The sequence below is a fragment of the Panthera onca genome, assembly GCF_046562875.1.
Source record: "Panthera onca isolate mPanOnc1 chromosome E1 unlocalized genomic scaffold, mPanOnc1 haplotype 2 h2.Chr16_ul_3, whole genome shotgun sequence".
Lineage (NCBI taxonomy): Eukaryota > Metazoa > Chordata > Mammalia > Carnivora > Felidae > Panthera > Panthera onca.
In genome coordinates this window covers 437,762-581,940 of record NW_027675817.1, presented here as the reverse complement: position 1 = coordinate 581,940, position 144,179 = coordinate 437,762, and the positions used below count along the sequence as shown (strand labels likewise).

The following is a 144,179-nucleotide window of genomic DNA, read 5'->3' as shown; positions in this document are numbered from 1 at the left end:
CCAAAGAAAATAAAGTATACCTTTAGAGACTATGAAATAAAACTATGTACTTTTGACCCTAAGATACTTTTAATACTGAAAATAAGAGTTAAAGAAGAGTTTTGGTAAGTTCATAAAACATTAGGCAATTAACTCTTTTTTTTTTCAATATATGATTTTTTGTCAAATTGGTTTCCATACAACACCCAGTGCTCATCCCAAAAGGTGCCCTCCTCAATACCCATCACCCACCCTCCTCTCCCTCCCACCCCGCATCAACCCTCAGTTTGTTCTCAGTTTTTAAGAGTCTCTTATGCTTTGGCTCTCTCCCACTCTAACCTCTTTTTTTTTTTTTTTTTTTCCTTCCCCTCCCCCATGGGTTTCTGTTACGTTTCTCAGGATCCACATAAGAATGAAAACATATGGTATCTGTCTTTCTCTGTATGGCTTATTTCACTTAGCATCACACTCTCCAGTTCCATCCACGTTGCTACAAAGGGCCATATTTCGTTCTTTCTCATTGTCACGTAGTATTCCATTGTGTATATAAACCACAATTTCTTTCTCCATTCATCAGTTGATGGACATTTAGGCTCTTTCCATAATTTGGCTATTGTTGAGAGTGCTGCTACAAACATTGGGGTACAAGTGCCCCTATGCATCAGTACTCCCGTATCCCTTGGGTAAATTCCTAGCAGTGCTAATGCTGGGTCATAGGGTAGGTCTATTTTTAATTTTCTGAGGAACCTCCACACTGCTTTCCAGAGTGGCTGCACCAATTTGCATTCCCACCAACAGTGCAAGAGGGTTCCCGTTTCTCCACATCCTCTCCAGCATCTATAGTCTCCTGATTTGTTCATTTTGGCCACTCTGACTGGCATGAAGTTATATCTGAGTGTGGTTTTGATTTGTATTCCCTGATAAGGAGCGACGTTGAGCATCTTTTCATGTGCTTGTTGGCCATCTGGATGTCTTCTTTAGAGAAGTGTCTATTCATGTTTTCTGCCCATTTCTTCACTGGGTTACTTGTTTTTCGGATGTGGAGTTTGGTGAGCTCTTTATAGATTTTGGATACTAGCCCTTTGTCCAATATGTCATTTGCAAATATCTTTTCCCATTCCGTTGGTTGCCTTTTAGTTTTGTTGGTTGTTTCCTGTGCTGTGCAGAAGCTTTTTATCTTCATAAGGTCCCAGTAGTTCATTTTTGCTTTTAATTCCCTTGCCGTTGGGGATGTGTCGAGTAAGAGATTGCTACGGCTGAGGTCAGAGAGGTCTTTTTCTGCTTTCTCCTCTAGGGTTTTGATGGTTTCCTGTCTCACATTCAGGTCCTTTATCCATTTTGAGTTTATTTTTGTGAATGGTGTGAGAAAGTGGTCTTGTTTCATTCTTCTACATGTTTCCGTCCAGTTCTCCCAGCACCATTTGTTAAAGAGACTGTCTTTTTTCCATTGGATGTTCTTTCCTGCTTTGTCAAAGATCAGTTGGCCATACATTTGTGGGTCTAGCTTCTGGGGTTTCTATTCTATTCCATTGGTCTATGTGTCTGTCTTTGCGCCAATACCATGCTGTCTTGATGATTACAGCTTTGTAGTAGAGGTTAAAGTCTGGGATTGTGATGCCTCCTGCTTTGGTCTTCTTCAAAATTACTTTGGCTATTCAGGGCCTTTTGTGGTTCCATATGAATGTTAGAACTGCTTGTTCTAGTTTCGAGAAGAATGCTGGTGCAATTTTGATTGGGATTGCATTGGATGTGTAGATAGCTTTGGGTAGTATTGACATTTTGACAATATTTATTCTTCCAATCCATGAGCAGGGAATGTCTTTCCATTTCTTTATATCTTCTTCAATTACCTTCATAAGCTTTCTATAGTTTTCAGCATACAGATCTTTTACATCTTTGGTTAGATTTATTCCTAGGTATGATGCATAGGGGCACTTGTACCCCAATGTTGATAGCAGCACTCTCAACAATAGCCAAATTATGGAAAGAGCCTAAATGTCCATCAACTGATGAATGGAGAAAGAAATTGTGGTTTATATACACAATGGAATACTACGTGACAATGAGGAAAAATGAAATATGGCCTTTTGTAGCAACGTGGATGGAACTGGAGAGTGTGATGCTAAGTGAAAGAAGCCATACAGAGAAAGACAGATACCATATGGTTTCACTCTTATGTGGATCCTGAGAAACGTAACAGAAACCCATGGGGGAGGGGAAGGAAAAAAAAAAGAGTGGGAGAGAGCCAAAGCATAAGAGACTGTTAAAAACTGAGAACAAACTGAGGGTTGATGGGGGGTGGGAGGGAGGGCAGGGTGGGTGATGGGTATTGAGGAGGGCACCTTTTGGGATGAGCACTGGGTGTTGTATGGAAACCAATTTGACAGTAAATTTCATATATTAAAAAAATAAATTAAAAAAAAAAAAGATTTATTCCTAGGTATTTTATGCTTCTTGGTGCAATTCAATTAACTCATTTTTAAAGTGAGTTAGATATTTTCAAAATTATACTCAAAAGTTAGATAATTCACACAGGGCATCCATCATGTGACGCTGCAAAATGTTTCTTGGTACCACAATCGAAAAGACAAAGATTCAAGTTGGAAGGATCACTGATCCCAATAAGTTAAATATATGAAGTTCCAAAGGGTGTCTGGGTGGCACAGTCAGTTGAGCGTCTGACTTTGGTTCAGGTCATGATCTCACGGTTCGTGAGTTCAAGCCCCATGTCGGGCTCTGTGCTGCCAGCTCAGAGCCTGGAGCCTGCTTCGGATTCTGGGTCTCCCTCTCTCTCTCTGCCCCTCCCCTGCTCACACTCTGCCTCTCTCTCTTTCCAAAATAAATAAACAAAAAAATTTTTTAAAAATAAATTAAAAGAATAAATTTCCATCAGAATGAGAATTCACATGTTCTCTATGCAACTATAAAAGGGAATGAGAAAGGCCTTTATATTCTGATAGGAACAAATATCCAAAATATATTACTGTATTAAAAAATCAAGGATACAGAACAATGTACATATCATGCTCTCACGTAAAAAGTGAGGGAGGGATATATATATATCATATATATATATATATTCATACATATATATACATACATATATTCATATTTTCTTGAATGATCTAAGTACTTCCTGCCTCAAAAATAAATAAAACATTAACAAAAAATTAAAAAAAAAAAGAAACTAGTTACTTATTAGTTAGTTACTGGGGAAAAGGAATAGGAACTGAATAGACCAGGCAAGAAGATTTTCATTGTGTATCTTTTTTTTTTTTTTTTTAACGCTTATTTATTTTTGAGACAGAGAGAGACAGAGCATGAACGGGGGAGGGTCACAGAGAGAGGGAGACACAGAATCTGAAACAGGCTCCAGGCTCTGAGCTGTCAGCACAGAGCCCAACGCGGGGCTCGAACTCACGGACCGCGAGATCGTGACCTGAGCCAAAGTCGGACGCTTAACCGACCGGGCCACCCAGGCGCCCCGCATTGTGTATCTTTAAATACTTTTTTACTTATTTTTACTTAAAAAAATTTTTTTAATGTTTTATTTTTATTTTTGAGACGGAGAGAGACAGAGCATGAGCAGGGGAGGGGCAGAGAGAGAGGGAGACACAGAATCCAAAGCAGGCTCCAGGCTCTGAGCTGTCAGCACAGAGCCTGATGCTGGGCTTGAACCCATGAATTGTGAGATCATGACCTGAGCCAAAGTCGGACGCTTAACCGACTGAGCCACCCAGGCACCCCAATACTTTTTTATTTATGATCTGTGTGAATGTATTACCTAATCAAAACCCTTAAATTTATTAAAATATTTTTAGGGTCATGTATTTTTGGCAACCTTGTTAGAAGATATATTATTTGCTTCAATTACAAACTTGCAATGTTTCAAACTAGACTTACATGAACACAGGAAGCTCACCTTCATCTGAATACCCAAAATACTGAGCGTATACCATTCATTTAATCTTGTAGCATATTAGTTATATGTTGATGTAAGTAGTCCATCACTTTTCAACAACTAGCTAAAAGTTTCCTATATTCTAACTGTGTTCAAAACTTCCTAATTATTCTCACCTCTAAAATCTCGAAAACGCTTAATGCTCTTCAGTGCTAAAAGGGCAGTCTTTAGAGAAGTATCTCCCTTTTCTGTGAAGACAAAAACAGAAGAAAAATTAGTAGATTCAAGAAACATAAAGTACTTCCACAGTGAGCTAAATCGGTTCTCTTGCTGCCCCTTAAAGCATCTTATGGTTTTCTAGCTACGTAAACTTTTGTCCTGAATGCAATCTACAGTCTGCCTATTTAAATCCTATTCATATGTCAAAACCAGCTCCTAAGTCTAGATTTCTAAAAAGCCTTCTGTTGAACCTAGATGATACCCTCTAACCACTACTCTTTCCTTTTTCTTTCCTTCCCAAACTATTTTCTGGAAAGAAATGTTCTTATTCATCATAATCATATTGTCATTCACACATCAAACTGGTCTTATCTAGCTTCCACCCTCTCAAAACTGCTTTTACCAAGTTCACCCATTAACTATTTACTGCCAAATCAATGAATACTTTTTTTTGGTCTTATTTAATACTTTCCTCTTTCATTCCCAAATTAATGAATACTTCTTAATTTGTTGGTCTTATCTAATACTTTCCTCCTTCAAACTCTTTTTTCTCTTTGTTTTGTTGCTATAGCTTTCTTTTGGTTTCTCTCCTACCGTTCGTTCTAGTTACTTCCTGTTACGTCCTTTATAAACTATTCTTTCTCCACCGTTACTTAAATGTTAGCATTTCAATGTCCTTGGCCCTCTTCTTGTTGCACTCTATAAACCATTCCTGAATTCTCTTGTAACTACAAACTGTATGTTGCTGACTCTCAAGTTTCTATTTCTAGGCTAGACCATTGTCTACTGCACATCTTCAACTCCGTGTCCACTCCATGCCCTCAAACACAATATTTCCTTTTTGTGTGATATATTGAATGTGGTTCAATGAATCCAATGTGCGATATATTGAATGTGATTCAATGAATTCAGTGAATTCAAATGAACTGATGATTTTATTTCCATGCAAATAACAACTCTTTGGGACAGATCAGATACATTTTTTTACTTCCATATTGCCAAATTTTAATTTGATCAGTTCTATATTTATCCCCCTGTGGCAGCTGGAGCACTGACAGTAGACGGAAACTTTCCTCATTCCAGTCTATCAAGGAAAATCTGCAGTTAAAAACTTTGATCAGCAGGCATTCAGAGAATGGTAGGTGGCAAATAAAGATCCTAGTGGATTATTCTAATTACATTTTGTTTTACCTTCATAACTTAAGAAGCTGTAAGAAAAGAGAGAGGACAACTTTCTGTGTGTGTGTTTTTTTAATATAATTTATTGTCAAGTTAGCTAACATTCAATGTATACAGTGTACTCTTGGCTTCAGGAGTAGAATCCATGATTCATTGCTTACATACAACAATATACAGTGCTCATCCCAATAAGTGCCCTCCTCAATGCCCATCACCCACTTTCCCCTGATCCCCACCCCCCCATAAATCCTTAGTTTGTTCTGTGTATTTAAGAGTCTCTTATGGTTTGCCTCCCTCTCTGTTTGAAACTATTTTTTCCCTTTCCCTTCCCCTATGATCTCTTGTTAAGTTTCTCAAATTCCACATGAGTGTACACATAGATCTCTCTTTCCTTGACTGACTTATTTCACTTAGCATAATACCCTCCAGTTCCATCCATGTTGTTGCAAATGGCCAGATTTCATTCGTTTTCATTGCCGAGTAGTATTCCACTGTATATATAAACTACATCTTCTTTATCCATTCATCAGTTGATGGACATTTGGGCTATTTCCATAATTTGGTTATTGTTGATAGTGCTGCTATAAACATTGTGGTACATTTGCCCCTATGAATCAGCACTCCTGTATCCTTTGGATAAATTCCTAGTAGTGCTATTGCTGGGTCGTAGGGTATTCTGCTTTTAATTTTTTGAGGAACCTCCACACTGTTTTCCAGAGAGGCTGCACCAGTTTTCATTCCCACCAACAAGTGCAAGAGAGTTCCCATTTCTCCACATCCTCACCCACATCTGTTGTTTCCTGAGTTGTTAATTTTAGCCACTCTGACCTGTGTGAGGTGGTATCTCAGTGTGGTTTTGATTTATATTTCCCTGATAATGAGTGATGTTGAGCATCTTTTCATGTGTCTGTTGGCCATCTGGATGTCTTCTTTGGAAAAGTGTCTGTTTGTGTCTTCTGCCTGTTTCTTCACAGGATTATTTGTTTTTCATGTGTTGAGTTTGGTAACATCTTTATAGATTTTGGATACTAGCCCTTTATCCAGTATGTCATTTGCAAATATCTTCTCCCATTCCATCAGTTGCCTTTCAGTTTTGTTGACTGTTTCCTTTGCTGTACAGAAGCTTTTTATTTTGATGAGGTCCCAATAGTTCATTTTTGCTTTTATTTCCCTCGCTTTTGGAACTCTCATCACTGTTATTTAACAGAGTGTTGGAAGTCCTAGCTTAAGCAATCAGACAACAAAATGAAATAAAAGGCACCCACATTGGCTAAGAAGAAGTCAAACTTTCACTTTTTGCAGATGACATGATACTCTACGTGGAAAACCCGAAAAACTCCACCAAAAAGCTGCTAGAACTGATACATGAATTCAGTAAAGTCACAGGATATAAAATCAATGTACAGAAATTGGTTGCATTTCTATACACCAATAATGAAACAATAGAAAGAGAAAACAAGAAATCAACCCCATTTACAATTGCACCAAGAACCATAAAATACCTAGTAATAAACCTAACCAAAGATGTAAAAGATCTATATGCTGAAAACTATAGAAAACTTGCGAAAGAACTTGAAGAAGACACAAAGAAGCGGAAAAACATTCCACGCTCATGGACTGGAAAAACAAATATTGTTAAAATGTCGATACTACCCAAAGCAATCTACACATTCAAGGCAATCCCAATCAAAATTGCACCAGCATTCTTCTCAGCGCTAGAGCAAACAATGTTTTAATTTGTAGGGAACCACACAAGACCCTGAATAGCCAAAGTAATGTTGAACAGGAAAACCAAAGCAGGAGGCATCACAATCCCAGACTTCAGGCTCTACTACAAAGCTGTAAACATCAAGACAGTATGGTACTGGCACAAAAACAGACACATAGACCAATGGAATAGAATACAGAACCTAGAATTCGGCCCCCAAGTGTATGGCCAACGAATCTTTGACGAAGCAGGAAAGAGTATCCAATGGAAAAAAGACAGTCTCTTTAGCAAATGGTGCTGGGAGAACTGGACAGTAACATGCGGAAGAATGAAACTGGACCACTCTCTCACACCATACACGAAAATAAACCCAAAGCGGGTGAAAGACCTAAATGTGAGCCAGGAAACCATCAAAACCATAGAGGAGAAAACAGGCAACAAACTGTTTAACCTCAGCCGCAGCAACTTCTTACTCGACATGGCTCTGAACTTTCTGTGGTTTTGACAGTTGTATTAACATCCTTCTTTAATGAACACTGTACGAAGTTTTCACAGACTCTAAGTATGAGTCTAGTTTGAAGTGTCTAGTGTCAATTGGCACAATGGATGCAGAGAAAAAAGAACTAGGATAATTGGATGCGCTAGATATATAAAAGTATTGACTAATGTTATTACAAATTATTTTTATGATATTCTCTTACTTATTTTCACCACTTTCTTTCCTGGTGTATTACTTTATATTGAAGACAGAAGAGGTAAACACAAAATTTAAATAAAAGAATGAAAAATTAAGATGAGGCAAAATTAGGTCTAAAGCAAGCAATAACTGGATTAATTTGCATCTTCTTTTTAAAACAAAATCATTTTATTATAAATCAACCCTCCCATCTCAGTTTAAACTGTTATTTTGGGTTTTATAACATATATCTGAAAGGAATTAGTTTTCACATATTAATTGGTTAAAAGAATGAGCATTTCTGAGAAGTCAGTTTTAATGTAAACCAATGACTATTTGTCTAACAATTTCTTACTTTTTAAACAATTGAAAACAAGAAACTTGAAGATTCATCTAGGGGGCAAACTTTAAAAATGACCACCTACCCAGTGGTAGTGTAGTTCCTATTAATTTTTTTATGTTTTTATTTTATTTCTGAGAGAGAGAGAGAGAGAGAGAGAGAGAGAGAGGGAGGAAGGGGCAGAGAGATAGGGAGACACAGAATTCAAAGCAGGCTCCAGGCTCTGAGCTGTCAGCACAGAGCCCGACACGGGGCTCGAACTCACAAATGGTGAGATCATGGTCTGAGCTGAAGTCTGATGCTGAGCCTCCCAGGCACCCCTCCTGTTAAATTTTTTTTTTTTTTCAACGTTTATTTATTTTTGGGACAGAGAGAGACAAAGCATGAACGGGGGAAGGGGCAGAGAGAGAGGGAGACACAGAATCGGAAACAGGCTCCAGGCTCCGAGCCATCAGCCCAGAGCCCAACGCGGGGCTCGAACTCACGGACCGCGAGATCGTGACCTGGCTGAAGTCGGACGCTTAACCAACTGCGCCACCCAGGCGCCCCCCTCCTGTTAAATTTTTTAAAGCAATATGTACATATTGTATATTCAGAAATATGCAAGTACTTATATTTTTCCCGTTAGCTGGAAGAACCTGCAAAATAAATGAGATACTGTGATGTAGGTCAAAGTAAGAAGTGGAAACCCAAACAAAAACATATGTTTCTCATTTGATCTTTCTACCTACCTCACATTGTATTATGGCTGTAAATATTTAACCTGTTCTCCCCACAGAATACTTTTAATTTGCTTACAGTTTAAGTATTCATTTTTCATCAGTAACCAAATGCTCAAAATGTATCCTCTCCTCATAATTCTCATGGAAATTTCTCCAAAATAATATCACTTTTCTCAAACAGTTATAAAGCAAAATTGTCTCAATGATGCTAAACATGGCATGTTATTGAAATGTAAAAGGCTTCCACATCTAACTGAATGAATTAAGAAAAGCTTCAAGGAGGTTACATTTTTACTGACTTGGCGGCATATTTGAAGGTTGACAGAAAGACTCATACGGAAAATGTATATAAGTGAGTATGATGCGTTCTGGAAACTATAAGTAGTTTTTTAATTTTGGATTTAGTTTAAATTATTCTATTTGTGTCTAGTAAGTGTCTTGAAACCTTACAAAAATGTGTCAGAAAGTTTGTGGGCAAAGGTTAATCTTAACAGGTCCAGTAACGGGAACTAGATTTAAAAAGGCCTTGTGCATTTTGTGAAGGAATTTAGATTTATCTATTCTCATTTCAATCTCTTCCCTCCATCATGCCCTTCATCAAACACAATATATCCTAAGCTGAATTCATCTTTGCACTAAAGCCTCCTCCTATATTCCCCAGCTTATTAAAATGCATCACTTGGGTGCCTGGATGACTCGGTTAAGTGACCGACTCTTGATCTTGGCTCAGGTCATGATCTAGTGGTTCGTAAGTTTGAGCCCCACATCAGCTCTGCGCTGAGAGGATGGAGCCTGCTTGGGATTCTCTCTTTCCTTCTCTTTCTGCCCCTAGCCAGCTCACACTCTTTCTCTCAAAAATAAATCAATACACTTAAAAAAAAAAAAAAAAAAAAAGACATCACCATGAAATGTCTCCCAAACCAGAAGTCTGTTAATCATTCTCAATTCCTCTCTCTTTTCCTTCCCTAACTTAACCAAACAATGAAGAATTTCTGCCTCCTAGAACTCATATCTGTTCCCTTCTTCCCATCCCTGGAGCCAATGCCTTACATCAACACTCATTACTTTTAACCCGAATTCTTGCATGCCTTCTAAAATGTGTCCTTGCTTCCAATCTTGCCCCCCTCTGCTCTTTCTTAACACTGCTATCATAATGCCCATTACAAAGTGCAAAATTAGTCATGTCACTTTTCAAATTTGACTTCTTCAATGACTCCCTAGAGTCTTCAAGATAAAATTCAAACTCTGTTGCTCAGAGAACAACAAAGATAAAAACAAAGCCCTTCTGGATCTGCTCTTGACTATATGGCCACTTCATTTCTTTCTTTTCCCACTCCTTCCACCACTATGCACCATCAAGTTGATAGTCAAACATCAACCTGAACTGTAAAGCTTGTTAAACACACACACACACACACACGCACGCACGCACGCACGCACGCACACATACACCTTGGCCATGATTCAGATATTCTGGGTTTTTAACAAATTCCTAGGTAGTTCTGATGTAAATCAGTCTGAGATCCAATGCTGTAAGTCCTACTGGACTACTTAGAGTTCCTTGGCTTCTCCATGAGCTTTGTTCTTCTGTACTTTGTACATACTGAACATTCCTTCCTAACTCCTTTCAGCCCCTTTCCCTGCACCTGCAATTCTTGGCTAGTTCCTACTCATATTTCAAAACTCAACTCCAACAGCATCTCCTCCAAACAGCCTCTCTGACTACCTTATCCAACCCTGTGTGGGTTAGGTACCTATTGTATACGTTCCCATAACACTCTGTTTACCTCTGTCGTGGTATTTAACAATTGGAATTCGCGTTGTTTGTCATCTTGACAGACTGTAAGCTCTTTTATCTTTATATACTTAGTGTCTAGCAAGCAACAGTGCTTAATAAACTTTCATTGAATGAATGAAATAGCTCACCTCTGAACTCTCATACAACTCACTATCATCACTTGTGGAGGAAAAAACTCAGTCCTCCTCCTGTGTTTCTTCTTTACTCTCACTCTACGGCCACACTTACAGCACTCTGACACTAGATATGTGGGGGGTTTTCTCCCACCAAGCAATTCTCTGCAACACCAACTGAGTGTCATACAATTTAACGCAATTCTGACACTATCTACCTGGAGATGGCATCAGGTCTCACAGGTTAAGGGTTCAGTCCCATGAGACTGCTCCCCCTCCACTGCAGATGCCAATCACAAGTAGTAGGTCCCCAGGTTACCTACAACTTCTGTCCAACTTGGCTACAAATTGGAGGTTCCCATGACTTTCTCTCCCTTGGACTCAATTATTTCCTAAAATAGTTCACAGAACTCAGGGAAATACTTAACATTCATCAGTTTATTAAAGGATATGATAAAATATACAAATGAACAGCCAGATGAAGAGATACATAGGGTCTGGGAGGTCTGGGAGCATCCCAAGCACGGCAGCTCTGTCCCTGTGGAGTTGGGTCAGTTATCTTTCTGGTATGTAGATGTGTTCACCAACGTGGAAACTCCCCAAACCCCATACTATTAGGATTTTATGGAGACCTCCTCACATAGGCATAATCAATGATTCACTCCATTTCCAGACCCTCTCCGTTTTCTGAAGAATGCGGGTGGGGGATAGAGCTGAAAATTCCAAAGTTCCAATCATGGCTTATCCTTATGGTGACAAGTCCCCACCTAGAAACCAGAAGCCTTCCCAGAATCACCTATTAGAACAACAGATGCCCCTAGAGTTCTCATCACTTAGGGATTTGCCAGTGTTTTAGGAGCTCCGTGCCAGGAATGGGGTTGAAGGGCAAATATATATTTCTTATTATAAATCACAACACATCACATCACTATGTCCCTGGCTATTACTCAAGTACTGCCATATACCATTGTAAATTCACTAAACCTTTATCTCTTATATTGTTATATACCCTTTTGTTGTTTACAGCTTGCCTCACCAACTAGACTGAAAGCTTCCTATGAATATTTTATATTTACTCGATTATCTGACACATTACATGACCCCTTACATATCAAAGACACTCAGGATCAGGTCTGTCCCATAGTCATACAGGCCAGGCACTGCCTAACGCTGAAGGGTGCTGTTTACAAGCACCCATAAGTTGTGCTGTACAGCGGCTCCAGTCAATATGATTAATGAAACAATGCTTAAACCCATTTAATAATGGGATAAAGAAAATACTTTTAGGAACTGAATTTAAATGAATAAAAGAACCACATAATAATTGGCAAAATTTGAAAATTATACCTTGTTTTCTCTGAAACCTCTTAGGATTCAATCAGTCTCCTCCCACAAATGTCTCCTGCAGAGGGGAGAAAGTCCTCCCTCAGTCTCTTCCTGGCTCAGAGCAGTTTCCCTTCAGCACAGCTTTCACAGAGAATGACCTTGCCTTCCCTGAAGATGCTAAAAACATACACACAGATACACTCTGATGGAATCAACACAGGATACTTCATGGGTCATAAAAAATCTTATTAATCTTATTCAAAGATTTTTCTGTCAAGATAAATCTATGATCTCAGTAGACACGCTCTCTTAGAGTACTTTTTCCATTAGGATAATAAAGAAAAAAATTATTGGGGAGTGATGAATGGAGGATAGGGAAGGGGAATGGAAAATTTGCTATCACTTTATTTGGAAAGTCAACGTAGTTATATATACCATCAACATCAAGCGTTTTCACTAACATCTGGTGTTCTTCAGGCTTTACAGAAACACTGAGGTCATCAAAAGCATCTTTCAAGTCACCAATCTGAATTCTGTTGCAGTTCATCAAGTTGACAGTTTGGAGGGCAGTACATAAACCTGAAAACACAGGGGGATTCTATAGGTCATATATTTCAATTAATATTATCATTATGATTCCAAAATTAATAAGCCAAACATCCCTTTATTCCAAGCATATTTCCCTGAGATGTTCAGTTATTTTTGTCTCAAACTAAAAAAACTAAGATGACTCAGTTTTGTTTTTGTTTTTTAACTTAACTGCCTTACCAATGAGTTACACAAATCATCATACACTCAAGGTATCAGCTTCTCAAAAGTTAAAATAGGCCATTGCATCTTTTAGGGAAATGTTTCATTGTATATGCATGAGACAGAATTTGGGGCTTACTTCTGTCTATATGAAATAGCCCAAATTTCAGAGTATAAAAATATTAGTCCTGAATTTTCTTCTGCTTATTTTGCTACTGCTTTCATTTTTTGCATATTCTTCATAACTTTCACTCTATTATTAGAAGTCCGCCAAGGAGTGTGGGAGTATTAAGGTGCCCCATTCCCAGCTCTTATCTAAAACCTCTAGGGATTTTCCCTTCTAAATGGGGTCCTTAGGATTAGAGCCAAGCCTCTGTCTGCCTTTTCAATGACTCCCACAAATCATGGTACACTCAAGGTCACTGTTTGGATTATAATCTCTAGTTTATCTAAGAGAATATTTAAAAGGAGGCAAAGTACTGGTACTCAAAAGAATTGCAGGAAAGAGTTGTACTATTTAGTAAGACATTATTAGATAAGACATTTTCCAACAAATCCTAATTCATGAGTGCCTTATTTCTCCAATAAATCCCAGCAGGGTTTTTTTGTAGACATTACAAACTGATTCTAAAATCCACATGGCAGTGTAAAAGTCCTAGAATAGTCAAAACAACTTTTTTTTTTACATTTTTTTAATGTTTATTTTTGAGAGAGAGAGAGCGCGAGAGAGCGAGCGAGCAAGCAGGGGAGGGGCAGGGAGAGAGGGAGACACAGAATCCGAAGCAGGCTCCAGGCTCTGAGCTGTCAGCACAGAGCCTGACATGGGGCTCAAACCCACGAACCATGAGATCATGACCTGAGCTGAAGTCGGACGTTCAACTGACTGAACCACCCAGGTGCCCCAGTCAAAACAACTTTTTAAAAGTAGAACAAAGTTAGAGGGCCAATACTACCTGAATGGTTTCAATGTTTATTGCAAAGCAACAGCAGTCAGACAATGTGGTTTGTGTAAAAACTGACAAAGAGGGGCGCCTGGGTGGCGCAGTCGGTTAAGCGTCCGACTTCAGCCAGGTCACGATCTCACGGTCCGTGAGTTCCAGCCCCGCGTCAGGCTCTGGGCTGATGGCTCGGAGCCTGGAGCCTGTTTCCGATTCTGTGTCTCCCTCTCTCTCTGCCCCTCCCCCATTCATGCTCTGTCTCTCTCTGTCCCAAAAATAAATAAAAAACGTTGAAAAAAAAAAAAAAAAAACTGACAAAGATTAATAGAACAGAAGAGAGAATCCAGGAAATAAATATATATGTATATTTATATTATTTGTTACAAAACTACAAAGGAATTTCCGTATAGAAAGTATAGAGAAAATACAATCTTTTCAACAGTGGTGCTGGAACAAATGAAGGTCCATATGCAAAAACAAAACAAAACAAAAAGGAACTCTGATCCATACTTTATTCCACATATAAAGATTAACTCAAAATAGATCACAGAGCTAAAATACAAAACCAGAGGTGCCAGGGTGGCTCAGTAAGTTAAGCATCCGACTTCAGCTCAGGTCATGATCTCCCCGTGAGTTTGAGCCCGCCTCAGGCTCTGTGCTGATAGCTCAGAGCCTGGAGTCTTGCTTTGGATTCTGTCGCCCTCTCTCTCTGCCCCTCCCCCACTTGTGCTTTTTCTCTCTCTCTCTCTCTCTCTCTCTCAAAAATAAATAAAAATATTAAAAAAATATTTTTTAATGCAAAACCAAAACCCATAATACTTTTAGAAGAAAATATAATAAAACATTTGTAACCTTGGGTGAGGCAAAGATTTCATACATGTGACACCAAAAGCACAATATATAAAAGAAAAAAAAAACTAATTAACTGGACTTCATCAAAATTAAAACTAATGCTCTTGACACTTAAGAAAATGAAGACACTCAGAGAAAAATGTGCTCAGTAGAAGACTCGGAGAAAATATTTGCTAAGTATATATCTCATAAAGGACATGTATCCAGAATACAAACAGAAATACAAAAAAACCCATCCAACTTTATTTTTTTTTATTTTTTTTTAACGTTTATTTATTTTTGAGACAGAGAGAGACAGAGCATGAACAGGGAAGGGTCAGAGAGAGAGAGGGAGACACAGAATCCGAAACAGGCTCCAGGTTCTGAGCTGTCAGCACAGAGCCTGACGCAGGGCTTGAACTCACGAACCGTGAGATCATGACCTGAGCCGAGTCGGACGCTTAACCGACTGAGCCACCCAAGCGCCCCAAAACCCATCCAACTTTTTAATTTTTTTTTAACGTTTATTTATTTTTGAGACAGAGAGAGACAGAGCATGAACGGGGGAGGGGCAGAGAGAGAGGGAGACACAGAACTGGAAGCAGGCTCCAGGCTCCGAGCCATCAGCCCAGAGCCCAACGCAGGGCTCGAACTCACGGACCGTGAGATCATGACCTGAGCTGAAGTCAGACGCTTAATTGACTGAGCCACCCAGGCGCCCCCCCATCCAACATTAAAAAAGATCTGTACAGACACTTTATAAAGATACACAGATGACAAATAAGCACATGAGAAGATGCTCAACATCATTAATCAGTGAGGAAACACAAATTAAAACCACAATGAGATACTACTACACACTTATTAGAATGATTAAAATTAAAAAGACTGACTCCACCAAGCACTCCCAAGGATATGGAGGAATTGGACCTCTTCATACACTGCTGGTGGAAATGTAAAATGGTGTGGCCACTCTGGAAACCAGTTGGCAGTTTCTTAAAAAGTGAAACATACACCTACCATGTGAACCAGCCAATCTTTGGTAACTACTCAAGAGAAAGGAAAGCATATATTCATATGATGAATATTGTTGTACACAACTGTTCATAACAGCTTTATTTATAAGAGCCCCAAACTGGAAATAGCCTAACGAGCCGCACCAGGTAAGTAGATAAACTTCAGTGTATCAGCAAAATGGAGTGCTATGCCAGTAATAAATGACAATGAACTGCTGATACATCCTACGTGGATGAATCTCAAAATAATTATGCTGAATGAAAGCATCTAGCAAAAAAGAATATACCCATTTTATAAAAGTCTGGTAAATGCCAATGGATCTATACTGGCAAAAAGCAGATCAGTCGTTGCCTACGGATGAGGAAGAGGATGGGAAAAAGGCAGGAGAGATTACAAAGGAGCATGAGGCAGTTTTGCAGGTCAGGGATGTGTTCATTACCTTGATTGTGATGACAGATTTATAGGTGTGTGCATATGTCAAACTGTGTACTTTTAATTATAAAAATATACAGCTTTTGAATATCATTTATAGCTCACAATACTGTTTAATAATAACAAAAGGCAATGGGAAATATGACCCACCTTCAAATTCAGGAGCTGGCTTATTTGTGTTCAAAGCCTCCAAACTTTGTTTGAGACTTACTTCACTATTTTCTAAAAAGTAAAGTATAAGGATTATAAAATGGCAAGGTGTCAATATTAATAATCATCATTAAAATAACCATGACAGGGAATGGTGTGTGTGTGGGGGGGGGGGGGGGTGGGGGGGGGAGGGGACAAATTTTGTTAATGTCTGAAAATTAGCCAGATAAAAACTAATCAATTTAAAATAATTTTACCACGAATCTATTCCCTTAAAACAAGAAAAAATTCTAACGGTATTATTTGTCTTAATTAAATATTGATGTATACATTTTACAAATGTGATGCCAGACAGAGGGTGACTCTTAAAAATATTTCCAAGAGTAAAAAAATATTAATTTTAATTTGTTCTCAGTATGCCTACATTCTCATTATGTTTCTAAGACCTAGTTTATCTAAAACATACATATATAAAACATATCCCAAGCACACAGTAAAACTAGGACTTCAACAGAGATTGTTCTTTTAAAAAGGACTCACCATCAATAGATGCTTGACCCAGAATTTCCTGGAACGTCTTGTTGCTTAATAGAATTCTAGCCTTCCGGAGTTGGGACCTCAGCTCATTTATAGGCATCTTATCATTTCTGATCTTATCAAGAGTTGTAATCTCTTTAAATAAATCTGTAAACATGTCAAGAATAGAGAAGTGATGAGGAAGTTGAGGCAAAGCCCTTTTTTAGACTTAACACCCTAACCTGCACAGAGTAGATGCATTACAAAAGGAATTCTGAGTTAGAGGGCTTTCAAAACATGTCAGTGGGCTCTGTTTTCAGAAGTCACTTAAACAATAAGCAAAATTTAACATACCCCTAGCCAGCTAAAAGTTGAGTTTCTGCAACATTTTGTAGAAGTTTGCTTTTATTTATTAACTATTTCTCCTCAAAGGTTTTTCTACTACATGCTCCAGTCTTTCATAGACTGTAAAGCATTTCAAGAACAGCTTGATAATAAATAGCTTAGAATGAAGTCAAATATCAAAAATAGAACCCAGCTAGTTGGCAAAAGGAAAACTGAAAAATATAAATCTGTTATACTCTGAAAAACAGTCACACCCTCTCCTAGGCATTAGAAAGCCTCTCTTTCTTGCTAGCCTACCTACTAGTATTACATGCAGTAAATCCTTTTTTTTTTTTTTTTTTGTACTTTTTTTTAACGTTTCACTATAGGTGAGAAAAAGAAGCATATGGAAATTATCGGAGGTGAGAGAAAATTGTATTAGATTCACCAGGGGAGAAAATGTGTACCTTATACTGGAGCATATACTGAGACAAACTATTTTGCTTTAAGAAAGCATATTCTAGGAATGTAATTCTAAATAATTCATTACAGTCAAAGCACAGATTAAATATGATAAGGAATAAGAAAGCAGATTATAACATCTTGATACAGCAAAGAAAACTTAAGGAATTAAAAATACAGGGGAAAACAAACTATATTTTAGAAAAAGAATACCATTGAATGATCTTAGAAATTTACTTTTAATTTTCATTCTTTTACTATACTTACTATTGAATGGTGTTGATGGTTTAGGTGAATTAATGAAAACATCAATTACATCTTTTAAGATCTTTTTACTTTCTGCAAAGTTAAGAAATAAAATGGAATTTAAATAGATTTTAAGCTCATTAAAGCAGGGATCTGGTATTGTTTCAATTTCATTCAGCTTTCAAACTTCTGTGACCATAATGCATGGTAAGAAATACACTTAGATTATGAGCATGTGCGTGTGCACACACACACACACACACACGTACACACACACAAAAAGGGAATGCAAGGAAACACAATCTGGGAATTGCAAGGTACAGTTAGGATTCAGACCTCCCCATCCCCTGCCCCGAGGCAGGTCATAAGACACTCATGTGAGAGATGCCCTTGCTATACCCAGAGGGAGGGTGCATCCTTATCTCTGAAGACTGAGGGTTGGAGGGACACCAAGAGGAATCTGAACGAACAGACCTTACTAAGTTTCCCCTGGTTTACCACGCTCAGCTCATCTCATTTTGTCCTATCACAGTTTTCTACCACTTTCCACACTTCATCAAAGCTAACACCAAAACATTCAGCTTTAACAACTCCTTATGAATATTCCCCTTTCATGTAAAATTTATATTAACTTTGAATGCTTTTCTCTTGTTGATCTGTCTCTTGTTACAGAGCTCCAGCTGGGAACCTAGAAGGGCAGAAGGAAAAGATTGTTTTCCCACTCCTACAGAAGCCTGCTTCAGGGGTCATAGGCTGGTAGCCCACAGACTGAATATAGCTGAGAGTCAGTCATGTCCATTGTCCTAGGGAGTGGTGGGGTTTTCTTTCCATTTGAATTTAACTATCTTCATCTAGGACACATGCTCTCAAGTTACCTTACAGTCCACACCCCTTCCTTTTGTCTTACAGCCAACTCATTTTATTAATTTTGCATTACGTGCCTGGCTACCGCAGGCATTTGAGTTAGCGGACTCTGCAGAGCCTGATTCAAAAGTTACCCTTCTCTATTGAAGTCTATTGTAATTTATCTAAATGGCAAATATTGGAGCTATGGCACTATACCTTTTGAAGTGGCAGGATAATTTGACCCATCTTTCCTATTCGAAGCAGTTAGCTTGGCCTTAAATATTTCCTCACTCCTGAGATTTTTGTAGACTGAGAGTTTTGGTAGGGACTATGTTTGCAAAAACCTAGAATCATTGAAGAAAATATGCCAAATGCCTAAATAGAGAGGAAGAGTTTGTCTGGAGACAGAGACAGAAGGAAAGAGAGGGACAGGGAGGGGTTGAGAGACTAGAGGTTTGATGGGAAAGAGTGAGAATTACCCTGTGGGAGCTTCCCTTCACACAGATGCAGGATTACCACAGGCTCCAACAACAAAGCATCAGTAGAAACACAATGCAAGGAAGTTTTAAAAGCTCTTCCTCTGTCTCCCACATTATGGTGTGACTTTGGAATGGGAGAGGGTGCCAGTAATCAACCACCCTGCCCCCAGGGTCTGATTTAATTTAATTGAAAGAAAAAAATGATTTCAATTTCTGGTATTTAGTAGCCAGATATCTGGATCAGCCCTCCTACTAAAAACAACTAAAAATTCTAAATAAAATTATTGCTATAAAAAAAAAAATCTTGGGGCGCCTGGGTGGCTCAGTCGGTTAAGCGTCCGACTCCAGCTCAGGTCATGATCTCACAGTCCGTGAGTTCGAGCCCCGCGTCGGGCTCTGTGCCGACAGCTTGGAGTCTGGAGCCTGTTTCAGATTCTGTGTCTCCCTCTCTCTTTCTGACCCTCCCCGACTCATGCTCTGTCTCTCTCTGTCTCAAAAATAAATGTTAAAAAAAAAAAATTTTTTAAAAATCTTGAATTCATCAATGTGTTGCCAAGAAAGTAAGAAATTCCCAGACCAAACAACTGATGAAAGGCTGTAATCCAGAAACACGGCGACTGTTTTTACCCAAAGAGTGTTTGCCAAAGACAAAACAAAACAAAATTGGATGAATTTTAGTTTGTAGTTTCAAAGGCTCAGACAAAGCCTAAGTTCCTCCCAAAGTGGAGGGGAACGTGGGGTGGTTATCCTCAATTTACAAAAATGTTTCTCTAGATTTCAAGACCCAGAAAAAAATATCAAGAATAAGAAAACGTTCCTCCTTTATAGATAATTTGACTTTTCTCTCTAGCTACCTTTAAGATTTTTCTTTCTCTTTGGTATGTCACAGTTTCATCATGATAACCCTATGTATGGATTTCCTTTCATCCTATGTGGGATTCACTGGAATTCTTGTATTGGTAGGTTTAGGTCTTTCTCATTCTGGAAAATTCTCAGCTATAGTTCTCCAAATATTTTCTCTGCAACCACTCTGTCTCTTCTCTCCTGTGTGGCTATATATCACATCTTTTCATTCTTTCTTTTTCTAGCTTTACTGAGATATAACTGACATGTAACATTATATTAGTTGTAACTAATATATAACGTAATCAGATACACATATATATTTCAAACTGATTGCCACAATAAGTAGACCTCTTCATTCTGCCTTCCTTTTAGCTTCTTCTTCTTCTTTTTTTTAATGTTTATTTATTTGGGGGAGAGAGAGAGAGTAGGAGATGTGCAGAGAGGGAGACAGAGGATCTGAAGAGGGCTCCATGTTTACAGCAGTGAGCCCAATGCAGGGCTCTAACTCACAAACCACAAGATCATGACCTGAGCAGAAATCTGATACTCAATCAACTGAGCCACCCCAGCGCCACTAACCTCTTTCCTATATTCCAACTCTGTCTTTCTATGCTGCATTCTGTATAATTTCTTCAAACTCCTTTGCACTTCATATTTCTCTCTTCACCTATGTTTAATCTGCTAATATTGTTGTCTGCTAATTAATTTTAATTATTATTTTTTTAATTTCTTTAAGTCCTGTTTCTTTCTTTTCAAATTTTAGTTTCCCTTACATGTTTTCAAATTTATCTTTTTTTAGAAGAGTACAGAAAGAGTGAAATTAAAAGAATAGAAAATACATATATATCCAAAAATATACTGTATTGCATATTCGCAGGTTGCTCAGAGAGTAAATCTTAAAATTTCTCAACATAAGAAAAAAACCCCTTTTTAACTATGCATGGTGACGTGTTAACTAGATCTATCGTTGTGATCATTTCATTCTATATGTGAAATATATATACAAAATGTCACAAAATCAATGGTAGAGAAGAAAATGATACAGATGAAAACATAAATTGAGGAAACAATAAACACGATAGAGAGGATCAGAAAGCCAGGAATTAGTTAAGAGTTATTAAAATTGACAAACCGCTAGCATAAATGACCTAAAAAGAAAAAAGATGGGGCGCCTGGGTGGCTCAGTAGTCAAGCGTCTGACTTCGGCTCAGGTCATAATCTCGTGGTCCATGAGTTTGAGCCCCGTGTCAGGCTCTGTGCTGACACCTTAGAGCCTGGAGCCTGCTTCAGACTCTGTGTTCCCTCTCTCTGACCCTCCTCCACTCTCTCTCCCTCAAAAATAAATAAAAACATTTTTAAAAATCTTTAAAAAAGAAGTATCTGATTTTATTTATTTTTTAAAATGTTTGAAACATCTTTTTAAACATTTTTAATGGTTATTTATTTATGTTTGGAGGAAGAGAGAGAGGGAGAGAACAGGGGAAGGGCAGAGAGCAGAGAGAGAGAGAATCCCAGGCAGGCTCCGTCCGTCAGTGCAGAGCACTGTGAGATCGTGATCTCAAACCGTGAGATCATGACCTGAGCCAAAATCATGAGTTGGACGCTTAACTGACTGAGCTACCCAGGCACCCCAAGAAGTATCTGATTTTAAAACCTGGATAAAAACAGTACTTGTTTCTACTAGTCTTCTCCAAATAAAGAAGAGTATCCACACACTTTCCAAAAGGGTTACAACAATTCTCAGTAACCAGTTTATAAACATAGCAGTCCCATAACAATCTTCCTAAACCTATGGTATTAGTATTCTTAAAAAAAAAAAAAAAAAAAAAATGAGCCAGCATGAACACGTATAGTCTAAACAGGAAAACTGAGAGGTAACTCAAGAACTCACCATCTGTTTCAGAGTTCAGTAACACCTCAGGTTTTTCTTCATTTAAAGGCTTCTCCAGGCCCTCCAACGCAGATAAAAGGTCTGTAACTTCAACTTTCCTATCAAAGACACTATTAACAACGTTACATGCATCTTCTATTCCTAAACAGAGACATGACAAAATACAAAGATATCTAGTTGGTCAGTCTATCCAGAGAAGCACATAACAACTTGATTTGGGTGAGATGTATTCATTTTCTAGAATACCCAGTCTTGAGAGATTTTGCCTCTCTGAAATATTCTCCAAACTGAAAGCTCTACAACATTTATAGGTTTACAATGCTTATATCAGAAAACAAGACACACTGAAATAGTTTACCTTACTAGTTCAACACAGGAAGGTAAACAAAACAACAAAATACCAAAATTATCTCTAAGAAAATAGTGCCATGATGGGGAAACAAAAGGGGGCACTTGGGTGGCTCAGTCAGTTAAGTGTCTGACTTTGGCTCAGGTCTTGATCTCACGGTTTGTGAGCTCGAGCCCCACATCAGGCTCTGTGCTGTCAGCGCAGAGCCAGCTTCAGATCTTCTGGCACTCTCTCTCTCTGCCCCTTCCCTACTCATGCTCGCTCACTCTCTCTCTCTCAAAAATAAATAAACAAACATTTAAAAAAAGGCAGCCCTTTCTGTCTTTATCTAAACATTTGGAAAGAATGACAGTGTTGTTGATGACATGCCAATAATTTGTTGCTTTACTAACTCAAGTGTTATTCATTTATATCTTTTAATCTCCCTTGTATCCAAGTTACAACTGTCTTCTTTATTATGTCCTCCCTATTTTTTCCCCTTCATCATACTTCCTAAAGAGTTCTTTATTAGTCTTTTGAAAGAACCAACTTTTGGTTATATGGATAAGTGCGTGTGTGTGTGTGTGTGTGTGTGTGTGTGTGTGTGTGTTCTATTTCACTAACTTCAACTTTCCACTTTGTTAGCTCCTGACTAGCACTTTTCAGGGGGATTGTACTGCTCTTTTGTTGTTTATGCTGCTGGTTAGCTCTGTAAACTGAACGTTTAAGATAAATTGTTCTGGAGGCGCCTGGGTGTCTCAGTCGGTTAAGCGTCCCACTCTTCATTTTGGCCCAGGTCATGATCATGTCAGCTGCGCTGACAGCAAGGAGCCTGCTTGGGATTCTGTCCTTCTCTCTCTCTGCTCTTCCCCCCCGTCATATGCACTCTCTCTCCGAAAATAAATAAACTTAAAAAAAGATAAATTATTTTTGATATTTCTTGTTTTCTAATAAAAGCATTTAATGCTATAAAATATCCTGTAAGATTGTTTTGGTCACACTCTACACGATTTGATACATAGTGCTTTCACTGTCATCATTTCTAAAATCTTTCAGGTTTCTTTTATTCTTCCACCAAGGAATTACTTACAAGGCAATTTGTTTTTCATCTTAAAAGCAACACTTTTCCTTTCTGTCACAAATAATTTTAATGTCACAACATCATGGTCAGACTATGTGGTCTGAATGACTTCTGATTTTCAGAATTCACTGAAATTTTTATTTGTGGCTTAAATACATCATCTATTTTTGTGGATATTCCATAAGTATTTGAAAAGAATGTGTATGTTTTTAGCATACAGAGTACTCTAATCTGTTTCTGAAGTCAACTTTGTTAATATTGTCACTTCAATCTCAATCTCTTTCTCAATTTCTTTCAATCCGTCTATTTCAATCTTATCTATTTAGAATTCAGTGTTTACCTGGAAATAGATATAAATATGGTTGTGTTTTATGGGCATTAGTAGAAATCCAACTTATATAAAGCATTCTTTGTTATACACGTATTCCATTTTTTCCTTTCTTCATGGAACCGTATTATTACTGAGGTCTCTCTCTGGTGCAAATGTAAATCTAGTTTACTGTTATGACGTGTATGTATGGACCATATTTTATTCAACCATTTCCCAAATCATGGACTCATAGATTGTTTTCATTTCTTCCCTCCCATAATGTTGCAGGGAGCATCCCTGTACATGTCTCTACAAGAAACTTCTCTGGGCTATTTATCTGACAATAGAATTATTGGATCATAAGAAATATGCATACTGAATTTGACAAGTACTGCTAGATTGCAATCTGGAATGCTGTACCATTTTACCTACTCACTAGCAATTTGTGAGTATTGCCAACTCTCTTCATACACATATTTAGCTATGTGGGTTTCTCCTCCTGTATACTAAGTCTTATATCCTTACTTATTTTTCCAATTGATTTCTTTCTTTCTACTGTTGATTTGCAGAATTCCCTTATATTTGAGATATTAATTTTTTGTTAGTTATCTTGTAATTATCTTCTTCCAGTCTGTTACATGTTTTAGAGTCCTTCATTTACCAGAAATCCTTAATTTTGATGTGATCAAATCCTTTTTTACCCCATGGTTGTGCTTTTGGGGAGTAACATCTTTAAGAAGGCATCCATAACCACAAGGCACAATAGTTTTTCTTGCATTTTCTTCCAACAGCTTTATAGTTTAATCTTTGAGATCCATTTTAACATTCATTTGATTCTTTGAAGGTTATTTTTGTATATGGTATGACATAGGGATTCTACTTCATTTTCTCTGCATTGTAAGGCAATTTTCTCAAATCAGAAGCTAAATAATACATCTTTTCCCCCACTAACTGATGATGTCATTTCTATCACATTCCGAGTTCCCATTAATAGAAGTCTCTACTGGGTTCCATATTGTGATGCACTGGTCTATTTTCACAGGTCTATATTAAAACAGCATTATGCTATGTACTAACATGTGACAAAGCAAGATCTTTATCTTTTTTTTTCCCAAAAGGGTCTTAGCTATTCATAGATCTATAATCTTCTATAATGAATATAGCATTAATTTGTCAAGGTTCCCACCAAACTTATCCTGAGATAGTGAGTGGAACTGCATTCCAAGTACAGATTATTTAGAGAGAATCCACTTATTTCAATACTTCTTTTAAAACCCCAGTTTTAGGACTACAGTTCTCAATCTCAATGTCTGTGGTCCAAGGCTGTTTTTAGTGTCCCCATGATAGAACTGTGCTGAAATTTCAAAACAAACCGAAAAAAGTTAAGCATTTAGCCAGTGTTTTTCACAAGGAGATAGAGAGCAAATGTAAAAAAATATATATATGAAGAAATAAACAAGAAAGATAAGAATACAGAGGGGAAAAGTCATTAGATGTGATTTAAAAAAGCAAACCTGTTACTTTGATTATAAGATGGATAACCCCATCAGCATTAGTGAGGACAAAAGAAAGAATATAGCAATAAAACACATGACAAGGAAGAAAGAGAGACAACAGAAATTTTTTTAAATAATTCAAGAATATTACAGTATGGAAAATATGCATCTATGTGTGAAAACCTAGAGTTTACAACATGAACTGAGTTTAAATGAGAAAATGCATAAAAGGGGGGTTTGGTAGAGTATATATAAAGTCTATATACACACATACCTATACATACACCAACCCCCAAAAATGAAGTTTCTGTTCATATGCATTTTGAATTTCATACTTACTGTGGCACTCGATAAATTCATCACTGTTGTTCAATTCTCTGATGAAATCCTTAAAACTCACCACTTCATCTTTTTTTAAAAAAGAAAAAAAGAAAGAATTTAGGTATTATTGTAAAAAGGACCATTTGATGTTATAACACCAGAGCTATAAACACAAAAATAATGGAGAGGACTGGTAATCCTATTGTGACACATGTGATATGCAGAATAGACCTAAAATAAAGCTGTCAGAGATGCACTTTGAACATCAATTCCTCTGATAAAAACCCGTAAATTGATAGACAAGAAACAACTTTTAATTTCTCTTTTAAAAGATATATGGCAGTATATTTCCTTTGGCATTTAGAGTGAAACTTCTGAAATATGCAAAATTTGTTATTTTAAATTGAAATAATTACTCACCGTTAGGATTAGTGTTATCCAAAGTCTCCTTTATTTTATCATCTGTTAGATAGATTCCAATGGCATTTAAATTTTGCTGAAGTACAGGAATGTCTTTAAGTTCATTTTTGTAAATGTTGATGTTGTAAAATTGATTTTTATTTCCTGGGAAGAGATAATCACCTTCAGTTAGAAAGGAATTTTCATGTTTCTCCTTTATATTTTAATTTTTTTTAATGTTTATTTATTTTTGACAGAGAGAGAGAGAAAGACAGAGCATGAGCTGGAGAGGGGCAGAGACAGAGGGAGACACAGAATCTGAAGCAGGCTCCAGGCTCTGAGCTGTCAGCACAGAGCCTGACACGGGGCTCGAACTCACAGACCGCGAGATCATGACCTGAGTTGAAGTCAGACGCTCAACCGACTGAGCCACCCAGACACCCGTCTCCTTTATATTTAAAAAAAAGTGGGGAAAAAAATCTCCCAAGATATAAAATTATACTTAAGAGAAAAGGCAGTATTTGTATTTATTTATGTACCTACAATAATTTAAAATAGGTGACAATAGGTACACAGAAATGTATAAATATAAGTAAGGAAACTGGGGGAAAGAAACAGAAGAGCAGCAAAAATAAGACAAAAGAGAGCAACAGACAAAGTACATTTCATAAGGTCATATACATTAAATTTTGCAACAATATCAAATGTGCATGCATCTAACAAGAGCCTTCCAAATATAGCAAAAACTTGCAGAATTAAAGGGAGGAATGCATGAACCCATAATCAGAACTGCAGATTTGAAAATCTTGCACTTAGTAATTAATAGAACAACTAGAATAAACATCAGGAAGAATTAAGGGCGCCTGGGTGGCTCAGTCAGTTAAGTGTCTGACTTTGGCTTAGGTCACGATCTCACAGTTCATGAGTTAGAGCCCTGTGTTGGGCTCTGTGCTGACAGCTCAGAGCCTGGAGCCTGCTTTGGATTCTGTGTTTCCCTCTCTCTCTGCCCTTCCCCTGCTCGTTCTCTCTCTCTCTCTCTCTCTCTCTCTCTCTCTCTCTCAAAAATAAATATTAAAACAAAAAAAATTTTAATGTTTAAAAAAAATCAGAAATTAGAATATCCAACAAAACTAGCAAACAATCTAACCAAATGATATTTATAGAACACTACCCAACAACTACAGAATATACATTCTTTCAAGTGCACATGGAATATTCACCTAGGTAGACCACATGCTAGTCTTTGAACCAAATCTTAATGAATTTAAAAGAATTTAAATTGTACGAAATAAATTCTCTGACCAAGGTGTATTACATTAGAAATCAGTAACAAGATCCCTAGCACATGTCCAAATATTTGGAAATTAAATAATATAGTTCTTTAATTTTTTTAATGTTGATTTATTTTTGAGAGACAGAGAGAGGCAGAGCGTGGGTGGGAGAGGGGCAGACAGAGAGGGAGACACAGAATCCGAAGCAGCTCCAGGCTCTGAGCTGTCAGCACAGAGCCCGACACGAGGCTCCGACCCAGGAACCATGAGATCATGACCTGAGCCGAAGTTGGACACTTAACCAACTGAGCCACCCAGGTGCCCCTAAATAGTACATTTCTAAATAACTCATGTTTCAAATGAGATATCACAAGGTAAATTAGAAAATATTTTAGGGCGCCTGGGTGGCGCAGTCGGTTAAGCGTCCGACTTCAGCCAGGTCACGATCTCGCGGTCCGTGAGTTCGAGCCCCGCGTCAGGCTCTGGGCTGATGGCTCGGAGCCTGGAGCCTGTTTCCGATTCTGTGTCTCCCTCTCTCTCTGCCCCTCCCCCGTTCATGCTCTGTCTCTCTCTGTCCCAAAAATAAATAAAAAACGTTGAAAAAAAAAATTTAAAAAAAAAAGAAAATATTTTAAATAAGTGATTATCAAATCACAACATATAAAATTTTGTGAGATGCTGTGAAAGTGCTCAGAGGGAAATTTGTAGTTTTAAATGCTGGAAAGGTATAAAATCAGTAGTACAAAAAGTAGTGGTATGAAATTCTTTTTTCTTAATGTTTATTTTTGAAAGAGAGAGAGCGCGCCTGCGAGCATGAGTAGGGGAGGGGCAGAGAGAGATGGAGACACAGAATCCAAGGCAGACTCCAGGCTGGCACGGGGCTTGAACTCACGAGCCGTGAGATCATGACCTGAGCCAAAGTCGGACGCCTAACCGACTAAGTCATGCAGGCACCCCTGAAACTCCTTTTTAAAAAATTCTTTTTTAGAGTTGTATAATACTCTACTGTACATAGAAACTAAAGTTTATTCAACTAACCTCCAATGTTTACACATTAAGTATTTTCATTCTTTTGCCATCTCAAATAATTCTGTAATGAATAATCTTATGTATCTATATTTTCACATTGTTGGAAGGTATCTTCAGGGAAAATTCCTAGAAGCAGGATTGCTGGGTCCAAAGGTAAAGGCATATGTAGTTTTGTTAGACATTGCCAAATTCCCTCCATTAGACTGGTAGCATGTTAAACGCCCACCAGCTTTGGGTAAACGTCTTTTTCTCTACAACCTAACAGTTGTGAAGGTTTTCAATTTTTGCCAATCTAATGGGTGAGAAATTGTATGTCCATTTCAATTTGCATATTTCTTATTATGAGTAAAATCAAACATCTCTTAATATGTTCATAAGCCATTTAAGATCTTTTTTATGATTTATATATCCATGACTTTTGCCCATTTTTCTATTTTTCTTCTGTGATATACATTATAGTTTCTACCATATTGTTATTTGTTCTTTGACTTTACCTATGATATTGTATTAATAGATAAAATTGTTTTTTTTTTAAATTTTTTCCAAGATGGATGTCAGAGAGCTTACTGCCTATGTTTTTTCCTAGATTTTTTTTAAACGTTAAAAAAATTTTTTTAACATTTTTCATTTGTTTTTGTGAGACAGAGAGAGAGAGAGAGAGAGAGAGCGAGCATGAGCCGGGGAGGGGAGGAGAGAGAGGGAGACACAGAATCCGAAGCAGGCTCCAGGCTCCGAGCTGTCAGCACAGAGCCCGACGCCCACAGACCGCGAGATCATGACCTGAGCCAAGCCAGACACTTACCTGAGTCACCCAGGCGCTCCTCTTCCAGGAGTTTTATGGTTTCAGGTCTTACAAGAGCAAGTATTTAATCATAGTCTAAGATAGGAATCCAGTTTCATTCTTTTGCATGTGGTTGTCTAGTTTTCCCAACACCACTTATTGAAGAATCTGTCCTTTCCCCACTATATATTCTTGCCTCGTTTGTCATAAATGAATTGACCGTATATGCAAGGGTTTATTTCTGAGCTCTCTGTTCTGTTCCACTGATGTCTGTTTTTATGCCAATACCATAGAGTTTTGATTACTATACTTTTGTAATAAAGTTTGGAATCAGAAAGTATGATGGCTCCAGCTTTGTTCTTTCTCAAGATTGCTTTGGCTATCAGGGTTTTCTATGGCTCCATACAAATTTTAGGATTGTTTGTTCTAGGTGTGAAAAATGCCATTGGAATTTTGATAGGGATTGCATTGAGCCCGTATATCGCTTTGGGTAGTATGGACATTTTAACATTATTAATTCTTTGACTCCACAAGCATGGAATATCTTTCCATTCATTTGCATCATCTTCAATTTCTTTCTTCAATGTCTTATAGTTTTCAGTGTACAGGTCTTTCACCTCCTTGGTTAAATTTATTCTTAGGTATTTTATTCTTTTCAATGCAATTGTAATGGGATAGTTTTCTTAATTTCTTTCTGATAGTTTATTAGCAAATAGAAATGCAACTGGTTTTTCTATTTGATTTCATATGGTGCAACTTTACTGAATTTGTTTATTAGTTCTAACAGTTTTTTTTTAATAGGGCCTTTAGGGTTTTCTACATATAATATTGTGTTATCTGCAAATAGTAACAGTTTTATTTCTTTCTTTCCAATTTGGATGACTTTGTTTCCTTTTCTTGCCTAATTGTTCTCGGTAGGACTTCCAATACTATGAACACAAGTTGAGTAAAAGTAGTGAGAAAAATTACGGCATAGGGAATATAGTCAATAACACTGTAATAACATTTTATTGTGACAGATGATAACTACACTTATCATGGTGAGACGTGAGCAATACATAGAATTATTGAATCACTATGTTGTATGCCTGAAACTAATATAACATTTTATGTAAACTATATTTTAGTAAACAAAACAAAACAAAAAAACTGGCAAGAATAGGCATCCTTGTCTTGTTCCTGATCTTAGAAGAAAAGCTTTCAGTTTTTCCCCATTGAGCATATATGTGGCCTTTCGTATATGGCCTTCATTAAGCTGAGGTATGTTTCTTCTGTACACACTTTGTTGAGAGGTTTTTTTTAATCATAAATGGATGTTATCTATCATAAATTGATGTTTGGCAGTTTCTATCAATTTAAATATATATCCCAGCAATCCCATTTCTAGGTATTCAACTAGGAGAAATGAAAATATATGTCCACACAAATACCTGTACATAAATATTTATAGCAGCTTCACTCATAATCACCAAAACCCAGGAAACTTCAATAGTTTATCAATTGGTAAATATACAAACATTACATTCATGTAATGGAATAATACTCATCAATAAAAATAAACACACTGCATGCAAAAAGTTGATGAATGTAAAGTATAATATGCTATGTGAAAGAAGCCAGACTCAAATGAGCTTCATATGTTATGATTCCATTTACATGACAACCTAGAAAAGGCAAAACTTTAGAGTCAAAGAATAGATCAGGGGTCACCAGGAATGAGGGTTAGCGAAATGGATGGACTACAAAAGGACACAAAGAAACTTCTGTGGTGATACAGTCTATGTGCTGTTTAGTAATGGTTACATGACATTATTTTTAAGAATTCAAAAAACAATATACCTAAAAAAAGGTGAATTTTACTACACGCAAGTTATACTGCAATAAATATAAATTTGCTCCTCAAAAATATAGTCAAGAGAGTAGTTGAGAATACATAAAAACAGAAAAGATAGGTATAAAATCCACTTTGCTAGGTTGGTCAAAAGTTTTAAAGTTGTCTTCTTTTTATTTTTCAAATTTTTATTCAAATTCTAGTTAGTCAACATATAGTGTACTATTGGTTTCAGTAGAATTTAGTGATTCATCACTTACATATGACACCCAGTGTTCAACGTAACAAATGCCCTCAATACCCATCATCCTTTTAGCCCATCCCCCGCCCACCTCCTTCCACCAACCCTCAGTTTGTTCACTATAGTTAAGACTCTTCATATGGTTTGCTTCTCTCTTTCCCCCACCTTCCCCTATGTTCATTCGTTTTGTTTCTTAAATTCCACATGTGTGAAATCATAGGTATTTGTCTTTCTCTGCCTGACTTATCTCACTTAGCATAATCCAGTCTGGTTCCATCCACATTGTTGCAAATGGCAAGATTTCATTCTTTTGATGGCTGAGTAATATTCCATTACATATAAATATACATACACCATAACTTCTTTATTCATTCATCAATCCATGGACATTTGGGTTTTTCCCATAATTTGGCAATTGTTGACAATGCTGCTATAAACATCAGGGTGCATGTGGCCCTTCAAATTAGTATTTGTATACCTTTTGTGTAAATACCTAGTAGTGAAATTGCTGGGTCATAGGGTAGTTCTATTTTTAACTTTTTGAGGAAACTCCATATTGTCTTCCACAGTGGCTGCACCAATTTGCATTCTAAAAATTATTTTCTCATTGTTTATAATATTCTAATAAATTCAGGTCAGATATACCTAGTGAATAATCTCAGAGAACAGTATATAATCTAATATTTTTCTAGCACTATCAAAGTAAAACCACCCATAACTTTGAGTTTGGGGTAAATTTAGCAGTCTTTGCCATATAATTCAAACACAAGTTATATAAACTAATACTGTATTGTTTTATCTTTAAAAAAATTTAATGTTTGTTTATTTTTGAGAAAGAGAGAGACAGGGAAACCGAGAGCGAGTGGGGGAGGAGCAGTGAGGGAGGGAGACACAGAATCCGAAGCAGGCTCCAGGCTCTGAGCTGTCAGCACAGACCCTGATGGGGGGCTCCAACTCACAGACCACAAGATCATGACCTGAGCCAAAGTCTGACGCTTAAACAACTGAGCCACCAAGGTGCCCCTATATTGTTTTATCTTTATATTGTTTCTTACTTACCTGTGCTTTATCTAATCCTGTGTGTTTTTTAAAAGATGTTTTAAAAAACATCTTTTTTTTAAAAACATCTTTGTTTGTTTGTTTGTTTACTATTTTAGGGAGAGAGAGAGCACAAGCTGGGGAGAAGGATGAAGGGAGAGAGGAAATCTTAAGCAGGCTTCATACTCAGCGCGAATGGATGCAGGTTGAGCCCATGACCCTGGAATCATGACCTGAGCCGAAGTCAAGAGTCAGTTGCTCAACCAACTGAGTGACACAGACGCCCCAATCCTGTGTTGTTTTAACATGAAAACCACTGCCTGTCCTTCCACACAGAGCCAGTAGATACATATTAAGTGGAACTCACCTGAGGCTTTAGGCATGTTCAATGTATCACAGAACTTAATAAAAAAATTCTTCAAAGGTAATCTTGCCATTTTCTGTAATGCAAAGTAAAATGTAGATGAAGGAATTACTGCTTCTGAATTAATCTGTCAGCAGTTAATAGTCAAGTTATAACAAAGGTGAAAAGCCCGGGGGTCAGCCTGTACTGTTCCTTCTTCCTTAACTTCTGCATACATATGATTATCAATTTCTATTCAATTATTTCCAAATACTGCTTGAATATATCACTATATTAGTTAATGCCTATGCTATTACAATAGCATTGCTAAAAATCTATCGCATCAGTCTCATTTCTCTCCATTTATTTTAAACAATGCAGCAAGAGAGGTCTTTCTCTTTAAAAAAAAAATCTGGTTACTCCTCTGAATAAAACCCTTCAGTAGCTCCTACTTGTCCAAAAACTACAAAAGCAAAACAAAACAAACACACGGTGGGCAGGCAAAGAGGCTATAGGCCAATATTCCTTACAAATGTGTTAACATCTAAGTGAAATTCTAGAAAATAGGGTTTAGCAGTATAAGCAGAAACTAAAGTTCTAGATACCTTTAGGACATGCATTTTCACTGAGGGTGATAGGCTTTCAGGAAGGAAAACAGGTTCTTGGAGGGGAAAAAATCTTAGCCATTACAATGGTTTGTGGCCACAGTACATAAGCAAATATTTATTTTTGGCATTAAACATTCATAGCGTGTGGGATGGTGAAAAAGACAAAAATGTCTAAAAAGTCTCCTTAGGGGAGTGATATTTTTTTTTAAAGGTTAAGAAACACCACTTTTAGGATAATGGTAACCACCTAAATTTACTCTGGAGAAATCTAAGAAAAAGGCTTAGAAATCCATAGGACCAAAGATGGCATCTTGATGTGGAACTCAGTGCACAGAATTTGGTGGTGAAGGAAAAGAAAGAAGCAGTTAAAGATGAAGTCCCTACTAAACAGTATCAAAATGTCAGAAGGCTCACTACCCCCACCTCCCACCCTCTGCCCCAAAGGTGCCATTAAAGTAAACGGACTTCATTTACTTCAGTAGAAACTGAAGACAGAGCTCCACACTGAATGTGCCACCCAACACCCTCAACTCTTTCAACAAATCAGGATAGAAATGGACAAAGGAAGATCTGAGATGGGAGCCAACAACTCAGAAAATAGACTGTGTAGAAAGACCAAGTCAGCTCCAAAATAAAGACTCAAGTAAAGTAAAGGTACACAAGGTAGAATGGATATGACAAACTATAGTAAGGGACATAAAGGATAGACATGAAAAGAACCAAAAGGAAAAAAAAAAAAAAAAAAGGAGGGGGAGAGAGAAAAGGAAGAAAAAAAAAAAAACCCAATGCAAAAAAAAAAAAAAAAAAAAGTAGAAAAGTTTACAGCAGAAGTGACAGAGCCCAGAAATAAACCCCACATATGCTCAACTAATATTTGACGAGGCAGCCAAGAACATTCAATGGAGAAAGGATGGTCTCTTCAACAAATGGTGTTGGGAAACTGAATAACCACTTGGGATACTCCCCAAAATTACCTCAAAATGAATTAAAGATTTAATTGTAAGATCTGATACTGTAAAGAAAACATAAGGAAACAGCTTTCAGACATTGGTCTTGGCAATGATTTTTTGGACATGACACCAAAAGCACAAACAACAAAAGCAGAAATCAACAAGTAGAACTAGATGCCATTTAAGATTTTTCTTTTTTTTAATGTTTATTTATTTGAGAGAGAGAAAGACACAGAGCATGAGCAGGGAGGGGCAGAGAGAGAGGGAGACACAGAAACTGAAGCAAGCTCCAAGCTGTCAGCACAGAGCCCGACATGGTGCTTGAACTCAAGAATCATGAGATCAAGACCTGATGTCGAAAGCTTAACTGGCTGTAGTCGGACGCTTAACCGACTGAGCCACCCAGGCACCCCAGAACTACATTCAACTTAAAAACTTTTGTACAGCAAAAGAAACAATCGGCAAAATGAAAAGGCAACCTACAGAATGAGAGAAAATATTTGCAAACCATATATCTGATAAAGGATTATTATCCAAAATATATAACAAAGAATTCACACAGCTCAATAACAAACAAGCAAATGAACTATTTTAAAAATGGGCAGAGCAATAGAATAGGCATTTTCCCAAAGAAGACATCCAAATGACCAACAGGTGCATGAAAAGGTGTTCAACATCACTAACCATCAGGGAAATGCAAATCATAACCACAATGAGATATTGCTCAAACCCGTTAGAATGGCTATCATCAAGAAGACCGGAGATAAGGATTTGTGATGATGTGGAGAATGGGAACCCTCATACACTGTTGGTGGCAATGTAGATTGGTGCAGCCACTATGGACAATAGTATAGAAATTCCCCTCAAAATTAAAAATAGAACTACGATATGAACCATCAATTCCCCTTACAAGTGTATATTCAAAGGAAACGAAAACAGGATCTTGAAGACATACTCCTGTGTCTATTTCAGCATTATTCACAATAGCTAAAATATGGAAACAATCTAAGTGCTCATCAACAGATGAATAAACAGAGGTAGTGTGAAAATAGACAACAGAATATTTTTCAGCCATGAGAAAGAGAGAAATCCTGTCATTTGCAACAAGATGGTAGGATCTTGAAGTCCTTATGCTTAGAGGAGATAAGCCAAAGACAAATGTTGTATATATCGCTAATATGTGGAATCTAAAAAAGCCGATCTCACAGAAAGAGAGCAGAATGGTGGTTACCAAGGACTTAGGGGGTGGGGTGATTGGGGAGATACTGTTAAAAAGTACAAATTTGCAGTTAAAATGAATAAATTCTGGAAATCTAATGCTGTGCTGATCTAATACTGTATTACATAATTGAAAGTTGCTAAGAGACTAGATCTTAAATGTTCTCACCACAAAAAAAGAAATTGTGATAATTACGTGATGTGATAGAGGTGTTAGATAACATTACAGTGATAATTATATTGCAATATATAAATGTATCAAATCAACACATTGGACACTCTAAACTTACATAATGTTATTATATGCCCATTCTATCTCAATTTTACAAAAAGGAAAAGAAAAACTCTGTGGAGGTGGAGTGGGGGGAAAAAAAAGCTCTAAGTCACTAATATTGAGGATGAAAATGAAGGTATCATTACAGATGAAGCAGAAATCAAAAAAGATAAAAAGCAGATGTCAAGGACAACTTTATCCAATACATTTGAAAAGTCAGATGAAGTGGACAAATTCCTATAAAGACACAGCCTGCCAAAATTGACAGGAAAATAGAATATTTTCTTGGTAATACCATACAATTTCAGAAATTAAATCAATAGTCCAGAATTTTTCCATAAATAAAACTCTAGGCCCATAAGGCTTCACCTGTGAGTTCTGCTTAACATTTGAGGAAGAAAAAAAATCTCTTACAGAGAATAGGAAAGTAAAGAATATTCCCCAACTCTTTTGAAAACGTAACAAAAATGATATTCAACAATACCAGTCATTAAAATAACGCAGTTATTTTGTACATTTATAAACATCTGCTTCCTTGAGCCAATGCCGCAGGCAACACCCCCTGAGGTATTCCTGGATATCAGCATAGTTTACCTTCCAAAGGGTTAACACGTGGCGAAGGGCCTCACGGACTCTGTTGTACTCTGTGCATGGCATTCTGACTGAATACTGCCCGTGCCAGTCAGTTCACAAAGTGACCTCATCTCCCAAGTACCACCACCCACAGGGATAAAGTAGGCCCAGACTCACCCATCTGTTCAGTTTCACAGAGCTCAGGCTTGGCACACTATGGTGGCACTGGTGCTCACCAGTCATCTCACTGCAGCGCCCCCCCCCCCCCCCCCCCAGGGTGCCCTCCATTGCTGTATATCCCATCCATACATCTCCCATCCCCACTGGTAGATGATGGCCTTTACAACTAGATGCATTCAGACTACTAACCATGTTCAGGTCCATGTCTTAATACTTCATCAAGTAAAACATTAGCTGCATGAAAGTCATTGTTCATCAATAATGCCTTGAGGCTAGAGACATCAATTAGATCATTCTGGAGAATTTGAATAGTAATGAAGAGTAGCTGTGTCACTGAGAAAAAAAAAAAAAGAGCAAAAACGTGCTTCAACAGCAGAAATAAGAGTACATTGTTCACTTTCACTTAATGGGCTTGAGTTGCATAAAAGAACTTTACATGAAATTACTAGTAGTTTTAAAAACCATTGTGTAGGGGCGCCTGGGTGGCGCAGTCGGTTAAACGTCCGACTTCAGCCAGGTCACGATCTCGCGGTCCGTGAGTTCGAGCCCCGCGTCAGGCTCTGGGCTGATGGCTCGGAGCCTGGAGCCTGTTTCTGATTCTGTGTCTCCCTCTCTCTCTGCCCCTCCCCCGTTCATGCTCTGTCTCTCTCTGTCCCAAAAATAAATAAAAAATGTTGAAAAAAAAAAAAAAACAAAAAAAAAAAACAAAAAAAACCATTGTGTATTGTAACAGCTAGCAGTTACTGAACACTAAGTGCTGGAGACTCTTCTGAGTACTTCTACTTTACCTACTTAAGTCTATTATTACCTATAATAATTCCAAGATAGGCATTATTATCCCCATTTTTCAGATGAAGGAATTGAGGTTAGTGAGATTTAAAAAAAAAATTTAATGTTTATTTATTTTTGAGAGAGACAGACAGACAGACAGACCACGAGCGGGGAAGGGTCAGAGAGAGACAAAGATGCAGAATCTGAAGCAGGCTCCGGGTTCGGAGCTGTCAGCACAGACTCCAACGTGGGGCTCAAACTCACTAACCGCGAAATCATGACCTGAGCTGAAGTTGGGCGCTTAACCAACTGAGCCACCCAGGCGCCCCGAGGTTTGTGAGGTTAAGTGATTTACTAAAGAATACACTGGTATTAAGTGGCAGGGCCAGGATTCAAATCCAGGCACGATATTTCCAAAGCCCATGCTCTTAACTACTGTGCCTTTCAAGTAGACGTATGTAACTGGTCAACCATGATGCCTACAGCTACATAATACTTCATATGTGGACCCTGAAATAATTGTGAAGCATTACAAAGAAGTTTACATCAAAACTTTATTGCCTTATTTCACTTAAAGTTATGTTACAGAGACAAAATAAGAAGAAGAAGAAGGTGCTGTTTCTGTAAGTCGTGCTCTTTATATTTATCTTATAGCCCCACAAATCTTGACAGCCTTGGTCACTTTCCAATGCCTTCAAACAGTTGTGGTTGTTGATGCTGTTTAATTTAATCCACATTTTACTAGCTGTTCTCAGCAGGAGGGTTGGTTTCACATAAGCTACTCCATCATAGTCAGAAGTAGAACCAGGTAACTCAAGCTTTATAGGTAAATTTGATGCCCTGCTCTGGTTGAAAATTACTGTTTAGGTTATTACTTTACTACAAAGCTATAGTGATTAAGACCATGTGGCATAAGAATAAATAAAAATCAATGGAATGGAACTGGGAGTCTAGAAATAAATCCATACATTTCTGATCAATTGATTTTTTACAAGGATGGCAAAACCATTTATTTAAGGGGGAAAAGAATGATCTTGTCAACAAATGATGCTGGGGTAACTGGCTATCTGCATGCCAAAGAATTAAAGTGGACTCCCATCTCACACCACATACAAACATTAACTCAAAATGAATCAAAGATTGAAATTAAAAGGCTAAAACTATAAAATTCTTAGAAGAAAACATTAGTATAAATCTTAATGATCTTGGATTATGTTTAGACATGATATCAAAAGAAGTGACAAAAGAAAATATAAACTGGATTTCACCCAATTTAAAAACGTTTGTGCTTCAAAGGACACCACCAAGAAAGCGAAAAGACCCATAAAATTAGAGAAAAGATTTGCAAATCATCTATCTGATAAAGCTATAGTATCCAGGACATAAGAACCCTAACAACGTGACAAATAACCCAATTTTAAAATAAGCAAAGGGTACATATCTCTAAATGGCCAGTAAACACATGTAAAGATGTTCAAAGTTATTAGCCATCAGAAAAATGCAAAACAAAACCACGGTGAGATACTTGTGAGACTAGGCTAGAATAAAAAAGACAGACAATGTAACAAGTACTGACAAGGATTTAAAAACTTTTTTTTTATTTTTTAATGTTTTTATTTATTTTTGAGACAGAGACAGAGCATGAACGGGGGAGGGGCAGAGAGAGAGAGGGAGACACAGAATCGGAAGCAGGCTCCAGGCTCTGAGCCATCAGCCCAGAGCCTGACGCGGGGCTTGAACTCACGGACCGCGAGATCATGACCTGAGCCGAAGTCGGACGCTTAACAACTGAGCCACCCAGGCACCCCAGTACTGACAAGGATTTAAAGAAATGTACAATGCTGTTGGGAATGTAAAATGGGGCAGCTGCTTTGGAAAATGTTCCAGCAGCTCCTCAAGTTGAATGTAAAGTTACCACGTGACCCAGCAGTTCCATTCCTAGGTAGGTACCTGAGAGAAATGTAAATGTACGTCCACACAAAAACCTGTACTCAAAAAAATGTACACATGTTCATAACAGCATTATTCTTAGTGGCCAAAAAAGGGAAACAACCCAAATGTCTATGAACTGATAAATGGCCAAAGAAAATGTGGTATAACCACAGAATATTATTCTACCACGAAAAGGAATAAAGTACTCATTTATGTTATAATGCAGGTGAACCTTAAAAACAGTATGCTGGGGCGCCTGGGTGGCTCAGTCGGTTGAGCGGCCGACTTCAGCTCAGGTCATGATCTCATGGTTTCGTGGGTTCGAGCCCCATATCGTGCTGACAGCTCAGAGCCTGGAGCCTGCTTCAGATTCTGTGTCTCCCTCTCTCTCTGTCCCTTCCTCGCTCTCTCTCTCTCAAAAATAAACATTAAAAATTAAAAAAAAAAAACAAACAACAGTATGCCAAATGAAAGAAGCCAGACACAAAAAGCCACAAATTATATGATTCTAGTTATATGATGTTCAAAAATCAACACAGATAGAAAGCAGACTAGTGGTTGTCAGTGGCTGGGGAGAGTGGGGAAATAAGCACTACAGGGTACAGGGGTTTTTTTGACGTGATGAAAATGTCCCAGAAGTAGAGTGTGATGGTTGCACAACTTTGTGAATATACCAAAAACCACTGAATTGAACACCTTAAAAGGATGAGATTTGGGGCTCCTGGGTGGCTCAGTCGGTTAAGCAGCCGACTTCGGCTCAGGTCATGATCTCGCGGTCCGTGAGTTCGAGCCCTGCATCAGGCTCTGTGCTGACCGCTCAGAGCCTGGAGCCTGTTTCAGATTCTGTGTCTCCCTCTCTCTCTGACCCTCCCCCGTTCATGCTGTCTCTCCCTGTCTCAAAAATAAACATTAAAAAAATTTTTTTTTTAAAAAAAGGATGAGATTTTATGGTACGTGATTTATATCTCAGTAAAAATGTACATTTGATAAATAATGCCATTGATTATAAAGGTGTTCTAATTTTAGAGATATTCAAACGTGAAGAAAAAAAGACATTTGTTTCCCCAACGCATTTAGAAATACATTGTTGGCAGGGGTGTCTGCATTTGCGGAGAGTTCTTTGGTAGGTGTTCTCTGTAGACATGGGCGTTTAGGGAAAGATGCTGGTGTTGAAATGGTTTCCCTAATTTCAAGGAGCACGAGAGGAACTTTGGGGACAAAGACCAAGCAATTGTCTTTATGCAGCAGGGGCAAAATGATGTGGTTAGGCCACAGAAATGACATGGTAGTAAGAATGATACAGGGATTAATGGCCCAAGCATTTAAAGAAACTAGATAGATGAAGCTAAGATTTCTATAAATGAAATCAATGGCCAGTCCATTTGGGTAAACCTGAAAACTCCAAAGGCCTGTCTTGAGACAGCACAGAGGGTAGTGGTCCTTCACCCAATTTCCACACCTGATTTAATTCATAGATCCAGAACCCCTTGAGTGAAGAAAAATTTATCTCCTCTTGAGGAAGGACTTTATATTAACAGCAAAGGTATTTACTGTGTATCTTCTTCGACCCTGTTTTATTTCTTTTCCCTCCTTTATAACTTTGTCCCATTTTCACTTGTTTTTTTTTTTTTTTTTTTTATATCGCATAAGCTGCTTGAAATCCTTTTTGACACTATAGAGACTACAAATTAAACACTTGAAATCCATTTAGTGATTTTTTTTAAATGTGATTTCATTATCTTTATTTTACAGTCACTTCTTTAAACTGGAAGTATTCACTTACCTACGGACTCTTTGAAAGGTGGACTTCCTTTAATTCTTTCAAAGAAATCTTTTAAATTCACCTCATTATTATCTGGAAATATCAAAATCAAGCATATTGTCATTAAAACCCTGATACTCAGTCAGTACACAAAATAAAGGCTCTGATTAACAATACCTAAAATCTCATTCTACCTTATTTTCTCTCTCAAATGGCTGAAACTATTTCAATGTAATTTTTCATACTTTCAGGAACCACACCTATTGATCAGTTAATGATATTAATAGTTCACTTTTTTTGACTTCTTACTCAAAAGTAAGAACTTAAAATAACTTTTGAGTTCCTTATGTATACTAAGTATCCTTTTATGATGCTTCACATTTATTAACTAAAATATGCACAAGAATTCATTCTATAACATGCTTGATGTGCCTATCCTTAAAAGATGAAAGCAAAGAGAAATTAAATAACTTGTCTAGGTCACAAGAGCCAGAAAGTGCTCGAGGCTGTATTTGAACTAAGGCAGTCTAAGGCCAGAGGTGACAATGTTAACTATTGGGACACACACACACACACACACACACACACACACACACACACAGGAAATAAAATGCAGTAATGTAACCACAGCAGAAAATATAGGGCTATACCTACAATGAAAAGACTTTAACTTATAACAAAATGGCAAGCTGGGTAGCACAGGAATGATTACAAATTCCTAAAGATGCTGTATGAAATACTTTATTCTATAAATGCATTATCAAGTTGTATGAAAAGGAAATAATAAAACGTTAAGTGGGCACAGAGATCCAGAGGGGAAAACCAAGTGAATACTAAGCCTACAGCTATTTGGGGATACATATTAGATCCAAAAGCAGCAAGGTGCTTGATTTAAATGTTCATGCATATTCATAAAAGAAATCTTGGGTCCTGCTACACGGAGAGTTTGAATTTAGATACCAAATGAAACTGGGATGCTTAAAGAATTTCAATCCAGTGAAAGGGAGATTAAAATATTATATTCACTGGCCCATGTAAACACCAGGGTGACCTAAATCTTCCCAATTTTGAGAGGCAGTGGGTAAAAAAGATCACCTGTGAAAAATCTCCTGCAACTCATGTGGGCTTAGGGTCTAAATTTATACCACTCTCATGATATGAAAAACTCCAGGTCAAAACATAAAAATTGATTGAGGTCAATAATAATCTATGGCAAAAGCAATAACCAATCAATGCTGGGGAGGTACTCTTAAACCTAAGACATGCTCATGGGATTCCCATAGAAAAAACAAGCTGGTTAAGATAAACCCCAAATAAAAAGCCACCTAAAACTGGTAAAACTCACCAGCTTCTAGAAGTATTCCCACACGATTTGACACTTAAGAGTGGATGTAAATAGGAAAGGAGATCAAGTTCACAATACATGAAGTCAAAGATGGAAAACAAAGATAAATATGTGACCACTTGGAAACAATGATCAAGACTAAATAATTATTCTTCTGAGATGTAATGAAACCTTGGGTATTTCCTTTGGTTAAAAAAGCAGAATGGGACAAGCAAAATAAAAGGTGAAATTGGGTCTCCTCTGAAGAAAGACTGCAGATCAAAATGAAGCTGCTGATGTCATGTCTTTGTTTTATTACATAATGGTATTTTCCCACCCATGCTTACAAGAAATGAATGCTAATTATCTAAATAAGCATATGTAGAGTATGAACAGATAGATACGGTCAGTAAATAAATTAGCAGACTATTTTGGCTCTAATTTATATCAACCTAGGCCTCACTGCGACTGCCTTTAGCATTTTACCTCCATATAAAACACTCTAAAACTGGTTCCTATAAACAGGAAAAAATGAGCAGAATCTCAAGCCAAAAAAAATGCTCACCACCGATGTCACAATATTTAAGGGCTTCACTGACGTCCTCCTCAGCTAAATTAACATTCAAACTTTTCAGGGCATGCTCCAAGTTACGTATGCCAATCTTGCCATTATCAACACTTGTCAAGATATAAGCAGCTTCTTTAACTGCTACAAAGATAAATAAATATATATAAGATACTATTATTTTAAAAAATGCAAAATAGTTTGTCCAGAGTCCACTATAGGTGAACTCTCAATTTAAGTATATATATTTAACTAAAATCTCTGCAGAAAAAAAGCAAAGTATTTTCTACTTGTAACTGACAACCTATTTATTTCAAGCAGCATTTAAAAAAATTAAGGGCGCCTAGGTGGCTCAGTCGGTTAGGCATCCAACTTCAGCTCAGGTCATGATCTCATGGTTCCTGGGTTTAAGCCCCGCATTGGGCTCTGGGCTGAAAACTCAGAGCCTAGAGCCTGCTTCAGATTCTGTGTCTCTCTTTCTGCCCCTCTTCCACTTGTCCTCTCTCCCTCTCTCTCTCTCTCTCTCTCTCTCTCTCTGTCTCTTAAAACTAAACATTTTAAGAAAAGAAAAAATTAAACCAAAAAATTATATGCAGAATATGATGGGTTACCTGAATCCACTCATCCATTAAATACTGAGTAAGCTGTGACCCTTTCTTAAATAATAGTAACATCCTGTACATGTAGATCTAAAGACTTCTATCAACTGATGAAATAAACGAAAAAAAAATGCTAAAATTTGAGATTAAAGCTCTTGATCTCCAGGGCCACTACCAGTCTATATTGTGCTTTTGTGTGAATTGAAAAAAGGCACCCCTCTCTATGTATCAATTACAAAGAGGCATACCTTCCTCTAGGTAGCTGCAATCTAGCATTGGTGGTCCTAGCCTGGAGAGCACAGTGGAATGTAGAATGCATTTCAGTCTCTACTTGTACCCTCTCAACCAGGCATCTTTGTGCAAGCACAACCCATACAACCAAATGTAGTCCTGTTGATACCACACCAATTTAAAATATAAAACATGATCATTACTGGGAGTTTCAATTTTTTGTCAATACCATTTCTCACCCCATTTCTCTCTCAACCCCAAAACGAAGTTGTCATGTATGTTTCCACAGTCCGAAAATCGTTGCATTATACTAACAGATCTAAACCTTCAGTTGGAAAGAATACCATAATACCATTTTAGACCTATATTCATTTTTACTAACATTTATTTTATAGCTACTAAGACCAACAATGAAAATTTCAGCCCTCTTAAAGAGTTTCCTTTAAATTCCTTGAAGACAGGGACTGAATTTGTCATGTCTGTAAATAAAATTATAATACATTATATAGTTGGTACTATGAGAAAAATGTGTGCCAGATATGAGCACTGAGCACTCAGATATAAAGCACTGAGACAGTTCACCTAACCTATAACTCTGAAAAGTCTTATGGGTTGAGGAGTGATGTTTGAGCTGAGTTTGGGGGGAAAATGTGAATTTGTTTGACAGAAAATATACAGAAAGGAAACAGCACATGCAAATATACGGAACCAAAAGCACATGGAAGATATGGAACCAATTTAAATTATAATAAGTAATATGGTTACAGAATAAATACAAATGCAGAAGTGATGAGAGATGAGGCTAATGAGATAAGAAGACAGATTTATTGTCATTCTTTAATTCCATAAATATTCACAATTATATAAGTCAATAATATAAAAGATTTGAAACAATGCCTAGCACAGTAAATATCATCTAATATTAGCTATTAAATTAGCTATTAATAAGGGGCTTCTGAAAGCCAAAATTGTGCTAGGATCTGGAGAAACAATGCTAGGACTTGTAGCAAAATGGAAACATGGTTCTTGGCCCAATGATGCTTCCAGGCACGTAAGAAAAAGAATCATTAACCAAATAATCAAAAATGTGACTAGAAAACAACCAGATTTTAACATGGGCAGAAGACCTAAATAGACATTTTTCTGAAGAAGACATACAGATGGCCAACAGACACACGAAAAGATATTCATCACCAATCTCAGGGAAATGCAAATCAAAATAACAATGAGATATCACCTTACACGTGTCAGAATGACTAAAATCAAAAACATAAGAAGTAACAAGTGCTGGCGAGGACGTGGAGAAAAAGCAGCCCTTGTGCAATGTTGGTGGAATGTAAATTGGTACAGCTGATGTGGAAACAGTATGGAGGTTCCTCAAAAAGTAAAAACAGAAATACTATTTGACCCAATAATTCCACTACTGGGTATTTACCCAAAGAGAACAAAAACACTAACTCAAAAAGGTATATGCACCCCTATATGTTTATTGCAGCATTATTTACAACAGCCATGATATGGAAGTATCTCAACTATCTATCAATAGGTGAATGAATAAAGATGTGGTATATTATGGAATTTGACAAAACCATGGAAAAGAATGAGATTTTTTTTGCCATTTGCAACAACATGGATGGACCTAGAGGGTATTATACTAAGTGAAATATGTCAGACTGAGAAAGACAAACACCATATGATTGCACTCATATGTGGAATCTAAAAAACAAATAAAAAAAAGAAAAGCAAAATCAGACCTATAAATACAGGAACAAACTGATGGTGGCCGGAGAGAAAGGGGGATAATGGGTAAAAGGGGTAAAGGAGAGTAGGAGATACAGGTTTCCAGGAATGTAATGACTATGTCATGGGAATAAAAGGCACAGGAAAGGGAATATAGTCAGTGATATTGTAATATTGTTGTATGGTGACAAATAGCTATGTTTGTGGTGAGCATAGCAAAATGTATAGAGAATCACTACACCTGAAACGAATATAACATTGTGTGTCCACCGTACTCAAATAAAAAAAGTTTAATGAGAAATTATATTATTTTGGTCTTAATGAATTAAGATAATTCAAAGTTCTCTAATATTTTTGCTACTTTTTTTCCTAAGTAAGCTCTACACCCAACATGGGGCTTGAACTCATGACCCTGAGGTCAAGAGTTGCATGTTCTACCAACTGAACCAGTCAGATGCTCCTACTTTTGTCACTATATAAGCTAAAATATATTGAGCATTTCTAGTGTCATTTAAAAAAATATTAATGGGTATTTATAGTATGAAGTAAATGCTATGAAAAAGACATAGTTTAATGAAAGCTTATAATAAAAGAAGCTGACCTCGACTAGCAGATAATGACAGGCTCCCTAGAGGAAATTGACATTCATTCAATTTTTTTTTTAATGTCTATTTTTGAGACAGAGAAGGAGACACAGAATCTGAAGCAGGCTCCGTGCTCTGAGCTGTCAGCACAAAGCTCAGCACAGGGCTCAAACTCACAGACTACGACATCATGACCTGAGCCAAAGTGAGACACTTAACCAACTGAGTCACCCAGGCACCCCATCACTCATTTGAAAGATGAGTAAACATTAACTAGGCAAAGAGTGTCAGGGAAAACTATTCCAGGGAACAAAATACGCAAAAGCTTTGTAGTTGGAGTTCTAAGGAAATGAAAGAAAGCCATTGTACTTGAAAATGCAGAAAGCAAGGGTAATGGTACAAAATTATACCAGAGAGCTAGGACATGCAGGATTTTGATCTTTAACAACAATGAAAAATGTTTAAAGAGTTGAAAATAGGGGGACATCACACAATCAGATTACTTTTTTGAAAAAAAAAAAATTACTCTGGCTGGAGTGGGAAGAATGGACTAGGAATCCATTGGCACCTGGCAATGATCCTAAAAAATAACTCCTTCATAGGGAATGCTTTCTTGTATACATATATAAAGTCCTTACCATCTGCTGTTGGTAGTTTCAGATTTGAAGACAAAGCCTCTTTCCTAAAGTCTGCAAATTTAAATAGAGAGATTATGCCATAAGGAACAGCATCCTGATTTTACCCAGTTTGGAAGAAAACCAATGGATAAATTACATACTTCATTTCTCAATAACATTTAGCATTGACCATCCCCTTCTTCTCAAAATCCTCCACTAGCTTCCAGAATAACGTTCTCTACTCATCTTCCTCTTACTTCTTAGACTCCATGGATTCGTCAAGCTCCACCAAGCTTCTTAACTGTGGCTGAGATTCTAATGTTACAAATGCTTCCTTTATCCCTAAGAGAACAGCTTAATCCCCAGGCTCATATATTCAATAACGTGTTTAATTATTAGTCTGAATTGTCCTTTTTTAGTCCTGCCTGCCTACCTATCTATCTAATTCTGGAGCTTTTCCTAAGGACAAGGTGCAGTTATACGCTTCATCCTATACATTTTCTACACAAATGCAAATTGATACAGAGATCTATTTGAGGGACAAGTGATAGAAACAAAATATGTCCATTTGCATAGATGGACCACATCGCAGTTAGAGAGCAGTTTAGAATAACTCACAACTAGTACAGGTATTACCTTGAAGCAAAAGGAGGTTAGAATCAAGATACATTATATTTACATTAATTTTTAAAATGTGATCCAAGCAGGATTAAAAAAATATAACTAACCTATTAAAAAGTACTTTCAAAATAGTAGGTTTGGCAATTTTACAAGATAACTCTAAAACAGAATTTCTCAACCTGAGCAAAATTACATTTGGGGCCAGCTAATTATGTGGGGGAGTGCTGTCCTATACATTATAGGGTGGTTAGTAGCATCCCTCACCTCTACTCACCAGATCCCAGCATTCCTCCCCCATCAGTTTTGACAATCTAAACTGTCTTTGCAGATTGCCAGTTTTCCCTGAGACACAGATCTGATCTCATTTTTTAGCTGAAGTTAAATTTAAAGGCAGGGGATGGCTTTCCAAGTATTGATAAAACCCATCTGGGTATATCCCAGATAAGAATATGGATGGATCAGGTAAATTCTTTGTAAATAGAGCAAATAGCCAGATCAACACTTACACAGAATGTTATATAGACCAATGGTTTAATTGTTCAACAATAACTTGTATTTTTCAAAGAGCCTGTCACCTAAAAGAAAAAGAAAGCTAGACAACTATTAGGACCTCTCTAAAATTCATAAAAGGAAAGGGATTAACTTTGAAATGAAATTACTCTAGAAAGAAACATTTTAAAGCCATATGACAACGTATATAAATACTTTCAGACCAAGTTTACAATGCAGTCCAAGAGATCATCCAGGAATTTGATACTGTAATAACTAAATCTCCGTGAATATAGAATATAAGATATATCTCTAAATCTGATCTGTAGTAAATTGCATTTCAATACATTTACAGTAGTATTTAGGAACTAAGTATTAAGATTTAATTAATTAGTATTTGGTAAAATATTTTAAAACCTTGGATAAAATTTTAGAAGAAATTTTTATTACAAGTTGCTGGTTATCTGCTCAATCAACTCACCGTCGAGCAAGGAATCATCCAACACTTCTTGAAAACTATTATCAGTGAAATAAATTCTATTGGTGTTTCCAAGTACATCTGCATAGTTGTCCTTGCCAGACTGATCACTTTCTTCCATACATTCCAATGTACCGATGATGTCATTCAATACTACAAACACAGAGAATATACATGCAACATGTAATTCAGTCCATGGATCTAAATTTTTGGAACATAACAGTAAAACTGATGGATTCTTCCAGTTTTGCACTGTCCAAAATGGCAGCCACTACCCACATGTGGCCATTTAAAAAGGTAGAGCAATCCGTTCTCCACTATAGTTTTCTATAGCCCCTTATCTTTATTCTTAAAATTATTTTGTTAAAACTCTGGGTTCTGCGTGGGCTATTCCTTTATGAACAAAAAAGTATGCCAAAGTTTCTCTAGGGATTCTATTAACGAGCTCACCATTTCATAAAAAATACCCTCCATTCGTCACACCTGCTCCCAAACTCCAATCCTTCCCTTTCTACTTTCTTTCCCTACACCCCTTGCTCCTGTCAGCTCACTTTACCCAATTTAGAGAATCAGCAAAGCCTATTATGTTTAGCATGATAATATCAAACATCTGAACTAGGAAATCCATGACTGACCACCCCCCCCTTAATTAAAACAAACAAAAACCTCTTCACATTTCTAAAGTACATGTCTAAAAAAATAATCTTTCAGAATTCATTAAGAGAAATATATAATAAATTACTTTAAAATTAGCTAATTTATGTGAAAGTATAATTTAATATATTATGTTGTTCCATGAGTTAGTCATTAGTCATTGGTAAGAAGTTTCAAAAATAGGCCATGTGAGGAATGGTTGAAAGGAAATCTGAGTCCAGAGAAAAGATGATTCAACATAAAAGAAAGAAAATATAAGAGCTCTCCTCCCATCCCTGGAGGGCTACTGACGGGGAAGAGTCCAAATGTTAAGTTTGGGAATGGAATTATAAGGCAGGATTTCCATCAAATATGTGGAACAATTGACTAGTTCTACAGCTGTCCAAAAATTATGGAATGCGCTGCTTCAAAGAGTCATAAGGATTTCCAAGACAAACAGTAGGATGAGTGTCCCTTACGATTAGCCTGTCCCTGAAGCCCACTAATGTGTTTTTTAAATTTTTTTTTAATGTTTATTTCTGAGACAGAGAGAGACAGAGCATGAGTGGGAGAGGGGCAGAGAGAGAGGGAGACCCAGAATCTGAAGCAGACTCCAGGCTCTGAGCTGTCAGCACAGAGCCCGACACGGGGCTCGAACTCACAAACCGCGAGATCATGACCTGAGCCAAAGTCGGACGCTCAACCAACTGAGCCACCCAGGCACCCCTAATGCGGTTTTTAAATAAACATGTAAAAATCGAAAAAACTCCGTATCTAATTAACACAGAAACTATCAAATCCTCTACTATAGACCTCATTCTCTGACCACAGTAAACTAAAAATAAACAACAAAGAGAGGACAATAATGAAATTCAAATTCAAATTTAAAATTTTTAAATTCATTTAAAATTTTTCAAATAATTGCTTTCAAATTTAAGGTTTTTCTCTTAGGCAACTCTTACATCAAGGAGAAAATCAAAATACAACTGAATATGCTTAGAAAAAAACAAGAATAAAGACTTTGATAAACCAAAGTCTTACTGAAATGAAAATTGATAGTCTTAAACATTTATTTCTCAGTAAGAAGAAAAAAGTAAGTTCATAATTTAAACAACTTAGAAAAACTACAAAATGGACAAAAGGGAACAATAGAAAGGACATCCTAAAGATAAAAGCAGAATTTTTTTTTTACTACAAATAGAAACACTAAAGATAAATCTAAGATGTAGAGCTTTAAAAAGAGAGATAATTAAAAGATCTGCTAGGAAATCTAGAAGAAGATATATATATATATATGTGTGTATATATGTGTGTATATATACACACATATATACACACACACACACACACACACAAATATATATATACAAATTTAAGAATGAGAAAATAACCAGACACAAAAAAATCAAAAGAATTATCACTGCATAGGATTGTACTAATATTCCCAAAAAACACTTGAATAAAATAAATTTCCTAGGAGAATAAAAATTACCAAAACTGACAAAATAAAACAGAGGATGGCAATAAGCAGTCCACCAAAATCAAAGTCAAAGATGAATAATAAACTAGAAAAAAAATGGCAATAGACAAGACAGAACATTAATGTCCCTTATATATAAAGAGCTATTTAAAAAAAAAAAAGAGCTATTTATAAATTCATATGAAAAAGACAATCTAATTAAAATAAAAGAAAAGCATATTCGACAATCATATGAAAAATGTTTTACCTCACTAGTCATTAAAGACATGCATATTAAAACAATAATAGAATTCTTTTACCAGCAGAATTTTCAATAAATAATATCCATTACTGATAAAAGTGTGAATTTTTACAAACTTTTTGGAGGATAATTAAGCAGTAGCTGTTAACATCTCACATCTGCATATATTTCAGTCTAGCAGTGTGACTTCTGAGGGTTTTATCCCCCAGGAGAACTTTATGCACATATATACATACAACAATGCTCATCAAAATGTTTCAGTGGTGAAAAATTGGCAAATTTTCAGATTTTTAATTGGCAAATATCATCAAAAGTGTTGTGGATAAAATGACAGTACATCCCCCAAATGGAATATTATTGCAGTCTTTAAAAAGAATGAGGTTGCGGGGCGCCTGGGTGGCGCAGTCGGTTAAGCGTCCGACTTCAGCCAGGTCACGATCTCGCGGTCCGTGAGTTCGAGCCCCGCGTCAGGCTCTGGGCTGATGGCTCGGAGCCTGGAGCCTGTTTCCGATTCTGTGTCTCCCTCTCTCTCTGCCCCTCCCCGGTTCATGCTCTGTCTCTCTCTGTCCCAAAAATAAATAAAAAAAAAGTTGAAAAAAAAAAAAAAAAAAAAAGAATGAGGTTGTTTATGATACAATGGAACATGGAACAATATCTAAGATACACTGTTAATTTCTTTAAACCTGCAAGTCGTGGAATATTATGGACATGGTAATTTTATTTTAAATTTTTTTTTTAACGTTTTATTTATTTTTGAGACAGAGAGAGACAGCGCATGAACGGGGGAGGGGCAGAGAGAGAGGGAGACACAGAATCGGAAGCAGGCTCCAGGCTCTGAGCCATCAGCCCAGAGCCTGACGCGGGGCTCGAACTCACCGACCGCGAGATCGTGACCCGGGCTGAAGTCGGACGCTTGACCGACTGAGCCACCCAGGCGCCCCCATGGTAATTTTATTTTAATTAGTTAATTATTAATTAATTGATTGATTTATTTAGAGAACAAGCAGGGGCAGAGAGAGAAGAAAACAGAGGATCTGAAGTGGGCTCTGTGCTGACAGCAGAGAGCCCAATGTGGGGCTTGAACTCACAAACCATGAGATCATAACCTGAGCCAAAATCAGACATTTAACCAACTGAGCCACCCAAGTGCGTCTAATTTTTAAATAATATCAGAATACACAAATATTCATAGATTCAAATAAAAAAGGCTAAAGGGATATTTACCACACTTTAACAGGGATATTTCCAGAAGGTGACATTACATGAGCCTTGCACTTTATATCTCTTACATTTCTGGTCACTAAATTTTTTTATAACAGTTTCAAAATTACCATTATTATATAATAAAATGTCCTTACTTTAGCTATTGGAAAACATCATAACCTTGTCATTTTCCCAATCTTTTCCATTCAAATACAAATTCTTAAATGAAAAACAAATGTAATCAAGTTTGCCATAACTGGAAGAGTTCAAATGTAGATGAAACAAACATTTGGCACAGATACTACAAAGAAGATCTGAGCACCAAATATAATGTTTGGCTACGTGACCTCTGAATGAGTCCTGTGTTGTTTGCCATTCAACAGTTTTACCATAAAGTTCTTACCAACAAAAGTGGAAAATTTCTGAGTGTCCTTCAAAGCCCTCATACAGTCTTTAACATTCACCACGTTGTCATCTGTAAGAGAGAGAGGGGAGGGGAACAGACAAGAATCCCTGGAAAACGTAATATTAAAAAGCTCATATGAAAATCAAAACCAGCATACAATTTCTTTACTTTACATACAAGATACTTGGGATTCATTTTCACCCACTGTGCCTTGCAATTAACCTTACAAGATTGTAGATACGCTAGTTCTGATTCTACCTGTAAGGCAACTAACCTACTAAGAAAGTTGTAAGTCCAATAACTTTACTTGGTACAAACCAGCAAAGCTAGGTTTTCTATTCACAGAGCTGGAATTTCCAAACTATGTGTTAGTCACTAAATCAAGATCTATCTAAAGAGAGTGGATACCAATGAGCCCACTCCCCCACAAAATTTCTACCTGCTTGCTAAGAGTATTCTCATTAACTGTAAAAAAGGACTTTAAAAGAAAGTCTCCTCTTTAAGGACATTTACAGCAATACAAGCAAATACCTATAGATATTAGCTCAAAGGAGCCCTATTCGCTTGAACAAAAACCTTGCACACTTTCTTCAGTTACTCCTACCCAAAACAAAAAAATGGATAATAATATTTAAATGCTTACCAGAAACAAGATCTGACTGAAGAATTTTCTCTACCTCTTCTTCAGGTGACTTAATCCCAATATTGCCTAGAAAGCTCTCCAAGTTCTTCCCAGATATCATGTCACCTTCAAGCCCATCAAGAGCTAAGACAATGTCTTGTAACTCTAGAAACAGAAAAAAGTGATTCGGTAATTGAACTAACCTCTGACTTAAAAAACAACAGTAGCCATCACTCAAGACTTTTGTCAGTGGTAGTCCATGATTTATGATCACCTCTTGAATAAGAAATCTCAGTGAAGAATCCAGCCCTCAGGAAATTCTAAGTCCAGCAAAACAATATGCTTGGTCTGCCATGTTTCTTTGGTGCTAATATAAAATTGGCACAACCAAAATGGTTGCTATGGCTGAATTTTTCACTGCAATGACACAAAGTAGTTATTTTAAACTAGAGCTCTAATGGTAGCAAACAAAATTAACTCATCCTGGTGGAAGTGAAATAGATTTCAGAATCATGAGAAATGTAAAATTGTAAACACAAGTATCACAAAGACTCACTCACCTTTTCTTTTCAATTCTACCAAGATCCAGTTGTACTCTGGCATCTGGAATTTTGCTTTATTTCCAGCCCTTTCAAAGGAGGCGGTGTTAAGTACATTCAAATCCTGGCTCCAGGATTTGTGACCTGAAACTATCTGACCTTGAGCAAATTATTACTATTTAACCCCTCTATCAAATTCAGTAGTCTTATATCTAAAATAATTTAATAATACTATCTACCTCACACAGTTAATATGGAGATTAAATATATGATGTATGAAAAACACTTAAAACAACATTAGGTATATAGCAAACACTAAGTGTCATATTAATAGCAATAAAGTTACTATTATTATTATTATTATTATTATTATTATTAAGCCTTCAGGAATAGCTGCAAACAGTAATCACAGCTTCTTAGTACCTTCGATCCCGCTTCACTTTCTGTCCCCCTAACATCTCAGCGAGGCAACTGCAAATGACAGTCACCTAAAAACCTGTATCAGCTCTGCTTGTTTTACCTAAAGCTTGGTTCCCTTTAAAATATGGTTTCTTTGCACAGACACCTTAAGAGGAGTCTGCTCATCCTCCCATGCTCCACATAGGACCAGGAAGCAGAGAAACACTCCTAAGATTCTGCTGTCTGGCTATTTTAGTTCCACCTTCAATCAAACCTATCCCTCCCCTGAGATTCAGGCCTGTCATTGACCTACACTACCCTCCGGACACCATCATCTACTGACTTTCTGATCACTCTTTCACCTTCTTGGAGGATCTTTGGTCACCCTGCTCATAATCCTCCCTTAGCCCCATTTCCCATTATCATCTGATGACAATAAGAATGACCTTGACCTCTCAACTCCAAAAACTTTCACTTCCTTTCCAAAGTCATCCAGATCAATGGCTATCCTTAATCCTCATCAATACCTAGAACTGCCTGCCCAACCTCTAAAATCTTCAACTACAAGATCAGACACTGACCATAATCCCTTAAAACTGTGTGTATACTGAAGGAAAGCATAGAACTTGATCCACAATATGCCTGTTTTCTCAGCCCCTCCAAGTTTGTCAACAAATAGTCCAGGCACAGTGAACTAACCTTATCAGTCAGTAATGAAGGGAACAGTCTGAGCATATGACAGTCAACCTTGCAAGGAGACTTTTCTAAAAAGAGCAGTTTCAGGCCTGCTATGTTAACACTTTTCTTCCAGGGTGGCCCTTCCTCACTCTTCCCTGTAATTATTGGCCTTTTCTTGCACTGGCTGACAGATTCCAGTGTCAACCCCCAATCATTATGACCAGCTCCCAGATTCAGGTACCTAAACTACACCTTTCTCCTTTTTCACTGTTCTCCTTTCTCAATGGTTTAGTTTCCATTTTTTTTTTCCTTCCTCCACATAAAAAGTTATCTGTCCTGAATACCAGTCTTTCTGAACTCTGTTTTCTGATTTCAAAATTAACTACCATTTACCAAGTATATAGTATGTGCCTAATAATTAGATTATGTGCTTTATATGTGTTTTTGCAGTTGATCCTGACAACTCTAGGAGAAACGTGATTTTATTAGCTTCCTTGTTTTAAAGATGAGGAAACCAGAATGACCTACAGAGACTACCCAGCTGGTAAGTCAAAAACCCACAAACCACCATGTATCAAACTCCATAGCCCATGTTCTTTTCTACCTGTGTGCATTGTTTCCTATAGCACGGCTAATCTATTTCACTATACTATATTGATGCTAATTATGTTACGTGACCCAGGTAACATATTTATATGTCAACAGGGAATTATTAAGTACTTTTCTTAACCTAAAAGAGAAACAATGATGTTAAAAATTTTATACCAGGGCAGAGTGGTTATGAAAAATCTGAAAAGTATCTATCTACTTCTTTACACCCAGAAATGACTCCGCTTCCGTTTTCCTAAACATATACCTATGTTGTTATTCTTCTCCTGACAGCGCTCATTGACCAAACAGTCATTTGAATGTTATTCAAATAAATTACCAGTGATAATTAAGTTTTAAACTTATTTTCCCAATAGAAAAGTACACAAACTCCATGAGTATGATCTCCATTGGTTTTAGGTCTATGATTTAACTTTTAAGCAAAAATGGAAGTCAAGTGGTAGGAAATAGCCATGGTACCAAAATGCACATGGTCACTCTTGTATGTTAACAAAATCCAAAGAAAGGAACATGAGGAATGTCTACTAAAGGAAGAGGTAGAAGATTTCTGAGAAATTCTATAATATATAAGCCTTTACACAGGGTAGAGTCCTAAGTCTGAGGCTAAAAATGGTATAGAAAATTTTCATATCTGAAAAATTGTAAAGCTAGTATCTGACTTTACATAAAGTCCAGAACAAAACACACACACACACACACACACACACACACACACACACACAAATAACAACAACAAAAAAAGGGATTTAAAATAGGTTACACAGGCCCCATTCCAGAAAAAGGCATTTTTCTTTCATCATGGATGCTGCCAACTTTTAATCAAAATCAAGTTTTGCCTGCCTTAAAACAGATCAATGCCAACATGGTAAGCAGAAATTAACAGAACTAGAAATTCTAAAAAACAAAACACAAAGACATCCATTCAATAAAAGTAAATTTAACAGTCACAAATAATTTACTAGTTACCTTTTAACCTGGAGGCATCACGAATATCCTTTACCACTTGTCCAAATTCTTCTATTTGTACTTCATCATCTTCTGCAAGAAAAACATTTTTTTTCAGTTTATTTATTTATTTTGAGGGGGGGGGGGAGGGGAAGAGAGAGAGGGAGAGAGAGAATCCCAAGCAGGCTCCATCCTGTCAGCACAGAGCCAGACAAGGGGCTCGAGTCCACGACTGTGAGATCATGACCTGAGCTGAAATCAAGAGTTGGACAGTTAACTGATTGAGCCATTCAGGCACACCCCCACCCTCCCAGCCTTTTTCCTTTTTTAACATACACCATGGTCAAAAAGAGGATCCTAGGTCGGGAATGCTTACGTTCTTTCTCACGTTTCTAAAGCTCTGTTGAAATACTTAAGCAGTTCACTTGGTCATTTCCCCCACTTTATTCAGAGAAACTCAACTTTTATGATTTATATATTGAGGGACTCTGTAAGATTTCATTTAGAAGAAAAGGATTCTACTGCTTTACCAGCACCAAATATAAATACAAAACCAAAAATAACAAGGTTCAAAACTTTGCAAACCACTGCATTAAAATAGGAATTAAATCACATTGTACTGAAGGTCCAATAAAAGGTCTCAGTAAAAGAGAGGGAAAAAAATCGCTATTATCAGGTAGTATCATATTTTCATCAACCCTCTTCATCTCAAATATGTTAATAAACAAAACAACCAACACACTTAAAGTTCAAAATTACCAGTCTCACTTAAACAGGAGCTTAATGAAGAAAAAGGGGTAAGTAATCCTCACAGGGAAAGACAGTTCTTTGACAAAGACCGTAGACAGCATGCTCTTGTTACGAGGCTAGTTTTGCATAAACATTTCACATAAAAGAGTGTAACAGTACATTTGTAACTTCAAGGTATGAAAAATACGAAGGAGTGGAAATGTTCACCTGTGGTTGTGTACTACCTGTCTCCTACATGCAGAACATCAGCAGTAAATAATAGTCTTATTTGAAAAACTGTAGAGGTGCCTGGGTGGCTCAGTTGGTTAAGCGTCCGACTTCGGCTCAGGTCATGATCTCATGGTTCATGAGTTTGAGGCCCACAACGGGCTCTGTGCTGACAGCCCAGACCCTGGAACCTGCTTCTGATTCTGTGTCTCCCTCTCTCTCTGCCCCTCCCCCCACTCCTGCTCTGTCTCTCTGTCTCTCTCTCTCTCAGAAATAAATGCTAAAAAAAAATTTTTTAAGAAAAATTATAGTCCATGGTCTTTGTTTTACTTTGTAAACTCATTTTTGTTTTGTTTGAATCTTTTTTTACTTGCTAACTTAGTAGTGGTGGTGGCCACCACAAAGTCTATTTTACAGTATGGATATCTGAAGTCATGTTAATAAAAAAACGGGAATAGATCTCTTAACATTTCCTAACAGTCCCCTCTGTGTTCACGGGATATGCCATTTTCCAGTTACATGTTACACAACTTGAAGGTAATCAATGCATATTTGATCAATTTAGAGTAACAATAAATTAGATATTAACATTTTTTCTGTTGGACAACCAAACAATCTGAGGTTTCTTTATATTTTCTAAGTGTATATATTGGCATATCAACCAAGTACAAGATACAAGGAAAAAAAAAAGATTGACGAAAGGCAGACCGACAGTCTTATGTATCTTTTAATTGTAATATTTGGAATACTTACCATCCACTGTTGTTAATTTCAGCACAGCTAGGAATTCATTTTTTTTCAAGTTACTATTCAAGTTAGACAGAGTGGTCCACAGGTGAGAAATCTTCATCTTCCCTTTGCTGAGATTATGGAGGTTTTCAATAGCATCAGGCAATACTGAAAGGTAGATCACACACAAGTTTTACAACACCCTTGTCCAAGAAGTTAGTACAGTTAAACTATTACCTGGAACAGTCAGGAATTAAGGTTTTTATGGCTAAGAAGAATAACAAATACGTTATAAATGATTGCCAATTTTCAAATATTAAAACACAATAAAATATTGAACACCAAAATTAGTGTTTCTTTGAGGATTCTGAAATATTTCAAGAACTTATAGTGACCCACTGCTGAATAACCAATATAAAGAGTCATTTTCATTGACTTATAGATTTACAGAAGTCTGAATTCATAAACAACTCCAACTGATTAAACCATGAATTAAACCATAAAACCAAAATAGCTTTTGCTCTACATCTCCCCCGAACATCGTTCCCTGGATCTTACTTTCTCTTCAATCTACTACTGCAGACCATGGAAAGAAATTTTGTGGGGTTTTTTGTTTTGTTTTGGTTTTGGTTTTAATTCCAATGGAAAACCTTTGGAAGGTTTAAGGGGCAGGGAGTGAAATTATCTCATTACCAATGTGTAAAAGGATCACTCTACTACTGTATAGAGAACAGACTCTCTGGAAGATCAAGCAGTTAGGAAGCTAGTTCAGAGAAAAAGATGACAGTGGCTTCAGCAAGGGTAACAGTGATGAGAACAAGAAGTGGACAAACATAGGACGTGTTTGGAGAATAAAACTGGAAGTATTTTTAAAATTTTTTTTTAATTTAAGATTTTATTTTTAAGCAATCTCTACACCTGATTGTGGGGCTCAAACTTACAACCCAGAGATTAAAAGTCGCTCGCTTTATCAACTGCACCAGCCAGGTGCCCCAAGACTGAGAGTATTTACTGATGAATTGAATGAGAAGCTGGGGCCATGAAGAACTCCTAGGTTTAGAACTTAGCAGCTGAGTGGACAGTGGTGTCGAAAACTGAGGTAAGAGAGCCTAGGTAAAGAATAAGATCGTTGGACAGCAAGAATTCTTTTTTATACATATTAAGTATGAGATACATGGGGAGTCAAAAGAACAGCAATATTATTTAAAGCAATAAGATGATTCGGGAAGAGGCTTAGAGAATGGGACTCAGAATGGATCCTGGGATCATGCTAATATAAAATCCAGTCAGAAAAGAAGGAGCCAGAAAACAAGACCAAAAAAGAGCTAGGTCTACAATGGAATATTATTCCGTTATGAGAAAGAAGGAAATCCTGACATTAGGGACAAAAGAGTGACAAGCACTATGCTTGGTAAGATAAATCAGAGAAAGACAAATACTTATAAGGTCTCACATCTGAAAAAGCAGAACTCAGAAACAGAGTAGAATGGTGGTTACCAGGAAATTAGGAAGAGGCTGGTCAAGGGTACTAATTTACAATTAGAAGATGAATAAATTCTGGGCATCTAAGGCACAGCATTGTGATTATAGTTAGCAATACTATATACTTGAATGTTGCTAAGAGAATAAATCTTGGTGTTCTCACCACAAAAAAAGAAATGATCATTATGTGATGTGATGATGCTGTTAGTTAACACTATGGTGGTAATCGTATTGCAATATATAAGTGTATCAAATCAACACTTTGTACACCTTAAATTCACACAATGTTATATGCCAATTATATCTCAATTTTAAAGAAAAAAAAGGAAGAGCCAATAAGGTGGGGAAAAAATGAGATGACGGTGTCACAGAAAACATAAGGAGAAGAATTTTGAAGAATAAACATATTAAATTAAAAATAATGGTTGAATCATTATGCTGCACACCTGAAACTAATGTAATACTGTATGTTAATTACACTTGAGTTAAAAAAAAACTATAGAGGTAAATAAGATGAAAATAGAAAATTGGCAAATGGAGTTAACAAAGTGAGATTTAACTTTTGTAAAAAGCTAAGGTGGAATGTCAAGGTCAAAAACCTGAATGAGTGGGTTTTTTTAAGTTTATTTTATTTCTATTTTGAGAGAGACAGAGAGAATGAGAGCAGGGAAGGGACAGAGAGACAGTGGGAGACAGAGAGACAGCAGGCTCCATGCTGTCAGTCAGCACAGAGCCCAACATAGGGCTTGAACCCACGAAACTGTGAGACCATGACCCGAGCCAAAATCGAGAGTTGGATGCTCAACCAACGGAGCCACCAAGGCACCCCATGAATGAGTGTTTTTATTTTTTATTTTTGAATGTTTATTTTTGAGAGAGAGAGAGAGAGAGAGAGAGAGAGAGAGAGAGAGAGCATGAGCTGGAGAGGGGCAGAGAAAGAGGGAGACACAGAATCTGAAGCAGGTTCCAGGCTCTGAGCTGTCAGCACAGAGCCTGACACAGGGCTCAAACAGCTCAAACAGCACAGAGCCTGACACAGGGCTCATGAACAGCATGATCATGACCTGAGGCAAAGTCCAACGCTTAGCCGACTGAGCCACCCAGGTGCCCCCTATAAAGAGAGAACTGGCAATATAGAATGACAATAGCCAGATTCCCCTTCAATTTCCAATGCAAAACACACTCTATACTGAGTTAAAATATCAATAAAAATAATATTTGGTGATGAATTGAATCAGGGAAGTGGAAGTGGTGGAGCTAGGGCCATAAGGAAAAAAAAGACCAAGAATGACTCCTAACTTTTCAGCCTAAACAACTGAGTGATAAGCTCAATAGAAAGGAAAATCACCAGATGCCAGAAGTGAGGAAGAATTATTGTGTGTGTGCCTGAGCTGACGCCATGGCAGTCAGATGGTATAATGCATAAGTAGAGAACATAAGCTCTGAGTTGCTTTTTTTAAAAATTAATGCACTTATTTTGAGTGAGAGAGAGGGCATGCGGAAGGAGCAGAGAGAGGGAATCCCAAGCAGGCTTCTCACCGTTGCATGGATCCTGATGCAGGGCTTGAGCTCACAAACTGTGAAATCATGACCTGAGGTGAAATCAACAGTCAGATGCTTAACTGACTGAGCCACCCAGGCGCCCCATGAGTTGCCTTTTTTTTTGAGAGAGAGACAGAGTGTGTGCATATGGGAGAGGGGCAGAGAGAGAGAGAGAATGCTTTTTTTTTTAAAATATAACTTATTGTCAAGTTAGCTAACATACAGTGTGCTCTTGGCTTTAAGAGTAGATTCCCATGATTCATCGCTTACATACAACACCCAGTACTCATCCCAACAAGTACCCTCCTCAATGCCCATCACCCATTTTCCCCTCCCCCACAGTCTCCCCATCAATCCTCAGTCGTTCTCTGTATTCAGGAGTCTCTTATGGTTTGCCTTCCTCCCTCTTTGTTTGAAACTATTTTTTTCCTCTTCCCTTCCCTCATGGTCTTTGGTTAAGTTTCTCAAATTCTACATATGAGTGAAAACATGATATCTCTCTTGCTCTGACTTATTTCACTTAACATAATACCCTCCAGTTCCATCCATGTTGTTGCAAATGGCAAGATTTCATTCTTTCTCATTGCCGGTAGTATTCTGGTGTGTGTGTGTGTGTGTGTGTGTGTGTGTGTGTGTGTGTGTGTATCACATCTTTTTTATCCATTCATCAGTGGATGGACATTGGCTCTTTCCATAATGTGGCTATTGTTGATAGTGCTATTATAAACATTGGGGTACACGTGCCCCTATGAATCAGCACTCCTGCATCCTTTGGATAAATTCCTAGTAGTGCTATTGCTGGGTTGTAGGGTAATTCTATTTTTAATTTCTTGAGGAACCTCTACACTGTTTTCCAGGGAGGCTGCACCAGTTTGCACTCCCACCAAAAGTGCAAGAGGGCTCCCATTTCTCCACATCCTCACCAACATCTGTTGTTTCCTGAGTTGTTAATTTTAGCCACTCTGACCTGTGTGAGGTGGTATCTCAGTGTGGTTTTGATTTGTATTTCCCTAATGATGAGCGATGTTGAGCATCTTTTCATGTGTCTGCTGGCCATCTGGATGTCTTCTTTGGAAAAGTGTCTGCTCATGTCATCTGTCCATTTCTTCACTGGTTTGTTTGTCGGGTGTTGAGCTTGGTAAGTTCTTTATAGATTTTGGATACTAACCTTTATCTGATATGTCATTTGTAAATATCGTCTTCCATTCGATCAGTTGCCTTTTAGTTTTGTTGATTGTTTCCTTGGCTGTGCAGAAACTTTTTATCTTGATGAGGTCCCAATAGTTCATTTTTGCTTTTATCTCCCTTGCCTTCAGAGACGTATCAAGTAAGAAGTTGCTGTGGCTGAGGTCAAAGAGGTTGTTGACTGTTTTCCCCTCTAGGGTTTTGATGGTTTCCTGTCTCACATTTAGGCCCTTCATCCACTTTGAGTTTATTTTTGTGTATGGTGTGAGAGAGTGGTCCAGTTTCATTCTTCTGCTTGTTACTGTACAGGTCTTCCAGCACTATTTGCCAAAGAGACTTTCTTTTTTTCCTTGGATACTCTTCCCTGCTTCATCAAAGATTAATTGGCCATACCTTTGTGAGTCCAATTCTGGGTTCTGTATTCTACTCCACTGGTCTATGTGCCTATTTTTGTGCCAATACCATACTGTCTTGATGATTACAGCTTTGTAGTAGAGGCTGAAGTCTGGGATTGTGATGCTTCCTACTTTGGTTTTCCTGTTCAACATTACTTTGGCTATTCAGGGTCTCATGTGGTTCCCTACAAATTTGAAAGATTGTTTGTTCTAGCTCTGAGAAGAATGCTGGTGCAATTTTGAGTGGGATTACACTGAATGTGTAGATTGCTTTGGGTACTATCCACATTTTAACAATATTTTTTCTTCCAATCCATGAGCCTGGAATGCCTTTCCATTTCTTTGTGTCTTCTTCAATTTCTTTCATAAGTTTTCTACAGTTTTCAGCATACAGATCTTTTACCTCTTTGGTTAAACTTATTCCTAGGTATTTTATGGTTCTCGATACAATTGTAAATGGGATCGATTCTTTGATTTCTCTTACTATTGCTTCATTCTTGGTGTATAGAAATGCAACCAATTTCCGTACATTGGTTTTATATCCTGCGACTTTGCTGAATTCATGTATCAGTTCTAGTTTTTTGGTGGAGTCTTTTGAGTTTTCCATGTAGAGTATCATGTCATCTGCAAAAAATGAAAGTTTGACTTCTTTGCCAATTTGGATGCCTTTTATTTCCTTTTGTTGTCTGATTGCTGAGGCTAGGACTTCCAACACTATATTAAACAACAGTGGTGAGAGTAGACATCCCTGTTGTATTCCTGATCTCAGTGGGTAAACTCTCAGTTTTTCCCCATTGAGGATGATATTAGCTTGGGCTTTTCATATGTAGATTTGATGATGTTAAGATATGTTCCTTCTATCCCAACTTTCTGGAGGGTTTTTACTAATGATGCTGTATTTTGTCAGATGCTTTTTCTGCATCTATTGACAGGATCATATTGTTCTTATCCTTTCTTCTATCGATGTGATATACCACATTGATTGATTTGCGAATATTGAACCAGTCCTGCAGCCCAGGAATGAATCCCACTTGATCATGGTTAATAATTCTTTTAATATACTGTTGAATTCAATTTGCTAGTATCTTGTTGAGAATTTTTGCATCCATGTTCATCGGGGATATTGGCCTGTAATTCTTTTTAGTGGGGTCTCTGTCTGGTTTGGGAATCGAGGTAATGCTGGCTACATAGAATTAGTCCAGAAGCCTTCCTTCCATTTCTATTGTTTGGAACAGCTTGAGAAGAATAGGTACTAACTCTGCTTTAAATGTCTGGTAGAAGTCCCTTGGGTAGCCATCTGGCCCATTTGTTGGGACTCATTTGTTGGGAGATTTTTGATAACTGATTCAATTTCTTCACTGGTTGTGGGTCTGTTCAAATTTTCTATTTCTTCCAGTTTGAGTTTTGGTAGTGTGTGGGTGTCTAGGAATTTGTCCAATTTCTTACAGATTGTCCAGTTTGTTGGCATATAATTTTTCACAGTATTCTCTAATAATTGTTTGTATTTCTGTGGTGTTGGTTGTGATCTCTCCTCTTTCATCTGTGATTTTATCTATTTGGGTTCTCTCTCTTTTCTTTTTGAGAAGTCTGGCTAGGGTTTTATCAATTTTGTTTATTGTTTCCAAAAACCACCTCTTAGATTAATTGATCTGTTCTACTGTGTTTTTTGTTTTTTGGGTTTTTTTGGATTCCATATTGTTTAGTTCTGCTCTAATCTTTATTATTTCTCTTCTTCTGCTGGCTTTGGGGTTTCTTTGCTGCTCTGCTTCTAGTTCCTTTAGGTGTGAGGGTAGATTCTGTTTTGGGGACTTTTCTTGTTTCTTGAGATAGGCCTGGATTGCAGTGTATTTTCCTCTTAGGACTGCCTTTGCTGCATCCCAAAGGGTTGGGAATGTTTTATTTTCATTCTCATTTGCTTCCATATATTTTTAAATTTCTTCTTTAACTGCCTAATTGACCCACTGATTCTTTAGTAGGATGTTCTTTAACCTCCATGCATTAGGAGGCTTTCCAAATTTTGTCTTGTGGTTGATTTCAAGTTTCATAGCATTGTGATCTGAAAATATTCATGGTATGATCTCAATCCTTTTATATTTATTTAGGGCTGCTTTGTGACCCAGTATGTGATCTATTTTGGAGAATATTCCATGTGCACTCGAGAAGAATGTGTATTCTGCTGCTTTTGGATAAAAAGTTCTGAATATATTTGTCAACTCCATCTGGTCCAGGGTATCATTCAAGACCGTTGTTTCTTTATTAATTTTCTGCCTAGGTCATCTCTCCATTACTGTAAGTGGAGTATTAAAGTCATCCACAGGGAAGATGGCGGCGTAGGAGGATGCCGGGCTCACCGCATCCTGCTGATCACATAGATTCCATCTACACCTGCCTAAATAACCCAGAAAACTGCCAGAAGACTAGCAGAACGGAGTCTCCGGAGCCAAGCATAGACGAGAGGACCATGGAAGAGGGTAGGAAGGGCGGAGAGGCAGTGCGTGCTACAGACTGGCGGGAGGGAGTCAGGGCAGAAGGGCAGCCCGCCGGGCAAGCAGAGCCCCCGAGTCTGGCTTGCAAAAGCGGAGGGGCTGGACGGAGTGTGTTCAGACAGCAAGCAGGACTTAACATCTGGAAGGTTATAAGTTAACAGCTCTGCTCAGAGAGCGGGAAGGCTGGAGGACAACGGGAGGGAGAGTTGTTGAGCCCCGGACGACAAAGCTCAAATTGGTGGGGAACAAAGGCGCTCGCCAGCGCCATCTCCCTCGCCCATCCCCCAGCCAAAATCCCAAAGGGAACCGGTTCCTGCCAGGGAACTTGCTTGCACCGCGCAAACATCCAACGTTGTGCTTCTGTGGATCCATCCCACTGGCGGCGGGTCTGACTCCCTCCCGGTGCCGCAGGGCCCCTCCAGAAGCTGATCACGGAAGGATAAGCTAGCTGAGCCTGCCCCTCCCGCCCCTGTGCACCTTGCCGATCCACCACAGCTAATACGCCAGATCCCCAGCACCATAAGCCTGGCAGTGTGCAAGTAGCCCAGATGGGCCACGGCACGCCACCCCACAGTGAATCCCGCCCCTAGGAGAGGGGAAGAGAAGGTACACACCAGTCTGACTGTGGCCCCAGTGGTGGGCTGGGGGCAGACATCAGGTCTGACTGCGGCCCCACCCACCAACGCAAGTTATTCAAGACAGCACAGGAGAAGTGCCCCGCAGTTCCGCACCACTCCAGGGACTATCCAAAATGACCAAACGGAAGAATTCCCCTCAAAAGAATCTCCAGGAAATAACGACAGCTAACGAACTGATCAAAAACAATTTAAACAATATAACAGAAAGTGAATTTAGAATAATAGTCATAAAATTAATCGCTGGGCTTGAAAAAAGTGTAAAGGACAGCACAGAATCTATTGCTACAGAGATCAAGGGACTAAGGAACAGCCAGGAGGAGCTAAAAAATGCTATAAATGAGCTGCAAAATAAAACAACCACGGCTCGGATTGAAGAGGCAGAGGAGAGAATAGGTGAACTAGAAGATAAAATTATGGAAAAAGAGGAAGCTGAGAAAAAGATAAAAAAAATCCAGGAGTATGAGGGGAACATTACAGAACTAAGTGATGCACTAAAGAGAAATATTCTACACATAATTGGTATTCCAGAGGAGGAAGAGAGAGGGAAAGGTGCTGAAGATGTACTTGAAGAAATCATAGCTGAGAACTTCCCTGATCTGGGGAAGGAAAAAGGCATTGAAATCTAAGAGGCACAGAGAACTCCCTTCAGACGTAACTTGAATCGATCTTCTGCATGACATATCATAGTGAAACTGGAAAAGTACAAGGATAAAGAGAAAATTCTGAAAGCAGCGAGGGATAAATGTGCTCTTACATATAAAGGGAGACCTATAAGACTTGTGACTGATCTCTCTTCTGAAACTTGGCAGGCCAGAAAGGAATGGCAGGAGATCTTCAATGTGATGAACAGAAAAAAATATGCAGCCAAGAATCCTTTATCCAGCAAGTCTGTCATTTAGAACAGAAGGAGAGATAAAGGTCTTCCCAAACAAACAAAAACTGAAGGAATTCGTCACCACTAAACCAGCCCTACAAGAGATCCTAAGGGGGATCCTGTGAGACAAAGTACCAGAGACATCGCTACAAACATGAAACCTACAGACATCACAATGACTCTAAACCCATATCTTTCTATAATAACACTGAATGTAAATGGATTAAATGTGCCAACCAAAAGACATAGGGTATCAGAATGGATAAAAAAGCAAGACCCATCTATTTGCTGTCTACAAGAGACTCATTTTAGACCTGAGGACACCTTCAGATTGAGAGTGAGGGGATGGAGAACTATTTATCATGCCACTGGAAGTCAAAAGAAAGCTGGAATAGCCATACTTATATCAGACAAACTAAACTTTAAATTAAAGGCTGTAACAAGAGATGAAGAAGGGCATGATATAATGATTACAGGGTCTATCCATCAGGAAGAGCTAACAATTATAAATGTCTATGTGCCAAATACAGGAGCCCCCAAATATATAAAACAATTACTCACAAACATAAGTAACCTTATTGATAAGAATGTGGTAATTTCAGGGGACTTTAACACTCCACTTACAGAAATGGATAGATCATCTAGACACACAGTCAATAAAGAAACAAGGGCCCTGAATGATACATTAGATCAGATGGACTTGACAGATATATTTAGAGCTCTGCATCCCAAAGCAACAGAATATACTTTCTTCTCGAGTGCACATGGAACATTCTCCAAGATAGATCACATACTGGGTCACAAAACAGCCCTTCATAAGTATATAAGAATTGAAATCATACCATGCATACTTTCAGACCACAATGCTATGAAGCTTGAAATCAACCACAGGAAAAAGTCTGGAAAACCTCCAAAAGCATGGAGGTTAAAGAACACCCTACTAAAGAATGAATGGGTCAACCAGGCAATTAGAGAAGAAATTAAAAAATATATGGAAACAAACGAAAATGAAAATACAACAATCCAAACGCTTTGGGATGCAGCGAAGGCAGTCCTGAGAGGAAAATACATTGCAATCCAGGCCTATCTCAAGAAACAAGAAAAATCCCAAATACAAAATCTAACGGCACATCTAAAGGAAATATAAGCAGAACAGCAAAGACAGCCTAAACCCAGAAGAAGAGAAATAATAAAGATCAGAGCAGAAATAAACAATATAGAATCTAAAAAACTGTAGAGCAGATCAATGAAACCAAGAGTTGGTTTTTTGAAAAAATAAACAAAATTGATAAACCTCTAGCCAGGCTTCTCAAAAAGAAAAGGGAGAGGACCTAAACAGATAAAATCATGAATGAAATGGAATTATTACAACCAATCCCTCAGAGATACAAGCAATTATCAGGGAATACTATGAAAAATTATATGCCAGCAAACTGGACAACCTGGAAGAAATGGACAAATTCCTAAACACCCACACACTTCCAAAACTCAATCAGGAGGAAACAGAAAGCTTGAACAGACCCATAACCAGTGACGACATTGAATCAGTTATCAAAAATCTCCCAACAAATAAGAGTCCAGGACCAGATGGCTTCCCAGGGGAGTTCTACCAGACGTTTAAAGCAGAGATAATACCTATCCTTCTCAAGCTATTCCAAAAAATAGAAAGGGAAGGAAAACTTCCAGACTCATTCTATGAAGCCAGTATTACTTTGATTCCTAAACCAGACAGAAACCCAGTAATAAAAGAGAACTATAGGCCAATATTCCTGATGAATGTGGATGCAAAAATTCTCAATAAGATACTAGCAAATCGAATTCAACAGCTTCTAAAAAGAATTATTCACCATGATCAAGTGGGATTCATTCCTGGGATGCAGGGCTGGTTCAACATTCGCAAATCAATCAATGTGATACATCACATTAATAAAAGAGAAGATAAGAACCATATGATCCTGTCAATCGATGCAGAAGAGGCATTTGACAAAATTCAGCATCCTTTCCTAATAAAAACCCTCGAGAAAGTCGGGATAGAAGGAACATACTTTAACATCATAAAAGCCATTTATGAAAAACCCACAGCTAACATCATCCTCAATGGGGAAAAACTGACAGCTTTTTCCCTGAGATCAGGAACACGACAGGGATGTCCACTCTCACTGCTGTTGTTTAGCACAGTGTTGGAAGTTCTAGCATCAGCAATCAGACAACAAAAGGAAATCAAAGGCATCAAAATTGGCAAAGATGAAGTTAAGCATTTACTTTTTGCAGAAGACATGTTATTATACGTGGAAAATCCGACAGACTCCACCAAAAGTCTGCTAGAACTGATACATGATTTCAGCAAAGTTTCAGGATACAAAATCAATGTACAGAAATCAGTTGCATTCAACAGTTGCATTCATCAGTTGACAAATAAAGAAACTGATCCCATTCACAATTGTACCAAGAAGCATAAAATACCTGGGGATAAATCTAACCAAAGATGTAAAAGATCTGTATGCTGAAAACTATAGAAAGCTTATGAAGGTAATTGAAGAAGATATAAAGAAATGGAAAAACATTCCATGCTCATGGATTGGAAGAATAAATATTGTCAAAATGTCAATACTACCCAAAGCTATCTACACATTCGATGCAATCCCAATCAAAATTCCACCAGCAATCTTCTCGAAACTAGAACAAGCAATCCTAAAATTCATATGGAACCACAAAAGGCCCCGAATAGCCAAAGTAATTTTGAAGAAGACCAAAGCAGGAGGCATCACAATCCCAGACTTTAGCCTCTATTACAAAGCTATAATCATCAAGACAGCATGGTATTAGCACAAAAACAGACACATAGACCAATGGAATAGAATAGAAACCCCAGAACTAGACCCACAAATGTATGGCCAACTCATCTTTGACAAAGCAGGAAAGAACATCCAATGGAAAAAAGACAGTCTCTTTAACAAATGGTGCTGCGAGAACTGGACAGCAACATGCAGAAGAATGAAACAAGACCACTTTCTCACACCATTCACAAAAATAAACTCAAAATGGATAAAGGACCTGAATGTGAGACAGGAAACCATCAAAACCCTAGAGGAGAAAGCAGGAAAAGACCTCTCTGACCTCAGCCGTAGCAATCTCTTACTCGACACATCCCCAAAGGCAAGGGAATTAAAAGCAAAAATGAACTACTGGGACCTTATGAAGACAAAAAGCTTCTGCACAGCAAAGGAAACAACCAACAAAACTAAAAGGCAACCAACGGAATGGGAAAAGATATTTGCAAATGACATATCGGACAAAGGGCTAGTATCCAAAATCTATAAAGAGCTCACCAAACTCCACACCCGAAAAACAAATAACCCAGTGAAGAAATGGGCAGAAAACATGAATAGACACTTCTCTAAAGAAGACATCCGGATGGCCAACAGGCACATGAAAAGATGCTCAACATCGCTCCTCATCAGGGAAATACAAATCAAAACCACACTCAGATATCACCTCACGCCAGTCAGAGTGGCTAAAATGAACAAATCATGAGACTGTAGATGCTGGAGAGAATGTGGAGAAATGGGAACCCTCTTGCACTGTTGGTGGGAATGCAAATTGGTGCAGCTGCTCTGGAAAACAGTGTGGAGGTTCCTCAGAAAATTAAAAATAGACCTACCCTATGACCCAGCAATAGCACTGCTAGGAATTTACCCAAGGGATACAGGAGTACTGATGCATAGGGGCACTTGTACCCCAATGTTTATAGCGGCACTCTCAACAATAGCCAAATTATGGAAAGAGCCTAAATGTCCATCAACTGATGAATGGAGAAAGAAATTGTGGTTTATATACACAATGGAATACTACGTGGCAATGAGAAAGAATGAAATATGGCCCTTTGTAGCAACATGGATGGAACTGGAGAGTGTGATGCTAAGTGAAATAAGCCATACAGAGAAAGACAGATACCATATGGTTTTACTCTTACGTGGATCCTAAGAAACTTAACAGAAACCCATGGGGGAGGGGAAGGAGAAAAAAAAAAAGAGGTTAGAGTGGGAGAGAGCCAAAGCATAAGAGACTCTTAAAAACTGAGACCAAACTGAGGGTTGATGGGGGGTGGGAGGGAAGCGAAGGTGGGTGATGGGTATTGAGGAGGGCACCTTTTGGGATAAGCACTGGGTGTTGTATGGAAACTAATTTGACAATAAATTTCATATATTGAAAAAAAATAAAGTCATCTACAATTACCGTATTATTATCAGTAAGATTGCTTATGTTTGTGATTAATTTATAAATTTGGGTTCTACCAAGTTGGGGGCATAAACATTTACGATTGTTATCTCTTCTTGATGGATAGGCCCCTTAATTATGACAATAATGCCCTTCTTTATCATTTGCTACCGTCTTTACTTTAAAATCTAGTTTGTCTGATATAAGTATGGCTATTCCAGCTTTCTTTTGACTTCCAGTAGCATGATATATGGTTCTCCATCCCCTCACTTCCAATTTTCAGGTGTCCTCAGGTCTAAAATGAGTGTCTTGTAGACAGCATATAGATGGAACTTGGTTTTTTATCCATGTTGATACCTTATGCCTTTTGATTGGGGCATTTAGCCCATTTACATTCAGAGTTATGACTGAAAGATATGGATTTAGTGTCATTGTGTTATCTGTAGGTTTCATGATTGTGGCAATGTCTCTGGTCCTTTGTAGTCTTTGCAGCATTCCACTCACAGAGTGCCTGCAGGGTTGGTTTAGTGGTCATGAATTCCTTCAGTTTTTGTTTGTCTGGAAAAGCCTTGATCTCTCCTTTCACTCTGAATGACAGCCTTGATGGATAAAGGATTCCTGGCTGCATATTTTTCCTATTCAGCACATTGAATATTTCCAGCTACTCCCTTCTGGCCTGCCAAGTTTCAGTGTACAGGTCTGCTACTACCCTTGTGTGTCTGCCCTTGTAGGTTAAGGCCCGTTTGTCCCTAGCTGCTTTCAGAATTCTCTCTTTATCTTTGTATTTTGCCAATTTCACTATGACATGCCTTGGGGCTGACCTGCTTCTGTTAATTCTGAAGGGAATTCTCTGGGCCTCCTGGACTTGGATGTCTGCTTCCTCCCCCAGATTAGGGAAGCTCTCAACTATAATTTGGTGAAACAAACCTTCTGCCCCTGTCTCTTTCTTCTCCTTCTGGAATTCCTATGATACAGATATTATTATATCTCATTGAATCACTTAGGTCTCTAATTCTCCCCTCGTGGTCTAATATTTTCCTCTCTCTCTCTTTTTCAGCTTCATCATTTTCCATGTTATCTTCTATTTCACTTATTCTTCCCTCTGCTCCTTCATCCTTGCTGTCTCTGCATCTAGTTTATTTTGCATCTCATTTACTGCATTTCTTAATTCATCATGACTATCTCTTGTGTCCTTGATCTCTGCAGCAATAGATTCTCTGCTGTCTTCTATAGTTTTTTCAAGCCCAGCTCTTAGTCTTATGACTATTATTCCAAATTCTTGTTTAGATATATTGTTTATATCTGTTTTGAGCAATTTTTCTGGCTGTCATTTCTTCCTAGAATTTTTGAGAATTCTTCTGTCTAGTCATTTTGTCTAGTTTTCTGTCTTTTACGTGTTTTAATAGTTTGTTATGTGTCCTGCCCCTGTGAGTACTACTATGTTAAAAAGGGGTCATATACTATCCAGGGCCTGACCCTTCAGGAGGTGTTTTTGGAGTGTGTCACATGCTCTCTGTTGTTGTGACTCTGGTTGCTTTATACCCCTACTCGCACTGGTGGTTTGGACTTTCCACCAGGCGTGCTTTGATTTGTTCATTGAAGTAACCCTGGAAAAAATTAAAAAGGGGAGGGGGTGGAAGAAGCCTTATCCCATAGAAAGAGGGAAATGACAGAAGCAGGGAAAGAGAAAAAAAAATTGAGCAGGCAGAGAATCAGAGAAACTATATGGCTTAATCTAGAGAGAGAGAGAAAAATAAAGAAGGAGGAGATACAGAAGAGGTGTAAAATGCATAGATTAAAAATGCCTGCTTAAACAAATTAACAACCAGAATAGAGAAGGGAAGGAAGAAGAAGAAGGAGAAAAGACAAGAAAAGAAAATATGTATTTCCAAAAATCAAATCAGAAAATGAAAAACTGCCGGACCGTTGTCCGATGGTGCCCTGGAACCAGTGGTTGTGCTGGTCTGGAGGAGGGACCCTCTGGTTGGGTAAGGGTCAATTCTCCCTCCAGCAGATATGCAGTTGCCAGGCATGGTGAGGCAGGGTTTGGTGTAAGCAGTCCAACCTCCACTGGGGGCCTGCTGTCCTGTTCCCTGAAGCCCCACCATGTTGGTGATTGGAGGAAAATGGCATCGTCGCAGTTTCTCCTCCCTAGACCAAACCACCCTGTTCAGGCAGCCCTCACAGCACAGCACAGGCACGATCTGGTCAGTTTGTCCCGCTCCACAGTCTCCTGCACCTCCCAGGCACTCAGCTGGGATTCAAACCCCAACGTCTTAAAGGATCCCACTCCACACACCCGGGTTCTGGGGTGGCACCACTCTGCCAAGCTGACAAAGGGCCTCTCAGGACAGAATCTTAAGCAGGATCCATGCCCAGCACAGAGCCTGATGTGGGGCTCCATCTCACAACGCTGCGGTCATGACCTGAGCTAAAATCAAAAGTCGGACACTCAACTGACTGAACCAACCAGGCACCACTCTACCCGAGTTCTAATCTTAATTCTACCACATACTAGCTATGTGACTTCTTTAACCTCTGGGCTGTGGTTTTCCCATCCATAAAATAAAAATAATAGAGTTGATGTGAGAATTAAGTGAGTTAATAAATAAAAATTATTTAGAACAGTACTGGCACATAGTAAACCCTCAATAAATGTGAGTAATATAATAAGTATTATTGTTATTACTTGATACAGACAAGTCTAGAATTATAGAGGTGCGTACTTAACACCAGGGCCCGGGTAGCTCAGTCAGTTAAGCGTCGACTTCAACTAAGGTCACGATCTCTCAGTTTGTGAGTTCGAGTCCCCCATTGGGCTCTGTGCTGACAGCTCAGAACCTGGAGCCTGTTTCGGATTCTGTGTCTCCCTCTCTCTCTGCCTATCTGCTGCTCGCACTTTGTCTCTTGCTCTCTCAAAAATAAATAAACATTAAAAAAAAATTTAATACAAAACAAACAAACAAAAAAAAGACAGGGCCCAGCTTTGCACAGTGGCAGTATCATAGCCAATGAGGTTTATCCGAGGCGCAATTATTGCTAATTGAAAACTTTTCCCCAAAAAGACAGGGCCCCGGAAAATCTTTCCATCTGAAAATTATTAATAAAAACACTTTAGTCACCTTTTTAGGAATTCAAGAAGAAAGCCTGTTCTCTGCCAGAGGTATGACTAGAAGGAATAAAATCTCCAATGATAACCTAAATCCCAAGGCCATCATGTGTGAGTGTCAGGTTCCAAATCAATTTATATAATACATAAATCTCAAAGAATTAATATAAAACTGTCACCAGCTAATATCTTTATGGAAAAAAATTAAATTGGATCCCAATTTCACTCTAAACATAAAAATCAATTTCAGGTGAATTAAAGACTTAACTATGAAAAAGAAATACTTAAAAACTTTTAGGAGAAAATATTGGGAAATATCTTAACGTCCTCAAAATAGTGACAGGCTTCTATTTTCCTTATAAAGGCTAAGTTATCTGCTAAATGTGAGAAGGGCTAAGGTTGGAGTAGGAATGGAAGTTTGAGAGAATGGAGATTGTTAATTAGTTATTTCAGAGAGTAAAAGAATAAACTAACTGGGAGAGGGTGGGAATCACATAATTCCTAGGTAGTGCTGAGGGCCACCAGACACTGATGGTCAAGATTTCAAAGTGTTCAATCTGCTGAGCTATATAATTTTCTCTAGAAATGATGTCAGCCACGAGGAAAAGCCAGGGTTGGGAGTTTTGTAAGACAGGTGCAACCAAAGGGCAATTTAGGGTACTGAAGACTGTAGGGTATTCGAGGTACACAGACCAGTGATTTTCAAGTGGATAAGGAAGAAAAGTGAAAACAGGGAGACTGGTGGGTAAGGACAAAGTTGAGGGATAAATGGATAGAAGGTCCCAATGAGGTATACAGAACCAATAAGCTGTCTGGTGAAGAAATGAGCAGCCAGATGAAGAAAAAAGGAAAGCAGTGAATATAAATGTGCAATATTTAACAACAAGAAAGGAAATTTAACTATAGATACGAGTAAGATAATATACTATACAACTCCGTGATAATAAAACTTTTTAACTCGGGGTGCCTGGGTGGATCAGTTGATTAAGCATCCTACTTCGGCTTGGGTCACGACCTCACTGTTTGTGAGTTCGAGCCCCACGTCGGGCTCTGTGCTGACAAGCTCAGAGCCTAGAGTCTGCTTAGATTCTGTGTTTCTGTCTCTTTCTGCCCCTCCCCGGCTCGTGCTCTCTCTGTCTCTCAAAAATAATAAAAATGTTTAAAAACAAAAACAAAAACTTTTTATCTCCACGAAACTAAAATTCCTAGGATAAATGAAGTGACTAACAATGCAAATAATCTCTTCATCCAATTAATCTATTATGTTCCACCTTGTATAGAAAGCAAATTAAATTGATTTCTAGTGTAAGGTAAAATAACTGTTACTTAAAATGCACTATTACCCAACAGCTAAGCACAAAATAACAAAATGCTACTTTTCGCTTCAATTTTTAAACTAGCTTCACTCCATTTAAAATGTACATATAAGACCTTGTATTTCTTTACAGTGAGCTTCTGAGTGGCCAAGACTGTCTTTCTCATCTTAACAGCTCATCAGCTTAACAGAAAGCATATATAACAATGGCTCAGTAAATATTACTGAATAAATTGGAAGATGGAAAAAAATATATAAACAAATGAAAGAGGAAATTCTGCATATGAGTACTCAGCGCTAGTCACTAGATGGCATCACTTCCCCAAACTGGGAAGACGTTTTACATCTTCCGAAAAGGAATTTTATATACACGGTTCTAGCTCTTTATAGTAAGTGTGAGGATAAACAGGAAGCTCATAAAAACTTTCAATTCATTTGCACATGGAAGTGCTCGAGATTTAGAAATCATTAACAGAGAAGATTGAAACCAAACATCAGCAGTAAGCCAGGCATCTGTTTGGCTGATGATCTACAGGATGACTACCTCTTCTAGTCTGCTACACTCTTCTAAAGTTTGTCACACCAGTTGGTCCACTAAAAGCACAATATATGTTGGGGTGGGTGGCTCAGTCGGGTAAGTGTGTCCAACTCTTGAGTTCCGCTCAGGTCACGATCTCATGGTTTGTGAGATCGAGCTGTGCACTGGGCTCTGTAACTGACAGTGTGGAGTCTTCTTGGGATTCTCTCTCTCTCCCTTTCTCTCTCTCTGCCCTGCCCCTGCTCTTTCTCTGTCTCTCAAAATAAATAAATAAACTTGAAAAAGTAAATAAAAGCACAAAATGTGATGTTCTTACATAATTTTTCAGAGAAGCGTTCCGTATTGGTCATCATTGTATCAATGAAATCTTTAAAATTCACTTTTTTCGTTTCTAAGGAGAAAAGAATATTTTCTTCAATATCTTCAAATGTTAATTATGACAACTATAGAATTATGTAAAATAAATTATAGGGAGATAACATGATTATAGCCATCAGCTAATACCACTAAAAATATATGGTTCTAAGAGGAAAAAGCAATTCAACACACAAGGAGAAAGTAAAACTGAAAAATGCCAGGAAAGTTAATCAAAATCTTTCTAGTTACAAGCGTACAACATTTTTAATTTTAACTTACATTATCTTGTCTTGGCCTGACAACAACTCAAAGATATGTCGGTAAAGAATTAGTGTATTATTTTATACATTTTAAAAAATACTTAGACATGATATCATGATTTTTTTCCCCAGGTCACAAAAGGAAATACAAGATCAGAGATTAGAAGTGAGCTTTCTTGACCTCTGGTTTCTCCCACCTCAGGCTACCATTCACTTTGTTATCTTTATTCCAGTATGCTTTTGAAACTATTAAACATTTTAATAGTCATTCTATACTTAGAAAATGTCTTTCTTTGATTATATATAATATCCCAATATTAGAATGGATAAAGATTTCTAAGAATTTTCTAAGGCCGCATATAAAGGTTTTATATAAATAGGATGAGCTTTTGATAACACTACTCCTTTGTTTATCCCACTAAAAAAATCAAATTCCAGTTCTAATCTATAAAAGATAAGGCACAGCCTATTGCCTATTTCCAAGATAAAGAATCTTTGAGAAGTTTACTTTAAGGAGCACCAAATTACTTTGTATTCTTAACCAAATATTTAAAGACTTGAAAAAAATGAGACTTTGAAAAATTCTAGGCGAATGTTAGAGTTAATGAAGATTTACATTCACTAACAGGAACATATAACTTTCTAAAGCAATAGATTCCCTATTTTTGATAATGTCTATTTGATACACAAATGTTTTAGCTGAACCACTGAACCCACCTCCCATTTGAAGAACATTATTGTTTTAAGGACAAAATTACTTTTTATTTTTATTATTTTTTAATATAGTTTATTGTCAAATTGGTTTCCATACAACACCCAGTACTCATCCCAACAAGTGCCCTCCTCAATGCCCATCAGCCACTTTCCCCTCTCCCCCACCCCCATCAACCCTCAGTTTGTTCTCAGTATTTAAGAGTCCTTATGGTTTGCCTCACTCCCTCTCTGTAACATTTTTCCCCCTTCCTCTCCCTCACAGTTGAAGAACATTATTAACACCACTGCATCTGCGTCTGTGCTTCCCCCATTCTATTCTACTGCTTCTCTACAGAGAGAACATTGCTGAATTTTTTAAAATTAACCAAGGTCTTGCTTTTTTACATAAAATTTTACACAGGATAAACAAAATATTCCTTAATTTTGTTTTACAGCTCTATAAAAATAATCACACTATAGCAACCTAGACTTGCTTTTTTCATTCAATATATTTCCAAGAACCATCCATATAGTATATTGCTATAGTTCATTTTCACTAACGTACACATTATCAGTATTTCATCATGCATCAGTGGTAAATACCACAATTTATTTATACATTCTATCACCGATCATGTTGTTTCTTTTTGTTCCTTCCTTCCTTCCTTCCTTCCTTCCTTCCTTCCTTCCTTCTTTCCTTCCTCCCTTCCTTCCTTTTTCTATTAGGATCAGAGCTGCTATGAGCACTTTTAACATGTCTCCTTGCACATCAGTGCAGAGATTTTCTGGGATGTATCACTAAAAAATGGATTTTCTAAGCCATGAAGTATGAAAACCTTACAGAATACTACATAATGTTTTTCAAAGTTCTTTCACCACTTTTGCCTTATTTACCAACAATTAAATTAACAGACCTTAATTTTTGCCAATTTGGTCAGCATCAAAAGGTATTTCATTGTGACCTAAATTTTGCATTTCCCTGATTACTATGATGTATAAAAAGACTTCATATGATTATTAGCAACTTATGTTTCTTCATCTGGCAATGGCTGTTCTTGTAATTTGGCCATTTTTCTCTTGGGTTGTTAATTTATAGGGGTTTTCTATTTATTCTCCACAATGATCTTTCGCTGTTATGAGTGTTACAAATAATCTTTACTCTGGAATGCCTGGGTGGCCCAGTCAGTTAAGCATCCAACTTTGGCTCAGGTCATGATCTCACAATTCATGAGTTCAAGCCCCGCTTAGGGCTCTGTGCTGACAGCTGGGAGCCTGGAGCCTGCTTCAGATTCTGTCTCCCTCTCTCTCTGCTCCTCCCCATCTCATACTCTGCACCTCTCTCTCTCTCAAAAATAAATAAACATTAAAAAAAATTTTTTTTAATAATAATCTTTGCTACATTTGTGGCTTGTATTTTCATTCTGTTTGTATTACCTTTTAATAAAGAGAAGTTCTTATTTTTAATGTAGTCAAATGTATAAATCTTTTCTTTTCTGGTTAGTGATTTTGTATCTTAAAAATAATTCCTTGTAACTCTAAGTCAGAAAATTTTTCTTCTTTCTCTAAAGAGAATTTTAGTGTTCGTATCTGGAAATCATTACTGAATATGATATATAGGTAGGGATCCAATTCTATTTTTTACATTTGAATAATTAATTATTCCAGCACCATTTATTAACTGGTGCTTCCCCTCCCCCCCAGTAATCTGCCACCTCATTATATATGTTTCCTTATATGTGTGTAGATATATTTGGAAGTTACTTATCCTGTCCTATCAGTCAATTTCTCTATCCCTGTGCCATTTTCACACTGTTTTACTTACTGTAACTTTATAATGAGTCTTAATATCCAGGGTAGCAAGATCCCTCCAACACCACTCATACACCCTATCCACGTTTTTCTTCCTCAAGAGTGTTTTAGCTACTCTTGATCTTTGTTTATGCATACAAATATTAGAATCAATTCATCAAAAAAGTCAGGGTTTTATTAGAATTGCTTTAGATAAGTAAATTAATTATGAGAATTGGCAGACTTGGGGGTCTCTGAGTCCATTAATATGGGATATATTCCAATTTATTTAGGTATTCTATAATGTCTTTTAACAAAGTCTTATTTTCTCACGTAAGGCACATAACTTCTATTTGTTCTATTCTTTTTTTGCTTTTCATTATGGAAAAATTTTAATACACACAAAATAAGAAATATATTGTAATAAAAGTTCACATACTCTTCCTGTACTCTTCACATACTCTTCATGGCCATTCTTATTTCATCGATAGCCCCACACACTTGTCTATCTCACAACCACCCTTTCTCTTTAGAAAAGATGCTGCTAAGTTATAAGGGTAGAGATACTCAAAACTAGTACCTTCCTTATGAATTATAGGCTTTGGCATAATAAAGAGTCATTTGTCCCATTTAATGACTTCTGTCCTGACCTCTTCCTTGTCAGAAAGCAAAACCACAAACTCTACTTTCTTTTTGTTTGTACTTTTGCCTATAGGAAAAAAATGTCTGGAAAGACTGTTAATACTGGATATTTCTGGATCATGGGATTTTGTGTGTTTTGTTGTGCTTTTGAGTATTTTTCTGTATTGACTTCATTTTAATGGACTTTTTTCTAATCAAAAAAATAAAGTCATTATTCTGAGGGAAAAAAATAGCAAAGTGACCATCTTTTCACATGTGTCAACCCAGTTTTCACTTACTGTCAGCTTCAGTCAACTCTGTGATCTTCTCAAATTCTGGCTTAGAAAGGTAAACTCCAAAATGCTGAAGACAAGTATTCATATCCTCATAATCAATATTTTCATCTTTAATTTTATCAATGGCTTTAATGACATCAGTCAACACTGAAAATAAAGCAGTATGCTAATGAGTATTAAATATAAGTCAAAAAGAAAACACCAATAGTAAGATGAATTTTAGTTCTAACACTAAATAAACAAGCATAGAAAATAACTTCAGAAATGTTATATATGAAAAGAATTACCAGAATCTTTAATACCGAAAACCAACAAAGTACAAAATGAGAGCCAAAAATATATTCTACTTTGCTATAATCTCTGTATCGAAGGAAGTGCCAATTTAATTGCAATTTAAGTGCACAGGAACAAAAATATTATACAATTTCCCCATTTAATTTTCTAACAATTTAAAATTTCTTAGTAGTCTGTTTCTCGGTAGCAGATACAGAAATAAGTAGAAAACTTTCAATCCTGAATAATGAATTGGGGTAAGATTTTGTAGCAATACATGGCTCAGTCCCTGGTTAATCTTAGTTTATCTTCTGTGTACATAAATATTATCACTTGGAAATAACTATCCCCCATGTCTTTTTATGATACTTTGGAATATATGCTTCACAAATTTGGGCAGTATTCCCTCCATTAAATTTAAACAAATTTTTACTGCAATGAAAGCTTTAATGTTTATTTTTGAGAGAGAGAGAAAGGCACAGCATGAGTCAGGGAGGGGCAGAGAGAGAGGGAGACACAGAATCTGAAGCAGGCTCCAGGCTGTCAACACAGAGCCAGACATGGGGCTCAAACTCAGGAACGGCGAGATCATGACCTGAGCCAAAGTGGACCCTCGATCAACTGAGCCACCCAGGTGCCCATGCAATAAAATTTTCTTAAAATAACTTAGAAACACATAGAATTATTAAGGGGGTCGACAGGTATGCATGCGGGTGTGTTTTTGTGTAAATTTTGGAACAAACTAAACTCAAATAGATTTTCTCTAATAGAAGATTAGGATAGGGAAAGTGAGGAAGCTGGGCAGTGGAGGGCATTAAAGCCATTATCAGGAGTTAATCGACTTTAGGCAGTCACTGGATGTCATTATGGATTACTAAACAAAGAAATGATCAAAATGATGTCTGAATTAGATGATTCTTAAAATGATTCTTAAAAAGGTAATTTTTATGTATAAATATGTAGAACAAGATATATGATACTATCTTGTGAAAGGAATTTTTAGATGAAAAAAATTCTCACTTAAAAGTAAATAGCTTTACTGGGCACCTGGGTGGCTCAGTTGGTTGGGCACCTGACGTCAGCTCACGTCATGATCTCATGACTCATGGGTTTAAGCTCTGTGTTGAGCACTGTGCTGACAGCTCAGAGCCTGAAACCTTCGGATTCTGTCTCCATCTCTCTCTGCCCCCTCCCACTCTCGTTCTCTCTCTCTCTCAAATATAAATAAACATTAAAAAATTTTTTTTAAAAAAGTAAACAGCTTGTGAGTGATGTCAGTAAGATGGTTGAGTAGGATGCCCTGGACCCTTCTTCTCCCCACAAACACACTGATTCAGCAGAAATTAAAAAATAAATTCCTTTTGTGAGAAATTAGAAACTAACGGACAGGCTCTTGTATCCCAGGAGAATGCAAAACCAGACGTACTGAAGCTGGTACAGAGATTTGGGACACCCTCCCACAAGTGCTGCCTCCAATGCAGCACCATATGATCCAAAAAAGACTCTAGCTCCCAGCTTCAACCAAGGGGAAGAAGAGTTTGGTCCACATATCCAGAAATTCAGCTTTTCCAAAATGCCTCCCCAGAAGATTGGCGTCTGTTTTGCCAGCCTTGGAGCTCTGATGGGTCTAGCACAGTCCAGTATTTGGGGTAGAATAAAGCGATGGCTTGGGCTGGTAGAAAGCAGTGATCTTCCCCTCTGTTCAGCACAGGATTAGATTAAAATTCCGAGCTGTTAGTTTCCTCCTGGAGAGGTAAAGAGTTTATCCAGCACATCAACTTTTTCAGGGCGTCCCAAAGAACCATCAGCTATCTTGTCAGTCCTAGAGCCTGGGGAAGGAAAAAGGTGGTAGAGGCCTAGGGCCTATCAGGCTGGGCCGATGGGTGGGGGTCTTCTCCTGTATAGGGACAGTATGTGAGGACTGGGAGAGCTGCCTGCTTTTTCTCTTGCACAAACACCAACACAGAAAGTCCAAATGGAGATTTAATGACTAAAAAATATGATGACTGAAATTAAAAGTTCAGTGGATGGACTCAACAGCTAAAAGGAGGAGAGAAAGGTAAGAATCAATGAATTGAAAGCAACTGAAATCATCCAATGAACAACACTGAGAAAATAAACTGAAGAAAAAAATGAACAGTTCCAGAGACCTGTAGGAATATAAAAATGATCTAACATTTGTGTCCATCAGAGTCCCAGAAGAAAAGAGACTTAAAAAGGCACTCAAAGAAATAATGCCTGCACACTTCCCAAATTTTTATCAAGAGACATTAACCTACAGATCCAAGACGAAAGTGGACCTCAAACAGGATAAATCCAAAGAAATCCATGTCAAGATCCATCATAATTAAACTTCTGAAAACTAAAGACAAGGGAACATTTTGAAAGCAGCCTAAGAAAAACACTATAGGGAAAGAAAACCAATTTGAATGACAGAATTTCCAGCAGAAACCATGGAAGCCAGAAATAAGTGACACAATATTTTTCAAGTGCTGAAAGTAAAGAACTATCAACGTAAAATCCCATATTCAGAAAAACTATTTTTCAGGAATGAAGAGGAAATCAAGATGTTCTCAGATGAGAGGAAACTAAAAGAATTTGTTGTCAATAGACCTAAGAATGGATAAAGGAAGTTCTTAAACAGAAAATAAAGGATAAAACAAAAAAACTCTGGAATATCAAGAAGGAAAAAAGAAAATGGTAAGTCAAAATATGGGTAAATATAGTAGGCTTTCCTTCTCTTGAATTTTTTAATCAAGTCTGATGGTTGAAGTAAAAATAATACCACCTGATGTGGTTTTAAATATATATAAGGAAATATTTAAGGTAATTATATCATAAAGGAGGGAGGGATGTATATGGAGATAAGGCTTCTGTATTTCACTTGAACTGGAAAAATGATGACACCAATAGTGTGATAAGTTATGTATATATACCTGAAGCAACAACTTTAAAAGAGATATACTCTGAAACACTATAGATAAATCAAAATGGAATTCTAAATATGGGCAAAAGATTTGAATATATATTTCACCAAAGATATATGAACAGCTAGTAAGCATGTGCAAATAAACTTGACATTATCAGTCATTAGGGAAATGCAAAATTAAAACCATAATGAAATTCCACTACACAATTATTAATTATAATGATTATAAACAAAAAGATAATACCTAAATGTGGAGGATAGGAAGAAACCAGAATCCTTACACATTGCTGGTGAGAATGAAAATGGTATAGCCACTTTGGAAAACAGTTTGGTAATTTCTTTAAAAGTAAAACATAAATTTACCATATACACTAGCAATTATTCTCCTAGGAATCTACCCAAAAGAAATGGAAACATGTCCACAGAAAGACTGCAATGCAAATATTAATTTCAACATTACGCATACCAGTCCCAAACTGCAAATAAGCAAAGGTCATACATTGGTGAATCATCAACAAAATGGAATATACCTATAAAATGTAATATGGACTTATTTAACCATACAAAGGAACAAACTACTGATACATACAACAACATGAATTAGCCTCAAAAAAAGTGAAGTCAGGCACAAAAGACCACATGTTTTATGATTTCATTTATATTAAATGTTTTTTAAAAAAAGGCAACTTTATGGAAACAGAAAGCAGATCAGTGGTTGCCTGGGAATGGAGGTAGAGATTAATGATAAATGGGCACAAGAGAATTTTAGGAGTGAAGGAAACGTTACAAACCTGGATTGTGTCCACTTCTGATTATATATCCCAAAGAATTGAAAGCAGGGGCTCAAAGAGGTATTTGCATACCCACATTCACAGCAGCACTAGTCACAATTGCCAAGAGGTAGAAGCAACACAGGTGTCTATTAATGGATGAATGGACAAACAGAATGTGGCATATACATGCAATGTGATATTAGCACGAAAAGGAAAGAAAAATCTGGCACGTGCTACGACATGGATGAATCCTGAGGGCATTATGATAAGTGAAATAAGCCATTCATTCACAAAGACAAATACTATATGATTCCACTCAAGTATCTGGAGTAGGCAAATTCACAGAAACAGAAAGTAGAATGATGGTTGTCAGAAGCTGGAGAGGCACAGATGGGTAGTTGTTGTTCACTGGGTATAGAGTTTCAGTTTTGCAAGATGAAAAAGTTCTAGAGATTCGTTGTACAACCGTGTGAATATACGTAACCCTAATGTTATTGAACTGTACAGTTACAAATGGTTAAGATGACAAATTTTATGTTACGTGTTAGATACCACCATTAAAAATAAATTTTAGGGGCACCTGGCTGGCTCAGTCCAAAGAGCATGAGACAATTGATCTTGGGGTTGTCAGTCTGAGCCCCATGTGGAGTGTAGAGATTATTTAAATAAATAAAACGTTAAAATAAGATAAATTTTAAAAACAGTATAACGGGGGAAATGGGAGGGAGAAGTCGGCTACAACCACGACACTACTTCACAAAACAGCAATGAAACGGTGACTAAGTTCGTGAATGAATGATTACAAGGTAAAGCACTCAAGAAATTTGCTAATATTGTCTTTAAGAACACCACTTAAGCAATTCATCATAACTGACAAATTATAATGTAGCTTTTTTTTTAAGTTTATTTATTTTGAGAGAGAGAGAGCACACAGGGTAGGGGCGGAGAGAGAAAGAGAGAATCCCAAGCAGGCCCTGTGTTGCCCACAAGAAGTCCAACACAGGGCTTGAACTCACAAACTGTGAGATCATGACCGGAGCCGAAACCAAGAGTCGGACGCTTAATGGACTGAGCCACCTAGGCGCCACAATAATGTAGTTTTTAACATGAGACTTCATGTAAGTATAAGAGAAAAATCTCTTCCTTTGGATTAATTTTTCTCTATCTGAGAAATCCTTTGGGAAGACACAAAAAGCTTATCTTTCATTTTTAGCATATGAATAAACAAAAGGAAATAAAAACAGCAAGGCTTAGTATCTTTCATTTCTCATTTTAATCTTGCTGAAAAATATTTAATTATTTGCATAAAAACCCAAATCATTGCAAGCAAAATTTTTAACAAACTGATTGTGGTGTTGATTGTATGACTCTATACATTTCATGAAAATTAGTGCATGAGTGAGTTTTATGTATGTAAATTATAGCTTAATACAGTTTTTTTAGAAATGTTCTAAAACAAGGGAAACAAAACCAGTATTTCATTCAAACAAGTTCCTTATAAAAAAATTAAAAATCAAATCACCCATCAGTTGCTAAAAATGGGGCTAATCACCTGTTGGAATCCCTCATTACCTTACTATACATTTATGTAGTACTTTACAGTTTTTAAAATCCATCTAACAATTCTGTGAGGGAAGCAAGTTAGCTATCACTACCCTAATACATCAAGTTTTCATGGCTTGCCTGAGAATTTCAGAACTATTAAGTATCTACCCAAAAAGCAAACTCAGTTCAGTTGAACCTCTTTTCAACCTAACCACTTCTTTCCTCCAAATCATTTTAAAATAAATTTCCTACCTACCATCACATTCAGGAAGACTTTGCTCCTTGGAGAGAGCGCTCATAAAGTCATCTAACTTCACCATTCCATTTCCTGTAAAATAAAGACTTTAGATCATGCATTCTTTATATTTTTGCATAAAAGGTAAATTCATAGTTTCATACAACTATGAAAAAAATTACTTCTTCACTTCATCATAATTCTATTTCTCCTTTCATATCCTGTCTCCCTAGATGAGTCTCTGAATTAGGTCAGTTCGTTTCATTTTGATAATTACTCAATAATTTTTAAATACCTATTATAAAGTGCAATGGACTGAGCTAGGTCCTCAATTTTTGATAGATATAGGAAAAAGGAAAGGTGACCATATAGATGGACCATGAGAAACTTAAGGAGTCTATTTCATACCATCATGAAAACCCAGTCAAAATGCTATCCATTAAGACACCTTGACAATACTGACCAATCCTGACAGACCCAAGTGTCCCCATTACTATCAGCTGATCCAATTAACTACCTATTTTTAGATATACACCCTCCACAGTGATCCTACCAATCCTGATAAGCAACATGAAAGGGCTCAATAATTTTAGTAGCACCTACACCTTAGGTTTTTTTTTTTTTTTAATCTTCTTTCCCATTTGCCTTAGCTAAGAAATTTTGCTCAGGTTCTAAGAATTCATTTCTAACATATTCCCAAGTCAGTCTTTCCCCAAAATGTTGCCTCTGCCCTCTCCTCAGCTGAACTTCTGTTGTGGATGGGTCTTACTTAATGATAAAACAACTTCTCCAATACAAAAGCTCTTCCTGGAAACTTAAAATCTGCCTTGAACTTAGGCTGGTGACCGGGATATGCTATTTAACATCTAGATGCTAATCATCTGCCTTGATTGGTTAAGTACCATTAGCCCTAAATTCCTAGTTGTAGCACTTCCTTACCATTTTGGAATCTCCGGTTATTTCTTCTTGGATGCTTTAGGCTATTTGCTCAGAGATTTTTGTACCCCTTGGATTTTGTGCTCTTATTGCCTGAACCTCCCTACAACTGGGCCAGCCTTTCCAGTACCTGTCCCATACGGGAAGGCATAGCTAGGGATAGTGATAGAGTGTTACATAACAATTCTGAGATATAAAAGGCCTAGTCCCTCCAAACCAATGCATTAGGGCAGATTTTCCAGGAATTTTTTTTTCCACTTTCCATTTTTATATCTGTTCTTTTAGAATCTTCTTTAGCATGGCCCATTCTGTTCCATTCCTAGTTGAGAACTTACTCCATCATTTAATACTATCCCATAAAAGTATCTAATTTTTTCAAAAAGTTTGGTATTATCAGTCTCACCATTTTGAGTAGTCTTTGCCACAATCTCCTTGAACTCTTTGTCTGATAAAGTAACTCCTATTGAAGGCAAAATGGATTGAAGTTCTTCTGCAGCAATGTAATTTTCTTGGAGTTTATTGATAGCTTCACAGATGTTTTGTAAATATACAAAATGTAGAAGACTATTCAGCCACAGAATTTATGTGTCTTAAGCAATAATTAGCCCCCAAAGTCTTTAGCAATTAGAAAACAAGTTTTATCTAATTATTATTACCTCATATGACTGCTTTTTTCTTCATATTTCTGTTGTAGCTTACATTATACCTAAATATTTCCCATATAGCTCAAACAGAAAACAATCTTGAAGTTCTATAAATGTTTATAAACTACTTGTTTGGAGGAACAGCCTGTTCCAGTGACCCAGCCAATGCTGCTTGGTTCTGATTAAAATATAATGAACGAGTTCAAGAGATCACAACAACAAAGTGTTTTGTCTAAATTCCAGGATTCCAAGCAAACAATGAGAGTTCTTCCCCTTCCCATCATTTTAGGCTACATGTTTTCAGTTCACAATCTTCAAAATCATAAAATCTTAGCAGTAGATACGCATGGCCGTCATGAGTCCCCTAATATCATGCACTGAGATAGGCATAGTATCACTTCTCTGTAATTCCCACCAAAAATGCATAACCTGAACTTACGAAGAAATATAAGGAAAACCCAAAACGAGGGACATTTTACAAATTAACTAGTCAATACTCTTCGAAAGTGTCATGGTCATGAAACTATCCTAGATCAGAGGAGACTAAGGGACACATGACAACTGAATGTAACGTGTGATCCTAGATGAGACCTTGAACCAGGAAAAATACATTTATGGACCAATTGAAAAAAATTGAATAAGGTCTTCAGATGAAATAGTAAATAATATTGTATCAGTGTCAATTTCCTGATTTAGTTCACTGTACTGTGATTATACAAGATCTTAATACCTGGGAAAACGAGATGAAGAGTATATAGAAATGTCTTTCCCTTTGTGTAATTCTTATGATTTAAAAATTATCATAACATGAAAAGTTAAAAATGTTTTTAAAATGTATATCAAATGACAGTCACATTTCAGAAATGCTCAATTACCATCAATTTATCTTGAGAAGTTATACCAGATAAACTATTTCACACTTCTCTTTACAAAGAATATTAAGTATGGCAAAGGTTGGCGACACCAGCAAGATAGATAAGCACTTTCTTCCACAGGCTGCTTCTACCCATGGGCTAAATGCCTACTATTCCACTGTTCCTTTAACAAGTGTTTTAATCTTACTGGAATATAAAGAACTCAGAATTAGGAATGAGGCACAGAGTAATAGTAGTGTATCAGTAAAGGAATCAGAAAGAACATTGTTGTGCCTCCTTAAAAGAGCACATTTTCTGTTCAACTGAGTTGTTTAAAATTTGTATTACTGTGTAAGAACCACTAGTATTTCACTAAGCACTCATTTTAACAATTACCTTCAATATTAAATGCAATAAAAAGATAAGTTTCTTTCAAGAAAATAAACAACTTGAGTAACTTCAGCCAAGGACTATAGGAAGGAGTATTTAATTAAGTTCCAAACACAGGACTTCTGTGATAGAGGTACCACGGAAGGAGGAAACTATATATTGGTTGGAAAACCTTGCTCATCTTTGAGAAAGACCATAAAGCCCTGGGGACCCAAACTGTAAAATAGTAGTTATTTTATCTTTCTTCATATTCCCATGTCCAAAAGAGATGATATCTGAAGCATTATCATATCATGTTGGATATGGATATCATATATTTAAATTACGGAACCTGAACAAAAATTTCACATAGACTCCTTACATATTTAGTTTAAAAATTATAAAATAAGCATTTCCAAAAGAAAACAGGCCCTCTATTTCTAGGGAACTTGAGTGAGTTGAATTAATCTCTGAATAAACTTCTTGGTCAAAGTTAGGCATCTGAAAAAGGGAACACAACCATCTAAAAAGGCACAACTTAAAACCACTGTGTTGTATACACTGATCTATATACCAGAAGTGGTGATTACTCAATAGCACTGACAAATGAAATGCAAACAACTGTCTAATCAATGGTTAATTCAGCTTGTTTCTGTGATGACTCAAGAACTCAAGGACCTATATTTTGACTTACATATATGATACTGACCCAGAGCATTCACTGCAATCTTTTCTTTCGACGAAACCCGTTTTAGGAGGCTGGAATGCCTTCTCACAGCTGGCTTCTGAAGTTTCGGGATACTAAAATTATCACTTTTATCCAGAGACTTTTTGAGGCTTGTAATGCTCTTCAAGCTATGTGACGTAGACTTTGAGTCATGAATTTCAATCTTCTCTGAACTTTTCTTAAAGTTTATGCCATCCTTTGAATATGGTTCCCAGAATCCTGTATCACTGCTATCAACCCCATTTAGGAATTTTTTTATTTGCAAAGGATTTTTTGATCTTTTAAGTTCAAGGTAATCATTATCCTCCATAATTTTATGATATTGGAGGTGTTTTCCATTTAACTTTGGGAATAATGATGGTTCACGTAGTCTGGAAGAGAAACTGCTTTTCATCCTATACTGTGGATAACATTCTGATATATTTGATAACTTTCTGTTTGAGGTAGATTCATCCAAGGCAGATGATTCCATACCTGCTAAGCAAGAGAAACATATTTAATTATTCTATTTACCTGTACCATTTGTAATAGTTTTTAAAAAGTAACAACTAAGTCCTCATGAAAACTATTCAAGAAATTATCAATTGCTTAAATAAACAAAGTTTAAAAAGTTAAATAAGGTTAATATGTTGAAAAACTAACAGAGCTGATAACTAAGACTGAAATATTAACTAGGTTAAATATAATCTTCTGGTTTAATATATTTAAATTCTTTTATCCAAAGCTATTTGAAGTTGCACCAAATCAAAAGTGATAGCCTACTGAAGGTTGTAGTTCTCATTCCCCACTCTGCCAATTTTGAAAGATTATAGGCTAAATATGCCAATACAGCTACAAATCCCTTAGTTATGAGCATACTGAAGTATAAGGAAGTTGGAGTGGGGAAATTTTTATTTATAAAATCAGAATACAGGGGCACCTGGGTGGCTCAGTTCGTTGGGCATCCCAGTTCGGCTCGGGTCATGATCTCACTGCTCATGGGTTTGAGCCCCAGATTGGGCTCTGTGCTGACATCTCAGAGCCTGGAGCCTGCTTCAGATTCTGTCTCCCTCACTCTCTGCCCCTCCCCCACTCACGTTCTGTCTCCCTCTCTCTCAAAAATAAACATTAAAAAAATTGTTTTTCATTTAACATCAGAATACAAATATTTACCCTCCTAAAGATTCTCAGTACTTGTGGGAAAAAATAGTTTGTATATAAAATAACCTCTTCAGAAAAATATTAATACAATGTCCCACTGGGGCTTCCTTTATAAAATTCATCTGATGGCTCAGAATAGTACCTTACATTTGAATAACACATTTTAAAGTATTTCAAATGTTATAATACTTGATTTTATGATAGACTATTATTCTCCTCTTAGAAGTTTAAAATATGTTTGATCATTGAAGGCAAAACTTATAAAACATTGTCTGAAGTTTTCAGTGTGTATAGTGGTAATACATAATAAAATTACAGCTTAACAGAGGGAGGGTAAAAAGATCTATATAAGGGTAAAACTTCTATATTCCACTTGAAGTGGTAAAATATTTATTTTAGCATACTAGAAAAGGTTAAGTATGTATACTATAATCCTTAAAACAACCACTGGAAAAATACAGAGATATAGTGAAAATACATATAGAATAAATTCACATACTAAAAAAATGCTCCCCAAAAAAGAAGGGAGAAAATGGTTGAAAAACAGAGGAAAAAATAGAAAACAAATAATAATATGGTACACCTGGTCTGAATGTATAAGTAATTACATTACATATGATCTAAACACTCCAATTAAAATACAGGAATTATACAAATAAATACAAAAAACATCACCCAACTCTGTGTGGTTTACAAAATACTTCAAAACTGGTGATATAAGAAGGTTAAAAGTAAAAGGATGGAAAATACTTACCATCTAAGCACTAATCAAAAGAAAACTGGAGTTATATTAGAATCAGAAAAAGTAAACTTGAGAGAAAAGAAAATTACCAGTGATCACATACATATTGCATAATGATAAAAGAATCAGCTCACCAAGAAGATAGAACTATTCTAAATGTGAATTCACCTAGCAACAGAGATTCAAAATGCATGAACCAAAACCTGACAAAACTGAAAGGAGAAATAGACAAATCTACAATTATATTTGGAGACAATATTCCTTTCTCTATAACAGAACTAGTAAAAAAAAATCAGCAAGGATTCAGAAGAATGAATAACATGAATTATTATGCATGGGAGTGGGTATGTGATTATTAGTAATATCTATGTCAGAAAAGAAAAATTAATGAAAAAACTTCCACATCAAAGACAAAATTAGAATTCAAAATAAACTTTGAAACGTTCAGGTAATAATAGCAAATTGAACAGCCTTCAAACACTCCATTTAAACTAAGGAATTTTGGGGATGCCTGGCTGGCCCAGTCAGTTAGGTGTCCAACTTCAGCTCAGGCCATGATCTCGCGGTTTGTGAGTTGGAGCCCCACATCAGGCTCTGTACTAACAGCTTGAAGCCTGGAGCCTGCTTTGGATTCTGTGTCTTCCCCTCTCTCTGCCCTCCCCGGCTCGCTCTCTCTCTCTCTCTCAAAAATAAACTAAAGGAATTTTTAAAACATCACAAATCCATAATAACAAAAAAGAAGAGGAAAAGAAACTACTACAATTAAATTTTGGAATCTGGAAAGCTGATGAACTTAGTAGACCTGAAAAGGCTGAACCATAAGGCAGAATGGGGAAAGCCAAGAAGCAACCCAGTTCATAACACAAAAACTCCAAAAGCTCATAAATTAGTAGCATTTAGGTATCTCTAAAAGTGAGGGTAAGAGTGAAGCTAAAAAGAAAGAACTGGTTAAAATCCCTTTAAGTAGTAATTTGATACCTAGGGTCTCTTCACACGGCCAGATATTCACTTTTATCCACTGGGCACAGCCAGTTATTGATCTTCTCCTACTCCAGCAGGAAAGTGACAATTCATCAGAAAGGGTTAAACACAAGGGCTCTGGATTATGGAATACTAAACACAATAGAGGGTAGGAGTATTACCTGCAAAACTCGGAGGGAGGCTTACACTGAATAATGGGAACTTCAGTCTTTCGTCTTATTTAACACCTGGAATTCTATGAAGCAAGGCTATACCTGCGGGAAGGATATTCAAAGTTTCTTTGAACACTCTGACCATCTCAAAAGGAAATATACCCTAAAGACAGTCATATTAAGGGTTTTCCAGGCAAATAGCCCAGCCAGACCACCCGATAGCAGGGTTTCTCAGTCTCAGCAGTACAGGCATTTTGAGACAGATACTTCTTTATTGAGAGAGCTGTCCTGTGTATTGTAGGATACTCAGAAGCATCCCTGGCCTCTCACCACTTGATGCCAGTAATACAGATTGTGATGACCAAAAATGTCTCCAAATGTTTCCAAATGTTCCTGGGGGAAGGGGAAGTTCGGGGCGGGGGGCGGGGGAAATCTCCGAATCATCTCTGGTTAAGAATCATTATCCTACAATGGAACTGGAGAGTGTGATGCTAAGTGAAATAAGCCATACAGAGAAAGACAGATACCATATGGTTTCACTCTTATGTAGATCCTGAGAAACATAACAGAAACCCATGGGGGAGGGGGAGGAAAAAAAAAAAAAAGAGGCCAGAGTGGGAGAGAGCCAAAGCATAAGAGACTGTTAAAAACTGAGAACAAACTGAGGGTTGATGGGGGGTGGGAGGGAGGGCAGGGTGGGTGATGGGTATTGAGGAGGGCACCTTTTGGGATGAGCACTGGGTGTTGTATGGAAACCAATTTGACAGTAAATTTCATATATTAAAAAATAAAAAAAAAAAAAAAAAAAAAAAAAGAATCATTATCCTACAGCTCATAATCAGCTAGTTTTGCCCTCAGTCTCAGAGCTTCCAAATAGCTTTTGAGTTCACCATTCTCAAATATGAGTAGACAACCAAAGATCACCAGACATTTGAGGAACACTCCTAAAATGAAAAACAAACAGAAAAAAATACCTTGGAGGAGACAGAATATGAATGAAAAAGGAAATCTCAAAAGCATTGCAACAGAAGTTCTTAGTTGCAACAGAAGATATTGTTTGTGGAACAATAGAAATGCTCATGAAATAAGAGGAGGATATTATAATAAAATAACAGAGGGGAAAGAAATTATTGGAAATTTAAAAGTACAAATGAAAAACTAAATAGAAGCATTGGAAGATAAATTTAAGGAACTCTCTCAGAAAACATAACAAAGAGTGGCACCTGGGTGGCTCAGTCAGTTAAGCATCCGACTCTTGATTTCGGCCCAGGTCATGATCTCACAGTCGTGAGATTGAGCCCTATGTTGGGTTCTGCGCTGGGTGTGGAACCTGCTTAAGATTCCCTCTCCCTCTCCCTTTGCCCCTCTTCCACTCTCACTCATGAAATAAATAATAAATAAATAAAGCATAACAAAGAGATAAGAGAAAAAGGTTAAAAAAAAAAGGAATCATCCCATTATGTCACATATCCAAATATCAAGAGTTCCACAGAGACAGAAAAAATAGAGGAAAGGAAATCATCAACAAATTATTTTAATTTTCCAGAATCAAAGGACGCTGTATTCAGCACAATCGTTACAAAGAAACTTCTTTCAAGGAGACTTTCAGAAGACTAGAAAATATCCTATATGCTTGAAAAAAAAAAAAATCAGTGTCAAAGTCAAGAGTCAGAAAATTTTGCACTTCAATGGCAATACTGAAAAGTAGAAAACATAGAAAATTATTTACAATCTAGAATTCTGTACCCAAACTATCAATAAAATATGAAGACAGAATCTGTCATAGGAGGAGAGAAGTGAAAAGTCTCCAGCATGTTAATGAAGAAACATCTCAAGATGACAGTTGCACACAAAATGTAGAGGGCAACAAATTCATACTGAAGAACATCAAAATACTCTAAAGAAGATTTCTTCAAGAAGACAAAACTACTAGAATACCTTGTGCAGACAAACTTACGAAGAGGATATTTAGACAGTTGGCAGAGTCTAAGCTTCAATCAGTAATATATATACTTTTTTTTTAAACCAAGCAAATAAGTAAATAAGACAACTCAAAGAGGGAAAAATTGTACAGAAAGAGAAAGCAGCCACAAGATACTTACATGTGGCTCAGCAGCGAATAGTGTGTACATAAATATATTAACATAAATACAGAATTAAAACTTACTCAATTACCCTATGACTATATTAGGAGGATGGATAGGTATGGGAAGTGGATATGGTGGGGACAGGGAAAATGAAACAGAGCTAAATCCTTATTTTTCATATTAAGGAGTTTACTAGGTCTACCCAAAATTTTAAAAAATCAACAAGAAGCAATACAAACATGTTATTTACAGTCATGAAAACAAATATCAGGTAATCAGCTAAAATGTTTGCCTCTGGAGAAACTGAGGAAAGGATCAGGCAAGAGGCTGCTCTATTTGTAGCAAGTTTATTAGAACTATATAATTCTTTTTTCTAATCTTTTTAAATCTTTATTTATTTTTGAGGGAGGCAGAGACAGACTGTGAGCAGGGGAGGAAGAGAGAGAGAGGGAGACACAGAATCCGAAGCAGGTTCCAGGCTCTGAGCTGTCAGCACAGAGCCCAATGCGGGGCTCGAACTCATGAACCGTGAGATCACGACCTGAGCTGAAGTCAGACACTCAACCAACTGAGCCAAATTGAGCTTAAAATTATACACATAGATAATCTTGACCAAAGGATGTCCGGACAGAGAAAGAAAAGGGAGTGACACCATGTGTAATAGGAAGAGATTTTTAAAAACATACTTAATGGAGAAAAACAAAACTAATCATGAATGATACTGAATAATATACTAAAAACAATTTTTAAAAAATGTTTTAATGTTTATTTATTTTTGAGACAGACAAAGCACAAGCAGGGGAGGGTCAGAGAGAGAGAGGGAGACACAGAATCTGCAGCAGCCTCCAGGCTCTGAGCAGTCAGCACAGAGCCTGATGAGGGGCTCGAGCTCACGGACCATGAGATCATGACCTGAGCCGAATTTGGACATTTAACTGACTGAGCCACTCAGGCACCCCTATATTAAAAATTTTTAACTGTCAATGTCAGGATGTCAGAATGACCCACAAATTGCAAATTACATTTTTTTTCTTAGTGTTATTATTTTGTTTTAAAGTTGACTTCATGTTGCAAAATATTAAGGGAAAGATAAAAGAAAATTATGGTAGTTACATAATCAATACTGATTAGGTATATTTAGGATTTAAACTTTTATCTAAAGAGTTAGAGTAATGGGGGGGGGGGGTGCACACGGGTGGCTCAGTCGGTTAAGCGTCTGACTTCAGCTCAGGTCGTGATCTCGCAGTCTGTGAGTTCGAGCCCCGTGTTGGGCTCTGTGCTGACAGCTCAGAGTCTGGAGCCTGTTTTGGATTCTGTGTCTCCCCCTCTCTTTCTGCCCCTCCCCCGCTCACGCTCTGTCTCTGTTGCTCTCAAAAAATAAGTAAAACATAAAAAAAAATTTAAAAGAGTTAGAGTTAATGGGGTCAGAGAAGGCTTTCAGATTCCATATGATAAAACCTACAAATTAGGATTTAATTTAAAGGCAATTTATTTATAAATAAAACTTGCTGTAGCAACAAGAGCTCACTTACAAAAATCTTCATACTGGTGCTGTAGTTCATCCAAAATAAATAGAATATCTCTAATATCCACCATGTGGTTACCTGTAATAGAAAGAGTAAGTTCAAGTGCTGTTATTTCTTTTTTGAACACAAATCTAGTTTCCATCCCATTCTAATACAAAAACAACACAGAGATGTGTGAAAGTAGGAACAGAGGTTGTGAATAATATCTAGAATTGTTAATAGCTCAGTATACACTGAAACATAAAAGACCATTATTTTCTTTTTCCCTTAATAAAAGAGTTTCCCATCAAAAGAAATTAGTCACATTTTAAGCTCCACAGCTAGGTAATCAGGTTAATATTTCATTCATTTAACAAATAGTGTTTTGAGAATTTACTATAGGTAGAATTTCAAGTTTTAGCTCTTTTGTCTTTCTCACTGGATTGTGAGCTCTTCAAGAGTACAGGATGTCATTTGTTTCCCCAATGCCTAGCAAATTATATACTTCCTAGCACTTAAAAACTAATTTTTTTGAGGGGCACCTGAGTGGCTCAGTCAGTTGAGTGTTTGACTCTTGATTTGGGCTCAGGTCATGATCTCAGAGTTCATGGGTTCGAGCCCCACGCTGGGCTCTGCGCTGACAGTGCAGAGCCTGCTTGGGATTCTCTCTTTCCCTCTCTCTCTGCCTCTCTCCCACTTGCACTGTCTCTCTCTCAAAATAAATAAATAAACTTTAAAAAAATTATTTTTTAAAAATTATTTTTGATAAAACAGGGAGGGGGACAAAACATAAGAGACTTGTAAATATGGAGAACAAATTGAGGGTTACTGGAGGGGTTGTGGGAGAGAGGGTGGGCTAAACGGGTAAGGGGCACTAAGGAATCTACTCCAGAAGTCCTTGTTGCACTATATACTAATTTGGACGTAAATTTAAAAAAATAAAAAATTAAATAAAAAAAATATTTTTGAATGAATAAATATACTAAAGGCTGTAAAGAATCATGCAATGTCTACATTGTGGATAGCAGTAAACCATTTACTTAGCATCTTACACATGTACAGCACTCCCATAATTATAACTTCTACCATTCCTTCCCTTGCCTCTGTCTAAAACCATTTTCCTTCTTGGACAGTGTATGACAGAGAATGGGGTCAGAGACAGTGACCTCAAATAATGTTGTTCCAATTGGACACCCAATAGTTCTTGCCTCCAAATGTCTAACTTCGCTTGACATTCAAGGTGAGAAAGACCAGGTGTTGACTTACCTACTTATAAAAATACTAGGTTTGTTCTTCAGCCTATGCCTAAAAAATCAACTATTCAGTTATAAGCATAAGCAAAGACCCTGAAAAGAAGATGCCAGTTTTTAATGTGCCTTTTGAGTCCAAGAATTATTATATACACTATGGTTTTGGTGTTGGGTAAGATTGATTCATTCTGCTTCTTTGAAAATTGGTAAGCTATGTCAGGTCCAGGACTTTAAATCACTGCAAAGCAAGTAAGTATTTGACCCAACCAAAGAAGTGCTACACCAATTGATGTTAAGTTGCCTTCTGATTAGAACTGCTTCTCACATTCTGGGGGTTTTTTTAATTATTTTTAATGTTTATTTATTTTTGAGAGAGACAGAGACAGAATGCAAGTGGGTTGGGGCAGAGAGAGGGGGAGACACAGAATCTGAAGCAGGTTCCAGGCTCTGAGCTGTCAGCACAGAGCCTGACGTGGGGCTCGAACTCACGAGCCACGAGACCATGACCTGAGCCGAAGTTGGACGCTTAACCGACTGAGCCACCCAGGCGCCACTCTTACATTCTGTTTTTTTATTTTCTTGGTATTTATTCTCATTCTGTTCTTGATTGTGGTTCTAACACCCCAGTGAACTTCTGGAACTTCTGTAGAGTCCATATCCCAAGTTCTTAGATCAAAGCATAAGTCCTAAAATAATTCAAGGCTTCAACCCTCAAACTCGTGAATTTGATCAGTGTAAAGTTTCTGTTGGATCATCCAAAAATTAATCCAATGGAGAAGGCTGTATTGTTTATATCTGGTCTCTACTTAAAGAACTCCCCTTTCTGGAAAGAGGTCCAACATTGACCAGTGAGCATGCAGTAGCCAACCATGTATAGATTTACTAGCTCTCGCTCAAATTTATTCCTTCTTCTATGCAATGACAAATACTTCTCACACACATCTAAGACAAATACTACCCATTTATATAGTCTCTGGTGGCCAAATAAGCATTACAGAATCTGAAATTACTATTTTGACCCCTATCTAGCTTATCAAAACCTCAATGAATAATTCCTGGTTGAGACTGAGACAATCAGTACAGTTACAGGTAGCATTTACTTCATAAGAGAAGTTCAAAACAGCTTCCCACTCTTACATTTGTCCTTCTGGAGGAAGCTCATATTGGAACTTTCCTTTCCATTCAACCTGGAAAATGTAACTATCTAATGTGAAAAAAAAGTATCCTAATCATCAAAGTCATATTCAAGGCAACATTACTTTGAAGGTGTTAAATGACTATTAACACATTTCCATAATCTCCACAATAGCTCCACAATATCAGAGACCTTCTCATCAAAAATCGTACTAGTTACTACTTTTCACCCAATTCAATTACTAGATCGGTAAATACCACGAGAGAAAAAACTACTGCACCAATATCCTATCTCAGAAACCAAACTACCAGAACTGTCATCAAGTGATTTTCCATATTCCTCTTGCCAGATCTTAATGAAGCAAATGCTTATTGGACTTCCTTGCAAATTCCAGCAGCATTCCTCTTCATCATGCATACTCATGAAGATATTCTCCATGTTATCAGTACTGCTCCAAAAAACCAAACCAAATACAAAAACAAGATGTTAAAACAGTACCTATATTGGGGCGCCTGGGTGGCGCAGTCGGTTAAGCGTCCGACTTCAGCCAGGTCACGATCTCGCGGTCCGTGAGTTCGAGCCCCGCGTCAGGCTCTGGGCTGATGGCTTGGAGCCTGGAGCCTGTTTCCGATTCTGTGTCTCCCTCTCTCTCTGCCCCTCCCCCGTTCATGCTCTGTCTCTCTCTGTCCCAAAAAAAAAATAAATAAAAAACGTTGAAAAAAAAAAAAACAAAAAAAAAACAAAAAAAAACCAGTACCTATACCAGGGTGCTACGACTTCTACTAGCAGGATAACCGACTTATATCACTCCTTACTTCAAAATTCTGTTACAGAAGAATCCATATCTCTTACCGGGGTAACCCAAAACTTTTGGCATTCTGAGGGTGTCCTTTCCTTTAATGTTTAAGTAAAATAGCCCCGACCCCACACCATACATTATATGAACAGCAATCAATACTCCCTCCAAAATTTGAAGATTCCTGAGTGTTTTATACTCTGGCAGTTGATTTTCGTTTTTTCTATTCCCGTGGACTCCTGATCTCTCTCACATTATCACATCCTATAGGTGCTATCTTCTCTCCACCCCAAGCCTACCTAACACAGAACCTACAGACCCTTTTCCTTTAAATCCACCCACCACATGACTAACACAAGGCTATTGTATATAACCAACTCTTACTAGATAACTTGAAATTAATGAGAGTAAGGGATTTCTTTATAGCACAGCAAGCACTACATAGTATTGTCCTAAAGTTCTACAGCCACTCTCTATTGATTGCTAGACCCCCATCCAATCTTAGGTTCCCTCAGTGTTCCTCTTCCAGCTGCCGATTAGCCACTGTTGTATTCTAAGTTCCTGTTGTTGTCTTATATAGAGTACTTTACCTTACCTTTTTGCTCAAACTAGGTATCTCCCAATAGGCTTTAGCTCTCATAATCAAACATACCTGTTAAAATGATTTTCCTAGTCAAAAGACAAGGACCTCCCCTATGAGGAATTTTACCTTAAGTCACAACCAGGTTATTAAAAATGACAAAATGAAAAAATCTTATTCTCTCTGGTTGGAGGAGATGGAGTGAAGGGTGAGACTTATTAATTCATTCAACATATATTTGTTGAGCAGTTAATATGTGCCACAAGCACTGTATGGAGTACTGAGGATACAATATTGAGCAAAAGTACACATGATATCTGCTTTCTTGGTATTTAGTCTTATTTGAGATACAGATCTTCACAAAACCATAAGAAATAGGGGTACCTGGGTGGCTCAGTCGGTTGGGCGTCTCATTTTGGCTCAGGTCGTGATCTCGTGGTTTGTGAGTTCGAGCCCCGCATTGGGCTCTGTGCTGACAGCTCAGAGCCTGGACCTTGCTTCAGATTCTGTGTCTTCCTCTCTCTCCCTGCCTCTCCCTCACTCACACTCTGTTTCTCTATCTCTCTCAAAAATAAACAATGAAAAAAATTTTTAAAAATATAAGAAATAAAAATTGCAACTGTGATTAGTGCTGTGAGAGTGTATGAGAACTTGACCTAGTCAGAAAAGTCATGGAAGCATCCTTAAAGAATAGAGTGGAGTTTAGATCCAAAGTATGAGTCGTAATTCACTAGGAGGGAAAGAATGCTCCAGGAAAAGAAAAGAATATATGTAAAGGCTATGGCAGGAGGAAGCCTGGTATATAACTGAAACTCTAAGAGGGCACAGTAAGCAAAGCAGAATGTGGTCTGAGATGACGCTGGAGATCTAAGGTAAAGGCCAGACATTGCAAGTCCTTGTACGTGACCTTAAAGGGCTCTTCATCCCAAGAAGTATTATTAGAGTTTATGCAAGGAGGTAACATGATCAGATGTGTGGGTTTTTTTTATTTTTTTATTATGTTTATTTATTTTTGAGAGGGGAGGTGGGGCAGAGAGAGAGAGGGAGACAGAATCTGAAGCAGGCTCCAGGCTCCGAACTGTCAACACAGAGCCCAACATGGGGCTTGAAACCACAAGCCTGAGATCATAACTTGAGCCAAAGTCGGACACTTAACTGACTGAGCCACCCAGGCGCCCCACAGATGTGTGTTTTGAAAAGATCATTCTGGCCATAGTGTTAAGGGGGATAAGACTGGGTGTGGGTGGGGGCACCTGGGTGGCTCAGTCGGTTGAGCGTCCGACTTCGGCTCAGGTCATGATCTCACAGCTCGTGAGTTCGAGCCCCCCGTTGGGCTCTGTGCTGGCAGCTCAGAGCCTGGAGCCTGCTTCGGATTCTCCCTCTCTCTCTGCCCCTAACCCACTCGCATTCTGTCTCTGTCTCTCTCAAAAATAAATAAACATTAAAAAAAAAAAAAAAAAAGACTGGATGTGGGTGGACTTGTTAGGATGAACAGTGATGGTCCTAAGGAAAAATTATGGTAACTTGGACTAAGGAAATGGTGGAAAATAGAGAGATTTAAGAGATATCTAGAAGTTTAAAATAATAGTAATTCACAACGGTTGCATGAGGAGAACAGAGAAAACAAGAGTTGTCAAGGATAATTCCCAGGTTTCTGCTTCCTATTTCTTGAGACTATTCTAGTGCCAATGGGTTCTATTTAATTCCTACAACAATCTATGAAATCAGCATAATTTTTCAGTTTAGCTCCCCAAGTACAAAGCCTAGAAATCCAGACCAGAATTCCATAAGCCAAAAAAAGAAAAAAAAAAAAAAAAAAAAAAAAAGCCACAGTGGTTTCATATGTAATTTCTGTTGCTTCTGGTAGAGCATGCCCTAAAGGCTATTTAATAATATGACTTGAGATTAAGCTTTAAAATCCCTATTTTATGGGCATCTTTATGCTCCAGAACATCCCTCCACTTATGTCTATCAACCCAGAACTCACCATAAATGACTACCTACTAAAATCCATGCAGCCTGGTTCTATCTTCACACTACATCCCAGCCACCAAAGACCCCCTAAAAGCCACCACTGACAAATGACAAAAACCTGTGGAAGCCCATGGAAAAGGATGCCATGTCTGATAATGTTCCTGCCATATTTACACAAACTGTTCCCTCAGTCTAAAATGTCTTTCTCATTCTTCATTACCACCTTCAACCAACTAACCCCTATTGATCCTTCAAGATTTAGCTCAGACATCACATTCTCTGATTATCTTTCCCTGGTGTTTCCAGTATACATTTGCAGCCTAACTACATTCTGTAACAGTATTTGCTATATACGACATTAAATTTTCATTTTATTTGACTCTTTCCACGCTAGAATGTGAACTCCTTTGGAAAAAGAAATGTGTTCTATTCATCTCTGTATCACCTTGCATAGTTCCAAGCACAGTAGATATTAAATGACTGACTCATTAAATACATGGATAATCAATGAATCAATCATTTATCAATCCATTATTATCAGACACCCCTGGTGACATATAAACATGTAATACAAAACATCTGCTAAATATATTCATAATGTTTTTTTAAAAATCTACATTTTGCAAAGAGTAACTGAATAGCATGAGAAGATTGTGTAATCAAAGCTATCTAATAAAGTTAAAAATTCAAGAAATTTAGGTCTCCTAATTTGTGAAGCCAATGCCCTTGACATTAAAGAAACCATCTCTCCACAAACAAGAAATGGAAAAGAGAGGAAAGTTTGAAAAGAAAATAAATACATTTTTCTCTTAGATTTTTATCAAACATACCAAAATCTAATAATTTTAGAAATTTCTCATTTAATTTTTCTAGACTATCTCTTACCACAGACACCAGTAAGCAACATTGATAGGTGGCAAGAGGTAAGAATCAAGAAGGAGAGATAAAGGATGAATCAGAGCACTGATATCCAAGAAAGGTATATTTACATAGTAATTCAAATAACTCACTGTCTATACTAGCATGTTTTATCACTTCCTGGAAAAGTTTCAGGAATTACAGGAATATCCATGCTATCCAAAACAGCAGCCAGTTCATCAGTCGCAACTCGACCACTTTTTATCCTACAGAAAATCTTCAAGGCATTCTGGAATGCTGCAAAAATATAATAAACAAAGAAGTTATTTTATCATGAGAATCAACAGCTTTTCTTGGAGGGGCTGATTTTGTGTCAACAGCCTACCAGGGTACAATACCTTTACATAGGCATAGGGTTTTCTAAAAATTTACCTGCAAGTAGGCATTTGCCCAATTCCATTTGCCCAATTTATATTAGGACCACATTCCTAATATAAAATGTAATATTTGCTATTATCACTATTGATATAATATTAGCAAAGATAGGTGGTATTTATTGAATGCTATCTATATGCCAAACATTGTGCTAAAAGCTATAGGCATTGTGCTAAAAAGCTCTGGATTATCTGATTATTCTGTATTCACCGCTTAGTTAAGCCTTGTAACTAAAATAATTTCATATCTATCAGTGGTATAATCTATAATAGCAAGGCAGCTTAATCTAAAATTTGAGGGCATCATTGTTTTAAAATGTAATTTAGAAAAAATAGTGTAAAAGAAAGAACAGAATAGATGCAAAATTTCTCTTCAGATTTTTTATATTACAAAGAGTTTAGCAATGGTTTAACCACTATTTAAAGGTCTTCTATTTCTCCACAGAAACTTCATTTTCTTATGCTAACAGTCCTTAACATCAAAAATGAATTGGAAAGATTTGCAACAATATGGATAGAACTAGAGTGTATTGTGTAAGTGAAATAAGTCAGTTAGAAGAAGACAAATATGTTTTCACTCATATATGGAATTTAAAAAACACAACAGATGAACATAGGGGAAGGAAAGGAAAAATAAGATAAAAACAATGAGACTCTTAAATACAGAGAACAAACTGAGGGTTGCTGGAGCGGAGGTGGATGGGGGATGGGCTAAATGGGTGAGGGGTATTAAGGAGGGCACCTGTTGGGATGAGCACTGGGTATTATATGTAAGTGATGAATCAGTGGATTCTACTCCTGAAACCAATACAACACTGTATGTTAACTAATTTGACTTTAAATAAATAATTTTTTAAAAATGAATTGGACAGAACACAGTTAAATGAAAATATTCATATTAATGAGAGAATTTTCCCTAAACAGATGTCCTCCTTAAAATCTAAACAGATTGATACCTGTGTCCTAATGCTAAATTTAAGTGATCCTCCGACTACCGCACCCCTTAATTTGATAAGGAAACACAATTCCCATAATCAACTTCAGAGAGCGAATCACTTTTTGTCAGACTACATTTTCTCAGAATTCAGGATATAACAAGCCTAGTGATCCACAAGTTCTTAGATTTGCACAATCATGGCGGAAGAACTGGGCATTATTCACTCATCCAACCAACCAGTTGTTATTGACCAGGCGAGCAAAAGTAGCAGAGGAAGGACCTCTGGGAATCCTCTCCTCCATAAAAGCTGTGAGAACACGGACGCAAACTGTCAGAATCAACTTTTTTCAAAACTCTGGCTATAAATCAAAGGCTTAGAGTAATCCAAAGAGTGTTTTCTTTCAGAAAAACGGCTGAACTTCAGTAATAGTGAGCTTTGTGGCATTTTAGCTTGCCATTATTCCCATCTTACCATCCCAGCTTCCCAGGAGCCTTGAAAACTAAGAGCCTACCCTCATGATGAAAAACAGCCGCCTGACAGCCAATGGAGAAGAATGAGTTTGGAACTTCTTCAAAGCCCCATTCTCTAAGAACTGTCATTATTAGACCTGTCTTGTGGCTCCCTGGAAGACCCTACTTGCCAAGCTGCCTTATTTGACCGGACTCAAAGCTTGCCCGAGGCAAAGAGCCTTTTCCCTGGAAGTACTCCTCAAACACAATCAGAGGCAATTAGTTAACATTATAACGGTCTGAAGTGGTGGGTAATAGTTGGAGCAAGCACTGGATGTTACATGTGAATGATGAAGCACTAAATTCCACTCCCGAAACCAGTATTATACTATATACTAACTAATTAGTTTAAGTAAAAACTTGAGACAAATGAACAAAAACCAGTCAGATTCAGGAGCCCTGCTCTTAAATGCTATTGCTGCTCTTCCAATGACATACTAATATTTTTTAGGATTAAAAAAAATTTTTTTTTTTTGGAGAGAGAGAGAGAACAGGGGAGAGGGGCAGAGGGAGGGAGGGAGGGAGGGAGGGAGAGAGGGAGAGAGAGAGAGACAGAGAGAGAGAGAGAGAGACAGAGAGAGAATCCCAAGCAGGCTCCATGCTTAATGTGGAGCTTGACTTGGGGCTCGATCCCACAACCCTGGGATTGTGACCTGAGCCAAAATCAAGAGTTAGATACTCCACTGACTAAGCCACCCAGGGGCCCCGACCCACTGATTTTTAAAAATCAAATAAACCCACAACTGTACAAAGAAGAAAGATAAAAGCAACACAAATTTCCCAACCAGGGCATGCAAAAAATGATGCATTTTGATTAATATCCTACTTGGATACCTTTCTATGTCTCTTTACGTTCATCAACGATTGTGAACATTTCACTCAATTAAAACAGTACATATAGTATACTGCCTTTTCACTAAAAATATGCCATGGACCTATTTACAAGTCAATAAATGTAGATTCATGCCATTAAAAAAAAAACAATTGGGGCAAATAATAGGCTAACAAACAAGCTTAAAAGGAAAATCTGGGAAATGAGACGTCTGTAGAGGCCTTTGAAAAGTTCCAACATATTCCTGAGCATCTAGATGGCCACACACATAAACAGGTCTGTACCCAGGAATACCAGAGTAGGTTCTGAACTCTCAGGTCTGGCTTACGTTGAGGATATACACACGCAGGAAGTGAAGGCTAAGGAAGAGTTGAAAACTATCTGTCTGAGTGTTGAAGGCATGCCCCAATGCACACATAGGGGTCCCTCTGGTTCTCCTCTACCTAATAACTGGCAACTAATTTTGCCTTGAAAGGAACTTAAGGACACAAGCACACATATATAAACTATAATGTGAAAATAAATATGTATAAAATATAAAATATAAGAAAAGATATTCATTGTGAAAGTGTCTATAATAGGAAGATAATTAGAATCAATAAAGGATTAGTTAAATAAATTATAGTACATCTACATTTTTCAGACACCATACAGCTATTAAAAAATAAAAGGATCGAGCACCTCGGTGGCTCAGTTGGTTAAGCATCCGACTATTCTGGCTCAGGTCATGACCTCATGGATTGTAAGATCAAGCCCCACATCAGGCTCTACACTGACAGCATGGAGCCTGCTTGGGATTCTATCTCCCTTACTTTCTGCCCTTCCCTCACTTGCTCTGTATCTCTCTCAAAATAAATAAAAATAAACTTAAAAACAATTTTTTTTAAGTAAAAGGCTGACCTACACTTACTGGCATGGGGAAAACTTTCCAAGACATATTACTCAGTTAAAAAAAAAAAAATCATGCTAGACAACAAAGTACATAGCATGATCCCTTTCTCTTAAAGTATAAGATGATCATATTTTTCCCTTTTATTTTCTTAGGGTCTCTTGATTTCTAACTGTATGCTTGATCTTTTCACTTGCCTCTATAAGACCCAGGTACTCTAGTTCTCTTCTGCCTAGTAACTGATAACTCATTTTCTCTTACAAAATATGTAAATATATACATTCATAAATGCATATAATAAAAGATGCTAAAGTCAACATTAACTTTAATATAGGAAGGATTAAAGAGGGTATTTTACATTTATATACTATTATATTGCTTGGATATTTTACTAAAAATAGTGTATTTGAGAATTAGGCATACTGTTTTAAGAGGAAGAAAAGAAATTTGGCACTTCTTGGTTGGTCTCAGAACATTTGACCATAAATAATAAATAAGGTCAAAATAGAAAACCAGAACTTGAAAAACAAAGGAATACATGATAGCTCAACTGTGGCTCGACAAGCAGGCAGTACTTAGGTACCCAAACACACTTACAAATCTAGTCAAGAAAAAGCTATAACCTGAAAACCAAGTAGACAAAGAGGAAACCCAGTGCTATAGGAGTTAATCAAAATGCCAAGTAGGAAGAAATTCAAAGAGGGAAAGCAAGCCAAGCATCACATCTATATTGCTAACTGATGCATACGGTAATGTATTAAATAACATTCACTACATTAATGAATAAACATTAAAGAGTTTTTCTTGCCTCTTGCTTCTTATCCAGGTATATAAAGATTATCACATTCATATATCCTTGATTCCAAGAAAATACAGGCTGGTTGACAGAAATATATAATCCCAAGGACAGATCATAGGAATTTGATCTTGCCTAATGGCAAAACCAAGGAACTGGTTTTTGTTTTGATTTGTTTTAACCCAAAGAACTGTTAAAATTAGGTCACAAACCCTAGAGATCTCAGAATATTGGAAGCACTGTTTCTATCAGTAACATGAATATTTCTTCCAATCACTTTCTTTGCTATTTATAGGAGTGTAAACTAAAAGTTGTTAGGAGATCCATCAGTGTCGGAAATTTTTAGGGAGAAATACAAGCAGATTCCAAAGAGAGCAAAGAAAGTACTATTCACAATGGAGAAGAAAACAGATATGAGATTTCAAAGGGAAAAAAAGAAAAAAACACATGAACAAAGAAAGGCCTGGAAACAAGAATGAAATTGGCATGTATAGACATTTGTGTCTATAACTGGAGCATGGGGTTCTTGCCTGGAAAAGATTCTACCAAGAGGAAAGTGGCAAGAAAAATTATAAGGGGGTGAGGATGTCAAGCATAAGGGTTTGGACCACATTCATTTCATCACAGGAAAAGCATCTAAATTTTTGAGCAGGAGAATGATATGACAAAAATCGTGTGTTAAGAAAATCTAGCAGTTGCATGCAGGAATAAGTGGAGATTATGGATAGAAAATTAGGATACTCATTGGGGTGGACAGGTTTTTAGTGCCTTTTATGAAATAACTCGTGTCTAATTTTTCTCAACCTAGGCTACAGGGGAAAAAACTATGTAAGAGATCTGAAAAAAACATAAATTCATATAACCATCCCACCCTAAAATCAGTGACAATCAAAATCATTCTTTTCTGCAATTTTGAAGAATCGTTTTTTTTTTTACCTGGATCCTGGGAGACCAAATAACAAACATCATTCACAGTCTTAAGGAAATCTGAAAAATCCAGCATTCCATTAACTATAATAATGGTTCAGAAACAGAAGGAAAAAAACTGCATTAGCAAACTCATTAAGAACATAAGATAAAAATGCAAACTAAAAATGTGAATAGAATTAACTGATAGTCTAGAGGAGCATTAACATTAAATATAGAATGTAAAAAGAAAACCTATCATAAAAACATAATTACACATTTTAATTATATAGTAAATAGTGCCCAGCAATAATCAAAATGATATAGATTAGAATTTAAGATACTGCAATATTCTTTACTCAAAGCTCTAATTTTTATACTTGTCATTAGGTGCAAAAAAATCATGCAATTTGTCAATTTTACATATATAATGGTTTTACCTGAAAAGAATAGGACTGATTTCATCGTGTTCTAGCTAAGACCCTCTATACCAGTGGTTTTAGGGGAGATTACAGATCCAGATGAGACTCTAATGAAAGCTTTGCCTCAAATCATTCCATCTCCTTCTCTCCTCTCCTCCTTTCCTCTCTCTCTCTCTCTCTCTCTCTCTCTCTCTCTCTCTCATTACACACACACACACACAAAATGCATTAAACAAATGCACAAAATATTGCACAATATTAAAATCTTCATCCAAAAAATCATCTCATTTATCACGCAAAAAGTAATGCCTATTTATTAAAAGAAAGAAAGAAATCTAAATTGTACAAATGAAAATTTCAGTAAGAAATTATTGCTTGGTTTGAGTGAGAAGTTGAAATTATGGAGCTTTTTTTTCTGCATGTTAATGCACAGGTCATCTCTGATGAGCAGCTAGAGCTGAAAATCCAGATTTACAAAGTGTGACAAAACACAGAATCAGGATTCTTCTGCCTCATTTTCTAGACAAGCATAGATCTGTGTCAAGCAACATCTTAATTTTTCAAGACTCTTCAAGTTAAATAACTCTAATGTCATTTTCCTCTTCATATAGTAAATGAGGCCAATTTTGAAAGGGTTTATCTGTGTTTGGAAGAAACTTATTATAAATTTACATTTTAAATTAATGTAATCTGAACAAAGTAACTTATAAAAGAACATTTCAGTGCTTCTGGTGGTCTGCAGGCTTCTACGTTCAGAGAAATTGACAAGGCTTAGTTGTTCTCATTTCTAAACCACAGAAACACTTTCTGGATTGGAAAATTTGTCAAGTTGTCTACCTCAAAAATTTTTTTTCAGTGTAATAACTTGAGAGTGGTTTCTCCTTTCCTTCAAAGAAACAATGAAACATTTGTGCAAATTTCAATCAATTATTTTGATTTGTTTTCTGACTTCTATGTGATTTAGGTTTAAACAAAAACCTTATAGATAAAACATCAAGAGCACAATCCATACAAGAAATAGTTGTAGACTAGACTTCTTCAGAAGTATGAACTTAAGTTGAAAGATATTCTTCAAAAATTGGGGTGGCTGGGTGGCTCAGCTGGTTAAATTCCGACTCTTGATTTTGGCTCAGGTCATGATCTCACAGTTGGTGAGTTCAAGCCCCGCATAGGGCTCTGTGCTGACAGGGCAGAGCCTGCTTGGGATTCTCTTTCCTCTCTATTCCTCCCTTGCCTGTGCTCTCTCTCACATATCCAGTAAAGGACTCGTATTCAGAATATATACATTCAAAATGCAATAGTAGGAACACAAACACATTTTCAATGGGCATAAGATATACAGGTAGCAAAAAAAGCACATGAAGATATATTCAAAATCATTTGATCATTCAGGAAATGTAAATTAAAACCACAACGAGAAAACACCATACATCTATTAGAATGACAATTTTTAAAGGCTCACCAATTCCAGGATTGACAAGGATGAGAAGCATCTGAAACTGTCATAAATTGTTCATAACAATGTAAAATAATTCAGCTGCTTTGCAAGCACAGTTTAGCAGTTTCTAAAAAATTCAAATATACCTACCATATGACCCAGTCATCCTACCATCAGGTATTTACCCAAGATAAGTGAAAGTATATGACTACACAAAGACACATAAATGAATGTTTACACCAGCTTTATTTGTAATAGCCAAAAACTAGAAGCAATCCAAACATCATCAATTAATGAATGGATGAACAAATCATGGTACATCCATAAGAGAGAACGCTGCTTAGCAATAAAAAGAAATAAACCTGATATGTACCAAAGCATAGATGAATCTCAGTATAATTAAGCTGAGTGAAAGAAATCAAACTAAAAAAATGAGTACTTACTGCATGATATCATTTATATAAAGTTCTAGAAAATACAAACAATCTGTAGTGACAGAAGCAGGTTAGTGTTTGCTTGGGAAGTAGTGAGGGGGGGTTGTGGAAAGAGAATGGGGGCTTACAAAGGGGTATAATGGGATTGAGTTTTCACAAGTATATACATATGTAGAAATTTTCAAATTGTATACTTTAAATATGTCAAGTATATACCTCAATAAAACTATAAAATATGCAGATAATTTAAAATCCATTGGAATAGCCAATTCCAAAAACAGTACAGAGGTTTTGTCTAAAAATTAAAAACAGAACTATCATATCATCCAGCAAGCTCACTTTTGGATATATACCCAAAGGAAATAAAAGCACTGTCTCAAAGAGCTATGTGCACTTCAAACATTGCAGCATTATGCACAATAGCCAAGAAATGGAAACAGCCTAAATGCTCACCAACAGATGAATAAAGAAAATGTAACCTCTATGTATATGACATATTCTGGAGGGTGGAGGGAATGGGCAGATGTTTGTCAAAGGATACAAACTTTAGGTATAAGATGAACAAGTTCTGGGAATCTGATGTACAGCATGGTGACTATAGTTAATAATACTATATTGTATCTTTGAAATTTGCTGAGAGACTATATCCTAAGAGAGTAGTGTTCTCATCACACACAAAAAAGGTAACTATGTGAGGTGATGGAGATGTTCTTTACTTGATAGCTGGTAATCATTTCACAATGTATATGTATATCAAATCATTATGTTGTACACTTTAAATATATGCAATTTATATTTGTCAATTATATCTCAATAAAGCTGGACAAGATAACATGACTTGACATAAACCATGTTCCTATAGGTATATGCATATCCTATGACCCAGCTTCTTCATTTCTAGAAATCTATCCTATAAAAATATTTACACAAATGTGCAAGAATTGATGAACAAGGATGCTCTTTATAGCATTATTTGTAATAGCAAAAATTTTAGAGGTAACTTCACCATTAATCAATATGAGACCAATTAAAATGTATATAACAAATATCCAGGAAAAATACCTACCAAATTATTAAGTGTGTACTATGAAGAATTGTAGGGAAAGATTGAGGTGAAGAGATAATTTTCGTTTTGTAATTTGTAAACTTCTTTAAGCTAAAAATACTAACTTAAAACAAAAAAACCTTTATATTCAGTTATTAAACTTTTTCTTGTATTTGCAATTTTTACCAAGATATTCAATATAGGTCTACATTTTTTCAATGTAAAAATTAAGGAATAAAAATTTAAACTAACATATGTTATCTAAAATTGTTTGTATGGACACTAATAATGAAGCAGCAGAAAGCGAAATTAAGAAAACAATCCCATGTACAATGGCACCAAAAATAATAAAATACCAAGAATAAACTTAAGCAAGGAGGTGAAAGATCTGTACTCAGAAAACTATAAAACATTGATGAAAGAATGTGAAGATAACACAAACAAATGGAAAGACATTCCGGGCTCACGAATTAGAAGAATATTGTTAAAATATCCATACTACCCAAAGCAATCTACAAATGTAATGCAATCCCTATCAAAATACCAACAGCATTTCACAGAACTAGAACTAACAATCCTAAAATTTGTATGGAAACAGAAATGACTCCAAATAGCCAAAACAACCTTCAAAAATAAAAAGAAAGCTGGAGGTATCATAATTCCAGATTTCAAGTTATATTACAAAGCAGTAGTAATCAAACCAGTGTGGTACTGGCACAAAAATAGACACATAGATCAATGGAACAGAATAGAAAACACAGAAGGAAACATACAGTTAAATGGCCAATTAATCTTCAACAAAGGAGACAAGAATATGCATTTGGAAAAGAGAGTCCCTTCAACAAACGGTGTTGGGAAAACTGGACAGCAACATGCAACAGAATGAAACTGGACCACTTTCTTACACTATACACAAAAGTTCAAAATGGACTAAGAACTTAAATGTTAGACCTAAAACCATAAAAATCCTAATAGAGAGCAGAGGCAGTAATTTCTCTGACATCAGCCATAGCAACATCTTTTTAGATACATCTCCTGAGGCAAGGGAAACAAAAGTAAAAATAAACTACTGGGATTACCACAGAATAAAAAGCTTTGGTACAGCAAAGGAAACAACCAATAAAACTAAACAATAACCTACTGAATGGGATAAGATGTTTGCAAATGACATACCCAATAAAGGGTTAGTATCCAAAATATATAAAGAACCTATATAATTCAACACCAGAAAAACAAATAATCCATTTTAAATGGGCAGAAGACAGGAACAGACATTTCTTCAAAGAAGACCTACATATGGCCAACAGACACATGAAAAGGTGTTCAACATCACTCATCATCAGGGAAATGCAAATCAAAACCACAATGAGATATCACCTCACACCTATCAAAGTGGCTAAATTTAAAAACACAAGAAAAAACAAGTGTTAGCAATGATGTAGAAAAAAAAAAGGAACCCTTGTGCATTGTTGGTGGGAATGCAAACTGGTGTAGCCACTGTGGAATACAGTATGGAGATTCCTCAAAAAATGAAAACTACCATATGATCCAGTAATCGCACCTCTGGGAATTTACCCAAAGAATACATAAACATTAATTCATAGGTATATAGGCATCCCTATGTTTATTGCAGCATTACTTAAAATAGCCAAATTATGGGAGCAGTCCAAATGTCCATCGATAGATGAATGAAGATGTGGTGTGTGTGTGTGTGTGTGTGTGTGTATATATATATATACATATATATATGTATATATATATATATGTATATATACACACACACACACACACACACACATACAATGGAATATTATTCAGCCATAAAAGGAATTAAATCTTGCCATTTGCAAAAACATGGATGGAGCTAGGGAGTATAATGCTGAGTGAAATAAGCCAGTCAGAGAAACACAAATACCATATGATTTTACTCACATGTAGAATTTATGAAACAAAACAAATGAACAAAGTGGTGGGGGGCGGGGGTGGGGAACAGGACAAACCAACAAACATACTCTTAACTATAGAGAACAAACTGGGGGTTACCAGAGGGAAAGTGGATGAGGGGATGGATGAAATAGGTGAAGGGGATGAAAAGTATACTTATCTTGATGAGCACTGTGTAATATAGGGAATTGCTGAATCACTATATTGTACACCTGAAACTAATACAACACTGTATGCTAACTAACTGGAATTAAAATAAAATAAAAACAAATAAAGTAAAATAGGTTGTATGGCTTTGGAGTAGACTTTTATCTTTCTGTCCCTCAGTTTCCCCAACGGTAAATCCAGGTAATTGGAAGAAACTCCATCTGAAGTCTTGAAATCTAAAGTTCTAAAGATTTATTGCTTTGAATTTCTTTTTTTTTTTTTTTAATTTTTTTTTTCAACGTTTTTTATTTATTTTGGGGACAGAGAGAGACAGAGCATGAACGGGGGAGGGGCAGAGAGAGAGGGAGACACAGAATCGGAAACAGGCTCCAGGCTCCGAGCCATCAGTCCAGAGCCTGACGCAGGGCTCGAACTCACAGACCGCGAGATCGTGACCTGGCTGAAGTCGGACGCTCAACCGACTGCGCCACCCAGGTGCCCCTGAATTTCTAATAACAGTATTACTTAAAAGCCTTAAAATGTTCACATCCTTTGACCTAGCAATTTCAATTTTAGTAACCTATCTTTTGCCTGATGAGATAAAGAGAAAAAACCCAGCTTATAACAGCAAAAATATTAGAAATAACATATTTATTTAGATTATTTGTTATATAGCTTATTTTTCAAAACAATTTGTTTTTGTGCTTTGATCTGTTCCACAGAATAATTCACAGCTGCCAAAAGCCAAGCTCTCCAACCAGCCTGATGGCAGGGCCCGGGCGGTGGACGGATCGGGACTGCATGGCGGCGCACCGACAGCGAAGCTTCTCGTACTCCTGCTTTTATGTAATTTGGCCTTAGCATTGGTCAGGGAAGCCCCCCTACCAATGAAAGTACCTGGGGATTTGTCGGTTGGGGAATTGCCCATGACAGGCCCCCTGGGAAAAGGACCACGGGGGAAAGAAATAAGATTCCGCAGGGAAATTATGCGGGCCTATATCCAGCCCTTGCCACCCCCTGTAAAGACTCCCCTACCTAAAGGAAGGATAGCCCCATATATTTCCCAGCCAGGGAGGGGGACAAATGGATTTGAAATCCCCACCCTGGCAACAAAGGAATGTATCTATGGATACAAATTACTCCAACCCTAGGCCCACTTGGCCCCCAGGAGGCATTCCAGATGATAACTGGACCTGGTGGGTTAAGGTACAGAATGGTTCATTAGTTCCTAGGTATACACTGTCTCCCTGGGAGCGCATAAGGCGTGGGTTCCCAGGGCCGTCTTGGCTCCCTCCTGGCACCCCGGACCAAAGCGAATAACTTTTGTTCCTTATACGCAAATGGTTCAAAGAAACAATTAAGAAGTCATGTCCCTGTAAATGTTCCACTTGAGGTGTTGAGAGATAGATGACCTTTCATGAAAATAGCAAAGCAAATGCTTTATAGACTATAAATAAACATAGATACATAATGAAAATAATATGAAGAAATTAATCAATTTCTTGTAACGTTACAAGAAAATAACCATGTTGTCCCTTAATGGGTGATTACACAAAGGAACATTTTTAGAATTAGGTAAAGCCAAGAAACATAGATGACGCACGCTACAAGGAAATTGCTAACAAACATAATGCCACGGTTGCCGCAATAAAGCGGCCAGTCTAACACACTGTTGTTGTCCGTGTCCATTTGTTATTTTCGCCGACACCGTGAATCCTTCAGGAACCCCAGGACCTGCTGGGGCTGGACCCTGGCACACAGCCATTTAAAAAGGCAGTGTTGGGGTGCCTGGGTGGCTCAGTCGGTTAAGCGTCCAACCTCGGCTCAGGTCATGATCTTGCGGTTTGTGAGTTCGAGCCCCACGCCCGGGCTCTGTGCTGACAGCTCAGAGCCTGGAGCCTGCTTCTGCTTCTGTGTCTCCCACTCTCTCTGCCCCTCCCCCACTCATGCTCTGTCTCTCTCTCAAAAATGAATAAATGTTATTAAACATTTAAAAAGGCAGTGTGGATCTGTATTTATTTACATGGAAAGTTGCCTAACATATAAAGTTAATAGAAAAAGGTAACAAAATTGTATGCATGTGAGTCAACATATATTTTTTCTAATTATGTGTTTATGCATATGTATATACCACAGTTACACACATACACGCACACACATGCTTAGAAAAATCCTAGAAAAATATATGTAAAAATACCAAAGTTCAGCTCTGGGTAGTGGGATTACACATAAGTTTTATTTTCTCCTTTCTATTCTCCTATGCTTTCAGAGAATAAAGTTATTTCCACTTTGAATAATTATTTTAATAATAAATCTCCAAAAAATTATATGTCAAGAGAATTAACATATGGATAAATAAACATGTCAGAAAAAATAGAGTTGCTTTTTAGTCTTTCTAAAAGTTAGATTTATATTTATTATTTTATTTTTATACCCTCTGAAAGTTGTGCACAGTAGACACTCAAAAAATGTTGGGGTGACTCGGATAGATAGACGAATGCACGCTATTGTAACTTGTCAATTCCTGTTAGGTTGCTAAGTAACGTTCTATTGGTGGTCCATTTGACTCCTAGTATTCTCCATCTACAAATTTTTTATAATAACCAATCCACATCTTTTATTTGAGTAGCTTGATGCTTTTAACCTCAGAGTATTACTGTGTCATTGTGGGTATTAAGTTTATTTTATTTCTGACCAATCCTTCAACTTATCTATACCATTTTTATTCTAAACTTATCTCTCCTCCTTAATAAGCTTGGAATGATCTGTAAATGTAATCAGTTCTCTATTTATTATTTACTTCTTTAAGTATTGGACACTGACAACAAAAGAACAATTACTTTTCCAGAGGTTTTAAAATAAAATTATTAGGATTTTGATTTGCATTTTTTTGACTACTGAGGATGGAAAATATTTTTATATGATTATTGGCTACATATATTTTCTTTTATGTGATATTCTTATCCATGTGTCTTACTCACTTTTCTATTCCATTGTTTGTTACTAATTTGTATGAGTTCTTTACACATTCTGAAAACTAACCACTAGTCACTTCTGTGAATTGCAAATATTTCCAAGTTCATAACTTGTCTTTTTACTTTAAAGTGTCTTTTGATAAATAAAAGTTCTTAATTTTAACATAAATATATTAATCTGGTCTTTTATACTCAAACACTTTTGCCTTAAGAAATCTTCCCTATCGTATGCAAGTAGCAAAAATTAAAAGTCTAAAAATATCAGATGTTGATGAAAGTATGTCATAATCCAATCTAGTAATCAACCAATCCAATTGTACCGGAGGCCCAATTTTTTAATATTATCGTAAATGTGCAAAAAAAGTTTTTAGAACATATTATAAAGCTTAGCTTTCCTATGATGTGTAATTAATCTGACCAACATAGAACTTACATCCATGTTTGCAAACCTTAAACTAATAATGAAAACACAAAACTTACCATCAATATCAACAGTCTTTAGTGCCTTTTGCATTTCCGAATCACTTATAAAAATCTTCAAGGTGTGATGGATCATTGGCAGATCATTCACATAAATTTTACCACTTTGAATTTTGCTAAAAATTTTACAGGCCTTCTGAAGTGCTAAATACACACGACAAAACGGTTAATTAATTCAAACGAATAATTATCGTCAACCCCGCTACACTCTCTCCCAATGAAAAAAACAACAATGATCAGTAAAGGAAGAAAGAGGAGCAAGTCTTTGTGTTCTAATTCTTTGCTTTAAAATCAATCTCATGATTTCTTTAGGTATGTCTAGAGTTAATGACCTCCAAGTCTACAAGTTTCCTAAACAACTCTCAGAAACTGAGAAAAGTCATGCAAAGCTCACATAGCAAAGGCAGTCACCATTTTCCCTGGGAATGTTTAAATCCTTCTTCCATGCTCCCATATCACTTGGTACATATCTCAGACAAAGCTATTGGTATTGTGATTGCTTGCATGTCAATATCCCTCACTCAACTATCAGGCTCTAGGGGGCAAGATTTTTCATTCTTCAAGTGCCAGTGTCTACTTCAGAACAGATCCTCAAAAAATGTCTGTTGAATTAAACTGAATTTAGTTCAGTGGGTACTACCCTTAGTTTTCAGAAAAAGAGGTGCTAGATGACAGTGCTAAATACCAGAGAAAGACTAACATATTGATAACAATGTGTTTTTTTTAATGTTTACTTATTCTTGAGAGAGAGAGAGAAACAGAGTGCAAGCTGGGGAGGGGCAGAGAGAGAGCGGGAGACACAGAGTCTGAAGCAGGCTCCAGGCTCTGAGCTGTCAGAACAACCTATGTGAGGCTCGAACCCATGAACTGCAAAATCATGACCAGGGCCGAAGTTGGACGCTTAACCGACTGAGCCACCCAGGCGCCCCACGATGGCTTTAATAACAGGAGTTTTAGTAGAGTATTAGGGGTGGAAACCAGGTTTCAGTGAAATAGGAAGTAAATAAATAATTAAGGAAACCAACTCTTTCAAGAAGCTTCTTTGAAAAACATAGAGTATAATATTGACACAGTCCCTGAGGAAGCATAAGAAAATTCAATGAAAGAAAATTAAGAGTGAAGGGATTAGTGACATGAAAGGGACTCTTCTCCAATGAGAAAATAGGGAAGGCTATGGATGTTGTTTACAATCCTAACAGTTCTCCTCATGAGGAAAACTTTTTTTCCTTTTTTTCTGTATCTATATGAGATGATGGATATTAATTAAACTTACTGTGGTAATCATCTCACAACATATGTAAGTCAAGTCATTATGCTATACACCTTAAACTTACACAGTGCTACATCTTAATTATATCCCAATAAAACTGGAGGATAAAAGATGTCTGGGGCACATGGGTGAGTCAGTTGATTAAGCATCCAACTGCAGCTCAGGTCATAATCTCGTGGTTCGTGAGTTCAAGCCCCACATTGGGCTGTGTGCTGACAGCTCAGAGCCTGGAGCCTGCTTACGATTCTGTGTCTCCCTCTCTCTCTGCCCCTCCCCTGCTCACGTTCTGTCTGTCTGTCTCTCTCTCTCAAACATAAATAAACATTAAAAATTAAAAAAAAAAAGGAAAAGATGCCTAACATAGGGGCACCTGGCTGGCTCAGTTAGTAGAACACGCAACTTCTGATCTCAGGGTTGTGAGTTTAAGGCCCACGTTGAGCACAGAGATTACTTATGAAAAAAAAAAATAAAAAGATGCCTAATATGATGATCAGAAAGGAAAAATATGCTAAATGACTCCATAAATATAAAGGAGAGGCCCAAGATACGGGAGAGTTCAGTGTCAAGAAGTGAAGGGGGAAAAAAAAAGAAGTGAAGGGTACTATGTACCAAGAACTAAGTCCTAGTAAAATCAGTGACTCTAGTGCTTACTAATATATTCATTGGATGTAATATTCACACTTTTTTCCCAAAATATTTTAACTAAAATAAGCACATATGTTACATTTTGCCTATCAATATAACAGAAGATATTTCTAAAAAAAGACATTTATGAATCCTTATTTTACCTAGTTTGCTTATGCTTACTCACAGACTACAGCATTTGTCACATCATGTAATATTAGTTGATATCATATGCCATTAGGAGTAAAGAAAGCGACACTAATCACTGAAACAATTTCTAAAATGTACACAATCAGGTAATTTATTCAAGAAGTTCTAGAATCTATTATTACCGCTTAATTCTTGTGAGTGTAAGTGTCCTTGAGGTACTTCATTATATGATGTCTTGCAGAGGCTAGAAACCATTTCCCTTTTCCTGTCAAAGAAACAGCCACATTAGAAAGCAGCACAAAAACGAAACAAAACACCACACACACAAAATATTTATGCCATTTTTCCATTAAAATATTAGCAAACCTATCAACAGTTTGAGATTCTCCAGTCTCTTACTCCATAAAAACCTTTGTTAAAAGACCATCCAAGTGATAGTGAATTATATACTCTTCATCCCAGAATTCCCACCTTGCTTCTTTTAGACATCTCTCTATGGAGCAGAATTTACCCTGGTCAGTAAGCAGTGCCCATGATTCACTATCCTTTGGCTGTCGTCCAATTTTTGCTACTCTTAATTCAAGTCACAGCAAATTTTATAGAAAGTTATTATAGAAAGGAAAAACAAGAGTATCTTTAAATAGCAAAGAATCCCAGATTCCACAACCTGTCAGTAAAAATTTTTTGAAAAGATGATTTATCTAATCACCTAACATGTAAATAACTCAAATCATAGAATGTTAGTGTTAGAAGAAATCTCAAGGGTCCGTCTAGTACAAGATTCTTGTACAGATGTGGAGACTGAGGCCCAGAGATATAAAGTGAATTGTACAAGAGCCTAAGCTAGCAAGTGAGGTCAATAAGGACCCAACGTTAAGTTTTTGAATTCCACATACAGTGATCTTAGCTCTACGCCACCCTCCCTAGAGCATAGTCTTAGTTTGCACAAACTATTTTGCATACTTTATGTGGAAATGATAGATGATTCTGAAAAGAAAAACCCAAATCTTAATGCAACATTTAAGGGGAAAAAAAAAAAACAACAACAATGATTTAAATACCGAATAATTGAGGAAGATGTACAAAGGGGTGATAAAGTCTTGTGAACACTGTACTGATTCGGAAACTTGAGTGAAGACCTTTCTTTCTTAGTCATCTTCTCCTTCAACAGCTTCACTGAGGAAGAGGCAATCTAGAGCCAAATGCAGGAATGTTGGTGCCTGAGATCACACTGGTAAACCAGCATTACTGGAAAATAAACCTCTTAAAAAGATAGCTAATCATATCTGGGTTCCTCACTGATGTAAAATTGCTTTTTGTAATGGAATTAGAGTTTACATACACTAAAATTTTAAATAAACTATAGAATTTTTTTTGCAGAGTCATGTTTTTCTAAGTATGCAACTAAACCACCTTATTAATGTCGTGTCAATTTAAAATAGTGGATTTCACAAAGCAGGGCAAATCTATGGTATAGTGAAGAGAAGACCACCAGATTCTAGGCTACATATATGGGCTTTGACTAGATGAGCAAAATAATGTGGAGAATCAACACAGTTATTCAAATAACACAGGTACTTATGCTTTAAATCATCCTCATGACTGAGAAAATTATCCACTTAACATGTATATGCATAAGCATGATTCAAAAGTGGCAAGTAGCTGGGTAGACAGAAAAGCATCACTTTAGAAAATGAGGACTGTAATAATAGGTGTCTTCAATTTTACGTGGAGCCTAGAACCTTGTTTACATGGAGTCTAGGCCCCTTTTGAAGCACAGAAGTATGCAGAGTAAAATCTGTCTTTGTCTCAGCTCCAGGCTGGAAAAAAAAGAGAGAGAGAGAGAAGAAAGAGTACTCCTCTGGATTAGTTATAGTGATAGATCTACCCACACAAGTACAGAACTCAAATCTACACTAAATATGTGGGGTAGGAGAATAGAAACCAAAAAAGTCATTTAAAGTTGTCCCATGTTCATCACATCTCTGAAGTGCAGTGCAGAAGAGAATTCAAATTCTCTTGGAGGAGAATACTCTAGATCCAGACTCACGTGAGATTCCCACAGATTTAGATCAACAATATATGAGAAAATAAACAAAAAGTACAAAGCACCCAAGGACATAAGTTAATGAGTAAGAAGCAGACAAAGCAATAAACAGAAGATTTAGATCCACCAGGGACTTTATATTATATTTATCAGGTATCAGTCTTGAAACAACTAAAGAACATGACCAAAAAACACGACATAAGGCAGATTATAAGAAGAACCAAATGGGGGTTCCAGGGTGGCTCAGTCGGTTGAGCGTCTGACTTCGGCTCGGGTCATGATCTGGCGGTTTGTGAGTTCAAGCCCCGCGTCAGGCTCTGTGCGCAAAGCTCAAAGCCTGGAGCCTGCTTCAGATTCTGTGTCTCCCTCTCTCTCTGCCTCTCCCCTGCTCATGCTCTGTCTCTCTCTGTCTCTCAAAAATAAATAAATGTTAAAAAAAAAATTCTTTTTAAAAAGAAGAACCAGGGGCGCCTGGGTGGCTCAGTTGGTTGAACGTCCGACTTCGGCTCAGGTCATGATCTCGCGGTCCATGAGTTCCAGCCCCGCATCGGGCCCTGTGCTGACTGACAGCTCAGAGCCTGGAGCCTGTTTCAGATTCTGTGTCTCCCTCTCTCTCTGACCCTCCCCCGTTCATGCTCTGTCTCGCTCTGTCTCAAAAATAAATAAACGTTAAAAAAAAATTTTTTTTAATTAAAAAAAAAGAAGAACCAAATAAAGTTTCTAGAGGTAAAAAATATAAGCACTGAAATTAAATTCTCAATAGACAATTTAAACTAGAGATTATATTCAGCTGGAGAAAGATAAACGAGAAAGCAGATGGGAGAAATTACCCAGATGAGATAGACAGTATATCTAAGTACATCATATAGTGAATGAAGCAGGCTGAATGGTGGCCCCAAAAAGATAGGTCCATGTCCTAATCCTTGGAACCTGTATATGTGACTTTATTTGGATAAAAGGTCTGTGGAGAGGGAACAAAGTTAAGGATCTCAAGATGAGATATACAATGAAGTGTTTATAAAAATGGAAGGAGACTTGAGATATAAACACAGGGGAGAAGACCATATATAGAGCAAGATGGGGGCCAAGATTAAAGTTATGCTGCCACAGCCAAGGAATGCTCAGGGTCACTGTTACAACAGCAGAAGTGTTAACAGAGAGTATAGTAATAAAAATAAAGATCTAATGGAGAAGGAAGGGGAAAATGTCATATTCTTCTGAATGGGTTCCTTGTTACATTTTTTGTAAAAAAAAAAAAAAAAAAAAAAAAGAAGAAGGAGGAGGAGGAGGAGGAAGAAAAAGAGGAGGAACAGGGGAAGGAAGAGAAAGAAGAAGAAATATTTAAGATTGTGACATTTCAGGGGTACCTAGGTGGCTCAGTAGGTTAAGTGTCTGCACAAATTTCAGTTAAGGTCATGATCTCATGGTCATGAGATCAAGTCCACGTCAGGCTCCAGGCTGGGTGTGGAGCCTGCTTAGGATTCTCTCTCTCCCTTTTCCTCTGCCCCTCTGCCCCTTTCCCCTGCTCACACTCTCTCTCTCTTCTCAAAAAAAAAATGATTTTGATTGATGTGACATTTCAATACTTGGACTAAAATGTGATGGAATGTTTGAAAGCTAAAAACAATGCTCAAAAGTAAAACATTTTCAGATCATATGTACCTCAGTTCTTTCAGTATGCAACTGTACTTGTAAACTTTTCTTTCTTCTGAACTTTTTCTCTCCTGAAAAATCAGAGGATTTCTCTTCTCCACAGAGGAATATTGATGTTTCATACCTAAATTGCACAGAAAATTGGAATAATTCCTGAGTTGCTTTTTTTCTTACTTTTTCTTTTTTTCATCTTTTACCTATAGAAAATTTCAAGCATATACAAAAGTAGACAGACTAATGTGATGATTGGGGCGACTGGGTGGGTCAGTCGGTTAAGTGACTTTGGTTCAGATCATGATCTCATGGTTCATGGGTTGGAGCCCCGCATTGGGCTCTGTGCTGACAGTCCAGGGTCTGGAGCCTGCTTCAGATTCTGTGTCTCCCTCTCTCTCTGTCCCTCCCCCACTCATGCTCTGTCTCTGTCTCTCAAAAATAAATAGACGTGAAAAAGAATAATGTGACAATCTTCCCATGTACCCATCACCCAGCTTCAATAATAGGCAATCCTATTTCAGCTATATCCCTACTCCAGTTTCTTATTATTTTGAAGCAAATTCCAACATCATATTATTTCATGAGTGAAAATTTTAATATTAATTTCTACAAGGTGCTTTTTCTTTTATTTTTGAAAAAAAAAATTTAATGTTTATTTGTGAGAGAGGCAGCGCACAAGCAGAGGAAGGGCAGAGAGAGAGAGAGAGAGAGAGAGAGAAAGAGAGACAGAATCCGAAGCAGGCCCCAGGCTCCCAACGCAGGGCTCGAACTCACAAACTGCGAGATCATGACCTGAGCAGAAGTCAGACGCTTAATAAGCCACCCAGGTGCCCCAAGGTGTTTTTTCTTTTAAAAAACCACATTTAAAACACAATTATGACACCCTAAAAGTTAACAATAATTTCTTAGTATCATCAAACATGGTCAGTGTTCAAATTTCCAATTGTTTCATAAATGTCAAAATTTATTAACACTCTGCATAAGGATTCAGTAAGGTCACCATTACAGTTTGTTGATTGATGTGTCTTTTAGATCTCTTTTTTTATCTATAGGCTCTTTTTCCAAGTCTTTTATCATCCTCATTATCACTATTGCCAGGCAATTTGTACTATAGATTTTCCAGTCTGGATTTTGCTAATTATATCACCATGGTTGTAGAATTTTAAAGACTTGATCAGATTAACTTCAACAGATTAAGTGTTGAACCACTAAACTGTACACCTAAAACTAGTACTATACTATATGTTAACTGGAATTCAAATTAAAACTTAAAAAAGATAGCCAGGTGATTTTAACGTGTAGATAAATTTGATAGTCACTATGCAAACCACAGGCTTGTTCCTATTCAGAACTCCCATCAATTGGTCTATAACTCAGTATTTTATAAGAAATACCTTATTCTTCCTTATAAAGGAACTAAAAGCAAAACTAAAAGCTCTTTAGCAGAAGTGGCTCCTTTTTAGAGTAACCTGCTATACAAGGGCTACTTAAGTAATACAAAGGACAATGATAGGATTGAATCTATAACATCTTCAGATGAATTTGGCCCCAAGCAAAATTGTGATGTAGAGGTAATTTTTATCATGCACTTACCTCAACTGCCCTTCCTTAGCAGGTACCTTGCCCTTTTGACTCTCTATCCCTTTAAATCTAATCCCATGAATTCCTGCCCTGAGAGTGCCATTACCTTGCTCTTAGCCCCCCTGAATCTGCCCTATTATTAGTCTCCTCTGCAGTCCTCCACTCACAAAGGGAATGACTTTAACTCTTTTGATTACGACCCAGAGTATAAAATACATTTCTATTGAGATGTAGTACACATATACAAAGAGAGAGAACTGAAGTAATTTCACAAAATAATACTTATTATGTGAAAAACACTCTAGTGTCTTCAATATTATTCAAATTTCTTTTTAAACAAAATACCAGTTAGTGACCTCCTAAGTTGATTTTATAACACACAAGTGAGTCATAATCTAGAATCTACTGCTACTTTATATCACCCATCCTCTCCCCATATATCTCCATTGAGATCTTCATATTTCTGGAATAATTATGATTTCCACATTACTACATGATTTTTCAAATCCTTTATTATTTTTCTAAAGTATAAGTGTGTTTATGTTATGAGCTGCCTCAAACATTTTACAGAATTGGGATGACTTACTATAAATAATGAATAAGTGAAAACATTTGTTCTGTATCCTATTCTCCTAGGGCATTGTGTCTCCCAGGTAACCTAGTTTATACAGTGCTAATGAAAGAATGTAAAGGAACACTTCCACCATCTCCCATTCCTTCCTAGGTGACAAGTTTTATTGCGATGTTCTAGAAATAATTATTTTGCCTTTTGTCACTGAACATAAAGGAATAGTGGGATTCTCCATGAGATTATCACCAGATTTGTCAGCAGGAACCTTGCAGGCCAGAAGGCAGTGGTATGGTATATTTAAAATCCTGGGGGCAAAAAAAACCAAAAACAAAAACTTGCCAACCAAGAGTACTCTACCCCCCAAAGCTGTCCTACAGAACCGAAAGACAGATAGTTTCCCAGACGACAAAAAAAAAAAAAAAAAAAGGCTAAAGGAGTTCATCACACTAGATAGACTGACCTTATAAGAAATGTTAAAGTGGGGGTGCCGAGGTGGCTCAGTCGGTTGAACGTCCACCTTCAGCTCAGGTCACGATCGCATAGCTCGTGAGTTCGAGCCCCATGTCAGGTTCTGTGCTCAAAGCTCAGAGCCTGGAGCCTGCTTCAGATTCTGTGTCTCCCTCTCTCTCTGCCCTTCCCTTGCTCACACTGTCTCTCTCTCTCTCTCAAAAATAATAAATAAACATTAAAAAAGAAAAAAGAAATGTTAAAGGGAGTTCTTCAAGCTAAAATGAAAGGATGCTAATTAGTAACATGAAAACAAATGAAAGTGTAAATCTCACTGGTAGAGGTAAACATATAGTTAAATTCAGAATACTGAAATCTTGTAATGGTGGAAGGTAAATCACATATAACTCTCACATAAAGGTTAAAAGATAAATGTATTAAAAACAACAATAATCTGTTAATGGATACACAAATATAAAAAGATGTAAGTGGTGACATCAAAAACAAAATGAGAGTGAGGTGTTAAAATGCTGAACTTTTGTATACATTTGAAGTTAAGTTGTTACCAGTTTAAAATAGGCTTATAAGATGTTTTAAATTTTTTTTTTTTAACGTTTATTTATTTTTGAGACAGAGAGAGACAGAGCATGAATGTGAGTGTCAGAGAGAGGGAGACACAGAATCTGAAACAGGCTCCAGGCTCTGAGCTGTCAGCACAGAGCCCGACGCGGGGCTCAAACTCACGGACCGCGAGATCATGACCTGAGCCGAAGTCGGACGCTTAACCGACTGAGCCACCCAGGCGCCCCAATGTTTTATATAAGCCTTATGGTAACCACAAAGCAGAAACCTACAGTAAATATACAAAAGATAAAAAGAAAGGAATCAAAGTATATCACTAGAAGGGCACCTGGCTGGCTCAGTCAGTGGAACATGTGATTCTTGATCTCGAGGTTGTAAGTTTGAGCCCCACATTGGTTGTAAAGATTACTTAAAAGTTAAAAAATATAATTTTAAGTATATCACTAGAGAAAATCATCAAATCACAAAGGGAGAGAGTAAGAGGAAGAAAGGAACAAAGAAAACAAGCAACCAAGCCAGAAAACAAGCAACAAAATGGCAACAGTAAGTCCATACCTATCAATAATCACCTTCAATGTAAATGGACTAAATTCTCCAATCAAAAGACAGAGTGGCTGAATAGATTAAAAGAAAAAAAAAAAAAGACCCAAATATCTGCTGCCTCCTAGAGACTCCCTGTAGCTTTAAGGACACTTATAGACTGAAAGTGAAGGGATGGAAAAAGATATTCCATGAAAATGGAAACCAAAAGAGGGCAAATCTAGCTATAGTCATATTAGACAAAATAAATTTCAATAAATATTTTTTGTTTTTTGCTTTTTTAATTTTTTTAATGTTTGTTTATTTTTGAGAGAAAGAGACACACAGAGAGTGAGCGGGGGAGGGGCAGAGACAGAGGGAGACACTGAATCCAAAGCAGGCTCCAGGCTCTGAGCTGTCAGCACAGAGAGCAACACGGGGCTCAAACCCATGAACCATGGGATCATGGCCTGAGCGAACGTCAGTCACTTAACCAACTGAGCCACCCAGGCACCCCTCAATACGTGTTTTTTTTTTAATGTTTATTTTTGAGAGAGAGAGACAGAGCATGATTGAGGGAGGGGCAGAGAGAGAGAGGGAGACACAGAATCTGAATCTGAGCTGTCAGCACAGAACCCCATGTGGAGCTCCAATTCACGAACCGTGAGAGCATGAACTGAGCTGAAGTTGGACGCTTAACTGACTGAGCCACCCAGGTGCTCCCATCAATGGATGTTGTTTTTTTTTTAATGTTTATTTATTTTTGAGAGAGACAGAGACAGAATGCAAGTGGGTTAGGGGCAGAAAGACAGGGAGACACAGAACCCGAAGCAGACTCCAGGCTCTGAGCTGTCAGTACAGAGCCTGATGTGGGGCTCAAACCCACGAGCTGTGAGATCATGACCTGAGCCAAAGTCGGACGCTCAACCGACTGAGCCACTCATGTGTCCCTCAATGTATGTTTTTAAGCCAAAAATTACAACAAGAGACAAACAAGAATCATTACATAATGATAAAGGGGTGAATTAATCAAGAGGATATAGCAATTGCAGTGTTTATGTATCCAATATTAGAGCATCTAAACATACAAAACAAATACTAACAGATCTGAAGGGAGAAATAGACAGCAATGCAGCAATAGTAAGGGACACTTAAATACCCCCACTTTCAACAGTAGATAGACTAACTAGAGAAAAATGAAGGAGAACATTGAACTTCAACTATACTGGAAACCAAATGGACCTAACAGACATATAGAGAGCATTCTATCCAACAGCAGCAGCATATACATTCTCCTCAAGCACACATGCAACATTCTCCAGGATAGATAATTTGTTAGGCCACCAAACAAGTCTTTAAAATCTTAAGAAGACTGAAATCATATCAAACATCTTCTGTGACCACAAAGGTATAAAACAAGAAATCAATTACAAGAAAAAAAATGAAAAAAATGACATATGTAGCGATTAAACAATATGTTCCTGAACAACCAATTGGTCAAAGAGAAAATCAAAAGGGAAATAAAAAATACCTGGAGACAAAGTAAATGAAAACACAGTATACCAAAACTTATTGGATGCAGCAAAAGCTGTTCTAAGAAAAATGTTTATAGAGATAAACACCTACATAAAGAAAAAAGAGGGGCACCTGGGTGGCTCAGTTGGTTGAGAGTCCGATCGGCTCAGGTCATGATCTCACATGACAGCTGATAGCACAGAGCCTGGAGCCTGCTTTGGATTCTGTGTCTCCCTCTCTCTCTGCCCCTCCCCCACTCACACTCTGTCTCTGTGTCTCAAAAATGGATAAACGTTAAAAAATAAAACTTAAAAAAAAGAAAAAAGAAAGATCTCGAATAAACAACTTAATTTTATACCTCAAGGAACTGGAAGGGAAAAAGGAACTAAGCCCAAAGTTAATAGAAGGAAGGAAATAACAAAGCTCAGAAATATAGACTAAAAAGACAATAGAAAAGATAAAAGAAGCTAAGAGTTTGTCTTTTGAAAAAATAATCAAAATTGACAAATCTTACTAGACTAAGAAAAAAAGAAAAGTCTCAAATAAAATCAGAAATAAAGAGGAGACATTCAACTGATAACAGAAATACTAAAGCTCATAAGAAATTACTATGAACAATTATATGCCAACAAATTAGATAACCTAAAAGAAATTTATAAATTTCTAGAAACATACAAGACTGAATCATGAAGACATAGAAAATGTGAACAGACCAATTATTAGTAAGGAGATTGAATCAGTAATCAAAGACCTCCCAACAAAGTCCAAGATGGCTTCACTGGTGATTTCTACTAAACATTTAAGAATTAACACCAATCCTTCTCAAACTCTTCCCAAAAACTGAAGAGGAGGGAACACTTCCAAACTTGTTTTATGAGGCCAACACTACGGGTAACAAAACCAGACAAGGACACTACAAGAAAAGAAATCTGCCGTCCAATATCCCTGATAAACATAGATGCAAAAATTCTCAACGCAATATTTCAATAGTACATTATATTAGTACAATATTATTACAATACAATATTAATACTAATTAGTACAATACAATACTAATATTGTACAGTATTAGTACAATATGCTAATATTTCAATTGTACATTAAGAGGATCATAGACCATGATCTAGTGGGATTTACTTCTGGAATTCAAGGATGGTTCAACATAGGCAAAAAGGTAAATGTGATACCCCACAATATAGGGAAAAACCCATTCTTCTTCTGTGTTTCTCCTTTACTCCTCCATGACTACCACACTCACAACACTTCTGACACCAGATGTGTGAGGTATTCTTCCCCACCACCAAGCAATTCTCTGCCACACCAACTGGGTGTGGCACCAACTGGGTCCTACAATTTACCTCAATTCTAACACTATCTACCTGGATATACTGTCAGATTCCACAGGTTAAGGGATCAGTCCCACAAGACTGCTCCCACCCCACTTGTGCCAATCACAACTCCAGATTGTGACCTGTGCTTCGGACTCATCACCTATAAATGAGAGGCTCCCAAAAGACCCTCCTTGGATTTGATTAATTTGCTAGAAGAGCTCACAGAACTTAGAAAAATAGTTACATATGTTTACCAGTTTATTTTTTAAAATATGATAAAAGATACAGGTGAATAGCCAGATGAAGGGATACATAGGGCAATGTCTGGCAGGATCTTAGCACAGGAGCTTCTGTCCCCAAGGATTTGGGAGGACATCAGCCTCCTGGTATGTGGATGTGTTTACCAACCTGGAAGATCTCTGAATAGGCCTATACTATTGAGATTTTTATGGAGGCTTATTCATGTAGGTAGGATCAATTATTAATTCCATTTCCAGTCCCCTTCCCCTCTCTGGAGAACTTCTAGGTTGGTGAACACATCCACAGACTAGGAGGGTGACACATCCCAACCCCATGGGGACAGAAGCTCCTGTGCTTGGGACCCTCCCAAACCTCACCCAATGAATATCTTCATGTGACTATTCTTCTGTATACTCAGTCATGTCCTTTAATAAACTGCTGAACATAAATGTGTCCCTGAGTTCTGTGAGATGCTCTAGCAATTAATTAAACCTGAGTAGGGGTCATGGGGACCTCTGATTTGTACCCAAGTCAAACAGATTACAAAATCAATAGACAAAAATCAGTTGTATTTCTATACACTAACAAGAAACTATCAGAAAGATAAATTAAGAAAACAATCCCATTTACAATAGCATCAAAAAACAAAATACTTAGAAACAGATTTAACCAAGGAGGTGAAAGATGAGTACACTGAAAACCATAAAACATTAATGAAAAACACTGAAGAAGACACAAATAAATGGCAGGATGTTTTGTGTTTGTGGACTGGAAGAATTAATATTTTTAAAATGTCTTATACTACCCAAAGTGATTTATATATTAAATGCAATTCCTGTCCAAATTCCACTGGCATTTTTTGCACAGAAGTAGAATAAATAATCCTAAAATTTGTATAGAATCACAAGAGACCTCAAAGAGCTAAAGCAATTTTGAAAAGGAAATAGTAACACTTGTAGAACATAGTAAGCTCTTCGACATTGGACAATAATGTTTTGGATTTGACACAAAAAGCAAAGGCAACAAAAGCAAAATTAACAAGCGGGACTACATCAAACTAAAAAGTTTCTGGACAGCAAAGGAAACCATCAGCAAAATGAAAAGGGAATCTATAGAATGGGAGAAAATATTTGCAAACCATATATCTGATGAGTCAATATTCAAATATACAAGGAATTCATACAACTCAATAACATAAATAATCCAATTTTAAAAGGACTTGAATAGACATTTTTCCAAAAAAAGACATACAAATGGCCGACAGGTATATGAAATGGCTCACAATCGCTCATCATCAGGGAAATGCAAATCAAAACCATAATGACGTATCATCTCATACCTGCTAGAATAGCTGTTTTCAAGGAGGCAAGAAACGAGTATTGGCAAGAATGTGGAGGAAAGGAAACACTTGTGCACTGCTGGTGGGAATGTAAATTGGTGCAGCCACTATGGAAAACAATGTGGAGTTTCCTCAAAAAATTAAAAATATAACTACAATATGATCCTGCAATTCCATTTCTGGCTATATATCTGAAGGCAATGAAAACACTCTCAAAGAGATATCTGCACTCCTATATTCATCACAGCATTATTCACAACAGCCAAGGTATGGAAACAATATAAATGTCAATCAACAGATAAATGGCTAAAGATGTGTCATCACACACACACACACACACACACACACACACACACACACACACACAGGAATACTACCCAGCCATGCAACATGGATGGACCTTGAGGGCATCATGTGAAGTAAAACAGGTCAGACATAGAAAGGCAAATACTGGACGATCTTATATATATGTGGACTCTAAAAAAGCCAAATTCATAGAAACAGAGAGTAGAAGGGTGGTTTCCAGGGATGGAGGTGGGGGAAATAAGAAAAGAGAGAGGCTGGTAAAAGGGTAGAAACTTTCAGTTAAAAGATAAATAAGGTCTGTGGGCCTAATGTATAACATGGCTATAGTTGATAACACTATATTGCACAATGGAAATTTGCTAAGAGAGTAGAACCTAAGTGTTCTCACCAACATAGTAAGTAAATAAGGTAAACATGTGAAATGAGTAAAAGGTGGTAATCATTTCACAATGTAAACATATATTAAATCTTCACATTGTAGACTTAAATACATTATTTTGTCAAAAAAGACAAACTTGCAGGCATATGGATAATTGCTCTGCTGTAACTAGAAGCCCATGGTGGCTTATAGGCTTCCACATAGCTGTGAGAGAAATGAGAAAAAAAATGAAAAGAATGGCTACCTAGGAGTTAAAACTATACCAAAAGAAAGGCCACAAATATGCATGATCCTCCACACTTAGTACCTTATGAGAACACAGGAGCTACATTTTTGGTTCTCTCAAGCTTGCAGCAGTATAATTCCATTAAGTGAGTTCAGAGTTTAACTTACCTTTTTTTGTGCTCTAGCCTCAAACCCCTAATTTCATGTGAAATTGTCTTCTGTGTCATTTGAGAAAACTTGATGTCTTTCTTGTTGTCAATATGTCTCGATGGCAAGTTGGTTGCAAGAGAATTACAGCCTTCATCTGATAAATCGCTATTTTCTTCTGCCTGGGGAGTAACCAAGAGCCACAGTCAACCATGTTCTCTTTGCACAGGTAAGTTCAGTATGACCTTCTGGGTCAAATAATTCATTGTAGATAAATATTTTCTCTAAAGTGATGCTACCAGACAGAATTTTGTTGAAAAGGATTTAATTATCAGTGCATTAGTTCACATTAGGTACATGTTCTAAATGTCACCAACTATCCTTAGTGCATTATGTAGCTATAAAATGCCCAGCATTCGTGAACATAGCTAACGGTTGTGGAATCTAGTTCTTAAGGCATCTTTAAACTTACTTCATTAAATTAAAAACTCTTCTCCATGAACATAAGGGAAGGGAAGTGAAAATAATATAAAAACAGGGAGGGGGACGAAACATAAGAGACTCTTAAATATGGAGAACAAACAGAGGGTTACTGGAGGGGTTGTGGGAGGGGAGATGGGTTAAATGGGTAAGGGGCATTAAGGAGTCTCCTCCTGAAATCACTATTGCACTATATGCTAACTAACTTGGATGCAAATTAAAAATATATAAAGTAAAATTTAAAAAAATAATTAAAAAGAAATAAAAACTCTTCTCTACATCCACTATCAAGAGGATGAGAAGACAAGCCACAGACTGAGAGTAAATACTTAGAAAAGACATATCTGATAATGGGCTTTACTCAAAGTACTGTTATTCTGTATATTCAAAAATATATACAAAGAACTCTTAACAATAAGAAAAAGCACAACCCAACTTAAAAATGGGCAAAAGATCTTAACAAAGAAGACGTGCAGATGGCAAACAAGCAAATGAAAAGATCATTTGCTCAACATCATGTCAATAGGAAAGTGCAAATTAAAACATCAAGATACCACTACACATCTGTTAAAATGGCCAAATCCAAAATACTGACAAAACCAAATGCTGGCAAGGATGTGGAGCAAGAGGAACTCTTATTCATTGCTGGTGGGAATGCAAAATGGTACAACCACTTTGAAAGACAGTACTAAACATACTTATACCATATTTTGCAGCAATTACACCTTACTGGTATTTACCAAAGGAGTAGAAAACATATACCCACACAAAAACCTGCACACAGACGTTTAAAACAGCTTTATTCAGAATTGCCAGAACTTGGGGAAAAAAACAGTGCCCTTCAGCAGATGAATGGCAGTAGACTCAGTACATGAACTGTGGTACATCTAGAAAATGGAATACTATCTGGCACTAAAAAGAAAGGAACTATCAAGCCATGAAAAGACATGGAGGAAACTTAAATACATATTGCTAAGTAAAATAAGCCCATCTGCAAAGGCTACATACTATATGATTCCAACTATATGACATTCTGAATAGGTTAAACTATGAAGACTACAGAGACCAGCGGTAGTCAGTGGAGGAGGGAGAAAATGAATAAGCAGAGCACAGAAGATACGTAGGGCAGTGAAACTATTCTATATACTATAATAATGGCTACATGTCACTATACATTTGTCCAAACTCACAGAGTGCACAATACTGAATCAACCCCAATGTAAAGTATGGACTTTGGGTGATAAAGATATGTCCGTGTAGGTTTATTGATTGTAACAAATGTACCACGGTGGTGTAGGATGTTGATAGCGGAGGAGGCTGCACATGTATAGAGGCAGGGAGTATATGGGAACTCCCCACTCAACTTTGCTGTGAATCTAAAACTGCTCTAAAAAATAAAAGTCTATCGAGAAAAAAAATAAAGCAGCTATATTTCTTCTAAACAGACACCTCCCCCTCCAAAAAAGAACTAGGGCCTACGAGCAATGAACATGTTTAGAAAAAGAGGAATGAAGTGAGAAATATACTCTTTTGAAATGCGGCTGTTTGCAGGTCATCTGGGTAGCTCAGTGGGTTAAGCATCCAGCTCTTGGTTTCAGCTTAGGACATGATCTCACAGTTCATGAGTTCGAGCCCTGCATCGGGCTCTTTGCTGACAGTGCAGAGCCTGCTTGGGATTCTCTCTCTCCTTCTCTCTCTCCGCCCCTCCACTGTTCATCCTCACTTTCTCTCTCTCTCTCTCTCTCAAAAATAAAGAAACTTAAAAAAAAAAAAAAAAAAACATGGCTGCTTGCTTAAAACAACTGGACTGCATCTAGCTGATCAAAGGTATATTAGTTTTTAACCCCTGAACAAATTACAAAGGCCATGTATAAAGCAGATCACTAAGGGAGTTTAGAGAATCTCTATTTCTACACAAAATGTAAATTAAGGGAACTATTTCAGTGACTTTTAGGGTCTGCATACATTCATCTTACAACAGAGGCACACCTTTAACAACCTGCTTCAAAAAGGCAATCTGATTTGCTGCCCTAATATTTATTAGGAATGATGAAAAGTTTCCTAGAGATGTTGAGAAAAATGACTCAAAACAGAAACCAGGAAAATAAAAGGAGGAAGATCTAAAAAGACAGAGAGGCACAAAAACCTGTTATCAAAGACCAGATGAACAGAAGCAGTCAAATAGTGAACAGAAACTTTGATGATACAGAAAAGGAAGAAAATAATCTCTGAAATTCTGTGGTTAAAGGTGAACTGTCTGTGAAGTATAAACTACACAGTCTAAGGAAGACAAACTGGTATGATATATTAATGCTGTTAATTATTTTAACTTTTAAGAATCAGCTCTTCCAAATCAGCTCATGAGGATACAATCAACTAAGTATTAGGTATAAAAAAGTGGAACAGGTTAATAGACATATCACACTTCTTGGTACTTAGCAAGAAGCCTTGAAATTTTTTTTTTTTTTTTGCAGGGGTGGGGGGGCGCCTGAGTGGCTCGGTTGGTTAAACATCTGACTTTTGTTTTTAATTTTTTTAATGTTTATTTATTTTTGAGAGAAAAAGAGACACAGATGAGTGGGAGAGAGGCAGAGAGAGAGGAAGACACAGAATCCAAAGCAGGCTCCAGGCTCTGAGCTGTCAGCACATAGCCCGTCGTGGGGCTTGAACCCAAGAACCATGAGATCATGATCTGAACCAAAGATGGATGCTTAACCGACTGAGCTGCCCAGGTGCCCCTAACTTTTGATTTCAGCTCAGGTCATGATCTCACAGTTTGTGAGATCCAGCCTCACACCACGCTGTCTGCTGACAGCACAGAGCCTGCTTGGGATCCTCTCTCTACTTCTCTCTGCCCCTCTCCCACTCATGTTCTCTCTAGTGCACATGTGCTCTCTCTCAAAATAAATCAATAAACGTTAAAAAAATTTTTTTTTAATTTCTTTCGGATTACAGTATAGGTACATGTCATATGGTAGCACCAGATCCATTGAAAGCGTATATTTAAAAGGTTAAGACTCTCAGTTGACAATGTTGAATTTTTCCTGAGCCTTGTGCTCCTGGAAAACAGTGAAGATTAAAGGAATCCCTTCACCCTTTTGTGTTCTGAAAAATGGCTTGCTGCAAGGAATCACCCTTTTCCCCCATAAGCTTTAGATAAAACTCACAGATGCCACCCTTGTTTACCTATGTCAAGGCCAAATATCTTCAAAATTCCTTTTCTTTGCTCTACGAAATGATTTGCTAAACTGTTTTAACCCCACTGATTAATTAGAACAAAAGGATTATTAGCCAAAATGTGGTTAAGCTTTCCTCCTTCCTCCAGGCCCCTAAAATATTCTCTGATCTGTTTATCTCATCATGCCACTCTTTCATCCCACTTCCCCCAATCCAGTTCCTAGCCTTGTTGACTCCTCTCCATGAAAGAAAAGCCATTTTTGCCTAGCCCTTGAGCTCCTTGAAGATCTTATGGTCACAGCCTTCCCTCTCCTATTTCAATAAATAGTCCCTTAAAAAAAATAAATAAATAAATAAATAAATAAATAAATAAATAAATAGTCCCTTTCCTCCCTTGGAATAATCCTTTCGAATAAAGTCTCTCCTTACTAAGTCCGGGTTTGTTTTTTGTTTGACACAATACTGGCCAATGGATAAGAACATCTCCTGAATCACAGGGGAGAAGGCTAGAGACACTTGGTATCTTTTAGATTACCTTCTGGTTAGACTCCCACATCATTAATTATGTTACCTACAACCATTTATGTAGGTTTAAATCCTTTATTCTCCTAAAAAATTATCCCAGTCCCCTACCCCGCAAAATACTCTCAACATACACCACAGACCTCTTGATATTGCTGGGATGAAAGTTCATTATATGCCCACTAAAAGAACTCAAAACTCACCTTAGTTATTAAAAGATCCTATAATTATATTGCTCTATGAATCTGCTTACTGATTATGGGTGTGAGATAAATATAAACTAATTTTTTAATGTAAACTATTTTTAAAGAAGAAGAAGAAGAAGCAGCAGCAGCAGCAGCAGCAGCCTTTAGGAACTATTTTTGAAAAAAATACCTGGCAGAATAAAGGTACTTTACTTTCCATTTTTCAGTTTAGAGATAAATTCGGCCCTTGAGGACTCAAAGGTCTTGATGAACAAGTATGAATGAGCACAAAAGGATTTCCTGCCAAAAAAAAAAAAAAGATAAGAAAAAAATCATATGCCTGCTTAAGAGACTTAATTACATTTACCTACCTGGTTATCCCTGTAATGTAACACAGTATAATACCAAATAGATATTCCCCAAGCCATATATGTGTACAAAAACTAGAAAAAGCAGTTAGTAGATTGTAATTCGCAGGAGATCACACTGTACCTTAATTTTACCTTTTGTGGTATAAGAAGTAGAGAAATCCAAAACAAATGACATAAAAGGCAGAGAAATCCAGTTATATTTATTTATTCAAATAAACCCAGAGAAACAGAACTACTAACATAGCAGCAATTCCCAATGTTATTTAATGCTTACTATATACTAGACATTATGATGAACACTTTAACATAAATTATTTCATTTATTCCTTACAGATATTTTTTTAAGGAATTATCATTATCTTTATTTTACAGATGAGGAAAATAAAGACTCAGATCAAGTTGTCCAAGATTATACCGCCAACAAATAGCGGAGTCAGAATTTGAAGTCAGACAGCCTAACTCAAGAGCCATGGTCTTCAGCACCCTATAACATCGCCTCTCAAAAAAATACTATTGTAAACAAAAGATGCCTTAGCCTGTTTTAAATCAAAGATTTCCACATCACATACCAACCAATTTTCAAAATTCCTTGCATTTTCACAGGTTTTTTTTACTTATATCTGAGTTACAGTGGATGTGCTATTTATTACATTGCTAGTTATATTACATTGTTACAATTTTCAGGGTCATTTGCATACCATGAAGTTTTACTGCAAGTATTAATATTCTTAACAGAGATAGTACTTTAAAATCACTTACTTCTGAAATGTTATACTAATTACTGCTGAATGTGGTATGTCCAACATTCCTGGAATTCAAACCATGTTAAAAATCAAATGAAACCTTGTGACAAATAGCCATCTCAGAAGACATTAGGTGGCTATGCAGATTTCCCCAGCAACCCACTCGATGTAACCTCTTCGAGGTCTTCTCTCATGAGCTCAATCTTTACTTAGCAACTATTTGGTATAGTATGGTCTCCACCATTGTTACTGTCTTCACTATTCAACTGGCATTAATCATTTGCCTTGTATTTTTATTTGCCACATATACATCTCCTATATCAACTATAACTTATATTTCATGGATGGACTGAAAGAATGGATTGGTATCTTATCATTCTTTGAATTATTTCTCACAATAACAAGCACAATGCTATTTGTATAAAACAAAGGAAGGAGAGAGGTTCCGGAAGATGGCGGCGTAGGAGGACGCGGGGCTCACAGCGCGTCCTGCCGATCACTTAGATTCCACCTACACCTGCCTAAAGAACCCAGAAAACCGCCAGAGGATTAGCAGAAGGGAGTCTCCGGAGTCAAGCGCAGACGAGAGGCCCACGGAAGAGGGTAGGAAGGGCGGCGAGGCGGTGCGCGCTCCACGGACTGGCGGGAGGGAGCCGGGGCGGAGGGGCGGCTCGCCGGCCAAGCGGAGCCCCCGAGTCTGGCTGGCAAAAGCGGAGGGGCCGGACAGACTGTGTTCCGACAGCAAGCGCGACTTAGCGTCTGGGAGGTCAGAAGTTAACAGCTCTGCTCGGAAAGCGGGAAGGCTGGAGGACAAAGGGAAGGAGAGCTGCTGAGCCCCCGGACGGCAGAGCTCAGCTTGGCGGGGAACAAAGGCGCTCGCCAGCGCCATCTCCCCCGCCCATCCCCCAGCCAAAATCCCAAAGGGAACCAGTTCCTGCCAGGGAACTTGCTCGCTCCACGCAAACACCCAACTCTGTGCTTCTGCGGAGACAAACCTCCGGCAGCGGATCTGACTCCCTCCCGCTGCCACAGGGCTCCTCCTGAAGTGGATCACCTAAGGAGAAGCGAGCTAAGCCTGCCCCTCCAGCCCCCGTGCACCTTGCCTACCCACCCCAGCTAATACGCCAGATCCCCAGCAACACAAGCCTGGCAGTGTGCAAGTAGCCCAGACGGGACACGCCACCCCACAGTGAATCCCGCCCCTAGGAGAGGGGAAGAGAAGGCACACACCAGTCTGACTGTGGCCCCAGCGGTGGGCTGGGGGCAGACATCGGGTCGGACTGCGGCCCCGCCCACTAACTCCAGTTATACACCACAGCACAGGGGAAGTGCACTGCAGGTCCTCACCACGCAAGGGACTCTCCAAAATGACCAAACGGAAGAATTCCCCTCAGAAGAATCTCCAGGAAATAACAACAGCTAATGAACTGATCAAAAAGGATTTAAATAATATAACAGAAAGTGAATTTAGAATAATAGTCATAAAATTAATCGCTGGGCTTGAAAACAGTATACAGGACAGCAGAGAATCTCTTGCCACAAAGATCGAGGGACTAAGGAACAGTCACGAGGAGTTGAAAAACGCTTTAAACGAAATGCAAAACAAAATGGAAACCACGATGGCTCGGCTTGAAGAGGCAGAGGAGAGAATAGGTGAACTAGAAGATAAAGTTATGGAGAAAGAGGAAGCTGAAAGAAAGAGAGATTAAAAAATCCAGGAGTATGAGGGGAAAATTAGAGAACTAAGTGATACACTAAAAAAAAATAATATACGCATAATTGGTATCCCAGAGGAGGAAGAGAGAGGGAAAGGTGCTGAAGGGGTACTTGAACAAATTATAGCTGAGAACTTCCCTGAACTGGGGAAGGAAAAAGGCATTGAAATCCAAGAGGCACAGAGAACTCCCTTCAGACGTAACTTGAATCGATCTTCTGCACGACATATCATAGTGAAACTGGCAAAATACAAGGATAAAGAGAAAATTCTGAAAGCAGCAAGGGATAAACGTGCCCTCACATATAAAGGGAGACCTATAAGACTCGTGACTGATCTCTCCTTTGAAACTTGGCAGGCCAGAAAGGCTTGGCACGATATCTACAGTGTGCTAAACAGAAAAAATATGCAGCCGAGAATCCTTTATCCAGCAAGTCTGTCATTTAGAATAGAAGGAGAGATAAAGGTCTTCCCAAACAAACAAAAACTGAAGGAATTTGTCACCACGAAACCAGCCCTACAAGAGATCCTAAGGGGGATCCTGTGAGACAAAGTACCAGAGACATCACTACAAGCATAAAACATACAGACATCACAATGACTCTAAACCCATATCTTTCTATAATAACACTGAATGTAAATGGATTAAATGCGCCAACTAAAAGACATAGGGTATCAGAATGGATAAAAAAGCAAGACCCATCTATTTGCTGTCTACAAGAGACTCATTTTAGAGCTGAGGACACCTTTAGATTGAGAGTGAGGGGATGGAGAACTATTTATCATGCTCCTGGAAGCCAAAAGAAAGCTGGAGTAGCCATACTTATATCAGACAAACTAGACTTTAAATTAAAGGCTGTAACAAGAGATGAAGAAGGGCATTATATAATAATCACAGGGTCTATCCACCAGGAAGAGCTAACTATTATAAATGTCTATGCGCCAAATACCCGAGCCCCCAGATATATAAAACAATTACTCATAAACATAAGCAACCTTATTGATAAGAATGTGGTCATTGCAGGGGACTTTAACACCCCACTTACAGAAATGGATAGATCATCTAGACACACAGTCAATAAAGAAACAAGGGCCCTGAATGATACATTGGATCAGATGGACTTGACAGATCTATTTAGAACTCTGCATCCCAAAGCAACAGAATATACTTTCTTCTCGAGTGCACATGGAACATTCTCCAAGATAGATCATATACTGGGTCACAAAACAGCCCTTCATAAGTTTACAAGAATTGAAATTATACCATGCATACTTTCAGACCACAATGCTATGAAGCTTGAAATCAACCACAGGAAAAAGTCTGGAAAACCTCCAAAAGCATGGAGGTTAAAGAACACCCTACTAACGAATGAGTGGGTCAACCAGGCAATTAGAGAAGAAATTAAAATATATATGGAAACAAGCGAAAATGAAAATACAACAATCCAAACGCTTTGGGACGCAGCGAAGGCAGTCCTGAGAGGAAAATACATTGCAATCCAGGCCTATCTCAAGAAACAAGAAAAATCCCAAATACAAAATCTAACAGCACACCTAAAGGAAATAGAAGCAGAACAGCAAAGGCAGCCTAAACCCAGCAGAAGAAGAGAAATCATAAAGATCAGAGCAGAAATAAACAATATAGAATCTAAAAAAACTGTAGAGCAGATCAACGAAACCAAGAGTTGGTTTTTTGAAAAAATAAACAAAATTGACAAACCTCTAGCCAGGCTTCTCAAAAAGAAAAGGGAGATGACCCAAATAGATAAAATCATGAATGAAAATGGAATGATTACAACCAATCCCTCAGAGATACAAACAATTATCAGGGAATACTATGAAAAATTATATGCCAGCAAATTGGACAACCTGGAAGAAATGGACAAATTCCTAAACACCCACACTCTTCCAAAACTCAATCAGGAGGAAATAGAAAGCTTGAACAGACCCATAACCAGCGAAGAAATCGAATCGGTTATCAAAAATCTCCCAACAAATAAGAGTCCAGGACCAGATGGCTTCCCAGTGGAGTTCTACCAGACATTTAAAGCAGAGATAATACCTATCCTTCTCAAGCTATTCCAAGAAATAGAAAGAGAAGGAAAACTTCCAGACTCATTCTATGAAGCCAGTATTACTTTGATTCCTAAACCAGACAGAGACCCAGTAAAAAAAGAGAACTACAGGCCAATATCCCTGATGAATATGGATGCAAAAATTCTTAATAAGATACTAGCAAATCGAATTCAACAGCATATAAAAAGAATTATTCACCATGATCAAGTGGGATTCATTCCTGGGATGCAGGGCTGGTTCAACATTCGCAAATCGATCAACGTGATACATCACATTAACAAAAAAAAAGAGAAGAACCATATGATCCTGTCAATCGATGCAGAAAAGGCCTTTGACAAAATCCAGCACCCTTTCTTAATAAAAACCCTCGAGAAAGTCGGGATAGAAGGAACATACTTAAAGATCATAAAGGCCATTTATGAAAAGCCCACAGCTAACATCATCCTCAACGGGGAAAAACTGAGAGCTTTTTCCCTGAGATCAGGAACACGACAGGGATGCCCACTGTCACCGCTGTTGTTTAACATAGTGCTGGAAGTTCTAGCATCAGCAATCAGACAACAAAGGAAATCAAAGGCATCAAAATTGGCAAAGATGAAGTCAAGCTTTCGCTTTTTGCAGATGACATGATATTATACATGGAAAATCCGATAGACTCCACCAAAAGTCTGCTAGAACTGATACATGAATTCAGCAAAGTTGCAGGATACAAAATCAATGTGCAGAAATCAGTTGCATTCTTATACACTAACAACGAAGCAACAGAAAGACAAATGAAGAAACTGATCCCATTCACAATTGCACCAAGAAGCATAAAATACCTAGGAATAAATCTAACCAAAGATGTAAAAGATCTGTATGCTGAAAACTATAGAAAGCTTATGCAGGTAATTGAAGAAGATATAAAGAAATGGAAAGACATTCCCTGCTCATGGATTGGAAGAATAAATATTGTCAAAATGTCAATACTACCCAAAGCTATCTACACATTCAATGCAATCCCAATCAAAATTGCACCAGCATTCTTCTCGAAACTAGAACAAGCAATCCTAAAATTCATATGGAACCACAAAAGGCCCCGAATAGCCAAAGTGATTTTAAAGAAGAAGACCAAAGCAGGAGGCATCACAATCCCAGACTTTAGCCTCTACTACAAAGCTGTCATCATCAAGACAGCATAGTATTGGCATAAAAACAGACACATAGACCAATGGAATAGAATAGAAACCCCAGAACTAGACCCACAAACGTATGGCCAACTCATCTTTGACAAAGCAGGAAAGAACATCCAATGGAAAAAAGACAGTCTCTTTAACAAATGGTGCTGGGAGAACTGGACAGCAACATGCAGAAGGTTGAAACTAGACCACTTTCTCACACCATTCACAAAAATAAACTCAAAATGGATAAAGGACCTGAATGTGAGACAGGAAACCATCAAAACCTTAGAGGAGAAAGCAGGAAAAGACCTCTCTGACCTCAGCCGTAGCAATCTCTTACTCGGCACATCCCCAAAGGCAAGGGAATTAAAAGCAAAAGTGAATTACTGGGACCTTATGAAGATAAAAAGCTTCTGCACAGCAAAGGAAACAACCAACAAAACTAAAAGGCAACCAACGGAATGGGAAAAGATATTTGCAAATGACACATCGGACAAAGGGCTAGTATCCAAAATCTATAAAGAGCTCATCAAACTCCACACCCGAAAAACAAATAACCCAGTGAAGAAATGGGCAGAAAACATGAATAGACACTTCTCTAAAAAAGACATCCGGATGGCCAACAGGCACATGAAAAGATGTTCAACGTCGCTCCTTATCAGGGAAATACAAATCAAAACCACACTGAGATACCACCTCACGCCAGTCAGACTGGCCAAAATGAAGAAATCAGGAGACTATAGATGCTGGAGAGGATGTGGAGAAACAGGAACCCTCTTGCACTGTTGGTGGGAATGCAAATTGGTGCAGCCGCTCTGGAAAGCAGTGTGGAGGTTCCTCAGAAAATTAAAAATAGACCTACCCTATGACCCAGCAATAGCACTGCTAGGCATTTATCCAAGGGATACAGGAGTACTGATGCATAGGGGCACCTGTACCCCAATGTTTATAGCGGCACTCTCAACAATAGCCAAATTATGGAAAGAGCCTAAATGTCCATCAACTGATGAATGGAGAAAGAAATTGTGGTTTATATACACAATGGAATACTACGTGGCAATGAGAAAAAATGAAATATGGCCTTTTGTAGCAACATGGATGGAACTGGAGAGTGTGATGCTAAGTGAAATAAGCCATACAGAGAAAGACAGATACCATATGGTTTCACTCTTATGTGGATCCTGAGAAACATCACAGAAACCCACGGGGGAGGGGAAGGGAAAAAAAAAAAAAAAAAAAAAAAAGAGGTTAGAGTGGGAGAGAGCCAAAGCATAAGAGACTGTTAAAAACTGAGAACAAACTGAGGGTTGATGGGGGGTGGGAGGGAGGGCAGGGTGGGTGATGGGTATTGAGGAGGGCACCTTTTGGGATGAGCACTGGGTGTTGTATGGAAACCAATTTGACAGTAAATTTCATATATTAAAAAATAAAAAAAATAAAAAAAAAGAACTATGTAAAAAAAAAAAAAAGAATAATTTTAACAAAAGAAGTACAAAACTTATACTCTGGAGACTATAAACCATTATAGAAAGAAATTAAATAAGACCTAAATAAATGAAAAGACATCCTATGTTTATGGATTGGAAGACTTAATACTGTGAATGTGACAATATTCCCTAAACTGATCCATGGAGTCAATACATTCTTATAAAAAATTCCAGCTGGTTTGTTTGCAGAAACTGATGAGGTGGTCCTAATATTCATATGGTAAAGCTCAGGCTCCAAAAAGCAAAAATAATCTTAAAAAGGAAAAAGAAGTAGGGGACTCACACTTTTCAGTTTAAACTACAAAGTGACAGTAATCAAGACAGTGAGGTACTGGCATAAAACTAGATATATAGATTAATGGAATAGAATTTACAATCCAGAAATAAACCTTCCAATGTTTGGTCAGCTGATTTTTGACAAAGGTACTTGCACATTCAATGAAGAAAGAACAGTGTTTTTAATAAATGGTGCTGGGACAACTGGACAGTCACATGCAAAGAGAATATTCTTTTGGATCCCTATCTCACATTTTATACAAAAAGTAACTCAAAATGGATCAAAGACCTAATTATAAGTGTTAAAACTATAAAAATGTTGAAAGAAAACATAACTGTAAATTTTCTTAACCTTAGATTAGACGTTTTTTTAATATATGACACCCAAACACAAGCAACAAAAGAAAAAGTTATACCCTGGACATCATCAAAGTTAAAAATCTTTTGTGCATCAAGGAACACTGTCAAGAAAGTAAAAAGATAATTCACAGGACAGGAGAAAACTTTTGCAATCATGTATCTGATAAGGAACTTATATCTAGAAAATATAAGGGACTTGTATCTAGAATGTATAAAGAACTTCTACGATTCAATAATAAGAAGATAACCAAATTTAAAAACGGATGAGGGTTATGAGTGGATTTTTCTCCAAAGGAGGTATACGTTTAGCCAATATTCACATGAAAAGATGCTTAACATCATTAGCAATCAGGGTAATGCAAGTCGAAACCAGATAAGATACCACCTCATACCCACTAAGATATTATCAAAGGACAGAAGTAACAAGTGTTGACCAGGATGTGGAGGAACTGGGACTCTGATGCACCGCTGGTGGAAATGGAAAGTAATGCAGCCTCTTTGGAAAACAGCCTGCACTTCCTCAAAAGGTGAAACACAGAATTACCATATGACCCAACAATTTCTCTCTTAGGTATATACCCAAGACAAATGAAAATATATACCCATGTAAAAACTTGTACATGAACGTTCATAGGAGAATTATTCATAATAGCTAAAATGTGGAAACAATCCAAATGCGTATCAACCGATGAATGGATAAATAAAATGTGTTATATCCATAGAATAGCCTATTTTTCAGCAGTGAAAAGAAACAAAGTACAGTTGACTTTAGAAAAACAGAGGTTTGAACTGTGCAGGTCCATTTATACGTGGTTTTTTTTTTTATAGTATAGCACTGTAAATGTATTTCCTCTTCCTTAGGATTTTCTTAAATTATTTTTTTAATGTTGATTTAGTTTTGAGAGAGAGCTGTCAGCACAGATCCTGATGCAGGGCTCGAACCCACAAACCATGAGATCATGACCTGAGCTCAAGTCAGACGCTTAACTGACTGAGCCACCCAGGTGCCCCACCTTATGATTTTCTTATTAGCATTTTATTTTCTCTGGCTTACCTATTGTAAGAATAGGGTATATAATACATATAACAACAAAATGTATGTTAATTGACTTTATGTTATCA

At 37.3% G+C, this 144,179-nt stretch overlaps 2 pseudogenes; one reads left to right on the top strand and one right to left on the bottom strand.

The window, feature by feature from the left end:
• Positions 1-36,145: 36,145 nt before the first annotated feature.
• Positions 36,146-135,167, bottom strand: LOC144615399 (EF-hand calcium-binding domain-containing protein 13-like; annotated as a pseudogene).
• On the top strand, positions 72,918-73,044 carry LOC144615409 (U4 spliceosomal RNA; annotated as a pseudogene).
• Positions 135,168-144,179: the final 9,012 nt, after the last annotated feature.